Genomic DNA, 106,312 nt, shown 5'->3' on the forward strand with positions numbered 1-106,312 from the left:
TTTAAACACTGACAAAGATATAAAAAATGCATATACAAAGTTTTACTTTCCTAATAGGAACACTGGCATTAGCAAATAGTATATTTGAACCAATAGGAAATATTACTTTGTAGTAGCAAACACTTTGTAAATAAAAACTTGTTATTTTTTTAATGGAAATTTTATAGAAGAAGATATTTCTGTATACTCAATTGATCCCATGTTTACTGAAAATGCTGCAAGTGGGAATTGTACATTGCAAAATGGGGGTGGGGAACAGACAAGTCTGAAGTGAAAACTATGTATGCTTTGGAGAAAAACATCCAGTTGTCTGTGAACAGGAACATAAAGCTTAACTGTAGAAGAACTGAATAAAAGAATTTCAAGGCAACAGGACTGGGCTTGTTTTTGAGAAAAACATTGTGGAAAAAAGTTGTTCAAGGTTAATGTTGACAGTATGTGCACTTAATTAAAAAAAAAAAAGAAACCTCCTACTTTACAATTTAATGTCCAAGAAATATTGCATCCTTTGGTGTTTTGAAAATAAATACAAAAATCTAGCAATTACAGCCTCATTGCTTAGTTTACCATTCAGAAAAACTTTATATGTCATTATCCAGGGAAAGATGCTGGACTTCTGAAATTGTTACATTTTGACAAAGTAACTTAACAAAATGTTTAGGAATATTATTGTCCCTATCTCATCAAGACATGCACCCAAACTATACCTAAAAGAAGGCCTCAGAAACCGCTAATCAATTTCAATGTCAAATTGAATGCACATTTCACACAGACTTTTTCATTCTGTTTTCTTAAAAGTGTTAGGCCTTTCTATTTAACAGTCAAGTCTGCGAGGAAGGAATTCACAGCATTCTCCTCAGCATGCTGTATTCCAGTGCTCTGTGTGCTACCCTTGTGTCTCATGCTAAATCCTCTATCTTGTGGACATCCTTCAAACTTCTATAGGCTCTGAACATATATCATTCCAAACCCCTTCCCCATATTTTGTTAGCAAGAATCCAAATGATAAGAATTTAGGAAGCATTAAATACGGTCCCTCATCATCATCTGTGTTGGTTTTCCAACTCCACCAAATAAAAAAATGCCAAGTAATTTGACAATGCTCATTTTTCTCCACATGCTCCAAAGACCCATGACTCAATATTTTTAATCTCAAACCAGCTGAAAGGATAGGTTAAAAGACAATAGGAAAAGACTTGAAAAACTAAATTCATTCTTGCGTAATAAATAGAAACTCTAGCACAGACCCCTTTCATTTAAAATGTGTTGGTGTCGTGGTTTAACCCCAGCCAGCAACTAAGCACCACACAGATGCTCACTCACTCCTCCCCACAGTGGGATGGGGGAGAGAATGGGGAAAAAAAAAGTAAAACTTGTGGGTTGAGATAATAACAGTTTAATAGTACAGAAAGGAAGAAACTAATAATGATAACAATAATAAAATGACAATAAGAGGATAGGAATATACAAAACATGCGATGCACAATGCAACTGCTCACCACTCACTGACCAATGCCCAGTCAGTTCCCAAGCAGTGACCCCTCCCAGGCCAGCTCCCCCCAGTTTATATACTGGGCATGTGACATCCCATGGTATGGAATACCCCTTTGGCCAGTTTGGGTCAGCTGTCCTGGCTGTGTCCCCTCCCGACTTCTTGTGCCCCTCCAGCCTTCCTGCTGGCTGGGCATCAGAAGCTGAAAAATCCTTGACTTAGTATAACCAGTACTTTGCAACAACTGAAAACATCAGTGTGTTATCAACATCCTTCTCCTACTGAACCCAAACCAGAACACTATACCAGCTGCTAGAAAGAAAATTAACTCTATCCCAGCTGAAACCAAGACAGTTGGCGTTGCTGGGAAGGCATTTTCATGAATAGATTTGGCAGACTCCAGTTAGCCCCAAATAATTAGCTAAAAACTCATCATGTGGTTTTTATGGGCAAGAAACACAATTCAAGAAATGAGAGGATACAGTCTCTATCTCAGTAATAAAGATATTGCTTATTAAAAAAAAAAAAAAAAAGTCTAAAAATCTGTACCTTCTTTTGTGTCAGTGCTACATTACCAGAAGGATTCTGGAACATTAAACTAACGGTGAAGCTGGTTGGAATAAATACTCTCCTCTAAAGAATCTAAAAGGACAGGTTTTTGCAGTAAGCTACTTTATTTCTTTGTGCCATGTTTTCACCTGGGGATCTCCCCCTTCAAGAACCCAACCAACACAGAGATTGAGAAAACGCTAAAGCATAAAAGCCCTTTTATTCTTTTTCTTCCAAGAAAGAAGTACTCCGCATGGTTCTCTAAGAATGGAGAAGTCTGCAAATAGCGCTCTGACATTACAAATGCTTTTGGTTAGAAGTTCTTTGACTGTCCAGTAAGATAGCATCATACAAACTGTTTTGTATTTTTCTTCACATAAATCTGTACATTTTCTAAAAAAAGGAATCAAGCAATGGTAACTGCTGCAGCATTAAGGTGCTCTGTGCTAACAACAGAAACATTGAGACAACAACCAATCTTTTTCTTGGTTAAAAAAATAGTCTTTAAAATTGTATTTTGCTGAATCAGACACATTCTGTTGGAAAGCAAAAAGATCTCAAAACATTCAGGGAAACCAGAAAAATAAAACCACCAAATTTGTGTAGGTTTATTATTCATTAAGCTTTGTCTCAACCCCAAGTGTAGGATAAGAGATAAATTTGAACAATACTTCATTGTGGAAGTCCACTGTCACGAGTAGTGTCCCTGACTGCGTGTGATTTGTGTAGGTTGCTCCTGAACATGGTTCAGCTTTACTGCAGTACGCCTGTCCTTCGTCTCCCTGAAGAACAACGTATCTTTGCTGTTGGGGTCCTACTTAATATCGAATTCCTATTCCATTGCTCCTAGATTGCACGTTATTGAAAAGGCTCAAAAAACTAATGTCACTGGGATTGTCTCCTTGCTGAAACCACTGTTCAAGGGTAACAAAACACAAGAAACTGTTCCTGTATATTTCACAGGATAAACAGTACTTCTCATCTAGCACAATAGTTAAACCAAGTCTGTCATACTGAAAAAAACCCACAAGTTGTTGAAGGATTTGCGTTCCTGCCTGTTGGTTCTTACAGCTGCCACCCAGACAACCAATTGCAGGCTTGATTTTGCTACATTTCGAGAATCCCTCCCCAGTCATTCATAGAACTCACAGACCCACAAACCATAACTGAAAACCATTGTCCCAGGCATAGCTGAGCAGGAAGTGACATAAAAGCCTGCAACAATGGGATGACATCAAAAGGAAGAAGTACTGGCAAACAGAAGGGTTCATGTTCTTCCAGCATAAGGCCAGAAACAGAGTTACAAAATGGCAAAATTATCTGTGCACCATTGTTCTACAATACATGAAACCAACACTCTCCTTTTTGGTTCAAATGACCTGTGCTAACCCAAGTATTCATCATCTTGACAATAAAGCCCAGGTTATGCAGCAATGACAATATACAAATATTACATTTATTTAATCTATCACCATTAATTGAACATTATTTTTCAGATGTTAAATAACAAAAATCCCATTTAATGCCATATTATGTAAAACACAGCAGATTACATTTTTAAACAGCTGCCGGCATAAGTTATTTTTAATAAATAAGCACCACAAGGCGCATTTAGGAGTTAAAAAACATTTCAAATGAGTAAACCACATGGACGATGGGAAAACGTCCTAGCATTTACCTGTGTGCAATTTAAGCCTCCAGCTTTCCAGAAAGAAATTAAACAGCATTCAGAGCTCTCAGTAACTGGACTAGGTTGAGGGCATGGACAAGAACAAGTTACTGCAAGGTAAGGAAGGGTGTGAACTCACCACAGATAGCTCACACACTGTAATTGCCCATGTTGCACCCCACAGAAAGCTCCTCTCTGGTAAAGGTAAGATTTTTTTTTTTTTTTTTTTTAAGGGGGGGGTGGAGCTTCCACAGTTGCCAGCATGTTTTAAGGCCACACCTTAGTTAAGCATCAGAAAAAGAGGTGTTTGCACGTTCACGTGTTTTGTTAAGAGACACTTTTTGTACTTAAAATCTACTGTTGCAGAATGGCAACTTATGACAACAGCTGTATTATTCTCCTTTCCAAAAAAACCTACATTCCTCTCTTTAGGATATATCCTGTATTGCCAAGTTCCTGTATTTGCTTCTATCCCTTTTGTTCCTGTTTCAGTGATACAGGAACACATGCTCACCAGCTCAGCCTGCTCTTGAGCAACAAGAGGATGACTGAGCTCTTGCACACCCTGGGGAATGCTGGCTCGCAGGCACCTCTGCCCTCCTCCCAGAGCGAGGGCCAGCACAGCGCACCCTGCAAGCGGGGAACTCTGGGCAGACTTACTACAACAGTAATGGAACACAAAGGCGTAACAGGCTGTTGGCCTAAGGCAGAGAGGACAGCCGCACTGTACTCCAAACACACGGTGCAACGCAATGCCACCTGCCACCGTCTTAACACCTCCAAACCTGGTTTTGCACTCAGTTCCCAGAAAGCAAAGTCGCATTTTAAGTTTTCACACCTGCGGTATCACCTAGCTACGCTTATTTCGCACGTCTTCCCCAGAGCTGCAGAGCACAAGGTCGAAACGCAACGCCCGCACCGCCTGGAACCACCGACAGAACACCTCCTCCTCTTCCCAGCTCTACCAGATACACACAGGCTTGGACGTGCCCAGCCCCTCCGTGTGACGGGGGTCCCCCTCTCGCCCCCCGAGCACAGGCGTGCCGAGGGAGGCGGCGTTTAGCCCCGTTACCGCCAGGCACTCCGCGCTGACGGCGGGGGGGTGGGGTGTGTGCGTGCAGCTCCGCGGCCGCTCCGCCGCCGCCCTCCTACCCTTTCTGGGGCGCCGGCCCGCCGAGGGCAGCTGTCCCTCCTCCCCTTCGCCCCCACCCGGGAGCCAGCTCGCCGCCTGCCCGCCCCCTCTGCCGCGGCCGCCCGTACCTGCGCCGCCTCCCTCCTCCGTCCGGCGGTGAGGCGGCGGCGGACCGGTGGGTCGCTCTGGCGAGCCCCTCGCCCCCTCCCCCAACGGTTAACGGCCGCCGCGCGCGCCAGCGCCGCCTTCCCACCGCCCGGGCCGGGGCCGGAGCTGTGAGGTGCGGGGCGGCGAGGGGGGCACAGCTGCCCTCGCCCGGCCCAGCGGGGCGGCCTGGGGACGGGCAACGGTTCTTCTACTACCCGGGGTTGTACGTTGTTTGGAAGTCCAGTTTAATTTCTGTTGGAAGGCAACACAAACGAGGAGGTGGAGGAGGCTACAGCGCGGCGTCATGGCCCGCTGAGGCTGTCCGGGGCAACGCACCTGCTGCCGCTGCTGCGCACAATACCGAGTTTTGCAGTAAAAGAAAAAGTCTCACATACGTGACGCTGCATAGGATGTAAATAGACTCAGAACCAGAAGGCAATCAAAAGCTAAATCAACCTTTTCATAAACGTTCTTGATTTTTGAACAGTTTGGAATTAGCAAAGCTCGACTGGAAACACCTCTTCAGCTAATGGAACCCCCTAACTTAAATGACTAGTTCACGGCTGCCTGCAATAGAAGACTCCAGTTACCGAGTGACGTGTTACACGTCTGGAAGATGAGTCGACACGCGTGTCTTTGGCCGGGGGAGTCCGGCTGGTACTGAACCCCTCCCGTTACTGCCTGCCGAGGGGCTCGCCAGCTGCGCAGAAGCACTGCGTGGTCAGGCAGCGTGGCCCGGCCGCCATCGTCCACACTCAAAACACGCCCCATCACAAGCCTCCCCTAGGATTATTTTAGGACTTTTGTAGGAAATTCCAGAGTTTGAAGCATGCTGTACGTCAGCAGTATTCAGCTGACAGAAGTGGAGAGTCTGTTTTTATTAAAAAATAATTAAGAAAACGTGGTCAAACCCCAACAGTTTCTGATAGATGCTTTAGCCTATTCTCCTTTCAAAGCCTTCCACAGCAGTGCCTGGGACCTTTTAGTCCTTGCACGGACTCCGTGACTGGAGTTAGGAAATTCAGGGAGCCGCTCCCATAGAAAGGGACCTCTCACAGTGAGGAACAAAGATTGTTACTTCAAAATTCTGAACGTGCAATCAGAGTAATACAGAATAATCGTCACAGGCAGAATACATTCATATGAAGCATGTGAAATCTACATGGTATTAACTGGGGAAAAAAAACGAGATTCAACTAAACACTTAGATCTAAAGGGTGGCAAATCTCTGAAGGGGAAAAACCTTAACTGTTTTAAATACACTGGAGAGTTAAAAACAGCTCTGGAGAATCTGCAGACAAAAAATTCAAGATGGAAAAAGATCCAGTGCTTGCAAAACACCCTTTGAGGGACACCTCTTTTTTTTCTTTTCAATTATCATCATCTTAACACTAAGATAGCATTTTCACATTACCATCACAAAGTAATTGTTATTAAATTAACCAAACTGTAGAGTAAGCTGGAGATGTAAATTAATACAGCTGTTGGCTGTTTGCAGTCAGGCTAGCCATTCTGATGTAAGCCCAGGATTTTTATTATTATTACTTTCAAACCTTCTCACCTTTGATATTTTCTTATCATCTCATTAGCATGACTAAAGCCAAGTTGGAAACATTCTAGGCTTACAAACTTCATTCATGTTCTGCCAAGCTCCTACCTACAGTTTGCTGACATCAGGCAATATATTAAGACTATTAAATTAAGATTGAATGTGATAGGTCTATTCTGTCTAGGGTCCATCACCAAATGACTGAGTCAACTGTATCAGAGCATTTATCAGATCAGTATTTGTTGGCCCTCAAGCAGCAAATTAGGGGCAGAAGCTTTTGCACTGGCAGAGACCTGATCAGGTTTGTATATTAACTGAGGACCCTTTCCAGCCCATGTAACTCGATGATTGTGTGTGTTCCTGAGATGATTGGTATCGAGTCATCTATTTATCTATAGGAAATGCCTGATTGGCATGATAACAAATGGGTATATCACCAGAGACATAACAATTCCAGGAAATAAAAGCAGTACTGGTTGCCAAAGATTTTTCATAAATAACTGCAGAGTCCAAAGAATTCTTGCCAGACTCAGACATAGGTCTCATTAATTCATTTTGTAGAGGAGTACCCCTATTTCAAACCTCTGGAAAAATGCATCCATCAAGTGGTATATTTTATGACTAATAAACCATTCACAGTCAAAAGATAACTGCAGCCAAATATACCCTGCTCTGATTGCTAGTGGATATAATCCCTCAAACTAGGAGGGTTTTTTTCTTGTTTCTATTTAATTAGTTAAACTTGTGTTAGAAAAAGACTATATGAAAATACCAGTAGCAAGAAGAAAAAAAAAATACAGAAGACTGCCCTTACCAATGGTCAGACTCTTAAAAGATACAAAACCTGAAGGTAAGTGGCCCATGTGCTGTTCTCGATGCTGCCTGGTGTAGTGAAGAAGTACAAGAGCACAGAAACAGAGTGGGCCAACAGACATTGCTAACCACGTAAGTCTGGTTTCACAGGTATGGGATGCCCACACACCAGAAAAAGAACGCACACTGGTGAGCTTTTGAAGGTGATACTACGCATTTCCAGAATTATTTGTTTCCTTCTCCATTTACACGTTTTTGTAACTCTATGAAGAAGGTAAATACTACATAAATTGGATACTTAGGCATGTATTCCCCCTCTGTGCTGAAGCTATGAAACAGTGCTTCAAAAGAGGGAAAATGCAAGCACTGTACTCTGCTCAGTGCTCCACAGGGCACATTAGTGTTAAATCGAACAGCAATGGCTGCTCCTGCGTGCAGAAACTGCAAAGACTTTTGCACTTAGATCCACAAACTCCCATTGGTCATTACTAATCACCAGCAACTGTTCAGTCAGTGGAAGAGCTGTTACTTAACTTTATATGATTTTCACTGTGCTATGTATGTTTGTTCTTAAGAGGAGCTTGGTAAGCAGGAAAATACAGCACACATCTTTCACGATCCAGAATGAGTTAAGCAGCCTTGTGCCTGAGCTCCCTGCAGACAAGAACAATGTGAAACCTCTGACAAGCCAGGCAGGCAACTCTGGCTCAGCAGATAGCAGGAACGTGAACTCAAGAGGCAAAGACATTTCACGATTCCAACAGCCATTCATGTCCTAGGGAGATTTCAGAGAGATTTCTTGTCATGTTTTAAGTCATTGCTGCATTTCTCTTTGTCAAAGTGCATTTGCTAGTTGCACTGCTGAGTTTTTGTATGCAAGTCAGCCTACAGCAGTTTCCAGTAATGGCATCTTATGCAATTTCTGACCTACTTAAACGCATTGGGGCACTTGGAAACACGAGATCCACTGCAGCAGCTTTCTGCCTGACTGTGTTACACTGCAGCAGGAAGCAAATCTATAGACAGCTACATTGATCCACTAAAAATACAGGTGACAAACAGACCTTAATTTTCAAGGTATTTGTCAAACCATTAGGAGCATCCAGATCAATCATCATACCTATTATTTTCAGCTAGAGACTGTACACATTACTTCAAAAAGATTCAAAAATGGTCAAAAATCAGTAAGCTGTTACATACACACTGACTGACCTGTGTGCTCTTTCTCAACCTTTCTAGGCTGCAGTTTCCTGAAGAACACCTCAAATCAGGACTTGTGTGTATTATGATAAAACACTACAGGGTTAACAACACATAGATCTTTTCTTTTGCTGCACCAGATGGCTATGTTGGAGAAGAAAGCTGTCTTCTAGACATCCTCCTGAACTCTAGCAATAAACAGGTCTTTGAGGAACTAAAGGTCTTATCTAAGAAGACCCTTGATATTCTTCTATTATCTATTCCACTACCAAGTGTAAACAGCTGGGTAGCTAAACACAACTACTAAAGGGAAGATAACAAATAGAAGTATTCCCACTATTAATCAGAACTAATCTTTGAACAGGAGGGGAAATAGCAAGAAAAAATTGGGATGACTATCCATCTTCCTTCTCCCACATGAGAAAATAGGACTCTGATATAGTGATTTTAAAAGTTACAAGACACATTCCACAGTGTGTACATTTCAGATTTGCAACCCACTTAAGGTGTCTCACCAGAGTTATTTGAGTGGGCCTGCAGACACTTGTCAAGCCAAACTATGTTAAAGTTCCGAGATCTACAGAGCACTTTTTTTTTTTTTTCCCAGAACAATCTTGGAAAGTTTTGGGTTTGTTTGGTTTGGTTTTTTGTTTTGTGGGATTTTTTTGTCCTCCCCTGGTTCTGTTATTAAGACATCAGGAAAGTTTTAAGCATGACTGAATCAAACACAATACACACCATCATCTGACTTGTATAGCACTACGTGTGTGTTCTGTGTCAGTGCTCAGAACAACTCCCTATTCTGACCTAGTGGTTTTATCACCTCCTGTATCTTCTTTGGTCATTCTATACTCTGCAGTAATGGAATAATGCACTCTCATCTTAAAAATCTATAGAGACTTAGATATGATTTTGACATTAAAATCTCATGTACTTGATACTGTACAATCTTGATAACTCATTACTAATTTAACCCTATAGCACTTTTCCCATGCAGACAAAATAATTAAGCCCAAACAACATCCAGTATTATTCACCGACAGCTATTTTACCTTGTTTAATAGTTACCACTCTTGCCCTGCCATTCCAGTATACTTTGTACCTTACTACTACAGTGCCCCTAATGATCTTTCTTTTACTATTTTTCTGAAATGCCCTGGCTTTAAGTGAGGATATTACTACTACAGGTAAACCCTTAAAAACTACAAGCATTTTCGTATACTCTTTATTTGGGGTCAGTTACTTCTCTGTCACATTAAAGGGGGTTTTACGTAATGAAGGGTGTTCTTCACTGTGTTCTGGTTTTGTATCCTTTAAGATAAGTAATAAAATTAAGAGGCCTTTCAGACTTCACCTGTAGGTAATGCATCACCTTGAACCTCAGTGCAAACCCTTCTATGCCAATCAGTTTCACTCTCATCTTCCATTTGAAAATTTTTTAAGTGATAGAAGTCTAGATCTGTTCTCTTCTAGCTGGAATTTACACTGGGAAATTATATTACTTTTGTCTTGTAAATTGTCCCCAGTTTTCCTAAATTTAATCTCTTTTTTTCTATATAATATTCTAAACTATGTGGTACATTACACGAAAAGGCTACTAAAGGGGCTAATATTTGATCATATAGCTCTCAAAAAAAACAAAACCAAAAACACCCACCACCAAAACATCAGATTATACTTTACCTCTTTAACTTTTCTCCTATCCATAATGCTGTTGGTTTGCATATAATTCACTTCAGACCTTCCCAACAATCTCTTAACAGCTTCAAAAAGCTTCCTCATACCCAACAAGAAAGTTACTATACAATCCACAGAAGCATTACAAACCTTCCCTGTTCCGTGCCTGACAACCCCCCAGTTCCCAATCAGTCCACATTACATCTTCCTTTTCTTAACAGCTATTGTCTTACCCTTGGGAGAAAAGTCTCCTCAATCCACAAGCATACAGACCTATCAATCTAGACTGAGGGAAATACCTATAGGAACATTTCCCCTCTTTTGCATCCTCCTGCCACACAACTTCCTTTCTCTTCCATAGCACAAGGGTTATAAGCCTGCAGATGAGATGGCACTACAATGAACCTGCAAGTCTTGTCAACATGAGTGCACGCTCCTCCAGCTCAAGCTGTATAGCTGGCCTCAGGAGATAGTACCTGCTCTCTGCATGCATGTGTATCCATGCACCATCCACTGAAAAGACATATATATAAAACATCAAGTGAAGTAACTAAGATGCTCCCAACCACACGGAGAAATTAATCTGAATTCAGCTTTACTTTTCCAGAGGTAAATTTATTTTCTGGCTTTCTCACAAAGTCAAGAAGCAGATTCTGATTCACTTTCTTTAGCAGCTAAACTGCTCTGTACTTTATTGGCTCACTATGCTTGGGCTTTAGTCACTTGAAATGCTGAGAGTGGGGGAACAGGGGAGAAGTCTCAGAAAGCTGTGAACTTTATACCTGCAGCTATAGTTGGCCTTAAGTGAATAGCTCAATGAATTATTGAGTGGTTTGCTTAGGGATTTAGTAGGGCAACAAGGGGACAAAATAATGAGCTGCTGCTATACCTGCCACCTCAAAAGAAGGCAGAGCCACTCATACAATTTAAGGAGATTAAGATTTGTAACCTTATCTGTGGATTTGTTTTAAAGTAACATTCGAATCAATCAGGCTGAAATTTACTACCACTTGTAAGTGGCATTTAAATTAAGCAATTTCTAAACCCAGACAAATTTAGAGAGGAACTTACAGAATTACAGATGCTGTGTTAATTCTATGCTAACCTGTCCCTAAACTTAAAAGGCAAAAGAAGCAAAAAGAAGTCACGAGTTAACCAAAAACCGTTCCTTACACTAAAACTCACCTAAGCTCTGATGCATTATGCTTTTTCTCATTCACAAGAACACTTAAAATGTTCAGACAACTTGGTACTAAGTAACAGCCATTAAAATATTTAATAAAGTGTTAAGTAAGTGCATCTGTCCCATTTGTAATTAGGAGTGAAGTAGCAGTTTCTGAAGTTAGAATCTACAGCCACAGCAGGTTTAAGAGAGACCTTGTTAGGGACGATAAACCCTGGAGGATTTATCACTGTAGGGGCTCTCTCAAGTCAGAATAATACAAATAGCATTAATATGCCCACAAGCCATATAATATTTGGGTACTGGAAGGACACGTTTTTATTCCATACAACTGTAGAGCAAATTCAAAAGATTATAATCCTCTCTAACACATAATATACACAACTAAGTATACTTTCTAAAATAAGATATGGGATTACATTTTTTTGTTTCAAATACATTGATACCTATCAGCCCTTTTAAGGAACTGTTGCCAAATCCAGATTGAACTCTTAGTAATTCCCTTCAGTTAATGCAAAATCAAAATGAGGCACTGCTTCCACAGCTACATGCAATACTCACTGTTCAAAGTTGCACCACATAAAAAGACTTAAGTACATGCTAGTGAACATAACTCTGAAATTTCCTTTACTGGCTTCTTTAGGTGCTTGCCTGAGATTTAAAGAGACAAAAAAAATCTTACTTTTAGTCATGAATTATTATAGCTATTTGATCCAAACAAACTACACAGTGACATGCAAGCTTCTGATAATCCTCATGTCGCACTGATTTTATGTTAAGAACCACAGTCACCAAATTAACAGACTTCAAACTGCAATAACCCGAATTTTCAGCTTAGCTTTATTGATTTTCTTCCTTCCCATTTAGACAGGAAGAAAAATTGTAGAAAGAATCCTACAGAAGAACTCACTGATCTTTTGTATTAAAATGCTTCTTCTAACAAGACAATGACAGTTACTGTATGTATTTTAACTGAAGGGCAACTAAGACTACTGTGAAATCAAGCCTCTGTGATGGAATCTTTGTCTACAGCAACACTGACTTCATAGTCAGGTAACTTCTAAGGTAAAAGAGGAGTCACATTTTTTCACATGTAGCCCAACACCTGTAACAAAACAAGCATCAGGAAAAAGATTCATTATGTGAAACAGCTGAGGTTAGAAGTGACTTCAACTATTTCTGCCCCCAGCATAGCCAATACAAGTAAAGCTTCCAATACAGAAGGGATATTCTTCAAAAGTAAACTGGAAGGAAACACCACATGTATTCTTTATTCTTGCCTAAAAAAAAAATACCAAACCAGAAAAACAACTTAGTATTGATGTAGAAGGTGGACTGAACTAAATAATTATATTCCCCCATTATACAGCACGGGTAGAAAGCACAATGGCCTCAGACCATTTCTTAAGTTTGCAACAGCTTGTAGCAAAGGGAGACCAGAGTTGTGCCTGTTGTGGGTGAAGTTTCTTCTACCCTCAGCGGGTAGAGCTACATCTGACCTACGGACAAAACTGAACAGCTGTTTCTGAACACATTTATGCCTTGAATATTCTATTAATACAATGCCAAAAAAATCATCTGTCTAAATTAGATTTTTTTTCATAGCAGATGATATTAACAGAATGATTTCTTCCATAAGAGAAGTACTGGTTTTCAGGTATACCTGACTACAAACATTAAGATAAAGATAAATTCATTAAAATTCTTCAGTAATTTGACAGTAAATTTAGCATGAATGCTAACGTGTTTTAACAAACTGCCTAACTAGCAATAAGATGAATGTTTCACTAGCAGGAAGTCAAAGCTCTGAATAATTGCAAAAAGATAAACTTAAGATTCTGAGGTTTGGAAATCCATACTCAGAGCTGCCTACATACTCTTAGTATCTAAATCTAGTATTTTTCAGTTAAGCCTTAAATTACACAATTAAGACATTTTCCTCCATCACAGGAGACCCATCTCATTTTGTAAGACCAAAGTGTACTCTCTGAATGTTTAAGTATGCAAAACTTCATGTTCAGCTTCAAGCTCTATTTGACTTGTATCATCCAGAAGTTATGATTAATAAGGTTCACAGAGAGGTAGAAAAAAATCCTGAAATAGGGAAAATGCAGGTTCAGTGCCTGGTTCCCAAGAACATTTCATTTAAAACATTGTAGGAAATCAGTCAGCAGGGCTTTGTGCAGAGAAATGAATTTTTCCTTTCCAAATCTCCTACTGAGAGGCAGGGTGCAGGGGATTAAAAAAAAAACAAACCAAAAACCCAAACAAAAACCACCCCCACCACTCCCTCCCCCCCGCAATTATTGTCTTTGTCTCTATACTGATTCACAACTCCTTTAGTCTACAACTCTTCCTTCTACTCTTCATTTGCATCCAGATTTTTTTGTTTTCTCTCTACTGCTTGGGAACTACTAAACAAGACGTTTCAGTACAAAAGGAAAGGGTATCTTTGTTTTCATTACTAGTGTCCTAGAAGCAGCAGTATCCCCAGCAGGAAGTAATGGCAGGTCAGTGCTAAATGTCATCTGTCCTCAAAGGATCATCTTATCCACTACATGACCAATGTAAATAAAACTTGCAGCTAATTTTGTCTCTCAACAATATTCTCTTCAGCTTCCCCTTTAATCTTGCATGTGTGTGTTCATGTGTGGAGTGGCAGGGGGACTGGGAGTGGGGCATGGCAAAGAGAAGTACCACCTCAAATGAATTGGACATAAGCAGGTTTTCACAGTGGTATGAAACAGCACCTGCAACAACTGGCAATTTCACAATGTTTAAAAATCCTTGTTCCAGACTCAAAGGCACAAGTAAGTATTTACCAGTATAAAAGTTAAACATTTCAGCTTTCTGGTAACAAGGTAGTAAATTTCAATCTTTAATTATGATTTAAAATTAAGTCCAAGGAACCTTTACTGTAAATTTCACATGAAGAAAAATAGTAATTTTATCATGTCCTAATAGATAATACACCTGTTGATAAATAACTGCTAGATCATTTACTTACTCAAAGTCTTAAGGCACAGAAATAAAAATGAGGAAATAGTTCAGTTTAAATAGTTTAACACTAGACTCATTACCTGCATACATTTTACATGATAATTTTGATAGCTGAACACTTTCAAAAGTTTTTTCTTTCTCTCCCTCCCCCCAAACGATAATCCTTATGTGATTAAATTAAAAAAAACAAAAAACCAAAAAACAACAAACCAAAAAAACACTTCTACAAAATCTAGGGAGAACAGAAGTTTATTGAGTTCTACCTGTCTGAAAAGTGCTGAAGAGTTGCCATTTCATGCTTTGTCTATATAGATAAGTCGAAAGAGAAATTGTTGCAAAAATCAGCTCATTTGAAAACTGTTTCTCCAGAACATCTTACCATTCCTAAGTGAACACAAATGTGAAAATTTCTTTACATGAAGCTAGTCCTTTTCATTTTCAGATGCAACATCTACACTTTAAGTTCCCTCACGACTACTAAAATACTTTCAGGCAGTATTAATATACAGAGAAGCAGTTAGTCATATCTTCAAGAACCCAGGTATCCCAGCTCTAAAAGTGCATGATTTAAAACACTGGTAATGGAATATTTTGAAAGAACATTCTTATTCAGTATTAATGCATGCTATTATTACAAAAGTACCCATTGCATATTGTAGGAACAAAAATTTTTCTTTTGTAGACAACAAAAATCATGCTGAATGGTATCAGATCAGTATAAATCTATTTTTAATGAGGCTCAAGACACTGTTCAAGTCCCATTAAGAGCAGCTTCCTCCAACTGTGCACCAGTGTAAGCTTGCACAGGTGTTAAAAAAGTTTTGCACTAATGTGGCTTAGACTGGCCTCAAACATCTTCAAAGCAGGGCATTAAGACTGGACCTTGAATTTTAGTAACCATTCATTTAATTTATTTAAATAAAATATTAAAAACCACTGTAAGAATTAGGCATAAAAGCATGTTAACAAATTCAGGCCTAACTAGCAGAACATACAGGTATTTACATAAATGCTAATTTTGCTATGGTCTTTAATATTGAGAAGACATCAGAATGTGGACCATGTGCTCAAAAAAACCCCCAAAGACCAAAACAAACAAAAACCCTGGGGAAGAGTAATAATAAACCCCACGTCAGCACAACTGCAGAAGTTATAACCCAATATAATGGGTCAACTTGGTTCAATGTGACAACCAGCCACAAATAAACCAGTCCATTTGTAGTCATTTTAGCAACTGGATTTTAAGTTAAACTGCAAGTAATCCACTCCAAGTCAATAGGCTATTTCTACAAAGCAGTTGATGCCACCAATTGTCTAAATGGACGATGAGGAAATACACAGAAAATCCAAGATGAAAGAACAGACAAAGACGTGAAGCATGTTAAAATGATGCAATGAAACAGAGTATATAAGTTAAACAGGAATGTTTAATCAAGACAATCCTTTTTTTATTAAACAGAGGTTCTTCAGGAAATTTTTTAATTGGAAAATGAAACCCTATTCCCACAATAGTGAGGCCATTTCTTTCAAGCAGCTCTGTTGTACAACTGTTACCAGGACCCTAAACAATTACAATTGCTGTATATTGATATTTCTGAACTAAGAAGTTTTAAAATATTGTATAGATTTTATTTGTGCTCCACATATTGCAAGCAATTAACAACACGAAGAAAGATTCCTCAGCTAGAATACCAAACTCTATACCAAGTATTACATGTACACAATACTTGCACAGTGACAAGCACAAGAAAGTACTAGTTGAGCACTTGCTTTCAGAAATCCATATCAACTCTTAAAATCCATTTCAATTCTCCCATGCCACCCAGTCTACAATTTAAGGCATCTCCACACAGCCATCCATCCATCTACCCACCCACACCCATACACACAATTTACGTTGGAGGTGTTTACTCTTACAAAAAAAATCACTATGTCAATCAGGTACCATTTATTATTTATCCCTATAACTGTGTCAGCATTGAGATATGACAGTTAAACCAGTGTTAAATCAATACAATATTTACATAGCACAGCACATTAAGCTTGAGACACTCACTTGGGGGATAAAACCACGTTTTAGAACAGGACAAAGGTCACCATTATTATGTGTTTGAAAACAGCTATTTACAGGTCCCTATGACATAACTATAGTCTGTACACTGTTCCAATGGGGCAGGCAGAAGCAGGATAGGCATTTATTTTGAGGGATTTTAAACATACGATTTGGAAGCATATTAATATGCTACCCTGAACGCCGTAAACCACCTTAACATTCTCCAAGGTGGTCTCATATACTAGAATGGCATGTCCAGCTGATACAAAACAGACAACACAATGTTTACTTTGTGGAGAATTTTTTACTCCAGCTATTCAGTCATTTGAACTTTGAAGGCAATTCGTCCCAGAAACTTGTCACGTTCATCTTCATTTTTTAAATTAGGTGAGCCCAGGATCTTACACTCAATTGCTATTTCTTCTTTGGTACTGTTGGAGTTAATTGCTAGTTGAACAGCCACTAGAGGCTGTAAATAGTGAGCCTAGTAAACAGAAAGATGGGGAAAATATTTGAGATACCAGAGTAAGTTAGCATTTAAATTAACATTTAATCCATCAGAACAGTTAAGAAAAAAAGCTAATTAAGAACCCAACTTTTCAAAGCCCAATTTGACTCAGGTAAGACTTTTTTTTCCAAGTTAGATAGTCAGGTATCCATTCTTCATACTATTTCTTAACTAATACATTCAACATAAGTTAAGTCACAGACAGTATCTTCAAGAGGCATATGACTTTACCCCTTTCTATTATATTGGGTCCAGTTTTTCTAGACACCTCTACTTGAAACAGTCTCTGAAATTACAGTCTTCCTTCCTATCCAGTCCATTGTCTCTTCTGCTGGTTTTGAGTTTTGGTTTTTTTTTTAATCTGCTATAGAACATAACTTTTCTAGCACGGTTTTAAGTGGTTTTTTGCCAAAAGCACAATTCAACAAATACTAGTAAACTAGCTTCCCTTCCACTCTATTCCATTTACTTGTTCAGCAACAATCCATTCTAAAATGCGTTATCTGATTGATAGCTTTACACAGAAACCTTTCCTTGAACATTCTGACAGTATCCCGGTCAATCATATTTGGTGGAACAATTACAATTCTTGACTCCATTCCCCATAATAAAAATTAAAATTTGAGAATGAATGCAAAATTAATTTTTTTTTCAGCCCAATATTATTTCTCAAGTCCAATTCAATTAGGACAACTTGAATTCTGTTGTAAAGTGCCTATGAATTAAATAAGGGCTTATTTATTATACACTGTTAAAGCAGTATATCATCCACTATTCATAAAGTTTTTCCATAAAAATATAAACGTATTTTTAGGGCAATACTGCTGACTGCTGATTAAGCAAAATTATTTATTTCCTTGGCAAAAATTCACGTAAGCCAGTGGACTGCATATGACACTGCAGTATTATACAAATATAAGCCTTAAATTTTAATTGAATAAATTTTGCATTAGATTTTCTTTTTCCTCATTAAGTTAAACTCCTTAATACATTTCTGTTATGTTTAGGCTAATCTCCCCTACTTCTCTACCAAAGAAAGCACTACAGAATACTCGAAGTCTCATTTACAAAGAATGATGGCATGGAAGCTGATGTGCTAAAATCTTTAATGTGAAGTACTAGTAAGAAGTAGATTGAAATAACCGCTTTCCTTGGATGGTGATTTTAGTACATCAGAAATTTTCCTGTGCTCCTACAGACTTCAAACTGGGAGGGGGAAATGCAGCTAGGCAAAGCACCCTCAAAATTCTCCAGTTATAAGGGTGATACCACACTTGAGTTACTGAGTTTTCTAAAAAACAGAAATAAAATTCCCATCTTTCCTCAGAGAAGTCTTCTCATTGGCAAATTTTTTCAAAATAGATACACAAACTTCTATGATGCTTTGAAGACACATGATAACAGAATGGACTTTTACTCAATATAAAATTTGGCAGGAGGAAGGAAAAGAATCAGCATCCTCATTAAGCACTACACATCATCTAAAAAAGGCAATGTTCCCCAAGGTCAGGGAGTTGGGCTTATTGTGCTGAGCAGCAAAAGGCAAGTAGCCATTCTGGACCATGGAACTGTAGATATTAGCACTTTTATGGCTCCTACCTTAGCACAAGACCAGCAAGATTAGTTGAATGCTCTTACCTCCCTTACAGAATAAAGTAATTAAACAATTCCACACTGATATAATATTAAAATGCTGTTTTATAGCCAAGAAATCAATCCAGTCTCCTGAGATCTAGTCAAATACCTCAATCTCTCACAACTCTTCTTACTGCCTCTTCCTTTTCATGATTTACTAATATTATAAGAATTGAGCCTCACATAAACAAGAATCCCTCAAACCATAGCCCCTATCCCCACATACAATGTCAACGTGAAAGGACATTGAAACAAAACAAACAAAACAACCTCCCTCCCCCCCCCAAAAAACAAACAAAAATTACATTTATTAAAAAAAAGTAAAGCTTTTTCTTAATCCCGTAAGTCAAGCAAGGAATAGCATTGAGTTTTGCCTGACTTCATTACTCTCCTTTCATAATCTTTCCTTTTCCACCAGTATAGCAGCCAGACAGGAATTTTGTCAGGAAAGTTCTTCATCCCATCTTTGGTACCAACTACCTCCTGACATCTCAAGGTCTACTGTGTTTGTTAGGGAAGCAGTGCTCTCTTTCCCTATTCTTACATTACAAGAAGTGGATAGAGTATGCACTGACTCTGCCTGTTGGAAGCACAGGTTGACAGTCTTTCCCTAATCTTGTATGTCTAAGAAAATGGATAGTTTACCAATTCAAAAAGTCTGGCAACAAAATTGAAAACACGGAACTACCCATAAGTAACATGAAGGTAAATGTTGAAGAAAAACAAACTCCTTCCTCATTACTAAAAGCCATGTGAGGATAAACAAAGGTTATGTGAACTGCTGCAAGTAAGTACAGCATACACTGGAAAAATAACTGATAAAGGGATAATTTAGTACAAAAATCACTTTGGGGAAATTACAAACCACCACTGTGGTATACTATGGATCTAATAGATTTATGTTTAAAAAGTCCTTTTATCTCCAATGGGGAACAGTGAAGATGTTTATTAGACTAAATAAGTTGGTCAATAAGAGGCAATATAATTTTATACTTGACAAAGGTATGGATTTTCTGTATGTAGTTATCACAAGTCGATGCAAGAAAAGAAAAAAATAACTAAATTCAAGTTTGAAAAGAAATTGGAGTTTTAACTCTATGTATTCTGTGTCCATAAAGTAGTGAGGTTTGGGGTTTTTTAAAACCTAAGTATTCTTCAATTCGATAAATAAAATTTATGTCAGAATACAATGAGGATACATGGCACAAGCAAGGAAAAATGAAGATAAGAAAATTTAAATTTAAAAAATCATAAAATATTAATAATTAAAAAAATAAATCTATCTGCTACCTTGAAGTGTTTCTTCATAAAACAGAGTAAACAGAAAACATGACTGCAGAGCCACAAAGAAATATAACCAACAATACCATAATGAATTGTAAACTTAATATTCTATACATAAACCCCAAGGATTAACTGTTAGAAACTGTACTGTAATCCAAAGAACCAGTTTACTTTTCCTGCCTTTCCCTGCATTTAAAAAGATTCCAAAAGGTATCAGTGACCAAAAAGCAGCAGATGCCCTTAATACTGCTAGCATACAACCTCTTCTTCATTAGGACAATGCCCAGTTTATTTGCTTATGTCTACTAAAGCGTATCTCTAATCTCATCAAGCACTTTGAAATTCCTACATACATAATATGTCTTATGAGTACCTCATTACAAAGTTCAAACTTCAGAATCAATCTTATATTAGTAATTGTGAATGTAAACAGAAACAAAACATTTACAAAATTAAGACCATCATTAAGGTATACTTACATGCAAGCTTTTCCCATAGTATGGAAAGTACATTAAGTCAATCAAGCCTTCAGGAGGAAAATAATTTACCTCAACCATGCCTTCTTCCTGTGATTTGAGATAGCAAAAAAATTAGAAGTTAACACCTGCTTCCATAAAAATGAATACAAAATTATAATTATAACCCAATGATAAAGTGCAAGACCCCTAAAAAAAGGCAACTGAGCTACACTCTTAGAATAACTTCCAAAATAGATTTATTTTTGGCAAACAGTTACATGCTGCACACATCTGCTACAGTAAGGATTATTAACAGCAGTATTTAAATTAGTAATCAAGTCAAGACAGCTTGCCTTCATGTTTCCCTTATGAGTCAAAGAAAAGGGGGGGGGGGGGAGAGGATATTCATTGCAATGAATAATTCAACAACAACCAAAAAAAGCCCACATATAAGCTAAAATCCCAAGTATCTGCAAGATGTTTTGGTAAAGCAAGAGCACATCTGTATTTCAGTTCAAGTTAAAGATTAATTTCTGTTTAAAGCCAGGTTTTTAAGCCTCTCAAATTTGGAACGATACAACCCTTCACAAAGAACTATAGCCCCCTCCCTGCAATGGTGTACTATTCCTAACATTTGTTCAGCTAGCCTTGGAATACAGGCTACCTAAAGGAAACCCAAGTTTAAAATGGTGATGTTACTAGAGTTTCTGTGTGTCATTACCACCTTCAAGGAACAATATACATATGCATGCCTTATTGCTAGACTTCCCCCTATAATCCCAAATCTTGTAATAAGAAGCAGCTACCTCCAAAGTTGCTGCCTAATTTCTGAGTCACCCAATCTGTAAGATATACAAACTATGTATATACGATTGAGCTGTCCCAGACACAGGCTATCAGTATAGCAATACACAGACACATCTCCCCATATACAACATTCCTCAGGATTGTGTATCCTGGCAGGATGTCAAACTACCACAAGTTCAAACCACTAGGAAACGCCCACATCTAATGTGACTTTCTGTAATAAGGTAAACGTATTACCATGATAAAGGGAAATGCCACTAAAACAACCACCCCCAAAATGCATCTTCAGAACATCACTGCTTGTTCAGTGTAATTCACAAGTTCAAAGAGCATTAGTAACTTTCATTGTTTTTTCTATACCATATACAACAGCTGCAATTTTAAAAAGATAACACTACCAAGTTCAGAATACAACTGCAGTAATAGAACTAAGCAAAAGAGGAACACAAACATCAAAAAATAGTGAAGAATAGACCACAGCTCAAGAATACCTTCTCCTCACCTCCTCAAAAGAACATACAATATGTTGTGTAGGATATGACCTCATTCTTGTTCCTCTGCAGTCTAAATTACTGCAATTCTTCAATATATGTTTATTAAGTATTTTGGACCTTGAGCTAGCAAATATAATTACTAAGTAGAAATGTGTTGCTTTTCACCCTTATTCTTTATTTTATTTAAAGCTCATGCAGCTGATAATACTCATTTTTCAAATATACTTCTGAACTAACAGTTAAAAAAATCAGAATACAGAATAACATAAGAAAGATTTATAGGAGTAGAGCTTTCTGGAGCAGCTAAACACAACACATGCATGCAGTCATAAATATATATGCATTAGGCTATCAGTGCAATAGCAGAGAGGTTCTGGGACATGCAACTGCCTGTCTCATGCAACTGCTGTGGGGTTTGAGGTTTTCTTTAATAATTTATTAATACTAATCAATAACCCTACACAATTTAAAAAAACAAACACAACAGCTAAACAAGCTGCATTTGCTGAAGAGCTTCAAAAAATCAGTCCATTAAGTGAGTGTCACTTTTTCTGCTTACCATTTACAATTTCCACAAAGAGTTGCAGGCAGTCAGCAAATCTAAAAATCAGACCACTTAGCTGGACAGATAGGCTTCCACCTCACTTACTGGGTCTTTATTAAGACTGTGTCTTAGAAAGAATAATTTTGTGGATGTTAAAATAATGTACAAGAACTTGGGCGAGACTGGTCTGTAATCATTTGAGAAGAAGAAATGGTATCATTGCACAAGACAAAGAGCAGTATCCATTAGTAGAAACTGTAAAACATCTAAGATTTCTGTCACAAAAAGCAGGGTAACTCAGATGCTGAGTATGTCGACAATAGTAAAGGCACGTAGTGTCATTCATACAGCCATTCTTCATTCTTGTAAACTAGAAAGCGATACCGAGTACAAAGTCAAGATTGAGACTAAACAGCAGAAATCTATATATTTTGGAATTAAGGCTAGTTTTCTTTTCTGTAGTTAAAAAAAAAAAAAAAAAAATCACGCATCGAATCTACCAGTTTTCAGTAAAGATAGTTTTCACTCAAAAGAATACTGCTGCAAGATGTTCCAGCACACATGAAATTGTGCACCTCCAGCCCCAAACTAAAGACCTAAAATGCTGATCTTCAAACTTCTTGGAAACACAATCCTTTTTTGGCTTCTTTGTGGAGATCCTCAAGACTACAACAGCTCAGTTCCTCCAGGGTGCAGAAGGAAGAACCAGCTGTAATTAGTCTGACACTGCAAATACTCATTTCCCTAATCTACAGAAATTATAGTGATGACAGCTATCACTGTGTGGGGACAGAGAGGGGAGCATCCCCAACTATCAAGTGTGCTGACTCTGAAATCACAGGTTTATCTAAAATTTTTCTATTTTAAAAAAATCCCATAGGAAAAGTGCAGGTAGAAGAAAGAAGAATTGCCTCACAGGAGAATGCTTGAAAAATATACATTTCCAAGTGAAAAAAAATGACATTTCAGGTGGCAAAGACTGGCAGGATACACAGACAGAAGCTGTTAACTTTATTTTGTATTTCAGAAACTTGCCCTCTTTGTTAAATAAATAAGTAAAAAATTTTTCCATTTAAAAGTCAGATTGTGTTAAGTCCAGGCAGACACTTCTCCAAATTGCTCTGAATATATGTATAACTATAAAGAAGAAATATTTAAAAACACAGATGAAGGGGAAAGAAAATTGGTAAACAGCACACCTACATATTTAAAAAAAAAAAAGCCTGCTCTATAATGAAGAGAACATGGTAGTAGGATTTCTGCTCTGCCCAGTAAAATCACCTTTTAAGCAAAAATCCATCTTTGTCACTCAGATGTTAACGATTTCTGATGTAAAATTTAAAATTACTAGTAAGTTGCATTTGTGCTATGAACTGCACAAATATGCTCACATGTTCTATGAAGCTAATATGTAGCGCAGGGTTTATTTTCAGGAACGTGTGTCACCTGGATTACATTTTGCAGTACACTCTGAATTCTTTTAATCCACATTTGCTGACAGCAACAAGCAACACAGAAGGAAAAAAAAGAAAAACCAAACAAACCAACAACCAAAAACCCAAAACACTGCAACAGAACACATCAATTACTTAAAGACTAGGTAAACACGCTGAATAAGAGAAGCAATACAGAAGTATAAATGACCACACTTCAACTTCTGTTATGAGCCAGTATTTGTGGGAACATTCAAATACAGTGGCAGACACAATGCAATTATAAATCGGTCTGCAAAATGCACAAAAGCCTATTGGCTATCCTTCTCCACGTTTCCAGTGTGCACACCAGAGGGTCACAATTCACATCCTTGCATGAACAAGATCCAGAAGACCCACAAGATATTATTTCCAGGTAAGCATTCACCTTATCCACTACAGGAGAGAAAGAGACCATTACACAGCATTCATATCCTGAAGAGTCAAAGAACTAAAAATGGAATTGGAAATAAGGCCTCATAAGCTGATGTAAAGAACAGCATAATCCTTTAAGAGTTTCAATAAGCAAGGGGCATAACAGAAAGAAGTTCTGTAAAAATGAAGCATAGACAAAAGGAGAAAATGAAAGTTGTTGATGCTGCTGCTTTGTTGCCCACAGAGAAGGCTGAATTGTACCAATACTTAAGCTTTCCTAAGCTGGTAAATCATGATGAGCTAGGGCAAGAATAGGCTAATTAAGGATAAAATAGATGCATTCAAAGTGGCAAAGCCTGCCAAATATTTTCCCTGGAAGTCACTAAAGAACTAATAAGATTAATAATCTTAAAATTTAAAAACACTACACTTGTGTAGATCAGAGAAATTCTAACTGGATAGAGTAAAAAGCAGTACTTAAATAAAGAGGATGCAAGAAAATACCGTAACATACAGTTTATTTGTAAGTATCTCAAAGGGTAAAAAAGATAGCACAAAAACCCACCACGATCAACCAAGTTGTTACCAAACATTCTTTTGCTAGTGAAATCAGCTAAGAGGATAAGAAAAAGCATTGTCTGTGATTTGCTTAGTATAGCTTTTACCACTGTCTCACAGAGCATCCATATAAGAAAGCTGAAGAAATACAATCATCATAAAATAGGATTACCATCAGTATTTTATAAATCACTTGAACATTAGTTCTCAACACATCACAAAGCATACCAGGTGGAAATGGAGATGATTGTCCTGGACCTTATTCAGTGTTTTCAGTGAGGACTTGTGACATGTAAAAGAAAGTTCATTCATTGATGGTACCAAGCCACAAGTAGCTCAAAACACTTCAGAGAACTCAATCCCATTAAAATGATCAAGAAAAATTACACAGGGAGGCCAAAAATAGCAACATGAAATTCAAAGCTCTGAACTTCAAGAAATCACATCTACAAATACAGACTGGGAAATAACCAAAAGAAAGATCTAAACAGTAAAATGATTAAAATAAAGACTCAATGTATTACAAACGGCAAAAAAACCTCAAGAGATATTATTACTTCCATTGTGATGACAGAGTGAAAAATTCTGTCATTAACAATACCTCAGCTAGAGGGAAACTTCTGTCCAGTTTGGGATACTATATTACGAAAAATGATAAACTAGAGAAGTCAAAGAAGAAAGAGTACTAGTAAAAGAAGGAACTTAATTGCTTTATTCTAAAGCATAAATAATTCCTCCAACAAAACAACATTTTTTAAGAATAGACACAAAGAAATCAGTCTCAAATAATAGAAGGAATCACCTTCACTTTCAACGGACTGTCGTAGGAGAGCAAAACTTTCAAAGACTCCACAAAAATCAAGTATTAAAATTTATGCCTACCACAGGTACCTAGGATGAAGGCAGGAACACTGACAGTATTTGTCTCATTAATTGCTGAAATTTCCCAGCCTACATTTCTATCAGTTACCTCAAGCTAAAAGCCATGACTCCATCCCTTACTCAAGCTACTAACTTACCAAGGCTTTCACTGCCCCCCCAAGCAGTCTAGGAAAAATATGAAGAAGTCAAAGTAATCATTGTAGTTGCCATATAACATTCTGTGTAAATCCATTGGAACACAACAAATATGCATAGATTAGCCGTTATTATAAGTAGTTTATACTTGATTTGAAGGCAACTTTTACTTGAACAGTAATATTAGTTTCCACACTGTGTCTTACCCATCATTTATAAAATTGTCTTAGGTGCACTTGCAGCATGGAGAAAAAATAAAAATATAGGTTATGAAATGGGAAAACAAAACACAACTCACAATAAATAAATAAATGTGACCACAAATAACATGTCTGCATTTTCCTTGACTCTAAAGCAAGTCAGGTAGCTCAAACACATCTAAAGATGAAAGAACAACAATAACAAAAATGTATTTTTATAAGTACACTGAAGAAATTAAAGTCACTAAAACTAAACTAGACATACAGTAAGATGAAAATGAGAAAAAAAAAGTACAAAGTCTAATGATAAAGGAGGAGTGTGAAATACATGTTCTGACACAGCATATTACTTCATGTTTCATTCTAATCACAAGGAAAATTAACTGCACACTTATTTCTTACATTCAGAACTGACCTTAGAGGTACACTGTATACGTGGTTCTCCTTCAGGCTTTAATCCAATTATCTAATGGAGAGAAAGTTAAAATATTTATAGACTTTCTTCCCCTTTCCAGTTCTACAGATTGAATTTGAACTTTTCCCCCACCTAATATGACAGAGTTCATACAGGGAGCAAACCCATCTAGTGGCATTTTTAGATGAAGCACAATTTTAGACTAGGACTAAGATTTAAAGCATTGTTAAGTTAAAGCTCAAATAGTTACAGTGGCCACAGAAAGGACAATTTTCTTATTTTACATTCAGCATGCAACATTAATGGCTCAAACCAGTCAGCAGTTCAAGTAATGTATAGCATACAGAAAAGTCAAATACTTATTCACCCAGTGAAGTTTTCATCACCTCACATAGTTCGTGAGTTACAGAATACATTACATTTGAATTACATTTCTAGAACTCAGACATGCAGTAAAACACACTTTACCTGCACAGTGGTTTACAATCTGTTACATAGAACAGTAAGCAAAAACAAAGAGCACTGTACTTCTTAAAACAAGGGTTTCAGATATTTTGATGCAAGTAATCAAAGCCAATACTTGTAAGTATTAGAATGCTCAAAAAGCTCACACTATTTTACTCTCTAAAACACATGAATTGCTAGACATTTCAGTAAATTACACTGTTCCAGAAATGCAAGTATCTTGAGAAGCAAACTGGACACATATTTCCATCCTTTTCTACAGTCATCTTTCATACAGTGGTAGTTGGGAGCACTTATACTAAGAATTAAAAAATAAGTAGGCACTTACTCTGTTCATTTTCACAAGCACGCAGGGAGTTCCTTTAGAATAGCCAAAGGTCTTATCTTCCTTTCCAGAGCATTGTCCAAGCTCAGAGAGGTTAAATCGACAGGCCTTTTTAACAGCAACATCATTCTGATCAAAAATCCTTCCTGGTGTACAGTTTATGTTTTGGGATTGCTTTGAATCATCATATGCTATGAAACAGAAATAGCTTATAAATCAGTGGTGTAAAGTATACAAGTAGCCAAAAAATGCAGAATCCTACATAAACATCTAATTTATAGTTGTTACTTGTTTAGGAGTTTTCACAAAGGACTATTTTCAGAGCACTATGTCTCTTATATCCATCTTAACAAACACTTTTTCAAAGTGTATCAAGAAGTGGCACTGTACTTGAGCATTACAAAAGAAAAAATGCTGTCCTGCTTTTTGAATTGTATCAATAACCACAAGTTCATTAATTTCTGTACCTAAACTAATTCTAAAATAATAATGTGTTAAAATATAAACAGTCAAGTTTCTACCTGGAAACTAAACCAGTTTTCTCTTTGCACATGTTTCTTTTATAAACACACAGGAAAACTTCAAGTATTTCAATGACTAATACTAAATTGCCTCTACATTAACATCAGGTAGTATAACTGATGTTATACTAACATCCCAAGTTGTTTCTCACTTTCTTGTGTTTCACAATTACACAAATCACACTGTCAAAAGATGCTCATCTATTCACATTTAACATGTTTTGTGGTTTTGTTCCCCTCCCTTACACCCCACCCCCAGCTATGCATAAACAATGTAAAATGGAAAAAGGGAAAGTTCATCCTCAATGCAAAAGTCCAAAACCCACTGAAATGCAGGAGAGGCAGGTAATCATGAAATGCAGCATTCCTCCCAGGAACCCTTGGTAGAGCTCTGAAAGAAAAGCCTACTCACAGCAGCTGATAGTAGGCAGCAAAACTACAAATCCAGATAGATTCAAGTATAGCTTGTGTAGCTAACAAAGCAACTCATGCACACAGGTGAGATTTTACAGCACCTCTTCAATTCTGACATACAACTTTTGAGGGGTTAAACTTACTAATATTTTAAATTGATTTCTGTATTACTACAGTAAGTGTACATACAGGCACATTTATAAAATAATGTATGACAAACTAGTGATTTTGCCATCCTTCAGTCTGGTCCTGTGTTACCTTTTCTCCATGTTCTAAATTCAATGTTTTAATATTTCTGCCCATAAATACTGTGTATCAGGGTGAAAATTAATAAATTGCAATTAATTTAATCTTTGTGTGCCTCATTTTTTAAACAGGCAAACACTCAAGTTCTTAAGACTAAAGAATTCTTACTCAGTTACCAAGCCATTTAGATGAAAGACTGATCAGTTAAGTCTTGATAAACTTTGCCTCCAAATACATGACCTAGGTCATTTTACAATGAACTCTTTTGGCATACGTAATTTCTACATCTTGTAGTATTTAAACAACCATGTCACCAAAACACTGAAGGAGGACCCAAAACTCTCCATTATGTACTCCACTATTCCTCATGCTCAGGCTCCCTGTCCAATACAAGTATTGCTACTTACCTTTTTCTGTAAAGTATATACTTTAATAACATACATGTCTAGAGTAAGCCTGAACTTGCATCAGCAATTGGCAACTACAAGCAAAAAAGGAAACTAATGTACTTGGCATTAAGACTCTGGAATTACTTGGGCAGTTGTAAGTAACTTACTTACATTCAAGGAATTTTCTAAGTGTAGAAACATATTCTGCGTATGACTGCGCGTCACTCTTGTTAAAGTAAAATTCCAACGCAGTGTCTGGCTTTGGTGAAATCATAAGTCCTTAAAAAGAAAAAGTGCAAGTAAAGAACCAAACAACTTCTCTTCCTTACACCACTCTAACCTACTCAAAAATCATATCCATGAACTGGAAAATACCTATCTGTAAAGAAACATCAATGCTACCCCTATATTCCACAGTACTGGAAGGTAGTTTGTGCTTGAAGTCAGTCATCAAAATCAACGTTACGTGAATTAATACTTAAATTCAATCCAATGTATAACTGCAATTCACAAACCAAACCCAACTGATTAGGAATAGCAAAATCAGCAACTTAATCATTTTCAATCAAAGAATTTTACTGATTCGCTTCCCACTTCCCATATTCAGCAAATCAAACTTAAAAAATAATTGAAAAAAATACCCCAAACCACACCCAGAAAACCTCCAGTTAAAGCTATGCTTCAAAGCTTCAGGCAATAGAGCGAATCTATGATTGCATTAATCTCATAGAAACCCACAAGAAACAAAGTATTTTTCAAAACTTTATAATGCATAAAGATGGCTTGAAAGATTTCTCAATCAAAACAGACAAGCCAAGTTAGTTAGTCTTTTCCTCCTTCTCCTCAAACAGGAAGTTCAGATGTCATCTGTCTCATAGAGAATACAAGAAACTTTAAACCACTGCACGCCTGTCATTTGAAAGGGCTGTGGTATCTACGAACGCTCTTGAGCTGCCTCCCAGGCTGCTAGCACCGGGCACTGCAGCAGTCAGGGATCCCCCGGCTGCTGCAGTCCAGTGGGGGCCCACTGCTGGCTTCATTCAGCTGCTGGCTGAGGGTACTGGAACAGGAACAATCTACAGCCAGGGAGCCACGACCAGCAGGAGAAACAAGCACACAGATTACCGAATGCTGAAGTCCAGCTTTGTGTTGAAGGATTAAAAAGGCACGCACTGACATGGAGTTTGGGCCCTTGATAGAGGTAAACTGTCCTTCTTCACAGGATATGGGCAAAGAAAGGTACAGAGTTAAACCTTAGGGATTTTTTTGTAGCAGGTGAAAGCAAAAGGCACACTCTGCTGATACACACAGCCAACCATCAGGAGTTGTCACTAACACAGATACCTAACGCTACTATTATTCATCACAGCTTCAGCAGCAGACAAAATAGCACTACACCACCAGACATTGCAGGAGAGATTAAATCTGTTCAAAAAAGGGTGTATGATTGACTGCTTTATTCACACTACCTTAAGGCAACTCTTATTTAATATAAATAATTAGACCGGATAAAAACCCTGCAGTTGTGATTAATAGATGAGTGTCCATGCATCTGTCTCTTCAAGTATAGCTGAGAACTGACATTGCCGTTTCACAAAAGGAAAAAAACCAAACAACAGACCCTCAGCCTATTTTTTTATCAGATTAGTTTTCTTCTAAGTTAGAATATTAAAATGGTTTGATCAACATCAAATTTGGCATAAGGGAAGAAGTTGCAATCATAGTGCCAACTAATTGTATCAGCTTAGGATGCCATGTAGTTTCCTACCCTCTGGCAAAAACAATTAAAACTAAATTCCCAAATGAATAAAATTTAAGGCAGAAAACAAAACTCATCTCCCAAAACTAAAAAATAAAAATGAAGTCACGCCTTCTTTATACAAAAAAAACATTTAAGAAGGTAAGACTACAGTGGGAAGATAAAGTCAGATAAGTTGTCTTAATGTTGGATTCTTAGTACATTACTGTAGTTAATCAATCACAGTAAGCTTTTGGAAAGCATATAGAAAGTGCAATCAAGCAGTCCAGGTCTATTAAGGATTCACCTATAGAAATGACCAAGCTTCTCACCCGAAGGTAGAAATTATTACAAATACTTTAAATTGGGAAAAAATAAAGGTATATACCAGAAATTTATCACAGACAAACATCTTTTAGATTCTAAAAAAAACCCAGATAAAATGTAATGCTTTTTTACTCTACCTTTTTTGTAGGATTTCCAATAAATCATAAGTCCTTCTTTCTGCATTAGCAGCAGGTAAATTATTTCCAGGCAAGCCACAACTAAATGCCTTAATGACTGACAGTCCATATAAAACTACAAATACCATTTTTGACTGCAAATTACTTTGCACTATTACAGTCATCGTCTGGCCTCCACACTGAACTGGGATTCAACAAAATACAAGCCAATTAGTAACAGGGCTGAAAAATCACTGAAGCGGTTTTACACACTAAGGGGTTTGGGGGTAGAAGAGATTGTTATTATCTATAAAATTATACTGTAAATGAAGGACTTAAGATGCTGGTTTTCAAAGCGAATATGATAAACTAAACTAGTCATCAATGAATGAAACAATAATTTGAAGAGACTTATTGCTTCAGGGGAACTTCAAAAACATCCTAAGAGGAAGGGACTGCTCCAATTCCAGTGGATCACAGTCTTCCTAGAGACTATGGTGTAAATTCTACAGAAAAAGCTATCTGAAGGACTGATGCATAGACTGTGAGAGATGCAGGATTTGGGCTCTTCCAGAGGAACAGAATTAGCAGCTTCAACACAGGATCATATCTAGGATTGTAACAGAGATTACATTATCCTACAATTCCAAGAGGGATTTTAAAAAAAAGGTTTTTGAATCATCTGGATTTGATCAATACTATTATAACCCAGTGTACAATGCAAGTCAAATATCAATTACAAAATAAATCAACTGTGAGATTTCCAAGTATGTGTAACACAAGAGTAAAACCTTTGACCTACGCCATCCAGGTTTTGTGTGTAGAGTTTTTTTTATAATTTAAAGTTTTACAGCCAGGAACATGACATGTTTCACTGCAAGTGAAAAATGACAGAGTTAAAGAAAAACATTAAAACAGAAATTAGCAATTTTATTAACTTTCATGTATGAGTAATTAAAGACATTGTTAATAAAAAAAATTAATTCAGAAATGTTATAGGAACTCTTAAATTAAAAACTAATCGTGGCATACATACTTTTTAAAACAAACATCCCTTATGACTTATTTCAAAACAAAGGAAAATTAATATCCTGCACTGCGAGAGGCACAAGAGAAAAAATGTCACTCAAGTCTAATATTAAGTCACAGCTACCCATAACTCCATCCACTACCAAGGTTCTGACTACCACAAAGGAAATGGGGAGAAATGGTCAACTAAGCCACCTTCTTTTTTTTAAAAACTAAGCAGGTATTATTATTATTATTATTATTATTATTATTATTATTATTATTATTATTTCTTCCAGCCTTTCACCCATTCTTAGCTTGAAAAAAAACCAGCACAAATCCTCAAGAATCCCTTGTAAGAGGAGGACACTTGTTAAAGAAGGCCTGAACACTGCATCAAAACAAATTCTGCTCAGAATCCAGAGACATTTATCATGTTGGCCCAACTGCAACTTGCTCACACAAAGATTACTATACCATCTTAAGTGTTGATGCAGCTGCAAGATGCCGGTTAATTTTAAGAATTTAGAGTTCAAAAAAAGGAAAAAGTATTTTTAAAAAAAAGTCTAACTTCCACCAAAATATTAATATTGCACAGCCATTTAGTTTTGCTGTGTTTTAAACACTAATTGGGTCCCTAAGCCAAGTTATTATAAAATTTGAGATATCTTATCAAATTTTCAGGTGGCCCAATCATTTAAGTTGCACATACAAATCAAATACTTAGACATTCTCCAGAAGCAGTAACTAGAAAACACTAATCTCTTTGGTGTAGTTAAAGTATGCAAAAGCATCTTTTAAATCCTTCCGAGTGAAAATACTTTATTTTTTTCCAATATGGAGATACACCGAAATAGAGCCTATAATGACAGATTTTTGTGAAATATTTAAACCAACCTTTAAAATAAAATTTAAAAAGTAAAAAAAAAGAAGGAAAAAATTTAAAAAACAAAACAAAAAAACTATTATTAATTTTTATTTGTGCAGGACAGCGGTTCTGTCACATATAGCTCCTTGAACCAGCCAACCGTAGGAGTGGATGGGCATATACACAAAGGAAGCAATACTTCCAGGAAGCAGGACACCACTTTTAGTGGCAGCTACATGTTACATGGACTTAGCTTTTTCATAAAGCAGGACACTCTCTCTTCAGTGAATATTTACATAATAGGTCAACAACCCCTGGAATCCACAGATATTCCATGTCAGTTGAAAGCTATCTAATACTATAATGAACACTCTGGAAATGCCTTCGTATCATAGTCCTTACACATTCTTGAGCAGATCACCTCCACAGTACAGCCTTCCTGTATTTTCTCCAAAGTATCAACTACTAATCACAGGCAGCCTTCCATCTGATCTGAGAGAACTGTTTTACAGTATCTTTAAAGCAATCTGGTTAAAAGATAATCCCACTTCTACAACAGCACATTGTGTGGTTGTGCAGGTAAAATTGCAGTCTACATACATGACAAATTCAACTGAAAAGAACTTGGAGAAACAACAGCAAAAGTTAGTACATACATACAAAAAGCTACTAACTGAATTTATGCTATAAACATATATAACTTGCCTCACACCAAGTTTTACCTTTGAAACCTTGAAAGTACTTCAATAACAACCACAGTTTCCCACAGACAGTTCATAGTTCAAACAAACTCTCAAATGAAACGTACTGTTAAATCAGACAGAGGTTTATGAAAAAATAAATACACTGTTACCTGGACTAGAAATCCGGTCACGATATTTTGGAATATCACTGCTCAGTGTTTGAAGCATAACCCACATTGTGAATGTGAAGAGTGCTGCTAGGAAGCCGTAAAATACCAGATAGAATAGTAAGATCAAACCTGTAAAGAAAAAGCTAAAATTACTAATTTAGTTTCAGCTAATTCCACTACCTATTTTGAAAATCAAAATGGGAAATAAGCAATAAGATGTTTGGTTTTTTGTTCTCCCCTAATCCCTTGCCACTCCTAATTGTAGTTATAAATCAATATGCCTCTAGCAATACATATGTATTGCACAGTGCACAATACTGCCTGCAAAAACATTTTCTTCATACTTTCTGGCTCTTCAAATTTACAGGACATTTTGGCATCTCTATTTTTAGGAGAGAAGCATTAAAAACCACTCTTTGGGCTACATAGGAAAGCTGGCAAAGATGACTAAACAGTCCATTTAAAAAAAATAGTTTCACTTGTTTAAGGGAAATACAGTTTTGTATCTGGAAAGAAAGGGGTCACAGGAAGGACGAAAGAACTGAGTGAAAAGATAAAATTATTACACTGGATCCAGAACAGGTAGGGAGCAATTGGTGCTTTAATAACATAGTTGATATTTGAGAGACCTCCACACAGAGAATTCATTCACACGTACGTCCTGTTACAAGAGACTACTCAAGGTGAAAATGCTTCCTGCTGCATATTTTGGAAAACAAACCAAGCCTTCTATTCAGACTTACCACAAGTCTTTGCCTAACACATCCACCTGCTTTATCAATCTACCTCCGGGACCCAGCAATGTTCCTGGAATTCACCAATTACACACGTTTCTAGCTTCAACTTGACAGTTGCTTAAAGAAGAACTCAAAACCTGATGAAACAGCCTCGAGGAAACAGCCTCAAGGAAACAGCCTCTTACGATGCTGTACCTCTCCATCACTTAGCTGCAACAAATCGCTAAGTGAGAACACTACTTAGGAAAACAGCTTGAAAACTTACTGTGATGAAGTGTGTTTATTTTTTCCCCTGTTCTTCCACCCCACCCCCATTTTTTATTATGCATGCACTCTGGATACACAGATCCGTTGTTTGCTGTTGGTAATGGACAGGCCAAAGTTAAAATCTTACTTTAGAGATGATATGGACTCAGATCACCTGCAGAGATTTTCGAAGAACTTTCTGCCCTTTTTTTCAGAGTTATGATGCATAGCCCTCATTCAAAAGCCTTTCAAAATTTGGGACAGCTCAATTGTTTTAGTAAATAAGTTTTCAAACAAGGTTTTGTATTCTTGCACTATTTGGTTTTTGACGCTGATAGACCTGTGTTAGTGTATCTCATTAAAGAAATAACAGCATACTGTTTGCTACACTTCCTTGGTTTTGTTTTCAGAAGTTCTGAGAGTATGTACTGATGATTGATTACTATTAGATTACCTTTTAAAATTTACGTTTACCTGGAGACAGTTCCCAACTGAAGATGAAGCATATATACTATATGGATGGAAGACTTACTAAAAAACATTTAAGATTCAACAGAAATTGTTTTATTAATCAAGTATACAATACTAACCTAAAAAAAAAAAAAAGAGTGTGTGATTCTGTTTTAAGACTGAACACTTGAGACTTAAGGACACATGCATAGACATTGTCAAAAAGAATGAGAGCTACACAAATATTGAGGAATTCAGATGCTTGCACAGAGAGCCACATTCAAAAGCTTTCTAATTCAAAAACATAACCGAACAATGATGGAAATTCAATTTTTATAAAACAGTCAAGCTATCAGGAAGCCAAAGAGATATAACTCAGGTCAAGAAAAGCACATCGAGACCATTATGCAACATTCTACGACCAACACTTGATTATATGAGAGAATCAAGTGCAGTATTTTTCACCCTTCCATAGAAAAGGAAAAAGCAAAAGCAAAAATGACTGTACCCCAGTGATGTGTACTGTCCACTGGAAGATGACAGAAGGAAGCCTAACCCCTGGCTCCTGTCCCAGAAACTGAACATTTTGCACTGAAATATTTTCTAGTGTACTACAGCCCCCAGTAAACCATGACCGCTAAAGCTGCAAGTACCCATAGTATACATATATTAAAATAATGAGGTGGTTCCCAAATTATCTTTACCATAACATAAGTTCTCTGCAGCAACGAGCTAAATGTTACTGGATTTTGGTTTGGGTTTAGTTTTCAATTTCATATGTTGAGAAAGTTACCAATCTGCAATAATCAGAAAGTGATCAGCTCCTTAAAATACATTTGGGAACCACTGAGATGTAAGATACAACGCAGTGATTAGACATTAAGTAGCAAAGTATGTGAACACAAGAACAGGCTTACTCTATAATGAACAAGACAGCTAGATATGTATTATAAACTGTTTCTAAGGCTATTTAGAAGCTGAAAAGAGCACATAAAAACAAGTAGTAGAAATCCTAATCAACAAAAGCCATTACAGAAGTTGCATCTGTATTTGGCACACCAGCAATTTGCTTTACCTATAAGCTTACAATTACTTTAACTGGATCCAAAACAGAACAATGAACTTCTGATTAATACCCAATGTATTTTGCGTATCACAAAACCAACCAAACAAAAAAACTCCCTTACAAAACCTTTGGTCAGCTCTCATTTTGATCCCTACAATTTAAACAATTATTGAATACACATTCGTCAAGCTGTCTAAAAAGTACTTTTTCCATCAAGTGAGCAAGACATTCATCAATCAGTTCCAATGGAACAGAAAAAAAGTTTGACATTTAAGACAAGACAAGCACCTTCTGTGGCAATTAACATAAAAGCAAGAAAGTCAGGGAAATCTTTTTTCATTGAGCTGTTTCAGAATACATTTGTATTTTAATTTCCAAAAGATGACACATAACTTCACCAGATAAAAAACAAAAACAAAAAAATCCCTGCCCACTTGTTTATTACTGATGGGCATAACAGCACCATGGTGGTGTACTTCTAAGCAGACACAGCACTTAGTACTGCTTTGGGCCAATACTACTGTAACATCTGCAATACTGGCCTTGGGCCTCATTTTGAAGCACCCTGAATTGCTGATCCAAGCCTGCTGCAGCTCTCTTCCTTTGCTCCCTCAGTCGAGCCAATGGTGCCTACCCACTTACACAGCCTCTCCACTCCAGCAGGGACGGGGGCTGCTGGGGTCCCCCTCCTCTGCCAAGAGCTGCAGCAGAGCAGAACTGCTAGTGTAGGCAGTCCCTGGGGAGTCCTCAGGCCCACAGAGGGAATGCCAACAGTGGGGAGAACGAGAGGGACCCCAACGTCGAAAACCCAGCAGTCGACTCCGCAGTGGAGACTGCAGTGTGAACAGTTGCTTACGGCGTCCTTGTCCCTCCCAGCAACATCACATCCACCGGGGCTGCAGCAGTAACAAGGCTAGAAAGACTTTCTATTCACAGCCCTGAAACTCCACTAACCTCCCCAGTCCAGCAAAGTGCGCATGCGTGCACACACACAGAGATTATTTTTATTACTATAGCCTGTAAATGCACTGCAGAACACCAAACATTAGACTAAGCTGCCCCATTTATGCTACTTTGCCACATTAAAAAGAGGGAAAAAACAAACAACAAAAAACCCCTCTGCAACTTCCAACAGCCCAAAACTGAGTAAGCTGCTCTTTGTGAGCCTGTTAGTATTAATTATCCTAAGCTAATCACAGTGAACAAGCCATAACCTGTCAAGAAGCTCTGCCAAAATAATTTCACATAACACTGGATTTCTTGTCAGGAAACAAGATGTACCCAAGTAACAGTGGAAAGCTATCCTCCACATTTACTCCAAGGAAAATACAGCTACCACATCTAAAATGAAACTCACTTCAAACGTTGCAGAACATCTTGCTACACCAAACCCTTTGAGTCTCTCGGTCTTTGACGCTAAAACTATCACACAAGGAAAACTATCAAAACCAAAATTCTGCATTACAATTTACCTAGTTGTTTTTTTTGTTTTGTTTTGTTTTTCTTTTTTGCAGTGCATCACAGTACCAAAACCCTTTCATATCTTAACCACATGGATAAGCCACAGTCAAATCTGGAAACCTACTATTTCTGAACCAACATGTTGGTGCCATCATTAATTGGAGTTCATTTGCAGGGATCAAAACACTTCTCTGTGATCAGAACCAAAATTTCTGACTCTGGTGAATGCAAAATATCATGTACCTGACCATCGTTACCATGATGAATACAAGCTTTCCAAACTTTACATGGCAGAAGTGATTAAAAGCATGTCAATCTGGCATAAATCAGATTGGCAGATCTACCTGTATGTAATACATCGGCAGATATATACAGGTATCAATATAAACACTCTCACAACAGACATGGAAGCATTTACTCAACATCATCTGCAACAATGAAAACAAAATGCTGTCTTTATGGTTTGTTGGATTCCATGCTGCATTGATCCTATCACCTGCATGATCATTCTTCAGTATCTTTAACAAGTGGGATTTAAATACTGAAGTAATATTAGTAGTGACCACCACCAATGCCAGGAACATCAAGAAGGATTTTTGGTCCACCTGCAGATGGATTTCTTTGCCTTAAACTAACATAACTATACATACTAGATAAGCACTAATCATGTTTCAACTTTATTCCCTAAACACTTAAGAATTACTGTTTTCCAAATTTTGGGGAAGGAGAGGAAGAAAGAGGGAAGGAAGACTTCAGGAAGAAATAAAACCTTGGTCCTGTGTTACTACTATTTATTTCACAGTAAGCCAGGGCTCCACATATAACATGGCTAAACACTTCAGGAGACAATAAAAATTGTCACATGCAACACTTGCAAAGAATCACAAAAGCCAGCACTTAATGTCATGATTAACCATTTACAACACAAAAAAGCCCAACCCCCCCCAAAATACCCTCACTGTACCACCAGAGCTTACTGATACCTGCAACAAGAGAAGGCATGCCTTCAGAGTGATCTGTGTCATGGAAAATAAAATATTCTACTGATTTCTCAAATATTCATTCCTTACAATAGGCAGTATCATGGAAAAGTTTAGTAAGATTTTTGACTGCAGTCATATTCCTGGCTGTGCAGGGTTTTTTACATTAACTGTCCATCTGCCACAATACAAAAAAAGAGCAGCATGTGTCTCTCCAATTCACAACTTGCATGTGGAAGTGCTTCTACTGCAATGGCAGACAGTGATGCCAGAATGTTTAATATTACACTACCTGTGAAGAAAGCTAAATCACAACAAAATCCTGCTCAAAACGCTGATAAAGAACACAGAATAATCAAGTCAGAAAAGCAGTTAAAACTTTGACAGCACTGTATACCCCAGCAAGAATTCAGTGAAGACTAAACAGAAGCAAAACTGGATCTTTTGTTATGGTGACCGACAAGACTGTATATCCATTGACATGGTGGAAAGCCTTCCTAAAAATAAGGTGTTGGGTTTTGTTGGTGGGATTTTTTGTGGGGTTTTGTTTTTTTTTTTTATTTCAAGCACTTATTTATGCAATGAAGGATACAAATAAGCATTTAAAATAATATTCAGTAGGTCCAAATTTCTATGTACTTTAAGAAAACCCCACCTCTACCTTGAACACCCTGACATAACTAGCTTTACAGAAAGGCTTAAATAGGCTTGGCATGACATCTAACGTGACCGTAAATGAGGTATTGCTAGACTCTATATTGCCTTTTTTGACATAAATTATTTTTCTGTATCCCTGTGTAAAAAGAGTTTACTGTCTATATTGTATGATTATGCACGCATCTGAGTGTTTAGTGAGCACTGCATTACAATACTTTCACTCTGATCTCACTCTGTTCTTGCTAAATTATAGGCAAATATAGGCACAGCACCTTGCCATTACAGGCAGAGCCAGATGCTAATCTTCCTTTTACTTACAGGAAGGCCCCACATGGCAGTCTTGCAAGTTCTCCTTTCTTTGCCCTACCCAATTAAAACCTGTGTGGAACCCCGGGACTGACCCTTCTTCCCATCACCTCTGTCAGGAGTATTAGTGCCCCTTATGCCTTCTTGCTGAGAACACCACCAACTTAAGTCATCAACAGTTTTTTCCAGTATTTTCTCTCTCTTTAATACAACAAAGTATTATGTCAGATAACAAAAAATATAAGGGGGTGGTGGGTTAGATTTGGATACCGATTTGTGAAAAATTCAAATTGAATTATACCTCAAGTCCACAAAAAGTAAAGTAAAAATCTCTCATTTTTTACAGCAAGAGAAGACTTAGTACAGTGTTTTTACCAAACTGTAAAAGGCAACTCTTTACCAAACTCTAAAAGGCAACATGACAAATGAGTCTAAGAGCTGCTTGTATTTGATCTTTTCACAAATCCTGGCGTAGAAATGGCAGATGAAGATGAGTACTCCAATGCCACAGCACTCAGTCACAGAGAATCACTGCCTTGCAGTTAGAATTTACATAAGCCCCGAGAACTGTCTCAGACTAGGGCAAAACATGCACATACTGTAAATAATTATTTAACAGTTTCTCTACTGCTTCTGTCTCATTTCTGTGAGGAAGCTGTCTTGAGACAAGAGAAATATGCATGGAAGAACCAGAGCCAACTGAATTCTTATCATGCTGCCCCTGGAGACACCAAAACCAAGCAGACTGGCAACCAGAGCTTTCTTCTCCTACCTCCCCGCCTTTCAGACAGGAGACCAGCAACAGAAAAGGAACAATAGTCAGTGAGACTAGTCCAAGCTCACATCAGCACAGCAAGGGCAGAAGTGACACCAAACCCTGCATGTTCTTCTGTGCCGACAGAGCCATTAAATTAGTGTCCTGCAATTAAAAAAATTTAAACCAAACAGAAAGCCACATGCCGCCCCCAAAAACAGTCAAAGACTATAATTTACTTAATATATATATATAATTAAATAAGTACAACGTGTTAATCACAAAATACCAGGACAAATGAATTTTGACAAAAAAATACACCAACAATTTACAGTGCTGCTGACTAGTCATCTTTTAATGTCCAGGCTAAGCAAAAGTTACACAGCACTAAGGACATACCAATCACCTAAACCACTTAAGAAAGCGAAAGTTGTTTCAACCTGACTTCTTTTAAAAAGTTACAAGCTATTTCTAATGTGCCCACAGTCTTTGTGCTCGTCAGATTCATGACAGACTTCTGCAATCCATACACCCATTCCTCCAGCCCACGCACTTGAGGAACCTGCCTGTACAGAAAGATCACTAGACAACAGCATAGTGGAAATTTCCTCTCCTTTGCTATTCAACTGGCAGAGTAGCTCGCAAGCTCTTATTTCCATCTGAATGGAGGAGAACTCACATCGGAGCTAGGGCCCTCTCTTGATAGACAGGAGACATTGGCACTGCAAAGAAAGCACACCCCATGCATAGTCTGCTCAAGGCTCCTCCTCACTATTTCAACATTCGTATTCATTGAGATTGTGTCAAGGCCAAGGATGTATTGGCCTGGCCCTTTATGCCACGCTGAGATTCTTGTTGGTTTTGTAAGCACAACTATTAAGTATCCCAACTACATCCAAGTTTTGGGAGGAGACGCAGCGTTTTCTGAAGTCAGTAAATATGTCCCATGAGGACTGAAGAAACATCCTAATATTAAGCATTTATACAATGGTTTAATATGAGAAAACATACTCAGAAAATCCAAATATTTTTATTGGAAGCAACAAGATTATGATAACATGCTTTCCAGCTCAGAGGAAAGCAATGGGAAGACTACCTGAAAACAGGAAAACAAACACTGCCTTCACAAGCTTTACTGGAGAACCTCCATTTAAAAGCTTCATTTCAGAAAAATAAAAGGCCCAGAAGCTCTATCTTGGAACAAATTTAGCACAATGACACGCAACAATCATTCTTTTGCGGACTATCTAGAATGGGGACTCATAAACTTTTTGGAGTTTTGGTTTTTTTGTGGGTTTTTTTTTTGCTTTCCTTCTCTGATCCGCAGCTACCCTCTAGAAGTACGAAGGCAATTCGCGCTCATTCATTCTCGATTTCCTGCGATGCTGGGGGGGGGGGGGGGGGGCGGTAAGGAATGGATGGAGAAGAGCGGCTGCACTGACATGCACGCAGGCTGCTATCAACTGGGAGAGATAAGCGCGGGGCGGGAGCCGTCCCCGCACCTCGGCGGCGGAAGCCCGTCACAGCCGCACCGAAGCGGCCCCCAGAGTCCCTCCACTGCCCGCCCCCCCCGGCGGTGGATCAGGCGGAGGAGGAGCCTGCGGGCCCAATTTGCTGCATTTGCGTACTGAGGCGGGAGGGTGAGTCAGCTCGGGACGCGCTCCCAGAAACTCCTCTTCCTCCCCCGACCCCCACCTGCTCCGGGAGGCGCCCCCGCCTCCTCTCCCCTCCCCCGCTGTCACGGCCGGAGCTATTCTTAGACAGGCGGGCGGCGGCGGTTGTAACGGTTACCGGGGCGCGTGCGCCGCGGCCTGGCGGGCCGCCTCACCTGGCCGCCGCGGCCCCCGCATCCCGCTCCGCGCCCCCCCCCATCACCGCGGGGGGCCTTCCCGCTGCCGCCCCGCGTTCGGCCTCGTCCCCCGCCGCCCCGCGTCTTCGGCGGCGGCCCGTGGCGGCTCGCCCCCCGCCTCCGCCCGCGGCAGCCCTTACCCCAGCTCTTAGCCGTGCGCCCCAGGAACTCGCCGCTGTTGGGGTTGTAGACGAACTGCCGCCACTCGGCCATGCTCTGGCGGAAGGGCTTCTTCGCTTCCTTGGACATGGCGAGGCGAGGAGCGGCTGCGTCGCGCACCCCGGCGGCAGAGCCTCCCAGGCAGAGAAAGCCGCAGCGAGCGCCCGCTCCCCACCGCTAAGTAACTGCCGCCGCGGCGCCCGGCGGGAGAGCGGGCGGCCGACCAGTCACGCAGGGACCTTGCCTCCCCACCTCCGCGGCGAGGCGGGACTCGCCGCGACAATCGTTCCGCCCTCGCCAGCCAATCCTGGCCCGCCGCGCGCCTGCCCCCTGGCGGACAGCGGCCACGCGCCTGCGGCGCGGGAGCCCCGCGTGCGCGCTGGCACGCGGCTCTGCCTCGCGCCCGCTCCGGCTCCGCGCGCGGCGGCGGCGGCGGTTAGGGCCTGGGGCGCGAGGGAGCTGCGGGCACCGCCGGTCTCACTCCCCGCCGCAAGGGGGGGGGACGGACACAAAGGGGGGGCGGCTCTGGCGCCTCGGCGGCGCTTCTGAGATGCTTCGGGCCAGCAGCGTGCGGCCACGGCCGGCGGTGGCGAGACATCGCCATCTCTGGAGGGAGGGAGAGAAAGAGATGTGCCGCGGCGCGGATCGCGCCCTAAATGGCACCTGCGCCCCCCCCCCCTCCCCCCCGGCCCCCTCGCCTTCCCCCGGGCCGGCCAGCGGACAGCTCCGCCCGGGGTCTCGCCTCAGCCGCCTGCCGGCCACGCGTGGGGAGAGGCCCGTGGGGTACACAGCTGCCCGCCCAGCCCCGTGCTCCCTCAGGGCAACCTTCCACTGCCGAAACGATCGTGCTTTTTTCCCCTCCTAGCCCTGTAATCAGTTGGTTTGTGGCACCGTTGTGTTCTTACAGCATCGAACGGATGGGTACCTGACCGTATGGGAGTGCCTGTGTGGGATGAGAGATGCTGCTCTGCAGGAGCTGTTACTGAAGCACAACTACATTAGAAAAAAAATACCAGAAGACAGAAAGGTTAGCAAGTGTAATTTGCACCTCGGAACTCCATTTAATTGTCCCACCATCCTGAAACACTTGGCAAAAGAACATGTGTAAAAATGTTATAGACGGGGTATTGATAATACAACTTCTTTGAGCATAAGACCTCAAAAACTCATTTGCTATCACACTCCCAAAGGTCAAAGTAAGAATAGCATGAAAAATCATTTTCTATCTCTCCGCTGACAGCAGAGGAACAGACTCCATTTACTTTCTGGCATGGATCAAGAGCTTACCCCCTTAAATTCCCTCTTTTCCCAATACTAAACAGAGCAGTGCCAGCCACTGCACACCACCAGCTCCATCACTCAGTCTTGTGGGTCAGCTCTAACATATTCTCCCTCATATACTGCTCAGCCAGTGTAAATAATGGACCATTAGTTAGGGACTTTGCAAAACTCAAGTGTAAGAGGAGAGCTACTACATCAAAGCAGTTCTTAAAAAAGTCAGTCAATAAGCCAGAGATCAAACCCCAGTGAAAAAGCTAAGAGAGACTACAGCTTAAAAATGCAAGAGCAACAATGTAAGAGACGTCTTAAACAAGAGGAATTAAGTATTTATCAGCATGGTTAGTTTAAATCTTTATGATGGTTGCAGTATTATTCATGCCAGAAAGCAGTAAATGTGAAGCATAAAATAGAATAAACTTGTTTGCCTCCTGAATGTCTGATTCCAATAGCCTCTTATCTAAATCATTCTATTTGCTGTAAAACAGCAGAAAATAACACATCACTCACTAATTACTCTGTGTCACACTGATCAGCTAGTATATGCCATTTCAGGCCCAAAATAAGCCATCTCCATTTTTCTTTTTTCTTCTAAATGTCACCAAGCAAAAGACTGAATGTCATTCCATTCTAGCAACTGCTTTGCTGAATTATTTTTCCCAGTTTATTCAAATAGGTATCCTGCACTCTTAAGGAATAATACGGTAGCGAAATGTGCCTATAGCCATCTTTTCAGATGGGGCACCATACTGATTCAGTAATGTTAACGTTTACTAGATGCAAAAGACTGGGGGAGTTAATACAGATAAAAAAATAAGATTGCCTCTAAGGAACAACCACACCCTACATTATGCAATGAAATTTCAACATTTAAATATATTCATATTTAAAAAAGCATTACAGAAAACATAAACCAAAGTTTTAGAGGAACTAATATTATCCAGTAACCACTGAAACTCTTCAGTCTGCTCATCGTAAAACATAGGAATCTTTTTGTGCTCTGCTCCAGTGAGTTCAGAGGCCCAGTTTGACTCTAACAACTATTACACTTGTTTTCAAAATCGGCTGTCTCATGCACCCCCATGGGTGGAGTGGTGGATCCTCATCCCCACTGAAAATCAAACTGTTTCCGAGATGCAAAAGGGTAAATATTTTGACTCATGGACATACAAACCCCTTGTCTAGACACTGATCCCGGGTGAAATAACGGAAAGGTCCATCCATATTCCAGTCTTTGTTAATAAAAAGTAATGAGTGGTGACGGCATGATCTGCTATACAATTAGCTGCAATCACAGTGCAGTGCTGGACAGCCTACATCCCTTCCAGACCTGCATTATCTTTTATGCAAGGCAGCGTCAGGGCACAGTGCGGACCAGCGGCTGCCTGGGGGCCAGGAGCCGCAGGGGACCCCACAGGGCGGGTGCAGCAGGATGTGGCCTCGCAGCCAGGGCCCGTCCCACTGCCCCCAGCCAGGGAACGGGGCAGACAAGAACCCAGGTCTGAGGCCAGGACATCAGCCCTGGAGTCGGGGTCCAGATCAGCAGAGCCCATGGCCAGGCCTAGGCACAGCCAGGCCTGGAGACCAGCACACCTCTGGCAGCGCCGCGTCGAGTGAAATGGGGCTCCAGGGCCATGGGGGGCGAGGGTCAAGTCAGACTGGTCAGGGCAATTAAGGCCTATTAGCGCACTCAGGGCCCTGACCAGTAGGAACAAACATCTGATTTTTTAAAATAATTAGATGTTCAGCTGATAAAACTAATTGCACTTCCATTTTAAACTTGGATTTCTCCAAGCTATTGATTTAGTGCCACAAGGCATTTTGATGCAAAACACCTGATTTATATAGAAATGACTGGACTAAAAACTGGCTCACTGACATTCCAAAATGTAATTGTCAGTGGCAAGATATCAATGAGTTGATGTGTTTTGAGCGGCATCCTTCAGGATGCTGATTCCTAAGCTGAAGGTATTTTGCGTTAGCAGTCTATGTGGTTGTATAAAGTATTTGGTGATAATGTTTAGAAAGGATAGAAAGATTGGTGTGTTCATTTGTTCAGCAAAGCACAGGCAATTCTGTGGCAAAAAGTACTAATGCAATCTAGTGTGTATAAAAACTTGTCTTCTAGAAGGAAGATATCTGTTTGCACTTTGGTGAAGAAACAATACAAAAAATCCATGCACCCACTTCTGATATTTACACAAGCAGGAAAATGGAAATATTAGCAATAGTTCAAAGAGTACTGAAAAATGATCCAGGGAGCAGAAAACAAGCTAATTTACAATACGAAGCTTCCACATTTCAGCTTATTTAGCTTCTGAAGGAAAAAACCTGACAAGAGACTGGATTACTTTGAATAGGTACTTAAATATAGAAAAGAGATCTTGATAGTATGACCTTTTCAACCTCACTGACAAAGGCAATGGTATCCATTTGCTGGAAACCAGCTAGACAAACCTAATGTCGACATTTCCTGACTGTGAGGGCAATTAAATATTTAAATAGTTTACATCTGGAGAGATAGCTGGTATACCTTTTCTTGGGTTTTAAATGTGAGATTAATATACTTTTTAAAGACAGGGTTTAATTCAGCTTTGGAAGAAATGCAGTTTTGTGCGGATAGGCAGCAAGACTTTGGTTACCATCAGATAGCATTGCAATGCAACGTTCTAGGTCAGAAGCAGTATCCTCTGCTTCCAGACACCGTCCAGAAAGCAAGACCAATTGTCTGTGCTGTCCACAGGGATTTTGCCCAAGTTTGGTCAGATGGTTACTGAAATATTTGATTGGGTTCCACAGAGAGAAATGAATGAGTGACACTGGCGGTTCTGAACGTGGATGTCTGACGATTGTCAGGTTTGGGCTCATCGCCTCACAGACCATTCAGCACTAGGATTGGCCCTCAGTTTACAATTTACTGTTTCTCTGGAAAGGCAGTTTTATCTGCACAGCTGATCTTTGTAATGGTGGTAATGCCACATTGGTAATATGTGTTTTCCAAAGCACAACAGAAAGAAAACCACCTTGACTCACTATCAAGAAAATGATGTATGATGATGATAAAAATGTAAACCATACAACACAAAAAAAATCCAAACTTTTAAAATATTAATTATATAAAGATAACGGCTACGTTCTTTTTAAAAATTGTCATGCACAACTCTGGGAAGAAAGTAAAATATGATAGGAAGCAAGATTGCTACAGTTTACAGAGACTTTACAGAGGGCAGTTCTTAGCACAAGCTAAGTTTCTTTTGTGTTGCTAAAGGGAATTTTACTTTGGCCCATTTGGAGGATTCTTGATGACTAGAAAGCCACCCCCTTCTCTTCTAGTTTGGGTCTAGGGTGGACCACAGCAAGACACAATTTTGGCATCAATTGGATAGCTCCCTGGGGCTGCGGTAACTTCCACAGGCATCTGCCCAGTCCAGTTTCAAAGCAGCTTTTGAATTGCAAGAGACGTATGTGTAAGTTAGAACCAAATCTGCTTCTTTATCCTCAGCTAAGTTTTAAACTGTAACTAGAAGACACATGATAAACTCAGGAAGGACCAACTCTAAAAATATTATGACTGAGAAATACTTTCTACTTCATCATACAAAATACCAAGAAACATAAGACACACATTTTCATGAGAAAAAAAAATACAAAAGACTTCCCACTAAAAATGAAAAAGAAAATGTCTGTCATTGTGAGAGTAGAAAGACTACAGAAACAGTTCTTGTGTTTGGTAGTTTGCCAATGAATCAGAAAGGGCTGGTAAAAATGCATTCATTGTGCAGAGCCCCCTCACTCTTGAAAAAACTCCTTTATTCACAGAGACAAGATTCTGCTCTCATATATAGCACGACAACTCCTGTTAAGTCAATGGGAGTTGACTTGCATTACGCAGAGGAGACTTTTGCCGAGATATTCAGCATTTGTTTACAGTAGGAAAGAGAGCCTCTAACTATTGTTGAAAACAATTTCATTGCTTATTTTTAATACAAAGGGCTTGAAATGAGAAAAGCTCAATTTGTAGGAACTTTGTAACTATTAGGGTTTTTATCCATTTTATAACACGTGCAGTCAGGGTTAAGTTTCAGAATTTTTTTCATGGACAAGTAAAAGAGCTTCTTAATTAAAGCTGGTTTGAGAAGAGTTCATAAAAATAAGGTATCTGTCTTACTTGCTGAAGCATTTTTCCCCCATTTTGAGCTAATACTTTGTAAACAGCAATTGAGTGAGGGACCACAGGCACTGTTACTGACGAGGTTTGTCTGCGAGAGACCAGTGAAGTACAAGGACTGAGGCAGAAAAAGAAGCTGGGCAAGACAGCTGGCATTAGCTGATGGGTAACTCTGGGATGGGAGCAGAAAGGGCAGGGGCAAATGGGAAGCCATTAGGAAGAGTGGCTAAAGAGGGAAGATGAAGAACATGAAAGGCAGGGTGAGGAGTTTGGGGCCAAAAATTAAGTTTAATGATGAAACTCACATTAGTTGTGAAGTGCTGCTGAAAGAGATGGTCCCTCCTCTCCCTGTTCCACTGTCCCTTCCAACCCTGGTTGTGATTTTTAGCATTGGTGTTCATTTTACCCCATGATGACCTGACTCAGAGAGCTGAACTGAAAGAAAACAAATCACACAAGTTTAGTTCCCTGACTCGGCTCACAAGGGAGACCAGGGCAGACAGTAGGAGGAATGGGACTACCCCTTTCAGTAGCAGCCCACAATTAGATTGGCAGAACCACATCCTGAGTTCATCAGGGGACTCAGGCAGCAATCCAAGGAGAAAGGCAGCCCTGGCTAAGCCAGGAGGCTGAGGCTGAAACGAAGAGAGTCTATGAAGACAGAAAACTGGAAAAATTGATATTGGAGGGAATGAAAGGCCTGGAGAAATGAGGCAGGGTTTGGAAGGAAGGAGAGGGTAGAAAGCAATTGCAGGAGTCTCTGTCCTTGCTGGAGCACCATGTCCTGCCCCTGAAACTACCGTAGAAAATGCTAAATTTTACTATTCCTTTAGGACCAAATTTTGCGATGCCAATTACGAGCCACTGTACATATGTCATTGCCTTCTGTTATCATAAAAGATGACAACCTATTACTCTTATCAGTGATCGAGGCATGCAACAGGCAAAAGTCTCTTGCAGTAATCTAATCTTATTGGTAAAAGCGGTGGTTTCATAATAACATGATGGTCTCATAATAGTACTGACGTGTCTCTAGGCTGTTAAAAAATGGGAAAAGATAATTAAGCACAAAAACAACAAAGGAACTTTGAACACCTGTAAATTAGAAAAATCCTAGAATTACAGTTCATATAGGTTGGTTAATAAATGACTAAGGACAAGCAAGAAAGACTCATTATACAGCCAAACTCTTCCCCTAAAATTTATACCTACAAACCCAAAAAGCCTCAGAAGACAAATTTTCATTTAAATTTTCCTGTTCTTTATCTGGTATGTCTGTTTAGATATCTATCACATGAAAGTGTTAAATTTTTTTCATTCAGTTTTCCTTCTGCATCTGCATTACCCTACTGATGTAAATTTAGTCCATACAATGCTGCTAGTTTGTGCAGATGACTGTGAAATACAATAACTTGCCCCTCTAATTTACTTAAATGCTACTGAGAAGTTGTTCCGCGATGGGAACTAGTATTTTCAGTTTTCCCAGTCCAACTTTCTTCTCCCAGTCGAGTCACTGATTCCCTTAGTGATCTTGAACAAATCATTTGATTTAATTGTACCCGTATCAAGCCAGCTGGATAACTAAAGTAAAAAGCAGCTCTCCATTGAAAACCAAATGCTATGCCTAAACTGTGCCTTCTTGAGTAAACAAACATGGGTGAGACTAACACATTTTCCCTTGGGACCATTGTGAGGGAGTGAAGCATTCCAAATGCATTTCAAAACCTAGAAGATGGGTTCAACTTTGGTCTTGAAAGACATTTTTGCTAATCCAGTAATTAACATGCTGTTTTTGCACAGAATAAATAAAGGATCTTAAATATTTAAAGCATATTATCACAGTGTTTTTGAAAGAGTCACTATTTTTTAAAACATATTAATTTACTTGTTCACTTCAAACAGACTAGATCTCAACTGTTATGTTTTTAAAACTCTGGTGGCTTACTTAATGAATGCTTGTGACTCATAAGGCCTATTATTAGTCCTTCTGAGCATACATTAGCTAAAAAAAAAATTACAGCAAGCTAGCTTTTATGTACTGTTTAGCAGAAAGTTCACTGTATTATATAAACCATTGCCATGTAGTTCTCCTTTAACTGTTAAAAAATACATTTTAACCTACTTGTTTTGCATATGTTTCATTTTACTTCCTAATCCAGACAGTGTGTGTTACATACATACACTTTAGTGATGGTGGCATCAAACTGAAATCATAAAAATTTTTAACCAGCTTGTACATAGGAACAGCTCTTGACTAATATTATTCATCTGAGGTTATTTACTAACCCTTAGTGAATCTTTCTGCCACTCCATGAGCTAATTTGTTAAAAGACTAACCACCTTCATCTCTCATTAACCACAAATGATACTGAAGATGCTCAGCATTTTTTCAGTGAAGTCCTACATCCATCTGTTCTTGATAGATTCATTCGCAGGGAGTATCTCTACAGTAAGTACAATTGTGGAATGCCCACACAAAGTCACAAGGCCTAGAAATTGAGATGTCAACTTCTTATGTTAAGCAGTCAATCTGTTTATTTGTATAATTTGGAAAGAGGAAGTTGGAAAAAAAAAGAGAACTTTTGAAAATGGAAAATGACAGTCAGCATTTCTTTCTAGTCTGAATGTGTGGGAATTCCACCATTACTCTAATTTTGGTCTTACTTTTTTACAGCATTTTTTGTAAGATTATACTACCCTTACAGCAAATTATTAAATCATTTTAAACAAAATTATAAACTCTCTGCAACTGATTTTTGTTGATTTTTAACTAGCCATAGTTTTGAAAGGGCAGTAGATACACTTTGTAGTCTATAATATAGTTTTATAAACAAATACTATAGGAATAATACAAAAGAGGATCAGAGCTACATAGGTTCCATATGCCCATTTCTTTTGATTCTGCAGGCTCCTGCAGGTTTCATTCCCAGTAAATGCTACTGGATTTTCCCAAAAGTGGCACCAATAAAGGTTTTTAATTGTTTTTAAACTGTATTTTCCAATTTCTTTCACATTTGAACAAACACATACAATGGGCCTCCCTTTCCATTGCTCCCTAATCATAATACAATCTAAAAATGTTCATTCTACCTCCTACTGCCAGATGCAATCCTTTGAAAGAAAACTCTACTTCAACGAGTACACTTAACTGATTTCTATACACTTTAAGGGCAACAGTGGTTACTACCAAATGATAGTAAGATACAAATTTTTAAAGACATAGTGGCTCAGCAAGTTTTTTTCAGATTCATACTGCAGATAAAAACAACAAAAATACACACTCAAGTGCTCACATAATAAGTAAAACTGCTGTGTCTTCTCCCCATGCTGTTCCCCTGCGCAGGGGGAGATACTACCCATAACAGGAATGGGATACTTCCTGCACAGGAATGGAAGTATTTGAGTAGGAAGAGCAGGATTTAGTCCACTGAAAAAATGAAGGAAAAACCTGTCAAAATGTGGTCTGTTATAATCACAGAGCCTATGAGAAAATAAAATCTTAAACTACAACCTCCCCCAAAGTATTAAAAAATAGACTGAAATGTTCTACATCTTTTTTATTGCAGTTCTCTGCTGCTGTAATTGTAATGGGTACTTTGTTGTTATAATACCGTCAATCATCATTTTTTATTTATTTGCTAAATTGTTTGCTAACAGAAGAAAGAGAAGATCATTTATAATAAAAGCCCATCTGTGTAGATTTGTGCAAACATAACTGCACATTCTAACATTCAGTCCAAAGACATATTGGTTATATCTAAGAGATGTATTTGTTAACATATTTGGGGCCTCAGAAATAAATTTTTTAATAATTCTGTAATACAAATAAACCAAAGTACTTACAGTCATCCTAAGGAGCAAATCTGGTTGCAATTTCTGGCAGACATTACAGTGCAGTTTCGCTGTGTGGAAGATGACTTACAAAGCTGATGAAGGAACTGTACTTCATAGGTGCTGCGAAGACTAGTGCTGTGTTCTTAGCATTTGAACACGTACTACAGCATAGTTGGTCACTGCATGGAACACACCTGTAGTGTTAAGGCTGCTGTAAAGCTACTATCCTTGCACTTCAGGTCAAGTTTACTGAAATTTGGCACATAGAAGAAGGTTGTCAACAGGGTTATTAAAGGTTATTAACCAATACTGGAGAGGAATGACTGCTGTTGCCCTGTGTAACTATAGCAGAAAAATACAGAGTTAATCACATTTAAAACAATTAAGTCACTGAAGAGGAAATCATTATTTGCATGGATTGTTTTGGAGGACAGCAGGCAATGAATTCATATTCTATACAGCAGATTTCTCAAATCCATATATGTTGCCCAAACCAGTGTTCAAATAAGTACTACACCAGGAAATATTAAACGTCTGCCTTAAGTCTGACCATGAAATACAATTACATCTGTTTCCTCCCCTTCGGTAATTGTCAAGTGGTTGAGATGATCTCAGTGAGAGAAGATTATTTGTTAGCATCCTAAGTCATTATGTTGATACCCACAGTGAAGTCTAGGTAGGGCAGCTATAATGTGTGTCTTGTAAATATGCGTTCTGTATTTTAAAACATTCTTAGAAGGAGGCTTAATTTCAAATTTTCATATTAAAGTAGGCCTCTTCATTTAATCATTAAGAATTCAGATTACCAAGATACAAACCCAGTTCATCTTATCTACACATGCTGATCTACATATACATACCCTTAAGTAAACTGGGACACAAATAAGCCACAAATTGGAAACTCTGTATTTAGATGGGAGGAGGAATTGTTTATGTGGCATAAGGAACTGTTAGCAATTATTGTTAAAAAAGTGTTCTCGAACACAGACCTAAGAAATTCTGGATTTAGGGGAAGCCAGTGGGGATTCAGGTTTTGCCATTAGTGCCATTTCTATAGTGGAAAGACACAAAACCTCATTTGCAATCCTCAGCTGTTAACTTTGATAAAGTTTTTATCTTTGTACAAAAATCATAATTTAATTTGAATTTCCTGAATTGCATTTATTTACAAAGCTGTGAGTGTTCTATTTTTACCATCATTGTCTTTCCATTTTAATTACATTTGAGGCAGATTTCTTATCTTGTGATGAACATGCAGGTGGAAAAAGAACAGGGAGGAGTTAATGATGGGACAAAGATTGTATTTCTTTTACTAATTTGCTTCTGGCTTATGCATAGATTCTACGTGTATATATTATCTAAATGGTATAGAGAGCAGAGTGGCAGCCTACCCTTTCCCGTATTCTGGTTGCAGCCTTCTGAGGAGACGGGAGCTGCCTGGAGCAGCACTGACCTTTCTGGAGAAGCAGCTCTGAGCAGAGGGTGGGGAGGGCAGGCAGAGGCACAGCTAGCAGGGAAGAGCAGGCAGGAAAGCTGAAACGAACAAAAGGGTTTGCCTGCAGCAGGGAAAAGGCTCAGAACAAGACCTGGAAATAAGGGCGCTTCTATAGGATCCCAGTGGGGAGCTGTGTAAATTAGGTACAGATTAGGAAGCTGCTGAAAGTTGCCCAAATGGAAGGCAGAATTGAGCGGAGGGATTCACCCTGTAAGGCACACTGGGCAGGAGGTTATTTGCAAACTTTTAAATTAGACTCCATTGATAAGCCTCAGCTTGCTCTATAAAGAACTCTCTCGCTCTTGTTTGCTATTTTGTGTGCTAATACCATGTCACTTTAGATAGGAAGCTTTTGGTTTTTTTCAGCATGTTCACTTTAAAAAAAAGGCTGAGTAGGTCTACTTTAAAGCCTTTGGTGACTCAGGGGTCTGTCAGCTAAAAGCGATATATATAAAATACATTATATGAAAATTATACATATATGAATATGTAAATATAACAATCAGCTAAAAATGATAGGCGAGTTGTATGATTATATATATTCCTGACAAGAGAAAACTTCATTCCCGAAATTAATTTAACTGTAATTCTTCAGCTGCTTTTTTTTTTTTTCTTTTCTATTTTAGTATGTCCTCTGTTACTTGAGTTGTTCTTTAACAGCACAGTTTAGTGGCAGGAAAAACACAGCAAGGCTTATTTAAAATCTAAACCCATTTTAAACATTTAAAATCTAATTCCCAACAAGAGATGTCTTGAACAGTCAAATATGATCTCCATTGTTAATCATACAGAAACTTTCCTTGTTTTTAATGCTAGAATTGCAAACTCTGAAAAAAATTAGAATATCTTATTTTCTAACTTGGTTTCTGTAATACCAACAAAGATAAAATCCCATTATGACACACATACTCTGCCGTTTCCTAGACACATGATTTCCACTTCTCTTGGGTCAAACCATATACAACAAATCAGTTTCTAGATACAAATAGCTAATTAAGATTCCTATTGCTGTAAAATACCTTCTTTCATATTACTCACTTTTCTAAGTTTGTATGCAGTTTGAGTCAAGTAGTGCTGGGTTCAGTACCCTTCTTGTTTTGTTTTTAAACAACTTATTTCAGAATAAATCCTTCTGGTATCTGGAAATACGAAGTATTCCTTCACTAGAGCTCACAGCTGTTGCTCAAATAAGACGCACTATGTTTTTTCATATGGGTATGTGCAATCCTAAAGACATTTCCTACTGTACAGTTAATATTTTTTTTTCTAACTTTCTCTTTCATAAGACTTTTTCCTGCTCTAAAAAGGGTTGACATTAAGCAAAAAGTAAATAAAACCGCTGCTTTCTGAACTTGAACCAGCAGAATAGCCTTAAAAAAAATCCTTAGGGTATCACTTAGAATTATACACATAGGCATTTCTGACCACAGAGACTCTTGTAATAAAAAGATTTTTTAAATTGAGTTCTACTGAGCACATATACTGTACTCTCAAGCTGTTCAAGTGTCTCCTGTGTCTCCCTCCCACTGCTTTGCTTCTTTAATGAAATAAAAGCCCTTTAAGTTGACAAAACCATTAATGTTTTCACTAGAAACAGAAAACTATACAAAGGGCTATGCAGTAATCTTTAAATTGCACATTGAGCAGCTGAGAAATTGGTAGGTAAACCTTCCTTCTAGAGATGAATACACAAAACTTCACTGCAATTAGCTTAGTATGCACGGTTAAGTTAGATGGCGTAGTTCTAGCTTGATGGTTGTAAGCTCTGTAAGTGGTTTTCACTTATTGTTGGAAATCAATTTCTTCTAAACAGTCCAAATATTTTCATATCATCTAGGTGACTCAAAGATATATGTCAAAGTCTGAAACATTATTTCTTCATTCTCTTATTTATCAGTTCTGCTGGCAGAAGCATTAATTGCAGTCTGCTAGCTATATAAAGGAAAAAACCAAATTAATAGAGGATTGTTCGCTTGGTTTACTATAAATTAGAATGTATTTGTAAGGAAAAAAAAAGATTCAGACAGCATTTCCTCTCTTGCTACTGCAAAAAAAAAAAAAATCATTGTTCATTTAAAATAATAGCTTTTACAGAATGAGTCTATTTTTTTTTCCTTACCGGAAGATTGCAGGAACAAAACACAATTAATGCATTTGCTGCCATTCCTGATTAAAATGGAGGTTTAAAGCCCTGTATATCCTGTCTTTAACTGATTATAAAATGTTTATTTTTCAGATAATGTCAAGATCACGGTCATTTCAGAACAACAGTTTACTGTTTGGAGCAGTGGCTGTTTCATGGATCTCAGAATAACAAATTATCCCTGTGTCCATCTAGACAACAACTGGAAGATGTTTGCTAATAAAGCTCACTAATTACAACTTCCTCCCATCAAAAGTAATAATTTCCATTGTTGCTTAATTTATAATTCTCAAATCAAAAACTTCCCTTCTACTTTAGTTCTAAACTAAGGCCTAAACAGATACATGTAGCTGATTAATCCCTCAGTTAATTAGCCTTGCATAAATATGGTTGGGAAAAAAGGCTGAAGGGGTGCACAGGATTTATGCTCTGCTGCTACACAGAAGATAATTCCATCACATGTCTGCTCTTGAGTTTATTAGCATAATAAAACCAAAAACCTTGCCGTATGGTACCCATAGCCAGCCTTTGACTTCCGACTTTGCCAAACACCTCCACCTTCTCCTTCTCACTGAAAAAATATATGCAAAACATATAAGAACTTGTGCTCCACATCTACTTAGAGATTGCTCCAAAATCACTAGTATAAACATTAAGGATATGGTGTAAACTGCATCATAACTAACTTGACAGTTTTGAGGGAGGCCAAGTTTCAGAACTGATGCATTCAGTTCACTTCAAAGGAGTTCAGTTTCTTAAATTCGGTAAATCTCAGCATTTCAAAAAAACCCCAGAATATATGGAATCCTGAAAATCACGGTCATATTTTATTCAATAGAAAAGGCATTTAAATAATGTTTGTGCAGTAGGAGATCAACATTCACAAAGCCAACAAGTTTTGTGTACTTAAGAGGAAAAATAGTAAAATTTAGTTAGAAACCATCCGAGGACACCGCATACCTGGAACTGTGTGTGTTTTCTGGTCCATATCTGAATTTGAATGTGAATCAGTCCCTATATTAACCACAACAGATTCTTACAGTGTTGCCATTCTGCAAAGCCTGTTTCCCTCACTGCTGCTAGTTTCGCAGATGAAAAGGAGGTGTTTAAAGGTGAGGAAACTGTTTGTTGGCAGCAAAATAAACTAGCTCGGTAAGAGATCAGGAGGTTTCAATCTCTTGGCAAGAAATCAAAGTTTCCTTCCTTCCTTCCTTTGTTTAAAACACTTGATCCACTATTCTCTGTACACGGCATATGGAAAATTCTGAAGAGATTATCCATTTCTTTATTCCTTTCCCTACCTGGAACCGGTGTAATGTAAGAGTCTTTAGAAGGACCAAATGTAAAAGTCCACATTTGGTTTTATTTCTCATGGGTAGTAGATCCTGGATTAGGATTATGAATTAATGAACTACAAGACTTCTCATCCATCTCTCACTACATTTTCATTCACATCAAAAAGAATATAGCATTTTGATTTAGTATTGACACAGAAAGATGGGGAGAGAAGCAAAAATGTGAGCTGCAAAAATGAGAAAAATCAGTTTGGGGGGAATTCAGGAAAACCAGTATGTGAACACTTACTTATCCATTGCTTGATTCTCATTATGGAATGTCTTGTACTAAGATGAAAGCATGAGAAACTACCGATTCTTAGGCTGTATCAGACAATGTATCATTATCAGATTATTTTAAGCAACATACAAAGTATCCTTACCATTTAGTACAGAGCACATTTTCTAATTTCTTCCTCTGTATAGGATGAAAAGATGCAGTTGTGCAATACAGCTATAGAAAATAGCTGCCCACATTTCTTAAGTGCTGAGAATATTGCTGCTTTTACTATTTATTAAATAAAACCAGACCTGAGTATCAACACATGCATAAATATCTAATCATTACACAGCCTTTTCAGAGCCTCTCAGAGAGTTCATCCTTTTTAATGCAATACTTTATTTTTTTTCATGCAAGTGTGCTCTGACAGCTCATTAGTTTGATGCGAGGTTCCAGATTTCAGCACTATGATTTCTCACTTTCAGCATGTTAGCATGGGAAACCAAAAGTTTACATACTTGTACATAGTGTTGGCAGCACAGCTTAGCTGTTTTAACCAACTATCCAGAATTAAGTCTTTGCCTTCACTCTGGGCAGCAAGATATTTAAATAGGTCTCCTCAAACCTTACTTAGTATTTGGATGAATATTTATTTCTATGTGGATGCTGATTAAAATAGCCTGCACCAGTGATAATTTATTTACAGACATGTACAGTAATTGTACTAAGGAACTGATGTGAGTTATAATCAGCCCCTCTTTGCTTAAGAAAATATTCCTTAAACTATAGCCTAATTTTCAATATATGTTGATTTCATATTTTTCATCTTTTTGGACACCAGTTAATTGCTGATCTCTCATTACATTTTCATGGTAGCTCTGTTTTTACCAACTCCATCATGGTTTTGTGGTCAAAAATAGTCTCTTATCTGTTCACAGAAATGCATTAACATATCAAGTCCTAATGGTGGATAGTATAGAAGTCAGTCAAGAGTAAGGGAGGAAACAGATACCTTGAAAAGAACAAAAAGAAAAATTTCCTGTATTCACCAGAATAAACTTCTTTGCCTAATGACTGTTTTCAAATCAGCTTCATAGTTCTTGCATTATTAGGATAGAATAAAACAGATTTACAGGCTAGATACCATACTTGAGATTACTATTCTGTCAACTGTCCTTCTGCACGAGTTCAACAGAGTTTCCTCCTGTTGTTCGTGATATCCTGTTGGTATTATGTTTTGGGAATAGAAGCAAAATTCTTTTGGGCTTGTTTGTAAATCAGGCATCTCTCTGCAATTTGTTACAGAGGAACAGGCTAAACTGGTAATTGGTACTAGTGGTTCTTCTTTACGATCATGGTACTATTTTTACTGAGAATGACAAAAATTATCCATACTTACTATGAATTTAATTCCTTCATACACGGCAGTGTACAAACAGGAATGATTTAGGGGCTTCCCTGTTTGCTTTTGTTGCAGACATTATCTCACTGGTTCCACTCTGATCATCCCTTTCTACCAAGAAATAGCTCTACTGTCATTTGATCTAGAGAAGCAGTTCCTAACTGTTTGACTGAACTGACTCAACACATCATGCAACTTGACTTCTTTTTCTCCACTTTCGCATTACTAAAGCCACTTCTGACTTAAATGCTGATGATGTCAGAAGCAGGCTCAAACCCTCAGAAGCAACCACTATGGTGATACACTCTGCTCTATGTCCCCCTGCAAAGTCCAGGATACTGGAACAATTTATCTCTCTGTAGTTCCATCAATGTTATTTCCATAGAATGACACGTAACTAAGCACTGCAGACTAGTAATGTAGTTAAAAGAAAGCTTTCACTGCCGTTCAGGAGGTGTTCAGTCAGTATAGTATATATTACTGTAGGAATGCTTGCAGACAGGATTGATTAATAACAAATCTGTTCTTACTTGCAGTTGACCTTTTACCCCAGCGATTCAAAAGTCACAAGACATGTCTAGGACATCCCATGTCAGACTTGCATCAAGTCTTGCAAAGCAAACATAACTGAACATTCCTGTACAATAGCTGTTTTTTTAAACAGTTACTCCACTATTGTGAACTGAACTACAAGTTATGACAACTGATATATCCATAGTCATCCCTTTGGCATTCTTTATAAAAACATGAATCACAGAAACATTCATGACAAGGAACTCCCATCATCAGGACGTGTATACAGTGTGTCATTCAGCCTTGCTGTATCTTTCCACTCCGTAAAACATAACTGTCAGAACAACTTGAATGAATCATATAGGCCAACATGTAGGTTTGGTAAAGAACAACTCTGATAAAACACATGTCAAAATTAATTAGTCATGTTTAGCTTCAAGTAATGCTTGTGTACAGAAGAAAAATGAAAATTTTCTTTCTTCATAAGTCATTCTACCAAACATTGCAGTAGCACCATGTTGGTGTACATGAATTAGAAAACAAAGCACGTGTAAGAAATTGGCCTACTAACAAAGCTCAGACATCGAAAAGCATGAATAAAGAGCATAAACAAGATAGAATAACTATTAAACCAGATTGTGCTTGCACTTGGTCAACAGGAAAGGGAGGAATTAACCACTGCAGCTGCCCCAAAGTTGTCAGAGGAAAAGGAATAGAACTAACACATCCAGAAGGCTGGTCAAAGAGACTTGTGTTTTCATCCCATGTTTCCCCTTCCCCCCACCAAAGCCTTTCACCACTTGGAGTAATGCTTGACTGAAATGGAGTTGACAGCTATTCTTTATGACACCTTTTGTCAGTCCAAGCTACAGAATTAACATGAGGTTTCCCTGAAAGTTAAAGTGGCTTCATTCAGCATTGTGCCAACCTTCTGGAGGTGACAGAAGAGGGTACAGATGTGGACTAAATGTGAGAACAGTATATACTATGTCATATAAAGGAAATGAACTCAAGAGAATGAATGGTGTGAATGATGCTATCTACAGATGTCACCAGATGTATTTTCCCATGGATGCAAGTACTTGCATTTTAACAGACACTGTGACACACCCCTGTGTTCTTGCTTGCCTTCTTTTCCAGGCAAGAGATGCCTAAAGTTTCCCACTCCCTTATGAATACTAAGTATTTATTCACACTTTTGCACATGTGGAGGACTAACTGGTAAGAACTTTATACTAGCTCTGCTCAGGTTCAGACAGTTACATAAATCAAAGTCAGAAAAATACCAAACAATGATATCCTAAGAAACATTAATCTTTTGGTCTATTTTTTAAATGAAATACTAGATTTAGAGTAATAATGCAATGCCTAATTATAAAAAGTCATATGCTTAATTGAATTTGTTTTCAGTTTCTGTCCATGCATTCCTTAATGTGTCTACGAAGCTCCCTAAGGCTACCATAACGCAAAGTTGAAAATGTACTCCCTAAGCCACAATGATCATAGATGACCATAACATTACAAGTGATAGGTCTCATACTATAAAAAGCCAGTAATTTCTCTACTCATAAATTTCAAAATCAGTGTGTTTGTCACTTGGGAAAAATGTATGCTTTGCTTTTAGCAGAAGTCCTAGAACCGCTAGGTTTTTCAGTGCTTCTGTGGTGCTATGAGCCATAGTTGCCAAGATCTTAATTCTTAAATTAAACCCTATTACAGAGAAAAAACACTGCACATACTTAAAATAATTTTTTACAATTCATTACTGCATAAATAGATTAAAGGAATTTAAATCTTTTGGTATTAAAAATCTAATGATAAAGATACAAATGGTTATCATAGCATAAAAGAAGCAATTTATACTTTTTAAGGTAAATGACATGAGCATACGTATCTTAATCAGAGACGTGGACATTCAGATCAGAAAAATGTTACAAATATACCATTAAATGCTGTAAAAGCAACAATATTTTAAATACAGTATTACAAGCATTTTAGTTCTAAAAAACAATGCTGATATTAAAAGTATATAAAACCATGCATCGCTCTATAGCTACACTGGACAATTACAGGCATCTGCTCGAGCTAGAAATCTCACCTTAGTTCCATTTTGCTTTCTGTATCGACATTTGTTTAAGGTTGAAGAATTAAGTATCTCAAGTATTATGTTTGCTAAGAGGCTCTTAACGTAAAGTTGTCTTCCCTAATACAGATGCTACTCGATACCTGGAAATTGCACGCAGGTTCCCATGACTAAATTTATTTCATACTGGAATAGAAAAGTGAACTACTTGCTGCAACACAAGGTGTTTATTGACTAAATGAGCCTTTGCCATGATACAACTGAAGGTACACAGCTAAAGCTTTATTGCCACTGATAAATAATCCCCATGAACAATGATTTCATTAGGTTAATACTAAACCTCATATTGTCTCTTTGTGCTCAGTAAAATTGGTGCAGTAATGGTAAGGGTAACAGGGATGGTATCAAAGAAAATTTGGACTTGAGATACAATGGAAAGCTTTTCCTTTCATACCCTCTCAGTGCCAGCAGCCTTTCTTCAGTGTTGTCCAGGGTACTTTATGTTCTTTAAAGAACAGATTTCAAGCCATTACAAATCTCACATTTCAGCCTTCTTCAGTTAAAATCAGCATGTAGTTCTAAGAGCAGTACTAAGTAAAACAGGGCAGGAAAGCCAGCACTGTTAGTACAACCACTGCAGAGTGGCCAGGGCACTCAGTAACCTTTTAGAGATGGCATTTAATACAATAGAGTTCACAATTCAGTTTTTTAGAATAGATTAACACTTGAATGCATTTTATCTGCCTGAAAAAGAGGCTCCGGAGTGAGATGCCACAAAGCTGGCAAAGGAGGAAAAAGAGACAGCTGGAAGAAAAAAATAGCAGTTTCAAATTACATAATTCTCTTTTGCCACAAGAACGTAAGTATCCCACAACCACAAGGTTATTTTCCTCCCACAACTTCATCCCTCATTTTCTATCATAAACATCCAATGACTTGGTCAATACTTTTGACTTGGGCCCCGACCTTACACACTTGCATATACATTTAAGTTTACTCACATGAGTAGCATCATTGGCTGCAATGAGACAATTCACCAAACATGTAAACCTTTTAGGATCGCTGGCTTTGTTTTTTTAAGGTGAAGCAGGACGTTAAAATAACTTTGTTCCTGAAAGTTTAACAAGGAACTTTACAGTGGCAGGAAGAAGAAAAGAACCAAGCATTTCACAGATTCCTTAAAAGAAGCTGAAATTAATTTTTAAAAGACGCACTGAAAATGCTAACAGAAATATTCTGCTCTATCTCTTCATAGTGCAAAGAGAAGTTGTCCACGTTCTGAAACAGAGAATTTTAGAAAATTAAAATGAGCAATTTCAAACTAACACATTCTTCTCTCTCACACACTGTGCCAAACTGTGCATTATCAGACTTCTGATGTGCTTCTTTGAATGATTCATGGAACTCTTAACATTACAATATCTCACTGATACACATCCTGCTGGGATTTATTGACACTAACATTTTTAAAACTAAATAACCTAATGTTACACGTCCATGATGTCCTGAATTCACAGATCTCAGTATTGCAATACATTTTGAAACACCCAGACTTGCAACACCTGGCATCATAGGGGATATATGATTCTAACATGACATTAAATTCTCGTTCTGTCTATACATAACCTTTTTCCATATAGGAACATGTATATATTGAAAAATTAGTTATGCACTAGAAAACCTACAGCCATTTCAGAGTACTGCTTTATGGCTGTGAAGGATTTGTGAAATGGCATTTCTATGGATGTGAGGTGTACCAATCAAACCAAAGGTCGATGCCACTAGCACTAACAGCTCTCTCCTAGCTGTAATAAGGGGGGGGGGGGGGTTTGATTGGTTTTGTTTTTTTTTTAAATGTATAATGTTTTCTGTCTGGCTTTCTTAAATATATTAGCCTAATACCACTCTGTGAGAGCTTTCTACAGATGGAAGCAATGAGAAATAAAATCACTGGATGTCAGCAGTGGAAGCACTCTCCTAAATCTGTGACAGAACCACATGACTCTTTTCTCTCAACCTCCTCTGCTTTTCACAATCTTTCAGGATCATCCTTCTCAATTAAAAGCCCAAGTCAGAATTCAGCTTATATTGTTTTAAACTATTTGACACCAAGTCTCCCCTCAAAAGGCAGACAATTATATGCTCATAATTCATGAGCACAATTATCCACTAATCCTAAGTAACACTGTTCTTCACAATCTTCACTTGAAAATTACGTATATAAAGCACTGGAAAGGCAAATTTAAAAGGAAAAAAAGGGAACAATTATTTTTCTACTTAGAACAATACAATGTATTACCAATGTATTCCTTAGCTGTGATTAAATCACTTAAAGTATTTAAAACTAAAGAGTTTTTGATTACTGCAATGTTTGGGATGAGCTAGTAGATTATAAATAAATACTAAAGCTATGTGTTGCACATGACAGACGTGACTACAGAAGACATCATATCTATTGGTTTTCCTCTTTTAGATGTTTTAGTTCAATCCCAGTGTCTATATAAAAGAAGTCTTTCAGTTCAGTAGGAGGTTTGCTCTCTGAAAAATAGGAAACAGGGTATTAGCAGCCTCCAGGACTCCAAGGAATGGAACAATTTCAACTTTCACTTTAGTCAATGGAAATTATGGCTAGATGGATGACAGTAAACAGCATGCAGAATCAGTTTTAAAAGTTGCTGCAAACAACTGCCACCTATTTTCTTACCACAGAAAATCAGCAGGATGCATCTCATGAGTAATTCACTTCAGCGGTAGCAAATATTCGCGAAATGTTTCCAATTAATTCGATTTAGGTTGTCATAAAATTGAAAAATAAAATACATCAAAATTTGCACAAGACTCAATGAACATTTGAAGATAGTGTCAACTTGCACACATAACCTTTCCACCATTACAGCACTTAATAGTATAATGCATTTTGCAATTACTGAAGTAAAAATTTATATTGCACTGAAATAAATGTCTTGTAAAAAGCCAGTTATAAATTGCTTTGGTCTATTTGTAGCTTAATGTATCACCAAAATACAGAAAAATTATCAGGAAACCTGATAGTTTAAATGTGATTGTCAAAAAGAACGTGTATTTACTTATAAACACATTTTCTTTGTATATGGTATTATCACTTAAAAGAATACGCTTAATAATAATAAATAAATGCTTTATTCAATTAAATTAGTGCAATCTTATCTTCACTCTGTTAAAATCAACTTTGAAAAGAGTTTGGTCCTGTTGGGTCCTACTTGCTAGTGATATGTAGAGCCTTCTTTTACATTTTATGACAATTTGAACACATTACAATCAAACCACCCAAAAACTAATAGAAATTAAGAAAACAACAGACAGACTGGCTAACCAATAACATTCCACGCTTGACATCGTATATGAGCTCCATTGTCTAACTGAAAATATTACTTGAAAATTAAAAAAATCTTTCCTGAAAACTGTAGACTGAGGAAGTGTTAGTAGAAATAACAAGAAAATAGAAAGAAAACCAACAAATCATTGTATTCAAAATGCTAGTCAGTCATTTCCAACAGGCGTTGCCTCTTCACTCCATTATTGCTTTTTGTATTTCAGAATTTCTATCATTCTAATCTTCTTAGAGAAATATGGTTCTTCATCTTGATAAATCTCCAATAAAACAAAAATATTATCTCCTTTGTTAGAGCAAAGGAAATAATATAGTCTATACAGCTGGTGGTCCTACATAGCCTGTCAATGTCCTAATACACTGATTGGTTCTTCTTTAACAGATGGACTGAGTTTCTGAAACAGTGTCAGAATATGGAAAGTTCTGAGGTGGTTTCTACTCTTTTTGTTAACGATGTGATATTTACAACAACAAACAAACTCCTGACTTAGCTTCACCTCCGTTTGCGTAACCTCTGGAATCTACTCTGTTAGGATCATTCAGTTCTTCAAACAGTCCCGTTTCAATAATTTCTTCCTGCCAGGCTATAGGGACAGCACCTGTTGCAAACTTTTTGAAAAACTTCTTATCTTTGTCATCAAACTCAATTCCTCGTATTTCAGAGAAGTCAGCAATGTCTGCAACATCTTTGGCATAGACAACTGATGGATCTGGCACAAATGGAGGGTCAACAAGGTTTGCCTCTAGCCTGTGGAAATTTATTGTTTTGAAGAAACCATGTTTTCTTGGGTCATCATCTTCATTTCTGCAATAAAGCAAAAGTTTGTTAATCAGTATGATGTTTTGCTCTCAGATAGATACAGGTGTGTCTTTGTGTTGTATACGTGAGAGTATTTTAAAGTAAGGAGAGAAAGATATATATATATATAAAAAATGCAATGCTATTCATTTTTTCATAACCAAAGAATGCTGCATTGCACAATATAAGCAAAGCTGAGAAGGACAAAACATCCTGATCCCATTATTCATTACTCTGCCTCTCAGGGTGAATCAGTCCAGGCAAGGTGCCATGCAAGAGTTGCAGTGCTGCTTCTGGCAGCACACTGAGATACCCATATACAAAGATACACTTTAACCAGAACTGAAGGTATAGCAAGATGGGGAGGGGGAGTATCAGATTTACTGTCCAACAATGAAAGTCCAATGGTTGGCTCTATATTAACTAGGATAAGAATATCTATTCAACTCTAGACTGTGGTACATTGGGTCAATACATCTACAGACTGACTCTGAGGAACAACAGTGAATACGAAACTAGTGACAAATGACATTTCTGGTTTTATCTTAATTCAAAGCAGCTACGCATTTACATAATAAAACTCAGTTATGTCACTCTAATAAACACTCCAAGTTTTAGTGTTTTGTTTTAGTGTCACTCTAATAACCACTCCTATAAATGAACAAAGATTTTAAGCAAAAGATTCACAAATTATTACATTAGCAAAAGTATGTGTGCCATACTGTCACAAACATAATCCTTTATTAATATTGTTAAAACCCAGTAATAAAATCCAGAAAGGACTAAAATAATTGTAAATACATATTTTAAGTACATCTTACGAAAAACAACTGCAGACCTCAGAGTCAACTTTTGCTGTAAAAGAAACAGTGAATTGTTTTATTGTAGACCCATAGAGAGACTTGTAGGATATTCTGATGATAAGAATAATCTGGTGTGCTCATTAAAGCACGACCAAGGACCACACCTTTTGAACTGCGCCTCTAGCATTAAGGCATGCAAAGTTTGAGTTTTGAATTCTAATGAAAGGAGGTGCAGAGAGGGCCGCTGTATTTTCTACACCTATGCATTCTTTTTTTAATGTATTTATGGATGCACTGGTCTTGAAAATGGTAACATAGGAAAAAAAATTTGTCTGGTTTTTGGCCTCAGAAAATGGCAGTTGCTAACACGTGGCTTTTTACTTTTCCCACTTCCGTACAAAATCATATACGTAGCAAAGTGTAAGCCCTCATGTATTTCTAGATAATGCTCTATGAACAAAATGTAATGCATACCTTTGGCAAGTCTTTTTATCCTTGCAAATGTGTAGAAGCACCATATAGAAGAAGTAGATTTGTGTGACTACAGAAGATCTTCATTTTTTAAGACCTCATACCATGTATGTAGAACAGCTCCTCCAGCTTGCCCTGCTGCCAGTTCCTCATAAGCTGTCCTGCCATGCTTCCAGCCTGCCTTAGTGCTATCCAGGCACAGCTGAGATGAAGCTACCAGCTGCCCTTTTCATCTCCCTTGTTAGAAAATTTTCATTTTGTGCTTCTGCTGCCTGGTTCTTCTGAGCAGGTCACCACAAGCCACTAACCACTGTACATCACCATGACCAGGATGCTAAATCACAACCTGAAGAATGATAGATGCTGCCATCCGGGCACCCAGGGCAATGAAACAATGACGTTTTCAACCCAAAGGAGCCATATGAACACAATTATGACTGTATAGATTAAGGCAACAGGGATCATGACCTCTGCATATGCATAGTCTTGCAAAGCCATCTCCTAACTTAACTAGCTAGTGATAACCAAGTACTTTAGCAGCCCTCGAGCGTGATGTTATTTATTTACATTCCATGTTAGCCTGAAGTGCATTAGAGTTGCTGTTCAAATTAACTAGTGTCCTGAGAACACTGGTGGACTAGTAGCGCTGACAATCCTACTGGGCAGATGCACTCCCAAAAATTTCACTTTATTTTGCTTTTCCTTTCTTTAACATAAACCAAAAAGCACTAGAAGCTGGTGAAGGCTCCAGAATGGATTGCTGCAGTGTTTCTCCTCCTGATGTATTTTCTGACACCAGCAAAACCATAAAAAGTTTAAAAAAATAAAGCTCCAGGAACGCCATCTACTGGAACCAACTGAGGCATCTTCCAGCTAGCTGGAAATGAACTTGAGCTCTTCCTGTGTGAACTGCATGTTTACGTAACTTAAATAGAAAGAGCAAATGAACTCATCTAAACTCTGTCAATTTTGTATTCCTCCATTAAAAACAAAAAAAAAACCAAACAAAAAAACCCCCCAACACTTTACAGATTTGGGATTTGAGGTGTCAATCCCAAAAAGCTTGAGTGGAGAAAAAGGGTTACATCTTTCCTGAGTTAGCTAGTGACATTGAGTCTTCAATAAAAGAGTGGAGTATTTTAAAGAGTCAGGTGTACAAAGTAAAGCTGTCCTTGAGAAGCTTTAACTTATGCAACAGGCACTTATGTAGATAACCCAAGGTCTTGCTGTCCTTAGTAGAATTACAGTACTAATCTTTACATAAGGATGAGCTGTCCTGAATAGTATCGCCCTGTTTAAGAGGTACACGCAGGCTTTTATTCCATATCATGCCTAGGCATGGTATACATCCTATCGTTTTCCTTCTCTAAGTATGGAACATAAGAGTAAGAATATCTTAAATAGCAGAAAATTTAAAATAATCTGTGCAATTACCTTTCTGTGTACATTTCTCCCATTGCTGAGAAATAATGAAACCCTAAGCAGACAGAATGATTGTAAACGATTCCCTTGGCAAAGGGAATGTGGTTACAGTAAGTGAACAGCCTGTTGCTGGTTTTGCTTCAGACTTGCTGAATGAACTTGACCAAGTCACTCAGAATCTCTAAATTTCATTTTCCCCTACTCTGAAATGTGTTTCCTTCACAACATGCTGTAAGACTAAATGTCTGCAAAGCATGCTGACTTGTCAGGTAGAATGCTCTAAATGTTTTTTATTAAATTTATTTTTAAAATAAGCTTTTTAAACATATTACAAATAATACGGATTTTGTATCAAACATACTCCGTGTGCTGTTGAAAATATTTTTTTTCTGCAGCCTTGTGGAGTTGTTGGGAAAACTCCTGAGGCACAAAGAGTAGTTGTCTTCATTTAGCACTAGAATAATAAGAATATGTACATTAATGATATATTACCTTTCATTGAAGTTAATTCTTTCATGCAAATGTGTAACTAACATTTTGAAAAACTGTTCCACGTTGTTATGAATTATAAATTTAGAAGACTATCTGTGCATTTTCATTAAGTCCCTGTGTCTATTCCACCTTTAGATTGGAAAAGCACCTGACATGTATTTGTAATCATAGGTGATTCAAATCATGGTGTATTCTAAAGACAGGTACTATCAGTTTCCTATTTGTTTCTTACATTTTTATTATATTTCTTTTATTTTGTCTATACTGCAAATGCAGATCACCAATCTGTCTCATTAAAAATGCAATGAATGATTGATTGATTTAGATATATATGTACACACACACACACCAGAGGGATCAGAGATATTACAAGTTAAATATTACAATGCTTATCTTCCTAATTTTCTTATTGAACAGTTACTTGAAATTGCTAAGTCAGGGACACATCCATCAGTCTTTATCAACCCAAAGCCACGTCTGAAGTCCCCAAAAATGTTTTGCTTTACAAGAATTTGTGCCTAATATTCTTTTCCTCCCTTTTCTCCCTGGGATGAGTCAGGAAGACCAGAACCTCTACAAGATTTTTTTAAAGCACTTGAGCAAAGCAGAGGGGTTAAGATTTCTTCAATAAGAAGCCACTGATGCAGCCTTGCAAGTCAGGTATCTGCAGGGAAGAGAATCCACATTGCAGATTTGGACTTTTGCCCACATCATTCCAGTAAGTGATACAGCCTAAGATACTGCATTCAGTCTGCATTAGCATAGATGCAGGTATCTACTTGAATATCCTTTACCTTTAGGAAAGAAAATGCAAGAGAAATGGGCTGCTCCCTTCTCCCGAAACTATATAGAGTCTAACCCCACAAAATACCAAGAAGGGAACTCCTATGAGTAGTCTGAGGTAAGGATGGACATTCACACTATTGCAACAAAATTCCTTATTTCCATATTATCTTCAAAACTTTCCACCTCTCTCTTCCTAGAAGTGAAAGGGAAAATTCAGTACTCTGTAGAAAGTCAAGATCTAACCTAATTTTGTGTAATACATAAAATAATAATATTGTTTGCAGCTTTAGTCTGGCTTTTACTGAGTTTGAGAAGTAAGGCATACCTGCTTCCTAAACGATTCTCTGTTTTCTTAGCCAAAAACAGTCGGCAAATATCTTTCGCTTCCTCTGTAAAGCTGGCATGTTCAAATTTCACCTCATCTTCCAGAGTTCTTCTTTTAACCTCATCCTTACCGACCTTTTCTTTGAAATCCTTGAATGGTGTTCGCCCAGCAACCATCTCATAAATACTACACCCCATAGCAAACCAGTCCACAGGATAGCTGTAATCTTCCTCCTTCAGGATTTCTGGAGCCATATAACCATTTGTCCCAGCCTATTGTAAACATAAAGACAGATTTACTATACAATGTCAGTAATGAAATGCATCCAATTAAACAGACTAGTCTATAATTCTTCCAAAATATTAGTAATACAATTGACATATTTTGTATCTAGAAACTCCATATAACTGATTTTTTTTTTCCTAGAAACTCTGAGGTATAGCTCTGTTTTAGCACATGGACGGTATCTGTCTTTAAACATCTTAGCATACGGGAAAACTGTCTTAAGTATGCTCTTCAAAGGTGGAAATGCCTATGCAATTTCTACCTAAATGTGGTTTCTTTTAAAATTAATGTTTAGCTTGCTTTCTTGTTCTGTATTAATTTTTTTCCTGTTGAAGAAAGTGTTGTCGGGTTTGTCCTGTAAACAAAACTAGCAATCAATTTGAAATGATTAAAAAAAGACAAAACTCAGACAATCACCGATTCCCTCCCCATTCAATGGTTATAACTGGTCCAACACAGGGGTCTGCTGCCAATGAGAAAATTCTCATCAAGCCAGTAGATAAGCTGCATGAGGAAGTTCTCATCCACACTCCCTGTTGGTTTCTGGAAGGAATTACTACCATCAAGGGCCAAGAAAAACTCTTAAAACCATTCTAAGAAAGTAAACCTATGAAAATTATAATTAGAAAATTACAGGCGTTCAAGTGAAAGAACGAGTTTGTATTTTGTAACTGAAAAAAGCTCACTGAATGAAGACTACTACTATACGCAGCACTAATGGACCCTTGCCCAAGAGAAGAAATGACCGCTCTTTGAGAGGGAAATCTGCCCGCTTCCTTCCCAGATCAGGCCTGGCACACTCCCCTTGGGGGACAGATTGCACAGTGTTCAAAATAGCTCCTGCTGCCTCTGTCTCGAGGGAGCCGATTCACCTGGGAGGGAAGAGAGGAGGGCAACCTCTCTCCATACACTTTCTGCTGCACTCTTACATGACTGAGGATGCGAGATTTCAATCAAAACAGCATTCCCTCAGCCGACCCAACATTTCCTGCTGCATCTGATGCCGTATCCTATATATTTACCAGATTCAGCTAACAGCGGTAACTATAGAAGAGGTTCAAGCAACTTCTGACGTATCTTTTTGAAATACTAGGACTGATGTATTAGTAGTATTACAATTTAAAATGAAAAATTATGTTGTGCAAAATCCCACTAAAGGTTATTCAAGATGGTCATTATTGCTGCTACCAAAACACAGGTAGTGACAGAGCTTCACTTCAAAGCAAAACAGTTAGAAAAACGTAACTAGAACTAGAGCTCATTTGTGCATATTATATTTGTAAAAAGCACAGGCTCAACACATGAATTTTATTTTACAGGGTTTGGGTAACTCCTCTAATTTTTACAACTTTAGGCACAGTATTTCTGAGCCAGGTCTTCCTATAAACTTTAGCTCATGCCACTACACATTATGGCATATACTCTACCGTAAACAATGTGTGCAAGAGGGAACATCTTAGCATCAATTACAACATAAGTCTAAAGGACAGCAAATGAAATCCAGTTTGTTTTCCCTCTTTGTATTTTTTTTACTTTTAGGGATATAGAGCAAAATCCTCCATTTGGTTGAAAAACAGAAATAAGATGAGAAGAACAAAAATATCAGCCAGGTTGGAAGAAAAAAAACAAAAAGAAGTTTAAAAGTGAACTGTTGTGTCACTCACTAAAAAAGTGCAGAAGATCCATATGGGCACAGAAGTACAGAGGAGCCATATGGGCAATGCAGCAGCTGACATCATTCCACATGTAATTTGTACTGTTTGCATTAAATTTCTCTAAGTAAAAGTTAATATTGAGAGATACCCTGACAGTATTACATTTTCATGTATGATTACTGCTCCATTCAGAAAGAGGGACAAGTGCTCAAATACGGACCACAGAACCCCAGATCCATCTGGCCTCAGATCATGAAACCTGGAAGGGAGTGGAGGGGTTGAGAGCAGTAGAGAAAATTTGGTACAAAAGGATGCCCACAGAGTTCATTGCGGGTTACTGAACACAGACACTAAATAGGCTTCTGGAATATTTTTTGTCTTTTTTTTTTTTTTCCTTCTCCTTCTGGGAAGCAATAAACATTCTTATTTTTACTGAGATGAAGCTGGGGCACTAATGCCTTGAAGAACTGATGAGTCATATCATCGTCAAAATGTATCCTGACAGCACAGTATGGTCCTTCCGATAAGACATTACTTTGCTGCAACTTAGCATCATCATACAGGAACTGGAAAAATCTGACATGCAAGTCAGAATTCTGTGATAATAAATGTGTCTCAAGGCAGTTCCTTTCAGACTGCCTCTTTCCTTCCACTTGTGTTCTCTTCTTCCAAGGTTGTTTTTTCAAAAGGAATAGTTGCCAAGTAACTTCAGTCTCTTCCATGTGCACCTTCCACATAACCTTCAGTAAGTCACACCATACAGAACACCATGCTTTGACATGGTACTCATGTTTCTCAAGAACAGAGAAAGCAAGACCATAATCACAGACCAGAAAGACTGTATGACCACAATTTAATAGAAAATAGAGATGGACCAACAACAGCTTCCTTTCAGACTGAAGTGCAAGATGGGGTTACTGTGAACAAGAATTACACTTCAAAATTCTAAATTAGTAGCACTGAAATCTTTTGAGCTGTTGTTATTGACTTGATCCAGCTCAATCTGAGAGAAGTCTAGAAACATATATTGTTCCTCTGGTGTGTCAAACCATTCCAATTCAGAATTTTATGACAGCTGTTTTTCTCATGGAATTTCATAAAAAAATTGAACCTGATCTTAAAACAAATCTCTCCCAATCCTAAAGCTTTTCTACGATTCATAATGAAGGAACAGGCTGAGAAGCAGGAATCTAAACCTAATCTCATAACCCCTGAGACTCAAAACCCACTGAAATATCACCATTTTATAGCAGAAACAAACACATTTCACAAGTAGTCAGCAGTGATGATTAAGGGGGAAGAAACACATGAACAAGCAGGGGGAAGAAATACGTAGGTCTCTGCAATCATTATCAAAACAGGAATTTGAAGAAAGCAAGAAAAGAGCTTACATTTTAGTCTCTTCCACCTACTTCTACATGTGTGGAGCTTTGGCAAAATCATTTGGGAAGAAAGATGATCATTTGGGAAGAAAGATGACAAAGTCCTAAGCATTTGCTGTATCAGGGAACACAAAAAAAGGAATTATTTAACCTCTGGAACTGCAAGAACATACATCTTTCAAATAAAGATTTAATTCTATCTTTGGGGAGTAGACAGCATTAGAGGAAAGCTAAAACCTAACATTGCTGCACTAATCATTATGGAGAACAAGATGTCAAAAATCAGATCATCTTTCACGGAAAAGAGATCCTGTGGCAACATGAAAGGCAGCCTCAATGACTCAGGGGAGGTTTATTGAAGCAGGTAAAACAGAAGGTTAGTGAAGGGAGTTTTAAACTGTACAACTCTCACTAGCAGTAGTGAGATTTGAGTAGCAAAAAAATAGTGTATTAGATAGCAAATGTATCCACCGATTCCCAAAGCCAAACTGAAACAGAGTAATGAGTTAAGTTACTCTCTGCAGGCCAAGAGGTAAATAAATATACTGTAAATTTTACTCAAATGTAAACAGGAAAGAAAAAGGACAGAGACCAAAGGAATTAAAAGATACCACAAAAAAGATAAATGCATCATTTTTGAGGAGGAGTCTATTTTCCACAGGCTGGTATTGAATATTTAATTCAGTTAGGATTATCTGACCATGCCTCAGAATGGATACCTGTAAGTATGGGTTACTGGTATATCTATCACACAAAAAAATCATTAGGTTTGTAATTGTAATTTTGTAATTGTTTTCACTCAGTACAATTTATAAGTAACTTCAGAAGTTGTGTATTAACTGAAAAACACTTTTTCTTACTAGATCTTATTGTATATGGATAAATTCCACTCTTTTAATGGAAACAGGGAAACTGAAAAAAAAACATACTCAGAAAGTTGAATTCCTTTGTTGTCATCTCTACACTACTAGGATGTGCATTGGGTTTTGACCAAGACTAAGACCAAGCACATTATTTTCTTCTTTTCTGTAGCATTCCTGATAAGACCAGGAACCATTTGAACATACCTGTTGACTGCTCAAGTGATCTTACAGAGACACATAAACACATGGAATTACCCCTTCACTGACCTGGAAGCATCTAATGGGACACAATAAAAAAAAAAAAAAATCACAAAGGAGCCAAAGAATGTTATATTATCCCAACTTTTTTAAAGAAAGCAGAAATCATATGCCATTGCAGAGGCACGCAACTTTGAAGTGTAGTCAGTGCAACACTAGGTATTTTTTGCTTGCTTTCCATCTAAAACTGTCTTTTGTGATGATGAGCAGGATGCCTTACTTGCATATGTGGTTTGAAATATAAAAATAGTCATTAAATTTCAGTCAATTAAATTTTAATTTACTTGCTTTTGAAAAGGGTTAACAGATCTACTTCTTCCTTTATTTCTCTATCTTGAGAACAACCCAAAATCCAATTTTTCAATAATCCTCTGAAACGTAATGACCAAATGCTGTCCTTGGATACATTAGTGAAGAAGTTCTGCTAAGTGGAATTGTTGCTTTGAGTGTGGTTTGACAGGACATAGTAGAAATGACTCATCTGAAATTATACAAATATTTCTTTTGTGAAATGTGATCCTGCATAAATTTTTAAAAGGTCACATAATTATAATCTTTTAATAATACAAGATGTGATCCTGAGAAGCACTAAGTGCACTCAGTTCCCAGTACAGTCAATGGGTACTTGGCACACCACAGCTTCGAGCAGAATGAGGCCCACGGTATAAGTACACTCATACAACCTATTCAGACTGCAGTCCTGAGAAAGGAAAGTCCCTTGAACACTGCCATTACCCCAGCTTCTGGCAGATGCAGGGGAGAAAGACACAGAACCCTCTGGAGCATTCACCAGCACAGGAACAGGCAAATGAGGAGAAACGGGATTTAGATCTCTCTACCTTTTCCCACAGATCTCTGCAAAACAAACTCAACTGATATCACAAACCAAACAGTAAAGCAAATCAGAATGTCTATCTTTTGTTTGCCATGGCACAAGAACTGTTGAACAGAGGAAAAAAAACAAGCTGAGTTTAGCTCTATCAGCTGTTTCCTGGGGTTCAGTCCTTCCTTCCTCCAAGGGGTGCCACTGCCTGCTTTGTTCTCTTGTCCAGCTGTTCCTCCACTCCTTCAGCAATGCCCTTAATAGACCCTGCAGGAATGCAGGAACAAACCACAGAAAACTATTCTCTGCACACAAGCTAATAGGCCCTAGATGTAAAGCAGAACAACTGATCTGCCTCTGTCACTCACTTTACAATCTTCATTTTTCTCCCAAGAGCCACTGTGAGGAGGAATGGAGCGTAATTTAAATGAGTCACACAGAATTGCAGTTCCTCCACACTTTCTCACCACATGTTCATACAGTAACAAGAAGCCAGTTGATGAAATGAATAGGCAACTATGTTTGAAAAGAAAATAAAATCAAATCCAATTAGGACAAAAGGCACCCTTGAAAAGTCTCACAGAACAAAGATTTTGCTCTAGTTTTAATGCTTAACAAAGGGAAGGACCTTATGATGGGATGGTCTATCATAAATTGATGGGCTACTGATTCAGAAGAACACAAGGACTGTTCAGAGTACCAGGAAAAGATAATGAGAAAGACTGTATAGGAGCTTAAGAGCTACTGAATCCCACATGCTTACACAAAATTCAAGACCAAAGTTTTTTTCATTTTCACATAGGAACTTAATTTTAACAGGGAAAGCTGTCTGCCTTTAAAAACCCACACAGATAAAAGCACAAAAGGGACAAAACAAATTTCTGCTATATTAGAAAAAAAGGAAACAAAATTGCCTCAGGGTCCAAAGTCACTAGCTGGAGTAGTAAAAAACTCCACCAATGGTTCCTACTCTTTCAAGCCTGGACATCAGTGGTCCTTGAAACCAAGAAGCTGCACAAATGAAAGAGAAAGCCTCTTCTGTGGTAGTAAGGGCAGGCAGCCTCTGTGCTCACACTTGAGAAGAGAAATAGACACAGCTATAGCATGTTTTCCAGTTTAGTTTCATGCTATATGAAGATCAAAGGGATAAATGGCTTGAGGAAGCAGAGTCCAGTAACTGGGCACCAATTTTAACTTTGGACTCTAGAGCATGTCCCTGCTTTCCTCCTGTGTGATCATGCGTAAATCACTGTCTTTGCCTCAGATCCCTACTGGAGTCACAGTTTGCTAACATCCCCACTTTGGTGAAGTGTCATCAGAAGAAATATGCATTCATGGGCATTGAAGCACTCAGACATTACAGGGATGGAGCATATCGGACAAGCAAAACACTTAGGACAGACTCATAACCACACAACTAGAATTCAAGAATTATCAGGGTTCTCTAGTCTTCCTGTAACATGACTTTCCCTTTAATTTCCCTTTAAATCTCTCCTGACCATTTCCCATCTATAAAGTTGGAATAATAATACTTCACTTCAGAGATGTTTATGGTTTTATTATTTAATGACCACAGAAAATTCCATAAACAATATTGATAAAGGAGAAAATTCTCCATCTACTTAGCTCTGTATATATTTTATGAAGCTCTTTATAATGAATGCAAATACAGTAATCATAGCACAATGCATAGGTGGCTTTCTCAAAAAGGGGACATCAAAGAGAAATTCTGTATCCAACACCAGTGTGACTGAGGAAACAAGACTGCAAGGTGCCCTGAGAAGGGTATTGGCCCTCCAATGTAGGTATAGCCCCTGTAGGTTAAGTAGTGCGAATGACAATGATGCCTGGATGGTTACTGTCTATCACTGAAACTCACAGGATTTCATCCACCTTATCTTAGTCAGGATTATGACTAATGTTGGAGATACAATTCTTTTACATGTAAATCCAGGAAGATGGGTACTGGCTGCAACAGACCAAAGGCCCATATGGCCAGTTTACTATGTGTGAATTGGCCAAAAAATAGGGAAGACTACAAGAACCTGGTGTGTACATTGATACTTCTCTAATACTTTCCTAGACTCCAACTGTTTGCAGTTCAAGGGCTTCCAGAGACAGAAATGGTTTCTCTAAACAATGTTGTCTTCCATCAATTGTCCACTCTCCCCCTGAACCTGGATAAATTTTTAGACCCTCTAAGATCCTTTGCAGGAGTCCTGCAGCTTAACTACACATTGTGCTAAGAACAACCTCCACATATTTTGAACCTGCTACCTTCCACCAGCAGATTTTAAACTTGAACACTGAGCAAAAACAAGGCCACAGTTTTCACTTGCTTGTATCTGTAATTTCAGGATTTTCTTTTGTCTTCATAAAAAAGTCATTATACATTTGTTAACTGAAACTACTCATCACAGTAAGCGGAATGTCACATGTGGTCCAATAAGAGAAGTACTACATTCCTCACCATCCCGTAGCTTACAGTTACTGCAATACTGCTTCTGGTCAAAGCCGTCAAATCAACAGTTCAAATTATCAGCCAAATGTTGCATTTCTTACCCAATAAAGTAAAAACACCTTTGACAATGTTGAACCAACAAGTGGCCCACTAGATGATTTACCAAACAGATCATTCCAGAATGTGTATTATTTTTTATAATAAATAATGAGCCTCAAGAGACAAAGGGACTGAACAGTAGTATTTAGGACTTACATGCATTTTTCATATTCAAAGAGCTAATTAAACTTTCTACCAGCTCTAGGAACTTGATAAGGAATCTTATCTCTTGCTTTTTTATAGAACATGCTACAGCACTAATTAACTGTGAGATTAAACTGAATGAAGAACAAGGTTAAAAGTCATGCAAAGAGACCAATTTTAAAGGGCTCCCATGTCTTTTCCCAGGCAGAAAAACATGTCTCATGGGAGGCACGTCCTTTGTAGCAAAAGCATTTCATGGGACACATTGCATCCTCATAATTTTAGATGACTACAGTACCCTTTCTGCCATCTCCAAAACTGCAGGAGGCAGAATGATCCCACAAAATCATTTTTGCTCCCTTCACTCTCATGATCATGGCATTCACAGTGGATAAGGTTGCATTCTGTAAGGTATATGTTTCAGAGATTAAAAAAAATCTGAAATACCTGTCATGATGACACACTTCATAACTGTGATTATCAAAATTTCTAAGAACAAAGTTCTGCTAGTAAAACGTAACGAATTTTACATGTCATACTTAAAAATGCATAAGCAGAATGGTGGTTTCAAAACTGTAGAATAGCAGCAAGTCACTCTAATCCTGAGCAAATGAGGGGCTGTCATTTTTCAAAGTGCAAAGGAAGAATAAATTTTTACAGAATCTTATCCAATAAGAATGCCATGTGATAATGACCAAAGGTCAACCATAGAATAGCTTGCTGAGTTATTTTTTATTTCACAAGTCTAAACCCTCCTCCCGCTTCTCAACTGCCTTGAAATTAAACTGCAAGTTTCAGGAACATCTAAATAGATTTCCTTCTGTTTTCCTAAGAAATAGAATCTTATAATAAACAAACATACAGGAGGGCAAAAGGACATTTTGAGTAAGATTTTAACCAAAACATGTTTTTCCTATAAAAATATTATGATGTCCTTCAAATATATAAAACATAGCACAGGAAAACTATGAAGATGCCTGAAACCTCTGAAGATATGAATGCACTTTTATAAATACTACAAAAATACATTTGTCTTATTTTTCACAGTTGTTATGTCAATATTTAAGCTCTCTGGCTTACATGCATCTGCACAAAAGTACTTCACAGTTTACATGCAACAGTTGCTTTGCACAAAAGCCATACCCAGTAAGGGTAGAAAGTTCTTCCCGAAATAAACAGCAAATATGTACTGACTTCTGGGAAAATGGAATTAAGTTCCTCTATATTTTGATATGCGGAGGATATGAGGGTACTAAACAGAAAAACATGCTTACTTTTCTCACAACCATTCTCAGGAAATTAAGTGGTATTACTCTTTTGGATAAGGGCAGGAGCATTTGACTCACATAAAACAAGTAAATTTTGAGTTGTATGAGGAAAAGTTGTAGAGACTTCAAGAAAAAGGATGCCAGGTCAAACTGTTCAAGTGGAGAAACCTGGAATGGAGGGTCCTTATTTCTGTCATATGCAAAAAGAACTAGTTCCAGAATCAATCAAGTGAGTACATAACTAGACAAAACATTTTGCCTGTGCAAAAGCCATCTTTGCAGGCTCTCAGTTTCTCCTTGTTGCTCATTTCAATTATGTAAGATAAAGAGAGTATCACATCTAAAAAGGCGTAATTTTAAGATACAATCTAGTTTATTCACGGTATGATCGACACCGATGCTACAGGCACATTTGTGTGAAAAGTCATAATGATATTTCCTGAAGTCCTGAATAATTATATTACCACTGGCAAGGAGTTTATTTCTGTTTCCACTGATGTCATTAAGAACTCTGTCTGAGTAAGTGTGCATATACACATTTCTAGGTAGATTGCACAGGTACATGTATGTACCACTAGAAGATCCCATATAATTCATATTTGTTTCATGAAGAAAAAATATATTTTAAGTAACTTTCAGTTGCCTTCTACATCTTTTATTTCCAAGACACTTATTGTTCAAACTTGCGCATTTTTTGTGGGATAGCTCCATTCTAAAGCCAGCTAGCACTTCACAAATACGAATCAGCACACCTTAGTGAAATTAAAGTTTTCTAAACTCTGTAATTATTACTGTATCAATTACTTACAACTGCCTATATACGTTCAAAATAACATTCACATAGAAAGCCAGATGATTCTACTTGCTGCTTTAGCAATTGAAAAGAAAGGGGAAAAACTAAGGCTAGGTATCCAACTCTTTCTAGACCTTTGTAAGGAGCATTGTTTCTGAAAGTAGGGTATTTTTATTTATAATAGTTACATACAATTGGTATAGAGCACACAAATATTTCTCAAAAGGAGTATATGTGATGACAATACTTAAAGGATACCAAGGCTACTTCTTCAATTAGTATTAGTACTAATAGTACTAATTAGTACTTCAATTAGTACTTCTTCAATAAGTATTAAACCATCTGCTGCACAATGCTCTTTCTGCAGCATGAACACTCATTACTTTATAAGACCACATTAGTCACCCACCTAAAATTCAAAAAACCTTTTCACCCACAAAGAAAATAATCTTTGGCTGGTAAACAGTACATAAACATTATAGTTTCCTAGAAATCTTCACCAAAAACTTGGAAAATGTCTAAAATGGGAACTTGTTAACTAGCTTATCACTTGTGCCATGTGATAACCTAATCACCTAACAAGATTTACAAAATGGATTAATGGATCCTCCAGCTGATGTATGGGTGATGTGCATTGATTCATACATGAGAGGCTAGGAATTTTTTTGATGCTTTGAGAGCAGAACAGATTTATCTTTAATGGCTTGTACGCTCATGAGAGGTGTACAAAACTTTCAGAATGCATCAAAATACTGACTTTTTTTGCAATCTCTAATAAAATACATACACAGATAAATCGATATATCATATACTATTCAACCCTGTATAAGGAACAATGAAAGTCATTACATGATGTTTCTACTTCATAATATATAGCAAAAAAAGAGACATAGGGAAAAACTGCTGCTTTGTTTGACTGTCTACGATGTATTAAGAGACATTTTCATACCAGCATAGTTACAGTCAAACACATGGAGATGAACATTTTTTTAAGCAGGTGCCTAAGATCAGATGTCTACTCCACATGTTTACTTGGTTCCTCCTGATATATAAAAGGTATGGAAGCATCTTCTATTTTATTTTGCTTATTCACAAGGAAGATCCACTTAACACCTGAAGAGCTAGAGAGATCATGAAAAGATTAGCACTCAGGAAGAAAAACCTGAATCGCAGAGTGAGTTTTTTAGACAGTTGTTGAAAAACCTTTCATTATTTTATTTCATCTTTAGCATCTATTCAGTTCACACCTGCAGAAAACAATCTGGAGGAAAGCGCTCTGTATTAAAAAAGGCACCATTCTGCTTCTTCATTTAAGAGTATGAGACTAAAACAGGATCTCCATACTCAGAATTAATACAATCTCATAATAAAAGCAGCTTTACTGAATACAAGGCTAGCTTGCATTGTAGAAATCTGTTCAATGTGAGTAAACTGTTAAAATATGACCCAGAAAAGCATGTTGCTTTTTTCCCTCTGAAACAGTACTTCAGCAAAACAAGGAATTCAACAGTTGCTACTACTAATGTTTCTAAGATGAAAAACAAGAAATAAAATGAAAGATTAAACAACTCAAGCTCACACACTTTCAGTAGACAGCAGAAAAAAAAGAAAAAAAAATCCAACTTTTTTTTTAAATATATCACCTTACAAAAAGACCACAACAGATGCAATTTAAAAAATTATTTCTACCTTACATTTACCGAATAAACTATCTTAATTCTTCATAATATGTGTAAGACTGGCTAAGTAAAATTTATCTTAACAGATGAAATAAATGACCATCAACTGTACCAGACAGCCAAACCATGGCTTCATTTGGTACTAGGGATATTAGTTAATTACTTTCAGGCAGTAGAATGACTTACGAATATGATTAAAGCGAAGTTAGGCATTATTCTCACGGTGCAATAGAACAGTATTTTAAGCATGGTATTGAAGAACCAGGTCATAAGAGAGGGTTACAAGGTTACAAGGCTTTAAAGTCAGAACTGCTGGAGACATGAATGAAGTTCAACATATTACAACATCCACCAAAACAGAAGGATTCTTTGCAAATGGATAAATAAATTGAAATGAAAAGGTGTTATGTTATAGATCAGTAGTATTTTGCCTATAATTAGTGACTGAAAATTGTAAGCTTTAACTTGTCAGTTCAGACCATCATCCAAAATCTAGAAACAGCTTTATGATGTTAGGCACTTCACTCAGATACACAGTACAGTGCAGATTTGGCCTGTTTCTGCTTAGCTTATAACGTTGCCCTTATAAAACTGTGTCCACAAAATGGTGCAACTGATTAAATTTAAATTTAATAAATCTGTCGTGGAGCCATGTATCTTTTTTGGGGAAAAAAAAACAACAAAACCCCCAACCAAATCTATAGAAATATCTTCTCTCAACATTTTTTTAAAGTGATTTTAATTTGGTAGTCATAGTCAAAAAGCATGCTATGATACAAACTTTCTGCTAGTTTTAAGTCACAATGTAACTGTAATTAGAAAGCAAAAATTAATTTAACAGCACCATTTTTATTTTATTACGGGGGTACATGGATAAGCCTAATGCAACAAATTTTGTAAAAGCGTTTTTAGGTCTTCCTGTGTACAACTTTACTATAAATAATAGTAATATCTAGCTCATATAATGGGTTTTTAGTAGTAGCTTTCAAATTACTCAAATAGGGTTAGTTTATAGAAATGCAAAATAATACTGGGAATTACTATTCATTTAACCCCTCATAGCTGATACAGAAAATGAAAAAAAAAAAAAAAAAACAACCCAACTTCTTTTTCTTCCTTCTCCTATTTCAATTTCCTGTATGAATAAAACTGCCTTTAACAGAAATTCCTTGTAACACACTACAATCGTGTAGTATATTACTCACTGCAGTTTTTGTTCTAATAAAAGCAACCATACAACTGTGAATAGTGCTTCTAAAAACAGTGAACAACAACAGAAGAAAAATCATTATAACAACTCGATGACTGTCATAGAAAGTGAGGAGGAACAACCACCTTGTCCACTACTGCCTTGAGATTCTAACCTAATACCAACAGAAGTGCTTAGATATTTCTAAATACACTTTTTCATTCTGGGTTTTTTTTTCTTCTGCCAAACCCCACATATTCACAAGTACGAAAAACTGCCCTTGGACAAAATTATTTTTTTCCCAACCATAATAACTGCATGCATCTATAACTTGCAAAGCACAGTAAGGCTTACAGCTTTGGGTTCACTGATCAAAATGCCATCTTCACAAAACAACATTCCCATTTCACTTAAATTCTATTTAAAAACCTGCCTTAGTTTTCACAGAAACTGTATTTTCATATCTAAACCACAATGCCGTCTCATTTTAAAATTACATCATATCTAAAAATACATCAGCTTCCATATTTTCTCTCACTGACAACTAAAAACACTCATAACACAAACTTTTTAAACTGCCAGAAAAAAATATATATCCTTCAAACTGCAAATTACTGCATTAAGTAACATCATCAAAAGAAATGTGTACTTCAAGCATGATGCAAAAGGTTACCAGCAGGTCCTCTCTCTTCTACTGAATTTCTACAGAGTAACATGAAAGACTTGAGGAGTTCAACATAAGGCAGTTGGACCCATTTGTAAGTTTATAAAGTTGCTTGTGTTTCTTCATATTCTTAGTGTATTTCAGACACATTCACTCATCATATACATCTTTAAGCTCCAGACACCTTGAGAGAAATACACTTTTTTCATAGTTAAGCTACCTGAACACATCTTTCTTGTGTAAACCTCATGACATTATTACAAATCTGGGTTAGTTTGGGATGACCATAGTCACAGCTGAAATGATGCACAGTCTAATTCACAAAGCAAAAAGCAGCTGCTCATCCATCTCCTTCTTCCTACACATGCACACAGCCATGCACATTTGCAAACTGTCATCAAGTCTGCTAACTTTTCAGGAATTTGTGAGGGGAGGAAGGTTGGCAATGGTTTATTGTGCAGCACCATGAACACCTGCAATACAATCACTACCATCACTTAACGAGTAATCTGGAAGAAACTGTATTCTTCTAAGAGTAAAAACTGAATACAGAAGGAGTCATATCTTTGACTGCTGCTCATTAAACAAACAAGTAATTGGTTAAATCCCTGACTATGCACTATTGCTCAAGGCATAAGGCATCTGTGTTAGCCACTCTAAAATGACTGACTCAAAAGTTTATCTTAAGAAAAACAACAGGTCAAGTTGATTTTACTCTTTCTGTGTAAGAGAAGTTATTTTACTACATATAGCATCTAGAGAGTTAATTAACCAAATCTTCTTACCACCTGTCTCTTAGAATGAAATGACCACGTAAGGTCTTTAGCAAAGAACAAATCCCAGGGAATTAACCCTTGGACTCATAATGCATTAGAAATACCTTCTCTTCCTACTGCCCATATTTCAATGAATTTGTACTCACCCTCTGAGTGATGCTTTTTCCCTCTTTGACTTGCACTGCCAATCCAAGATCAGACAGTCTGCAATTGCCGTTGTCATCCAGGAGGACGTTTTCTGGTTTCATGTCCCGGTACACAATCTTGATGGAATGGAGATGCAGAATCCCACAGGTGATCTGAGCTGAGTAATAGATGACCCTGTTCATTGCTAAACCCCTTTCTCCCACATTGTAGATGTGATACTTCAGATCCCCTCCATTCATGAGGCTCATGACAAGACACAGATGGTTTTTGCTCTCATAGGCATAAGCTAGTGTGACTATGAAAGGGCTATTGACCTTCTCCAGGATCTCTTTCTCCAGTAGTGCCATCTTCTCTCCACCTTTCTTTTTCAACCTTTTCTTATCCAGTTTCTTGCAGGCATACATCTTGCCAGTATTTTTCACCTGGATGGCACAAACCTAGAGAAGCAAGATGCACAAGGAAAGGTAATGAAGGAATTTTACACATACAGACTGAAGTATCAAGGGCAATAATAGGCAGGAACTGGGGAATTACAGATGCCTATTAGTAGCTGCTGATGCTAACTTCTGTGGCAGAGTATATAAGCAGAGAAAATAAGGAAAAAACAAGCATACAATCTGTTCTGTTCTGGACCAGTACAGGGTGGACCTTATGCAGGACACCATTAGTAGACAGGTATTAGCAAATAAAATAAACAAGGACCCATTTTCTGATCATGAGAATAAGCAGCACATACAGCTTGCATCTCTGTAGCTAAACTCTCTTCCATCTCAGAACAAGGTAGCCTCATTCATACTGTGTTTTGGGAACAGGTCTTGATCTGTGCTATTCTCTAAACCACACCTAGGAGTTATCTGGGAGCGCGTGAGCTAGCACAGGCTAAAACAGTGCCAAGGAGCAGACTAATAATTAACTATCTTGACAGTCATGCAAGCTTTTGTAAAGAAGCCTGCTTTTTTACTAGCACAGATACAGAATATGAGTAGCTCTTCACTAACAGACACCTGGAGCCTGTATTACAGTATAGATTACCAAACACAGCCTAATTTCTGGGAAACGGACAATTTGAAGGAGCAAGTTTTGGAAAACCTTAGACAATTTCTTAATCCATTGCCAAGTTCCTCTTTGCAAACCCACCTGCTGATCTTGAAAGGGGAGGGATGACCCACATCCTTCAAAGTACAGCTCTTACCTCTCCAAAGCCACCTTTGCCCAGCACTCGGAACTCATAGAAGTATTTCTCAGTTACCGGCTGCTTCTCAAAAACTTTCCATTGGAGGAATTTGTCATAGAAGGGGCTGGTCTGGAAGTCCTGGAAGGGCTTGTCTTTAAGGAAGAGTTTCGTTTCCTCCTTGGCCAGCAGCATGACATTCTCATAGTCCTTCGCAGTAGCTGCCTGGCATTTGCTGGCCAAGTCAGAGCTCATGAAAGCTAGATAGTTTTTGGAGCCTGCCTTTAGAAAATTGGTGATCATATTTTCCATGGTACTGCTCTTGACATTGTCCTCTGCCAACTCCCAGTTTGACACTTCATCCAGGAAGTCCCTAGCTACCAAATATTCTGGCACTGTCTCTAAGAAGTCTCTGAAGAATTTCTTGCCAATGGGCTGCTGCTCACAGATGCTGTCATAATCAGCAACAATGGACTGTCTAACCTCTGTGCATTGATCAATCTTGGGCAGTGAGAGGCTCTTACGTCTCTTTTGCATCTCCTTGGTGTCTCCATCTCCACTCTTCCTTGCCTGTAGATAGGCTGTGTTGGCAATCAGATTGTCAAGCCCACCCATGTCACACATCTTGGCAAGGTCTTGGGGTGGCAGAGCCTAACTGAGACAAAATGAGTAACTGGCCCAAGTGCTGTGCTGTAGCTGCCCTGCACTTCTCCCTGCTAGTGGCGTGTGTGGGCTTCTGAAAAACACCAGACTAACTGCTTTTGCATTAAATACCTCTCAAGGATTTTCACTAAGTACCTTTAGGTATATGCACCATTTGTGGAAAGTGACTGGTAAGAGGTTTCTCTGTAAGGAGCTTTGAGTTTGCTATGTATAGCTGAGGGATGACATCCTAGGCAAACCTTCTCACTGGCAGCACCAAACTCACGCAGTTCAGCGGGTGCTTTTCAGACTGGGCCCTGATAACCTTTACGTGTACCAAGATTCCCTCTGCATACACTGACCCTGGCTGCTGAGAACGTGCAAAGATTCCTGTCTGCAGTACATGCACACTCCAAACTCAGTGGCACTCTGGCCACAGTTAATAGGACAGCCTCGTATCTCCCTCCCTTGACACAGAGAACACCAATGTACTAAGAATTACATAAGTTGGGATCTGGTTTTATAAAAAGCTTTTATCACAAATCTCCCATGCCTGAAACAGAAGTTGACATAGACAAACATGAGTCATTGAGCTTTAAATTACCACACAATTCAGTGCTTTGAGCATCCACACTTCCAAAACTCAAGTTATACTCAACATCAATGACTCTGAGCTCCACAGACACTTTGTGCAAACCTTGATGCCCCATGTGGCTCTGAGCGGATTACATGCAGAGGCTAAAACCTACTGCTGGTCTAAAAATAATGATCCCTATATATGAAACAACATATAGTTCTGACTTCATCTCCGACCCACAGAAAAAAGGAAAAACACTTCAAATGACCAGCCAGATCTTGGCAAGACACTTCCATATGTTATTGTGCCTTCAGTTTATTTTCCCTGCTGAGCTTTATGACAGCAAGTGGCAGGATGAGAAGGTGGCAACAGCGTATGGCTGAGGTGGCATCAACAAAGAGACAAAGCTGATTATAATCAAGTGAAGGCAAATTCCACCTGACTTCACTCACTGGCTGCCTACCAGGAAGTCTGTGCCCCGTTTTTTCCCCAGAAGAATAAAAATCATGTGTGGCACTTACAAGGTTAAGCCCCCTTCTGCTGTGGTTCACGTCATTTGGCTGCTAAAACTTTCTTTAAATATAAGGAAGGTATTAATGGAACACGAAAAGCAGTTCCATGATTCTTCCAGTAGCAGTGGGGTCAAGCTGTACTCTTGAGGTCAAGGTCAAGTTTCCTTTTCTCTTTTTTTCACTCTCAGAGCAAGTTGAAGAGCTGAAGCACAAATGCTAAACATGAGGATTAACAACGGGCACCTCTCAGACTCCCTACAGTAAGTGCTAAGCACTTCTTGGCTGCTTTTTGTCACTCTACTACTATGTAGCATTTTCTTTTTACATCCTTAGTCCTGTCTGCATTGAATCCATTTGACGTATAACTCATGCTTATACTCTACAAAACTACATTAGAGGAGTGTTTTTCTAGCTGTGATTGAGAGGGCCATCCATCACAAACTGCTATGTGTGCAAGAGAATGTGGTGTACTCTAAAGGAGAGTATTTGAAAGTCTTGCTTGTACAGCAATCTTGGCTAATTCTGCCAGGTGAACGCAAGTATGGAGCAAGAGAAGGTTACATAAAGGGCTAAATAATGCAAACAGCAGAGTAAGCAATACTGAAAAAAGTCAAAGGAAGAAATGCAGAATTCTGCTAGCGGCTTTCCTGAAAATGGTGCCCACAGCAACATATTCCTATAATATCCCAGGTACAGAAAGGCAAGAAAGGAGGTAATAAAAGCTTTAATTTCAGGTCCTAAAATTCAGCAGGGTCTTTTTTACCTTTAGCAAAAATGCCACCTCAGCTCAAACAGTAGCAGTATGAATGGCTGGTAGCTGGGGGCATAAGGGTGAACTCAAGCTTACAACAGGCATTGATATATTCATGTCTAATCAAATAAAGAAAATACCTAATGTTTATGGGATCTGGATAAGACAGACACATGAAAAGCTCCAAAAAAACATTCTGCTCTGTTAATTAGAATCTTCCCCGATTTCTATGGAACATAAACTTTCTCTAAAAGAACGTAACTTCACAAAAAGCAAAGTGAAACAGTATCATCTTTGGACACATATTCATTACTCCAGTCACTTTTGAGAGAAGACTCTAGCTAGATTTGCTGAATTATCCAAATCTGCCCAGCATTTATTGAACAGTGGAGAAAAGTAGATCAGCATTAATCTATTAGTTAATAATGGCTATTTAAGTTAGTGTTACCTACTCATAAAACAGTATGTTTGGGTGAGAAGTAAAACTGATTTACTTTGCATGTACAAGAGGTGAACAAATTCAGGACTAAACATGGATATTTACTAAGAACTATGCTAATGGAGTAACAGGGTATGATTTGGAACAGAAGAAAATTTCTCTGGTGCAAAGCTCACTGAAAGACTGGGACTTAAGCTAATCTTCTCTAAACTCCAGAGATAATATGCAAGACATAAAATTCATTACCTTATATTCTAGGTTAACCTCTAACTACACAAATATCAGCTGCTTTTATTTCAACATTAACTTTCTTAATACCTCGTGTTAACACCTGTTTGAGCTGACACTTTGGAAAACGTTTCTACAATTATAATTCTCAGCTACTCTTATCATGCACGTGACGTGAACTGAAAGCAGGGTGAAAATTACTTCGGTACTTTCCACATTCACCTATAAACCAAAACAAAATGAAGAAAGAAGTCCTCTGATGGGACTAGATGGAATTAATAAAGGTTAGAGGATGGAGCCCGGGATCAAGTTTTGGCAGAGAAACTAGGTGGTAGATAAAATATCATTTAACTTTGACAGCTAAAAATTATTTCTACATCCAACCAGATTTTCTTTTGCAATCATTTTAGGAAGAATCCTTTTACACAAACAGAAATACTCCACAACAACGTAAATGCTATAGGCACTTCATTACTACTGTTAACCTATTTTATATTTGTTTTCAATTTTAAGACAGACATCATCTGGGATAATAACAACTGATGTGATACACTGCAACAGTGACACAGAGGATTTTTTTGATCTCAGTATGCAATGAGACAAAAGCTGTATTTAAAAAATTTAAAACATTTTAAAAACAAGATTACAAGTATTAAACAAAAACACAGTAAACTGCATGTATGCTTGATGACACAAAGATTGCTATTGGAACTACTTTATACAGTGAAGATAAACCTCTTTAAAAATACTTAAACAGAACTAGACACAAATACATCTGCTGAGAAATGCATTATCTTAAACAATTAAGATCATAATTTTGAAGTAAACAATTATATGCATATAATATTACTTCAATTTTGCCCAGGTTTATTAACCATTTTATTAAGTCTGAATTTGTTACAGACTTAAGCAGTAATTCAACCTCTCTATTGCATATACTAAAAAAACCTCCACAGCATATGCTCAGATTAACAGTAACTACTTTGGATATTTAGGGAAAAGACAAAGTCAGAGGCAAGCACTTAAATATATATAAGAAAAAAAATAATCACAATTTATATAAAAAAGATGATATATTGAGGATTTTCACAAAAATGAAACAATGCTTTCTCCCACTTCTAAAACACTGTAACCAATAAAATTATGACAAAGAAATCTCTGTTAACTGAATTTTGATGAAACCACAATTTAACATTTTTCTCTAGATTTGATTAGTACCTGCTTTCCTTAGGATATTTAAATTATCAGTTTAGTTTGCTTTCTATATCAGTCAGCTAACCAGTGAGATTGTTTATGCCCCTAGTTAACTGATACCAAATATGTGTCTTTGTACCAAAGTCTCTGGATTAAAAATACATGTCTCCATGATCTTTAACAGAAATATAAATAGAATAATTATTAACGTGGTTAAATTTTAATACTATGGTTGTAGAAATCATGTATAGAACATAACACAGCAACACACTTAGAGATACAACAAACCAAAATTTTCTAAAGTCATAAAGAAAATCTACATTAGAAATGTTTAGTATAGTGTGATGGAAAAAGCACATAGCAAATGCTTTACACACTATTCATTTTAGATCAAAAAACAGAATACTTTCTAAAAAAACTCACCAACAGTGTTTTTGTATACAATATTACTTAAAAAAACAACTTCTTTATCCTGACAGTAAATACGCAGCACATCAGACTTAAAGGTAAGGTCACCCTTTCAAATTAATTCATTTATCTATGCAAAAACATTAAATAAACTATATTTCGGGTATAATCTGCACCACCACATTTCCATACTCTGATACAGTTAACACTCAAATCGTAACAGATATATTTGTTAAGGTAGTCTCTCTTTTTTGTTGTGGAAATATCTGGAGTAAGACTGACCACTGCCTCCTCATACAGCAAAGAGCATACAACAAAACCACACTGACCTTGTAGCAGATAAACTAAATAAATCATGCCATGATTGACATGTTCCATTCTTTTGTGTGAGCATGTGGCATAAGATATACACTATTTCAACAAGTTCAACAACAACAAAAAAACCTTCCAGTGTTTTTATTTGCCTATTCTCTGAACTACCCAGTCCTGCTGGCAGAGGGGACAGCGATTATTCTGTTTCACCCACAAGGACATGCAGCAATTGTGGAAGGAATGATTGCATTCTCCCCAAACCACTGAAAGAGAAGAAAGAACATGTTCCAGTCACACTCAGCTGTCCAATCAACACCTGGAGCAAGGTCCAAACTATAATTCTTAGATGTTTATAACCACTGCAAGCTTTAGAGACAAAACAGGTCATCACTGATTTATCCACTGAGATTGGATTATTATGGTCATTCTGATGATAGTCAGTTCTCTGTCATCAATTCTTCTACTTATTACCAACTACAAAAAAAGAAATGTATACATTCTCACCTTCTTGCATCAAGTAACACTGTCTTGTGAATGTATGAACACATTTATCAGTTCTGTCCAGGAAATCAGCACAACTATCCAAGTTCTTTACCTTCCCCAGTACCAAAATATAGCCAATGCACTACTGACTGACTATCACGCAAGAGCTTATCACCAAATTCTCATACGAAATGCAGTGTTTAAACTTAAAATGTATGATATCAAGGAGGCACATTTGACACAGCATAGCCTTGAAATGGGATCTTAGACCAGAAGTTATTCACAGGCTACAACTGTTTCAGCACAACAAAAAGGGTTATCTATTGTCCATCTACTCCTGAATTGTATTAGCTACTTTGTTTTTTCCCCTTATTAGTTCACATTTTCCTTAGTGGAATACAAGGGTACCAATCAAAGAAGTGTTGTAAATTATGCTTTTTTTTTTCTGACTATCTAAAATAGGATGCTTAGCAAGCCAATTAAGATATCTGGAACATGAAATTCCTGTTCTCATTAAAACAATCATCAAAAACAACAGTGGACTAAGTTTGAGAATATATACTTCAAAACAGAAAGAACAAGGGCATGGAAAGGTTCACCACTGCTTTAAAAGTTAACTTAAAGGTTTAAAGCAAACTCTTTGAGACAATTTTTACTATTTCTGATTTAAATATATCAGAATTAAGTTAAGATTTGCTTTTGCATATATTGGTATGTAACTGAAAGCATGTTTAGGCTTAAACAGCATTATAGTAAACTCAAGTGATTCCACTTTTTCAAATGAAAAGTGAACAAACAAGCAATTGCCTCCACTATGTCTGAATTAAGACTGGGAAAAATACTGCTTTCTAATCCAGCCACACACTTATTTCAGAACAGAGGATTTTTATTGGTATTACCATTGTGTCTTCTGGCATGCACCTCAGAAGAGAAAAAAGTAGCCTTTTCCTACCCACTTCAAAAGTGTACATTATCATCTCCTCAATTATGCTCAGGGTGAGAGAAACTTAAACCTCTCAGTTGCGTATGTGTTGACTGCAAACTTGAAGCGGTTTTGTTCTATGGCATGTCTGAAGTGAAAACTATTTTTATTACTGCTTAAAAATAAAACATAAAATATTACTAATGTAAAAAGATGACACAATACAGAACGAAACACCAGTTTACTTTTGAGCATTAATAAAATCAGTATTCCCTTCAAACTTTAAAATGCACCCTACTGAGAGAAGCTTCAATTGAAAAACAAGCGAATGAAATCACTACATACCAACACAATCTTCTTGTTTGTTTTCAGCTTGACATCTAAGACAGGCATCTAAAAGTAAACAAGAACAAAACTCAATTTGATTCTCAGGATTCCATCTTAAGAATAGGTTTGTCAGAGGAAAATATAAACTCTAAAACCAATTTACAAAGGTAAAAATCCCAAGTTTTGATGTCTAGTTCAGCCCTTTAACATTAAATAATGCCCCCCCTAAATTTTAAAAGAGTGCACATGACAATAAAATACAGATCTGAAGGAGATCAGAAGGACTATAAACTGTCCCAACAAGTTTTGTTTATTTTCCATTGCTTTGGTATTTTCATAACTTCTGCTGAAAAAAAGCCTTCTCCATTTTGTAGATATAACAACCAGCAGATTTGTGCCAAGGCACTCAGGCATATTAAGGCCAGAGCAAGCACAAAGCCAAACCCTAATTGCAGGACTTTGTTTTTCAGATGTCAGCATCTCCTTTTAAGGAAATCATTCACAATTTGGGGTTTTTTTTTAGGCTGTACATCTCTCACCACAAACCCCACCTCCTACTACTTTTTATATAGTAGTTTTCCTTAACAAATACCTGCATGTAATTTTCACAAGAGTCACATACACATGCAAACATATTGGTCAAATTCATAATATAAATTAATAGATAAACATGGAACAATATCTAATTAATAATATCTATCATACTTATGCACTCCAATCTGTGGCTATAGGACCAGATGGCAGGTTCAGGATTCAGTAAGATGCAAAAGTGATAACTTCCAGGCTTCGTACTGTGCCACACACATACAGTGGAAAAATGCCTTTGTTTCTGCTTTGCCCTGGCATGGGCAGCCATACACATATGTGCACGTACCACACACAACAGAAAGTGTTCAACTATTATGGGAGCAAACACATCTTCATCTCCTCCAAAGAAAAGGTAATAGTTTAAACAAAAGTGTCCCGCAGGTTGGACCTGGCCTACATGTCACTAGCTGGACCATATTTTCCTACAAGACAGAAACATAATGTGCTACAGGAATTTAGATTTGAGTATTTTTCCTTTCTCTGCCAGATATGGCCAGTACTTCAATTTTAGATTCATCTGCCCAGACATTCATCATTTTCTCAGGTAATAAAGAACAAAGAGGACAGAAACTCTGAAACAGTTACCCTTTCCTCACTGAGATAAAAGTAAGGCAGCAAATAAAGTTTCCTGTTGTCTGTTCCTATAAATGCTGTGGAAAAATAAATTAAGGGCCAAGCTGCAGGGAAGACTCAGCCAAACTGCTTCAACTTGTATCATGGTACCTTGAAGCAAACTGATCTGGGGTCACTTCAATATGCAGGGCAATAAGCTGCGGCAGACTAGTAGTCGCTATAAAAGCAGCTTTCCTATCCTAGCCCTAGATTTGCAGTTGCAGACAGAGAAGCAGCAGAGCATGCTGAGGACAGAAATCACTGCAACCATACCAAGGTAAGCTGTCCCCACTCCTGCATCATAACCCTAAGGGTATCAGTCTGAAAGGTTAAGCAAATATAAGTAAGTACTGCAATCCTGCACTTCCCACCTAACACCTGCATATTTGTTTCTTTCCCCTGTGCTTCTGTGATTCTTGAAGACCATGTTGATTCAAGGAGTTAAATCAGCAGAAAATTAAGCCAGCTAACACTTCCCTCCCTTGCAAAAATCAAACAAACTAACTTTCAGCAAGTGCCAACTTAAGTCTGGCACTGCCTCCAACCTAAGGTTACTGCAGACGCAGTGGCTCTACAGGAGCCAGACCGGGTCTGGCAGGGTCAACATGAAATTTCTAAATTGAAGTCAGTAATGATCAAGTTTCACGTTCTAACAATGTGGTTTGTTCTCAAAAAATGGTTACCAGACTTTTCTGCCAGTTTCAGATGAAAAATACCCCCTTGGTGTACTCCTGAAAAATTATAAATTAACTTTTTTTTCTTTTTAAACTTTTATAATTCTGGGTAAAATTTTGTTCGTTTAAGACTTTTTTATAGTGCCCTGTAACAGGCTAGGTAGAACATGTAAATACATTCTTAAAATTATGGCTTACGTGGGAGATGAAGCCAAATTTTGTATTTCCAGAGTGGTCTCTGTTCACCATATAAGAACAGACAATCTTTGTCATGCTTATGCAAAAAGTAAATATCCCACCATTTCAGTCTGGGCTGCATCTTTTTTCTTCTAGTACAGCTTTCTACCTCTTCTGTTCCACAGAACGTTCTCAGTAAAAACACATATGAGAAATGACAGCATTGCATATTTTGTCCCATTTCTGTTAAGCCAAAACCTGACTGTATTTGCAAGTATCATGGTTCCTGGACCTACAAAAAGCAAGGTGCTCTGGAGCTAATGTTGAGTCATTTGTCCTACCAGACTGTACTAAGCCCAACTGAGAGGACAGTTATGCATAGGATGACTCAGCACAATAGTAAAAATCAGATACAGATACACAGTAGAGGAAAAATTTAAAGAATTTTCAAAGATCCAAGATAAACATCATATTTGTAAAAGATGTCAGAAAACAGTAATGTTAGTCAACGATGAGGCTGCTTTCAAAGAGATTCTCCAGATTTCAAAACCAGGTAAACTAATCCCTTACTTTTCAATAGATTTTTCAGTACCTTCACGTGGGTTAAAATGCACTGGTGATTAGGAGGCTTGGGTAGAAGATACCTTACTTTTCAATAAATTCTTCGGTACCTTCATGTGAGTTAAACTGCACTGGTGATTAGGACGCTTGGGTAGAAGCGTCAGAGACTCCGGATTAACAGATTTGGAAACTGAATTTACATCTACATCCACAACTGCTGCTTAAAACAACCCCAAAACCCCCAACGGCAGCAGCACACATCTAGGACTTTGGCCAGCTCGGCTGTAACTCGGCGCTCGCCGGGTCCGCCAAAAGACTCCACGAAGCAGGCGCCTTGGCAAAGGACGGGGATGGTAAAACAGCAGCCCGCCTCCGGGCGCCGGCACAAGCTCAGCCCGCTTGACGAGCGCCGCTCCCCGTGCTGACAGGCGCCGGGCAGAAGCCGAGCGGGCGCTCCGGCCTCCCCCGGCAGGAGGGGCGGCGCAGGGAGGGCTGCCCCAGGCCGGCCAGGAGAGCGGGGCCCGGCGGGGCCGGGGGAGGCGGCTCCCCCGACAGCTGCGTGCAGCCTGAGATGACCGCACGGGCCCACGCTCCCGAGTGGCAGCCGCGAGCGCTCCGGCCCAGGGACACCGAGGGCCGCAGGACCCTCCTCTTCTTCGGGAAAAGGCGCGGGGAAGGAAGAGGAGGCGCGGCGGGGGCAGCCCCCACCCCCCTTCTGCCGGAAACCGCGTCTCACTCCTCCGCCCGCCGAGCGAGGGGAAGAGGGCGCGGCGGCAGGGCACCCCTCCGGCCCGCGGGCTGGCCCGTCGCTGAAGCGCCGGCGCCCCCTGCGCCGCCGCGGGGGCGGCGGCCATGGCGGCCGGGGCCGGCCTGCCGGCGCTTACCCATGACCTGCACCCGGCAAATGGCGCAGGTGTCGCACTCCACGTCCCAGCTCCACATGGCCACCGCGTTCCACTTCTTCAGCGAGAACATCTTGTCGGGGGCGCCCGCCTTGGAGCCCGCAGAGCCCGGGTGCGAGTGGGGGGCGCCCGGCTCGTCCCCGTCCTCCACATCGGCCATGGCGGAGGGGCGGGGACGCGGCGCCTGGCGGGCGGCAGCGCGGGGCTGCAGCGCCCCCCCCGCGCCGGCAGCAGGCGCGGCCCGCTCCCCCAGCCCGGCCCGGCCCGGCCCAGGCGGGAGGGGCGGGCCCGCCCGCCGGCCTGGTCCTGCGCGGAGGCCGCGCTGCCGGTGGCGCCCGGCCCGGGCAGCAGTCGCGGGCGCTGCAGTAGGCCTCAGCGGGCACGGTGAGGGACAGGGGGCCGCGGTGGCCTGCTGGAGCCGGGCAGCCGCGCTCAGCCACAAGGAAGCTGAAGTAAATTCCGTTAAAGGCGGCGATCAGCCCTCCCGGGTCGCGTTTTCGACAGTGTGCTGCGGGGTGGGACCCACAGTCCCACGGGACACCTCTGGGGAGGGTGCACCAAGGAAAAGGGCCATAGCCGCCCAGCCGCGGCCTCCTCCGGTTCTATATTGTGTACCTCATCGTTCGGCAAAGTGATACTCGTTCACAGGGCAGAGAGGAGGGAGCCAGGCTGGGGAGCCAGCCCCTGCTCCTCTGCCCTCGCCTCGGGAAGGGACACGGTCCCGTTTTCGTGACATGCGTGAACGGTTTTCTTAACAGGGCCCTGAGGATTACAACCAGGGGATGATCCAGTCTGACCAGGCAGGGTAGTCTTACCACACCAGCCTGAACTGTTCCCCAAACCGCCGAATACTCTCCCAGCCCCATCAGCCCACAGCATTATATTGACATACACTGACTTGAAACTGCAACATTCCTCAACATTCAATATCCGTATTATTTCTGTTTTTCATTGTTCCTATATTTTATTATATATGCACTATGAAAACTCCTCTTGTGGAAACACCGTCGCTATCTTGCGTTCAAAAGTTCTCAAAGTCTACAGTCTCTAGTGACTGAAAGCTAGGTCCTGTTAGACAGCAGTAATCCTTCATGGAAATTGTCAACTAAATATGGCTACTCTGTAATGTCAGAGTAGGACAGTCTGAATTCACTTGCTAATTTGTCATCCTGAATTTGTGAGGGGACAAAAAAAAAATCACCAGAAAATAGGTAAGAGTTGTGAAGCACTAGGGAACTAAAAAGCTAAAAGGAAATTTTAAAGTGGCTGATTACATTCAAAAATAAAATATTTACATATACAACTACATACATCTTAAAAAGTAGAGCTTCAAAGTGTGGATAGAAACAAAGCTAAAGAATATACATCATTATTTTAAAAGATAATAGAAACTTGCATTTCTTTTCTAATCTTTACCCAAATAAAAGTATACAAAATTGATTTTTCCAAAATAGTGCCCTGTCTCTTTAAGCCTACTTTAAGATGTTTGTTAAATAATGTTGATATTCATGTACAAATTAAACTTGAAAGATACAACATTCTATTAAAAGCTAGGACAAACAAATTAATGGAAGTTGTAAGAGCTAAAGTTAGAAACAGTCCACCTTTCTTTTCCTTTTATCAAGACTTGCCAGTACTTCATCTGCACAGAAGTTCTCATATCACATTGCCAAATAGATCTACTACATTCAGAGTGGCTAACTGTGCCCAACAAAGCATCTTCTTGGCAGCTTTAAATACATACGCAGCACCTATTTTTGTATGTAGTCTAGGTCATTTCTATGGAGGTATACCTTTAAATACATACGCAGCACCTATTTTTGTATGTAGTCTAGGACATTTCTATGGAGGTATACCCTAAACCAGTAACATACCCCATCATACACCTTGAACAGGAAGGATCAACAACAAAACATTAGAGATGTGCATGGACCACACTGGTTCACCTTAGCTCATCCACAAAGCAGAAAGTTAAAGGCAAAAGTCTCTCCCCACCCCTTAATTTCTGATTAGTTCATTGCAATTTATCAAGTCTCTGACCACACTGCAGAAATCTCAGTATGTGCACATTGGTTTTGGTGGTTGGGCTGAACTCTGAGCATCAGTTTGCAAAGTCAAATGACTCCAATCACACTTATTTTGGTGGTTGAGGGAAGATCTTAAATGTGTCAGTTCCCACTTGTACTGTGGAAAAATCAGTTGATTCTCTATTCCCTAACCCACTATTAGAAAAGTCATACCACGCAGAGTACTTATCTTCACTGTTCTGTACTAGTACCGGTCCAGTTCTGGATCTACAACAGATTGTGGTGCCAAGCTTTAAAAACTAGGCTGGATTACTCCTTACTAACTTGAGAAATTGTTTTTCACTCTCTACCACTTTAAAAAAATAGTATCTGTGCTCATCAGAAATGCTGCCGAGTTGAGGTTTCAAAATACTAACTTCTTGGTTTTGCTAACTTCACTAACATTTGCTGCTGATTGTCCCAGCAGGGTTACATATGATTATAAAGGCACAGGAATAATGATGTGGAAGAATATGGTATAAGGAGTACAGAGTCAAAAACATAAAGGAAAGGAAGGGCAGAGACAGAAACTGCATTTCTTAGTCCCCTTTTACCATTCAAAATACCATTCCATCCAGAAATGTAGTTTTCCTTGTAACAGAAATAACTATCATTTATCTCTGTGTAATTCAGCTCTTAGATGGTAACAACAATAAAGTAATATGTACAAAATTAATGTGAATTTTAAAATTCATTTGAGAAAAAGCTACTTTGGATAACTTGAATGTCATGATCCCTAATTAAACCCAGATTTTCTTCACATTCAGAAACTTGAGAATCTTTATTTGTAGAACTCTTAATACTTTAAATTGAAATGGTTCCTACCTTCACTTACACTGAATATAATCAATGTTAAAACTCACAGTGGTTTGATGCTATAAACATAAACTTATTTTCTGCTTGCCTGGTATAGCAGATGACAACAACAAAGTTCAAGCTGTTGAGAAGGAAAGCAGCTCCAAGTAGCTCTATGGACCATGTACAATCTCAGAATGAATTATTGCTAGCGTAGAAAAGGAGTACACGGTACATCCATACAGCTTTGCAAGTTCTGTAGAGTAATACAAAGCATTAATAGAAATAACTTTTCATACATGATCACACGTTTTTAAAGCCAAGGAAGACTTTGTGCAAGATTTGATTGCATTTATGTATTTTTAAAACATTTTTTTAATGTTTAAGAAGGACACCTAGCAGGTGCCAAATGGACATCCCTCATGAATCATGTTCTCTTTATAGGAGTATTACGAGCAGTTGTAGTGCAAGTTTCTCCAGCTGTGAATTACAGCTTCACCTGAATGGACTGGACTTCCTTCACTAAGGGAAGAGGATGGCCAAATTCTCCTGGAATTCCAACTCTTGATACCTTTCCTAAGCCTACTAACAGAGTAAACCATACACTTCAGCAGTGGCTTCCATGTTGTGCATCTTGGCCACAAAAATCTGGCCTTTTGTAATAAAGTACAAAATAAAAATAGTTCAATCACTTCAATTATATTGATCCTAAAAGATATTCTGTTTCTACATTAATCAACTATCAATTCAGAAGGACCTATTGTTTCCTTGAAAACACTATTAAACAACATGTGAATAAGATCTTCTGCTCTTACCTCGGCCGATTCACACTTCTCTCAATCTACACTGTCCAATTCCCAAACTCGCAGAAGTCAGCCATGGAAGGAACAACTGCTGTCTTGATGTCACTAAGTCTCTGGTTTGGCCAGAGGACCCAATGTACGTAGCTGGTGTGATGCTCAAGCTACTACTATCATTGCGCTAATATGGCAGTGTGTGATCATAACATGGATACACATATATGCTAAAAAACCCCACGATTACTCTATTTCCCAATCAGAAAGAAATGTTTTAATTAAACTACAATGAAAATATTTAGATGCAAAATTGCTTCTGTTTTTCTTTACTGTGGTTGTATCTTATCAATAGACCTCTCTCAATAGGTTCCCAACAGCTATCACAGAAAATTTGAAAAGATCAAGGATACAAATTTGAAGTAACTACTTTCTAAGTCATAGATTTGTCATTAACTTTGATAATTCAGTTCTTTGTAACTCATCATATTCTTTTTTCTCTTTTTAAACCATCATGGCACTTCTTAATCTTAATAACTGGGACTAGGCGTAATCCAGAAGAGTTTAAAATTAAAACTGCTTTTTGTAAAACTTGAAAAGAAAATGTATACCTAATTTCCCCTTGATAATACATTGCATTTTTATACCTTTTGCATGGATGTTTAAATTTTTAATACATCTGTTCCTAAAATTAAAAAATTCTAAAATTCAAGCACATTTAATTTCTGCTATGTAAAATGTCAACTGCCTCTAAAATAGAGGTAAAAAAAAGCCAGTTATAGTCAGTCTTTTTTAAAATTTACAATATTTGCCTTGTCATCTCTAATTTTTCTTAGCAGGGATTAGATGGCAACTGGATGCAATTCTCTTCAATTTTAAGAGCTCCTAAGAGCGAACTGTGACACAGATTATAATTCTGTTTGGGTCCTGTCAAAATGTCACACATTTGCTGTACACCTTCAAATTCAAATATAAATACACTGATATCAATAATTTGGCAATGCTGGTTTTAACCTTTAACCATTCCTGAACTTAATTGCTTCATGATGCTCTAAAGCAGTTTTTCTTGCACAACTGGGAGGGGGGCAGCAAAACAAATGGCTCAAGTATATAGGAACTGCTCTGGATGCCTATGGATAGAAAAAAGTCAGTAAAATATCAAACATGGTCATTAAAACAATTATGATCCCTTCCTTTAGTCTTTCCTCCTCATGTAAGAAGCCATTGGGCATAATCAGCTCCTCTGCCAAGCGTGCCAGTTCAAATGAGATGCAGCTCTAAATTTATTCCAGAAGACTGGGATATCCTTTGATAGAAGAGAGATTGCCAACATGAAACACTGTTTTCAGTATTAGGATGAAAGAGATGTTTTGAAAACCAATTATTTCAAAATAGAAAGGAGGTAACTTCTGATTTAGTATACCTTTGCTTGCTTTGTCTTGTCTACTCTTAAAAATAAAATGCATTTTTACTGTGCAGTGCCAAAACTTACATTAGCAGTGAAAGCTGCAGAGCAAACGTGATACAGGTACCTTTAACTCTGTCCATATTGCTTTATAGAAATAAAATAATAGTTTCCCAACTAATAATTATTTTCTTGGCTATTTTATCACCTAGAGAGCTGTATAAAAAATTTCAGGCTGTTTTGGAGAAATACTGTTCTGGCACTCTAGAATTCATCTGTTCACTACAGACACACATGACATTAAGGGGGTTGCACATGGAAGAGTAGCACTAAATATGATAGCTCTTTCAGTGAGTTTTCCCTGGGTACTTTGTCACTGTTTTTAACTGTAAATAAAACTCATTATTTCAGATTGGGCAGGGGAAGACTGCATTTGCTTATCTCATTCAGACTTCACTGAAAATGTTCCAACTGAATATCTAAACATAGGAACTTGAACCAAGTTCCTTTCAGCCCATCAAGTGAACATTCAGCTAGAATTATAGCTGCTCAGTGGTGCTATAGAATGGGAAGAAACAACTTGTTTGGCCGCTGTGAATGGGGACGTACATAATAGTAGGTATCCAAATTTGGAATACTGTTTTATATTATACAATTGATAATCAATTAAATTTCTACAATAATTTCACAGTAAGGATGCAGTGTAATACATCAAGGATTGATTCTGGATTCTGATTGTCTCCATGCCAAATAACACTCATTCAAAGCTCCAAGTGTTTGACACCCAACTTACATAATTGCCGTAATAGTTTTCTTTTCATACCCTAATCCCATTTCAAATGAATATACAGATGCACCGTCACCTTGTAAGAACATTTTCATTCTCTATACACCTTCTTAAACTCTGAATATTGCACAGACAGTGGTTTGGAAGCACATATAACGCCTTTCATAGATTTTTCACGAATCTTTTGAGAATGGAGATGTCTGGAAATGACCTGACTTTTGTTCTTTTTTTCTTTCTTCTTTCCTCTTACAACTTTTTGAGATTTTTGTTGTTTTTTCCACAGCTTGCTTACTCTGAAACATAGAATCGAAGATTATTTTTACTAATAACAAAATTGTTATGGAAATGTCAGTTTTATGATAATGCAAAGAACAGTTATGTAAGTATGTGTGTATCTTGGCCAACTAATGCACGTGCTGATTGTATTATTACACTTACTGTTTGTTCTGTCAATAGACTAATAATTATCAGAATACTTAAGTACTGTGTCAATTTATTTGCCAAGTAAAAGAATTTAAGCATAGTTCTGTGCCAAAACTATTTCTTAAACTCTAGATTATCTGTGCCTCTCTGTGCCATTTTATCAATAGGAATATGCTAAACAGGGCTATTAATGGCTAGTACTAATAAATACTGTTGTGGTTATAGCCAAGACCTTGGTAAGGGCAGACAGTGGGGCTGCAATAGAGGAAGACAGCACAGGAAATAGTACTGTATCAGCACACTAGCTATCACCTGTGACAAAACCACCCATAGTAGTTCTTAAGGTTTTACTGAAGCTGCCTGATGCAATTGCCAAAACGGAAAGTAGACTTGAATGTTAATATGTACAGTTTCTGTGAAACAGAAGCATGAAGGGGACATCCCGAAATAAAAAAGAAACCGAAACAGGAATTAGGGAAACATACTGCATTTGTGGAATAAATGGCATACCACTTTTACACTGCAATGATCTCACTAGAAGGGAGACTGGAGCGAAGAAATCACAGAAATATATTGCTACACAGAGTAGCAAATGGAGTTTAAAAAAAGTACGTCCCCACCATTTTCCCTATATTGCCACATAAGCATGTGATTTGGCATGAACTTTATAGAAGTCCAGGAATGAGTTCAAAGACAGAGAACTACCAGTATTTCAGATTAAATGCATTGTGGATTACTCATTAAGTGAAACAAATGGACATCATGACATCCAATATATAGAAGGGAAATTCTTAAAGAAGTTTTACAAAAAACCTTAATGACCTTTGCATGGGAGCCTTTCTGCTTTAACGGGAAAACCCTGTCTACAAGAGACTAAATAGCTCCTGACTTTGCCGAGCCGCTTTAATTAAGTCTAAACCCTTGAAACTTCTCAGTTTTTCATACAACAGCCAGGATCATCCACCTCTCCTTCTGAAGCAGAGATTTAAAACCAATCACACAAAGACCCCAGGCTACTTCATGAAATCCTACACTAGGTCCTTGTTTACTAACTGTTTTACTCTCTGGAGTAAAACTTATCTATTACTATTCCCCCTGGACAGTGTCGATTTTCAAGTTAGAAACTTGTCTTATATTCCACTTATTAATTAAAAAAAAATTAACTGTGAAGACAAAATTATGCATATTTTAACTGAAGTTAGCTGTTTGAGAATGGAACTGCATTCTGAATTGAAAACTGAAAAACAAGTTACCTTGTTTTGCTGTTATGAGGGGGCGCACCCCCCACCTCTTGAAATACTGACACTTCCTATAAATTCATGAGGTAGTGCAGTTTAATATTTTTAACATCCCACCAATATTTGGAACCTGCCTAGTATCAGGATAGACCCTGTAAGACACTGTTAGCAAATTTTACTCTCCAATCCAGAAAAGCCACCACCACCCCCCCCCAAAAAAAACCCACACTGGCAAGGGAAGCCACATAGAAACTTGCCTTACGGAAACCCCCTTAACTCATGTGTTTAAATTACCGGAAGGTATTGTATAGGTGAAGTTTATCCTGTCATCACTCACACTTGCAGACATTATATCCTGTGTACCATGTCACTTAACACATTTTTTGACTTAGAACCAACTTTCTGCTTTTAGATTTTGGCCAAGGTAGTGCCAGAATATATGCATATAAAATTCAAGTATATACATAAATAATTTAAAAAAAAAACTAAACAAAACCCAAGACATGTAAATGTCACACCATGACAGAATAGTGGAATCAACTTGACAGGAATCTGAATCAACTACTCAGGAGGAAACTAGGTGAATTATTTTGGTTGTTAGAGAAATCGTTATAAGTTTTGTGTTTAAAAAAGTTAGATCTTTTACAGAGTTCTTCCACAGTACTGGAACGTGTCCTTGTATTTTTCCATTTGTACAGCTTGATGCTTTAGTTAAGATCTTGTATGTAGGACTAGGATTATTTCTGTTTCAATTTTAAGATACTTGTAAAATCAGTGAGGTAATCTCTAACATATTTGGTCTAATTTATACTAGGGTAAATCAGCAAGATTAGGAGAAAATGTGAGAGAGGGAAAGCTACAGACTAAATACAATCTGCGAGGTAAACGATAATCTATACTGCATCATTATCATATGGAGAAAATCCTTGTACAAACCTCTCAGCTTACACTGTCACCCTCTGGAGTGTCAGTTCATGACTCGAAATGGTTAAAATGACCAAATATTTGACAATCCATTTTGTCTGCATCCGGCACCATTTAAATATTTTTTGGCTACAGAAACTACAGGGAAGTACTCCTTCCTCTTTGACTTTTACAATTTGCATTGCTATATGATACATAGCACCTTGCCATCCCCCAGAGTGGAAAAAAGAAACTGAATTGTATATACTTTCCCTTCTTTCATTAAGTACTTTGAAGTTCTATGGATGAAAGATGCAACATAAATGTCAGGTCTGAGCGTTATTATAGATCACTTGATTTTTATAGGGGAGTTTCCCTTTTACTAATTTTATCTCTGTCACCTGCTTTTTGCCATCTGATAAAGGCTTGTTTCTGTATCACCTAGCAACAATGTGAAGGTGTCCAGGAAAAGCGAAGGCTGAGCAGGCGGTGTTAAACCCTGTGGAGCTCTCACCCCAAGCTTCTTAGCCAGCTACTGAAGTAACCCTTCAGTAGGTACGGTGTCTGCATGCTGATCTAGGAGGAAAACACTGCATGAACACAAGTCTAGCTAGCTTTGAAGCTTTCTTTTGTTATATATACACACACATCCCTCAAAATATCATCTCTTTCTACTCCCTGACACAGTGGAATTTGTCACTGAAACACCAACCTGGAGTTCAGCAGGGGATATCTTGCATTTTTTGAGAAACCAGAGCCAAAATCTTCTGCACTGATATTTCAGAGGGACCAGGTAAGAGATTTTTACCTTTAAGTCTTTAATTCAAGTCACACAGTAGATTTACTTTGGCTGTTCTATGATTCTCTCAGCTTTTTTCCCTGTATAGAAAGAATGACCAAAAATAGAGACAAAATCACAGTCCCTTAAAGCAAACTAAATTGTCTGATTGGATTTAAGAAAAACCACACAATTAGTATTTCTAAAATAAGAATAAAGATTTATATCCTCCTCTTTGTGAAACTGTTAACTAGACTTTATATAAAACTGCCAAAGCATTTGCAATAGTGATTATGCTAAAATAATTATGACCTCAAACATTTAAAAAGCTTGGTCATACAATTTTATGGAACATCATATTAAGTAAGATTTATACATGGATGAATTTTATTATTTTCCATAAGCATTAATAAATGTAAAGAATATTTGAAAGGTAATTTGGCAAAGTTGCCTATAGTCATTTGGGGGGTTTGTGTTTGCTTGTTTTTTTTTAAAAAAAAAGCATTCTTACAAAGCATATGCATTTCCTGGACACTGAAGACACTGGATCTTTTTACATCTTATTCTGATTGTAGAAGAACTTATTATCAAATTTCTTTTCTCGATTTAGGTACAGAAAGTGAATTTTTAAACTTGTATTTTTAAACTAAGTAATTTCGCTAAACTACAGTCTATATTCCCAGTTCTTATAGCTCTGCTCTCAAAACTCGATTTATTTTTTTTTAAACATTTGCTATATTGCTGAATCTCAGGAACAGACAAAGTATTCCAGCAGCAGTCTCATCACAGCTGAATCCAGTAACACTGATATAGTCTCCTTACTGCTATTAAAAGATTTCTGGTCTATTTAATCTGCATAAATCATTTAAACCTTAGTTAAATATGCTGCTGTAACTATTTGCAAGAACCCTAAGTAAATTGATTGTATGTATTTGTCCATTCTACTGGAAGTTGCTCTTATTTGTTACTGGGAGCTGTTGCTTATTGGCCTAATTTTTATTCCATATGTATGCTCTTTTAAAAACAATACTGAATCAGTCCTTATCACACACTAGTAAATATTGCAAACTTTGTACTTTAAAATACATACAAATGACCAGAAATTAAAGCTAATGTCTTGTAAACACTTAATTTTCCATATATTATTGATTCTGTTTACTGTATGTAGCCTATAGGTAGACTATATGAAGATAAATATTTAAGTTCACCTATATATAGGCTGTAAGTATGCATTTTCTCACTATAGTCATCTGCATGTATGATGGGGGACAGAAGATATATTGAATTGTGTAAGAAGCTAGCACACTGATTTTCAAGGAATCCAGAGTCCCAGGAAGAACTTTCTAGCTACAAAGGCCTTACGCAACTATGATTGCTAGCCTAGCCCAGAACTTAAAAAGTATGATCAGCACAGAAGCTACAGATCTTAAATGGGAACGCCCTTTTCATGTCATGGTTTAAAGAAAACTCAGCTTAATGGAACAGTTAGAGAAGGTAGCGTATTAGCAATGAAAAGAATAGGTCACTCTGCTATAATCATCACAGAATCCTTATAACTTTTTTTTAATAAATGTCCACAGAAACAAAATCCTAAAATTCCTCTTGTACTTGCAATTTCATCTTGAGCTTCCTCTGCTTTGTCATCTCTGCAAATGAATGTAGTGACCACTCAGAGTGGGCCCTAATACAGCTTACCTCAGAATTAATCAAAATTAATTCCAAAATGGCTGGAAGGTTTGCACTGTAACTCCTAATAGGAGCTTCCACACCAGCAATAAAGGACAACAGGTCAGCTCTCTGTACAAGAAAACAAAACATCTGAAGACATTAAAACACACTTCTACAAAATTATCTTATAAATATACTCATAAGCATAGGAGGGGAGAACAGGTGGCAAAAAAAGTGCCCAGATTACATAAAGAAGGAGGATTGAGAAAAATAAAGACTATTTCTTTCCATATGCAATATATTTAAAATAGGTCTGACAAATTATATAGCTGGTACTGGTACACAGGACAGGTAATGAAAAACAAAGCAGTAAGCAAGAAAAAAA

General features: G+C 38.1%; 3 protein-coding genes and 1 long non-coding RNA gene across 6 annotated transcripts; 1 reads left to right on the forward strand and 3 right to left on the reverse strand.

Moving 5' to 3' along the window:
* Window positions 1-15,820: 15,820 nt before the first annotated feature.
* ATP1B3 (ATPase Na+/K+ transporting subunit beta 3) lies at window positions 15,821-42,444 on the reverse strand. Of its 2 annotated transcripts, XM_075031769.1 has the most exons (8): window positions 42,148-42,444; window positions 33,502-33,630; window positions 28,763-28,870; window positions 27,025-27,212; window positions 26,232-26,282; window positions 24,828-24,881; window positions 20,371-20,457; window positions 15,821-16,948 (listed from the first exon to the last, which is right to left on the reverse strand). In XM_075031769.1, exons 1-8 carry the CDS (start codon window positions 42,254-42,256, stop codon window positions 16,778-16,780), a joined length of 897 nt encoding a protein of 298 aa, XP_074887870.1. In that variant the 5' UTR covers window positions 42,257-42,444; the 3' UTR covers window positions 15,821-16,777. The 2 variants fall into 2 exon arrangements, with proteins under 2 accessions (XP_074887870.1, XP_074887871.1); XM_075031770.1 differs by lacking the exon at window positions 24,828-24,881 and having other exon boundaries at window positions 42,148-42,437.
* Window positions 41,477-55,323, forward strand: LOC142032748 (uncharacterized). The gene is made up of 3 exons (XR_012650976.1): window positions 41,477-41,798; window positions 43,074-43,193; window positions 55,178-55,323. It is a non-coding gene; the product is annotated as an uncharacterized LOC142032748 (long non-coding RNA).
* An 8,453-nt stretch (window positions 55,324-63,776) lies between these two features.
* GRK7 (G protein-coupled receptor kinase 7) lies at window positions 63,777-88,206 on the reverse strand. Its single transcript, XM_075031771.1, has 4 exons — window positions 84,783-88,206; window positions 83,590-84,027; window positions 69,105-69,376; window positions 63,777-64,811 (listed from the first exon to the last, which is right to left on the reverse strand). The coding sequence occupies exons 1-4, from the start codon at window positions 85,383-85,385 to the stop codon at window positions 64,469-64,471; spliced, it is 1,656 nt and encodes a 551-aa protein (XP_074887872.1). The 5' UTR covers window positions 85,386-88,206; the 3' UTR covers window positions 63,777-64,468.
* Window positions 88,207-88,361: 155 nt separating this feature from the next.
* Window positions 88,362-95,279, reverse strand: RNF7 (ring finger protein 7). 2 transcript variants are annotated; one of them, XM_075031773.1, is made up of 3 exons: window positions 95,060-95,279; window positions 91,575-91,622; window positions 88,362-90,087 (listed from the first exon to the last, which is right to left on the reverse strand). In XM_075031773.1, exons 1-3 carry the CDS (start codon window positions 95,228-95,230, stop codon window positions 90,031-90,033), a joined length of 276 nt encoding a protein of 91 aa, XP_074887874.1. In that variant the 5' UTR covers window positions 95,231-95,279; the 3' UTR covers window positions 88,362-90,030. The 2 variants fall into 2 exon arrangements, with proteins under 2 accessions (XP_074887874.1, XP_074887873.1); XM_075031772.1 differs by having other exon boundaries at window positions 95,053-95,269.
* Between the last annotated feature and the right edge of the window lie 11,033 nt (window positions 95,280-106,312).

The sequence above is a fragment of the Buteo buteo genome, chromosome 7 (assembly GCF_964188355.1).
Source record: "Buteo buteo chromosome 7, bButBut1.hap1.1, whole genome shotgun sequence".
Taxonomy (NCBI): domain Eukaryota; kingdom Metazoa; phylum Chordata; class Aves; order Accipitriformes; family Accipitridae; genus Buteo; species Buteo buteo.

What these genes read in the sequence shown, in the direction of transcription:
- ATP1B3 (XM_075031769.1), bottom strand. Translation starts at nt 42,256, where the DNA reads ATGTCCAAGGAAGCGAAGAAGCCCTTCCGCCAGAGCATGGCCGAGTGG. An exon ending in TGACCGGATTTCTAGTCCAG is followed by an intron (nt 28,871 to 33,501) that starts GTAACAGTGTAT and finishes TTTCTTTTTAAG; the next exon opens with GACTTATGATTTCACCAAAG. An exon ending in TGCTTGTGAAAATGAACAGA is followed by an intron (nt 26,283 to 27,024) that starts GTAAGTGCCTAC and finishes TCTCTCCATTAG; the next exon opens with ATAATTGGATTAAAGCCTGA.
- GRK7 (XM_075031771.1), bottom strand. Translation starts at nt 85,385, where the DNA reads ATGTGTGACATGGGTGGGCTTGACAATCTGATTGCCAACACAGCCTAT. An exon ending in GCAAAGGTGGCTTTGGAGAG is followed by an intron (nt 84,028 to 84,782) that starts GTAAGAGCTGTA and finishes TTGCTTCTCTAG; the next exon opens with GTTTGTGCCATCCAGGTGAA. An exon ending in GAGAATCGTTTAGGAAGCAG is followed by an intron (nt 64,812 to 69,104) that starts GTATGCCTTACT and finishes GCTTTATTGCAG; the next exon opens with AAATGAAGATGATGACCCAA.
- RNF7 (XM_075031772.1), bottom strand. Translation starts at nt 95,230, where the DNA reads ATGGCCGATGTGGAGGACGGGGACGAGCCGGGCGCCCCCCACTCGCAC. An exon ending in TTGCCGGGTGCAGGTCATGG is followed by an intron (nt 91,623 to 95,052) that starts GTAAGCGCCGGC and finishes GTTTACTTTTAG; the next exon opens with ATGCCTGTCTTAGATGTCAA. An exon ending in CAAACAAGAAGATTGTGTTG is followed by an intron (nt 90,088 to 91,574) that starts GTATGTAGTGAT and finishes CTTCTCTTTCAG; the next exon opens with TGGTTTGGGGAGAATGCAAT.